The sequence below is a fragment of the Squalius cephalus genome (assembly GCF_949319135.1).
Source record: "Squalius cephalus genome assembly, chromosome: 14".
Lineage (NCBI taxonomy): Eukaryota > Metazoa > Chordata > Actinopteri > Cypriniformes > Leuciscidae > Squalius > Squalius cephalus.
The window spans coordinates 16,795,865-16,906,416 of record NC_137135.1 but is presented as its reverse complement, the minus strand read 5'-3'; the positions used below and the strand labels follow the sequence as shown (position 1 = coordinate 16,906,416).

The window sequence follows — 110,552 nt, the reverse complement described above, 5'->3', positions numbered from 1 at the left end:
GACAAAACGGCAATATACGACGAAAAGGGTACCCCTAAAACGTCCGTATGTGACTATTCGGTTTATGGGTAGGTTTAGGTTTTGGGGTGAGACCGGGCTGACAAAACAGTTATATGTGTGGTTTTACAGTTTTTACATCATAATATATAGGATTTAAATGAAAAGAGTAACATTCTCACAACAAGCATGTATTGATAGTTGATCACTTTATTTCAATTTTGCAACTCATACAAGAAAAAGAGTTAAACTTGAAGCCTAAATGTCCCATTATTTACAAGGGCAATGCACATTTTATGCCTTTTCAAAATATTAATGTTTAACCATTGGCATTAGATTTCTTGTAGTTATATCCCCACATGGCAGCACAACATTTCGTACATTTAGTGAGAGGAAGAGAGAGAGCCAACTGGATGTAAAAAAATGTGGAAGATATAACTAAGAAAAAAATACCTTAGAAACCATTAAAAATCAAAGCAAGTCGCAGCTTTTGTCAACTGCTACCTGGTGTGCATTTAAAAGAGATTCAATCAATCAATGGAAAAGACAGTCTTAGATATAAATACTTTAGAAGATTATAATCTCTGTGTAAATTCCATAATATCTGAAGTGTTATATTATTTGGGAGACAATGTTATGTTATCAAATGTATCTATTTTGAATCAATTTATTTACAGTTTGTACAGCCCTTAAACTTCATTGTGCTTACAAATTATTTCAGGTTTATCACTGTTGTAATTAGTTATTCATCTGTGATGAGTACATGATACATCACTAAATATATAAATGAAGTTGAAGTCATAAAATCCTTTCAAAAGTAAAATCATGCCTCTTGTGTGTAAATGTATCCAGACAATTTTAGAAAGGACAAGAGTCCCAAAACTTTCAAAGGTACAAAAATATAACAAGTTATCAGATGACAACTCAAAGCTAGATGCAGAACATTTTATATCAACTACACACATTGTTGGATTGGACATGAAATTCCTATCTACAAAACAAAAGAATTAAAATTACATAACAGATTTCTCTTATTTACAGTTAAATTGTGATTCAAAAAATATCAATGCCTGTAAAGAACATTTGTGGAAATTGAAGAAACAGTGCACTATTGTTTAAATGAAAGACAGATTTACATGTAGTCATCAAGACTGACAAAAAAAAATAAAAAAAAAAATAAAAAAAAATTGTGAATGTACTGTGTATATATATACTAGTGTAAAAACTATTTCTTTGGCGAAACGGCTATTTCGAGTTGTGGTAACCGAAAACTACCTTTTGAACCACTATCACTGCTAGATGACGACGACATTCTGGACTTCTTTAAAGGCTGAGCAACTCCACCAGCACCCTCAATCCTAACCTCACTTTCATCTGTCACTTCATATGAACCTTTACTTTTTGAGCTAAAACCTCCAATTGTTGCAAACTTCAACTTTCCTTTTTTGCCTTTTGTTTCTCCACCATCTATTGAAATGTTGCCACCCTCAGCCTGTAAGTGCCCTTCAGTAGAAACAGGGGAACCTGCTAAACCTCCCTCATCACTTACAGAGGATGAGTGATGTCGTGATTTTTTGAAGAAATCAAGGGAGGCAGATTTACTCTTTGGCGAAACCTTAAATCCAGAGCTTCCCTCTACTGCCAACTTGCCACTTATCAATTCCCCAGAACTAAGACTTAACTCCTTAGACACATTTGCACCACCTTTAGTGGTAAGATCAGCATCTTCTCCCTCAACATAAAGATCAGCTGCACTGCCACCTTTAGATTTAGATTTGAAAAATTTTGGCATTTTGACTTTCATTTTTCCACCGCTGCTTTTCATATCAGTGCTCTGCATTTCTAGACTTTGGGAACTAACTTTAACACCAGCAGCCAATTCACCTGAACCTACATCTACACCCATCTCTCTTCCTTCTACTTTAGGCAATGCAACACCAAACTTTGGTACTTTGATTTTAGGAAAGGTTACATTACCTTCTGGGTACTCAACCCCAGATAATGATGCATCTGGCTTCATGCCTAACCCACTTGCAGCCACTCCCTTTTGTCCCCTCACATTAAAGCCTGGTATTTCAATGCTCCCTTCTACTCCTTTTCGTTCAGTGAGATTTAAATCAGCATCTAAAGCCACACCATGGACATTTACAGACTGCACTGTCCCCTGTGTTTTTCCTTCCATATCAATTTTAACATTGCCTTTTCCATTAATGCCTGATCCTGCTACACTGACACCTGGGGAATGCAAGGTCTCCAATGTTCCACCTCTAACATCCAGTTCAGGGGTTTTTAATTTAGAGCCAGTGATGCTGATTTTTGGCATTTTTATTTCCCCCCCTTTTGTTTTGAAATCCGGACTGTCCAAACTAGCATCTGGTGTCTGAATATCAGTTTTAAGGCTTGCAGATGGCAAATCAACATCAGATGATTTTATAGTTCCAGATGAACTACCTTTAACTTTTGGAGATTTAATGTCAAATTCCACATCAGGAAAATGTAACTTTCCAAAAAAAGGTTTCTTTACTTTGGTTGACTTCAACTGTAAATCAGGTTCATTTGTCTCCAACTTGACAATTTCAGTCTTCATATCACCATCAACAGTTTTAGACTTCCCTTTCCCTTTGGTCAATTTGAATTTACCCTTTTTTCCTTTTACATCTATGTTCATGTCAGGTCCTTCTAAACTACCACCAGCATCAGGAATATCTGCATCTAATTTTGGGCTCTTAACTCCAAGTGAAAATTTAGATTTCTTGGTTTTTGGAACCTTGATGTTAGCATCTGGTCCACTAATGTTGACATCACCGCTCGCCTTAATGTCTTTTTCAGGTACTGAAAGACTGCCACCTGAAGACTTTATTCCAAAGTTGGGCCCTTTGAATTTTGGGAATTTAACATGTTTTAAACCCCCCTCAGGTCCCTCAATGTCAAGATCAGGAGCATTAACATCAATTCCAGGTCCTTTGATATCAAAATCAGCTTTTGGGAGATTGATGTCAACATCTGGACCCTCCATTTTAGGGCCTTTCATTCCAAATGAAGGCATTTTGATTTTTGGCATCTTTAGACCACCCTCTGGGCCCTCTATATCAATATCAGGACCTTCAATGTCCCATTTTGGAGCATTTGTGTCACCTGTTATCTTTGGTACAGAAACATCCATATCACCCTTGAATTTGGGGCCTTTTAAATTTAAGTTAACATCTGGCATAGAGATCTTTGGACCAGATGTGGAAGGCATTTTAAACTTGGGACCTTTGATTTTGCCCTCAGGTCCCTCAATGTCAAGATCAGAAGTTCTAATGTCCATTTTAGGTCCTTTAATATCAACATCTGCTTTTGATAGATTAATGTCAACATCTGGGCCCTCCACTTTAGGACCTTTAAGTCCAAATGATGGCATTTTGATGTTCGGCATCTTAAAACCACCCTCAGGACCCTCAAGGTCTGGGCCTTCAATTTCAACTTTTGGTCCTTTAATATCTCCTTCCATTTTAGGAACAGACACATCAACATCTCCTTTTATTTTTGGACCTTTCAGGTTGAAGTCAACATCTGGCATAGAAATCTTTGGGCCAGACATAGATGGCATTTTGAATTTGGGGCCCTTGATTTTTCCCTCAGGTCCCTCAATGTTAAGATCAGGAGTTTTGATGTCAATTTCAGGTCCTTTAACATTAACATCTGCTTTTGGGAGATTGATGTCAACATCCGGGCCCTCCATTTTAGGACCTTTAACTCCAAATGATGGCATTTTGAACTTTGGCATCTTAAAACCACCCTCGGGACCCTCAAGGTCTGGGCCTTCAATTTCAACTTTTGGTGCTTTAATATCTCCTTCCACTTTTGGAATGGACACATCAACATCACCTTTGAGTTTTGGGCCTTTCAGGTTGAAGTCAACATCTGGCATAGAAATCTTTGGGCCAGACATAGATGGCATTTTGAATTTGGGGCCCTTGATTTTTCCCTCAGGACCCTCAATGTCAAGCTCTGGGCCCTTGATATCTACTTCTGGTGCTTTGATGTCACCTTTAACTTTTGGAACTGATACATCAACATCACCTTTCAGTTTTGGACCTTTCAGGTTGAAATCAACATCTGGCATAGAGATCTTTGGACCAGATATGGAAGGCATTTTGAACTTGGGACCTTTGATTTTCCCTTCGGGCCCCTCAATGTCAAGATCAGGAGATTTGATGTCAATTTCAGGTCCTTTAACATCAACATTTGCTTTTGGGAGATTGAGGTCAACATCTGGGCCCTCCACTTTAGGTCCTTTGAATCCAAATGATGGCATTTTGAATTTAGGCATCTTCATGCCACCTTCTGGGCCCTCTATATCAAAATCAGGACCTTCAATGTCCACTTTTGGAGCCTTTATGTCACCTGCAATCTTGGGTCCAGAGATATCCATATCACCCTTGACTTTTGGACTTTTCAAGTTGAAGTCAACATCTGGCATAGAGATCTTTGGACCAGACATAGATGGCATTTTGAACTTGGGACCTTTTAATTTCCCTTCAGGTCCCTCAATGTCAAGATCAGGAGTTTTGATGTCAATTCCAGGTCCTTTAACATCAAAATTTGCTTTTGGGAGATTGATGTCAATATCTGGGCCCTCCACTTTAGGTCCTTTGAATCCAAATGATGGCATTTTGAATTTAGGCATCTTCAAGCCACCTTCTGGGCCCTCTATATCAAAATCAGGACCTTCAATGTCCACTTTTGGAGCCTTTATGTCACCTGCAATCTTGGGTCCAGAGATATCCATATCACCCTTGACTTTTGGACTTTTCAAGTTGAAGTCTACATCTGGCATAGAGATCTTTGGACCAGACATAGAAGGCATTTTGAACTTGGGACCTTTTATTTTCCCTTCAGGTCCCTCAATGTCAAAATCAGGTCCTTCAACATCAACATTTGCTTTTGGGAGATTGAGGTCAACATCTGGGCCCTCCACTTTAGGTCCTTTGAATCCAAATGATGGCATTTTGAATTTAGGCATCTTCAAGCCACCTTCTGGGCCCTCTATATCAAAATCAGGACCTTCAATGTCCACTTTTGGAGCCTTTATGTCACCTGCAATCTTGGGTCCAGAGATATCCATATCGCCCTTGACTTTTGGACTTTTCAAGTTGAAGTCTACATCTGGCATAGAGATCTTTGGACCAGACATAGAAGGCATTTTGAACTTGGGACCTTTTATTTTCCCTTCAGGTCCCTCAATGTCAAAATCAGGTCCTTCAACATCAACATTTGCTTTTGGGAGATTGAGGTCAACATCTGGGCCCTCCACTTTAGGTCCTTTGAATCCAAATGATGGCATTTTGAATTTAGGCATCTTCAAGCCACCTTCTGGGCCCTCTATATCAAAATCAGGACCTTCAATGTCCACTTTTGGAGCCTTTATGTCACCTGCAATCTTGGGTCCAGAGATATCCATATCGCCCTTGACTTTTGGACTTTTCAAGTTGAAGTCTACATCTGGCATAGAGATCTTTGGACCAGACATAGAAGGCATTTTGAACTTGGGACCTTTTATTTTCCCTTCAGGTCCCTCAATGTCAAAATCAGGTCCTTCAACATCAACATTTGCTTTTGGGAGATTGAGGTCAACATCTGGGCCCTCCACTTTAGGTCCTTTGAATCCAAATGATGGCATTTTGAATTTAGGCATCTTCAAGCCACCTTCTGGGCCCTCTATATGAAAATCAGGACCTTCAATGTCCACTTTTGGAGCCTTTATGTCACCTGCAATCTTGGGTCCAGAGATATCCATATCGCCCTTGACTTTTGGACTTTTCAAGTTGAAGTCTACATCTGGCATAGAGATCTTTGGACCAGACATAGTAGGCATTTTGAACTTGGGACCTTTTATCTTCCCTTCAGGTCCCTCAATGTCAAGATCAGGTCCTTCAACATCAACATTTGCTTTTGGTAGATTGAGGTCAACATCTGGGCCCTCCACTTTAGGTCCTTTGAATCCAAATGATGGCATTTTGAATTTAGGCATCTTCAAGCCACCTTCTGGGCCCTCTATATCAAAATCAGGACCTTCAATGTCCACTTTTGGAGCCTTTATGTCACCTGCAATCTTGGGTCCAGAGATATCCATATCACCCTTGACTTTTGGACTTTTCAAGTGGAAGTCTACATCTGGCATAGAGATCTTTGGACCAGATATAGAAGGCATTTTGAACTTGGGACCTTTTATTTTCCCTTCAGGTCCCTCAATGTCAAAATCAGGTCCTTCAACATCAACATTTGCTTTTGGGAGATTGAGGTCAACATCTGGGCCCTCCACTTTAGGTCCTTTGAATCCAAATGATGGCATTTTGAATTTAGGCATCTTCAAGCCACCTTCTGGGCCCTCTATATCAAAATCAGGACCTTCAATGTCCACTTTTGGAGCCTTTATGTCACCTGCAATCTTGGGTCCAGAGATATCCATATCACCCTTGACTTTTGGACTTTTCAAGTTAAAGTCTAAATCTGGCATAGATATATTTGGACCAGACATAGAAGGCATTTTGAACATGGGACCTTTTATTTTCCCTTCAGGTCCCTCAATGTCAAGATCAGGAGTCTTGAAGTCAACATCCGGGCCCTCCACTTTAGGACCTTTAAGTCCAAATGATGGCATTTTGATCTTTGGCATCTTAAAACCACCCTCAGGACCCTCAAGGTCTGGGCCTTCAATTTCAACTTTTGGTGCTTTAATATCTCCTTCCACTTTTGGAATGGACACGTCAACATCACCTTTCAGTTTTGGACTTTTCAAGTTGAAGTCTACATCTGGCATAGAGATCTTTGGACCAGACATAGAAGGCATTTTGAACTTGGGACCTTTTATCTTCCCTTCAGGTCCCTCAATGTCAAGATCAGGTCCTTCAACATCAACATTTGCTTTTGGTAGATTGAGGTCAACATCTGGGCCCTCCACTTTAGGTCCTTTGAATCCAAATGATGGCATTTTGAATTTAGGCATCTTCAAGCCACCTTCTGGGCCCTCTATATCAAAATCAGGACCTTCAATGTCCACTTTTGGAGCCTTTATGTCACCTGCAATCTTGGGTCCAGAGATATCCATATCACCCTTGACTTTTGGACTTTTCAAGTTAAAGTCTAAATCTGGCATAGAGATATTTGGACCAGACATAGAAGGCATTTTGAACTTGGGACCTTTTATTTTCCCTTCAGGTCCCTCAATGTCAAGATCAGGAGTCTTAAAGTCAACATCCGGGCCCTCCACTTTAGGACCTTTAACTCCAAATGATGGCATTTTGATCTTTGGCATCTTAAAACCACCCTCAGGACCCTCAAGGTCTGGGCCTTCAATTTCAACTTTTGGTGCTTTAATATCTCCTTCCACTTTTGGAATGGACACGTCAACATCACCTTTCAGTTTTGGACCTTTCAGGTTGAAGTCAACATCTGGCATAGAGATCTTTGGACCAGACATAGATGGCATTTTGAACTTGGGACCTTTGATTTTCCCTTCAGGTCCCTCGATGTCAAGATCAGGTCCTTCAACATCAACATTTGCTTTTGGGAGACTGAGGTCAACATCTGGGCCCTCTACTTTAGGTCCTTTGAATCCAAATGATGGCATTTTGAATTTAGGCATCTTCAAGCCACCCTCTGGGCCCTCTATATCAAAATCAGGACCTTCAATGTCCACTTTTGGAGCCTTTATGTCACCTGCAATCTTGGGTCCAGAGATATCCATATCACCCTTGACTTTTGGACTTTTCAAGTTGAAGTCTACATCTGGCATTGAGATCTTTGGACCAGACATAGAAGGCATTTTGAACTTGGGACCTTTGATTTTTCCTTCAGGTCCCTCAATGTCTAGATCAGGGGTTTTGATGTCAATGTCTGGTGATTTAATACTGACATCACTACTAGGCACATTAACATCAATATCTCCTTTGGGTGATTTAAAACCAAATTTTGGCATTTTAAATTTTGGCATCTTGAACTTTGGCTTTTTCACATTTGCTTCCGGAATATTGACCTCAACATTAGGACCTTCAGGACCAGATACTGATGGCATCTTCAGTTTTGGGCCCTTGATTTTTCCTTCGGGTCCTTCAATGTCAAGCTCTGGGCCCTTGATATCTACTTCTGGACCTTTAATGTCTCCTTTAACTTTTGGAACAGATACATTAACATCACCTTTGAGTTTTGGGCCTTTCAGGTGGAAGTCAACATCTGGCATAGAAATGTTTGGACCGGAGATTGATGGCATCTTGAATTTGGGGCCCTTGATTTTTCCCTCAGGTCCCTCAAGGTCAAGCTCTGCAGTTTTAATATCCATATCTGGTGCCTTAACCTCAATATCTGCTTTTGGGAGATTGATGTCAACATCTGGGCCCTCCACTTTAGGACCTTTAACTCCAAATGATGGCATTTTGATCTTTGGCATCTTAAAACCACCCTCAGGACCCTCAAGGTCTGGGCCTTCAATTTCAACTTTTGGTCCTTTAATTTCTCCTTCCAATTTTGGAACAGCTACATCAACATCACCTTTCAGTTTTGGCCCTTTCAGGTTGAAGTCAAAATCTGGCATAGAAATGTTTGGACCGGAGATTGATGGCATCTTGAATTTGGGACCCTTGATTTTTCCCTCAGGTCCTTCAAAGTCAAGCTCTGGACCCTTGATATCTACTTCTGGTGCTTTAATGTCTCCTTTAACTTTTGGAACTGATACATCAACATCACCTTTCAGTTTTGGCCCTTTCAGGTTGAAGTCAACATCTGGCATAGAGATCTTTGGACCGGAGATAGATGGCATCTTGAATTTGGGGCCCTTGATTTTTCCCTCGGGTCCCTCAATGTCAAGATCAGGAGTTTTGATGTCAATTTCAGGTCCTTTAACATCAACATTTGCTTTTGGGAGATTGATGTCAACATCTGGGCCATCCACTTTAGGACCTTTAACTCCAAATGATGGCATTTTGAACTTTGGCATCTTAAAACCACCCTCGGGACCCTCAAGGTCTGGGCCTTCAATTTCAACTTTTGGTCCTTTAATATCTCCTTCCACTTTTGGAATGGACACGTCAACATCACCTTTGAGTTTTGGGCCTTTCAGGTTGAAGTCAACATCTGGCATAGAAATCTTTGGGCCAGACATAGATGGCATTTTGAATTTGGGGCCCTTAATTTTTCCCTCAGGTCCCTCAATGTTAAGATCAGGAGTTTTGATGTCAATTTCAGGTCCTTTAACATTAACATCTGCTTTTGGGAGATTGATGTCAACATCTGGGCCCTCTACTTTAGGACCTTTAACTCCAAATGATGGCATTTTGAACTTTGGCATCTTAAAACCACCCTCGGGACCCTCCAGGTCTGGGCCTTCAATTTCAACTTTTGGTGCTTTAATATCTCCTTCCACCTTTGGAATGGACACATCAACATCACCTTTGAGTTTTGGACCTTTCAGGTTGAAGTCAACATCTGGCATAGAAATCTTTGGGCCAGACATAGATGGCATTTTGAATTTGGGGCCCTTGATTTTTCCCTCGGGTCCCTCAATGTCAAGATCAGGAGTTTTGATGTCAATTTCAGGTCCTTTAACATCAACATTTGCTTTTGGGAGATTGATGTCAATATCTGGGCCCTCCACTTTAGGACTTTTAACTCCAAATGATGGCATTTTGAACTTTGGCATCTTAAAACCACCCTCGGGACCCTCAAGGTCTGGGCCTTCAATTTCAACTTTTGGTCCTTTAATATCTCCTTCCACTTTTGGAATAGACACATCAACATCACCTTTGAGTTTTGGGCCTTTCAGGTTGAAGTCAACATCTGGCATAGAAATCTTTGGGCCAGACATAGATGGCATTTTGAATTTGGGGCCCTTGATTTTTCCCTCAGGTCCCTCAATGTTAAGATCAGGAGTTTTGATGTCAATTTCAGGTCCTTTAACATTAACATCTGCTTTTGGGAGATTGATGTCAACATCTGGGCCCTCCACTTTAGGACCTTTAACTCCAAATGATGGCATTTTGAACTTTGGCATCTTAAAACCACCCTCGGGACCCTCAAGGTCTGGGCCTTCAATTTCTACTTTTGGTGCTTTAATATCTCCTTCCACCTTTGGAATGGACACATCAACATCACCTTTGAGTTTTGGACCTTTCAGGTTGAAGTCAACATCTGGCATAGAAATCTTTGGGCCAGACATAGATGGCATTTTGAATTTGGGGCCCTTGATTTTTCCCTCAGGACCCTCAATGTCAAGCTCTGGGCCCTTGATATCTACTTCTGGTGCTTTGATGTCACCTTTAACTTTTGGAACTGATACATCAACATCACCTTTCAGTTTTGGACCTTTCAGGTTGAAATCAACATCTGGCATAGAGATCTTAGGACCAGATATGGAAGGCATTTTGAACTTGGGACCTTTGATTTTCCCCTCGGGTCCCTCAATGTCAAGATCAGGAGTTTTGATGTCAATTTCAGGTCCTTTAACATCAACATTTGCTTTTGAGAGATTGATGTCAATATCTGGGCCCTCCACTTTAGGACCTTTAACTCCAAATGATGGCATTTTGAACTTTGGCATCTTAAAACCACCCTCGGGACCCTCAAGGTCTGGGCCTTCAATTTCAACTTTTGGTCCTTTAATATCTCCTTCCACTTTTGGAATAGACACATCAACATCACCTTTGAGTTTTGGGCCTTTCAGGTTGAAGTCAACATCTGGCATAGAAATCTTTGGGCCAGACATAGATGGCATTTTGAATTTGGGGCCCTTGATTTTTCCCTCAGGTCCCTCAATGTTAAGATCAGGAGTTTTGATGTCAATTTCAGGTCCTTTAACATTAACATCTGCTTTTGGGAGATTGATGTCAACATCTGGGCCCTCCACTTTAGGACCTTTAACTCCAAATGATGGCATTTTGAACTTTGGCATCTTAAAACCACCCTCGGGACCCTCAAGGTCTGGGCCTTCAATTTCAACTTTTGGTGCTTTAATATCTCCTTCCACCTTTGGAATGGACACATCAACATCACCTTTGAGTTTTGGACCTTTCAGGTTGAAGTCAACATCTGGCATAGAAATCTTTGGGCCAGACATAGATGGCATTTTGAATTTGGGGCCCTTGATTTTTCCCTCAGGACCCTCAATGTCAAGCTCTGGGCCCTTGATATCTACTTCTGGTGCTTTGATGTCACCTTTAACTTTTGGAACTGATACATCAACATCACCTTTCAGTTTTGGACCTTTCAGGTTGAAATCAACATCTGGCATAGAGATCTTTGGACCAGATATGGAAGGCATTTTGAACTTGGGACCTTTGATTTTCCCCTCGGGTCCCTCAATGTCAAGATCAGGAGTTTTGATGTCAATTTCAGGTCCTTTAACATCAACATTTGCTTTTGGGAGATTGATGTCAACATCTGGGCCCTCCACTTTAGGACCTTTAACTCCAAATGATGGCATTTTGAACTTTGGCATCTTAAAACCACCCTCGGGACCCTCAAGGTCTGGGCCTTCAATTTCAACTTTTGGTCCTTTAATATCTCCTTCCACTTTTGGAATAGACACATCAACATCACCTTTGAGTTTTGGGCCTTTCAGGTTGAAGTCAACATCTGGCATAGAAATCTTTGGGCCAGACATAGATGGCATTTTGAATTTGGGGCCCTTGATTTTTCCCTCAGGTCCCTCAATGTTAAGATCAGGAGTTTTGATGTCAATTTCAGGTCCTTTAACATTAACATCTGCTTTTGGGAGATTGATGTCAACATCTGGGCCCTCCACTTTAGGACCTTTAACTCCAAATGATGGCATTTTGAACTTTGGCATCTTAAAACCACCCTCGGGACCCTCAAGGTCTGGGCCTTCAATTTCAACTTTTGGTCCTTTAATATCTCCTTCCACTTTTGGAATGGACACATCAACATCACCTTTGAGTTTTGGGCCTTTCAGGTTGAAGTCAACATCTGGCATAGAAATCTTTGGGCCAGACATAGATGGCATTTTGAATTTGGGGCCCTTGATTTTTCCCTCAGGACCCTCAATGTCAAGCTCTGGGCCCTTGATATCTACTTCTGGTGCTTTGATGTCACCTTTAACTTTTGGAACTGATACATCAACATCACCTTTCAGTTTTGGACCTTTCAGGTTGAAATCAACATCTGGCATAGAGATTTTTGGACCAGATATGGAAGGCATTTTGAACTTGGGACCTTTGATTTTCCCCTCGGGTCCTTCAATGTCAAGATCAGGTGTTTTGATGTCAATTTCAGGTCCTTTAACATCAACATTTGCTTTTGGGAGATTGATGTCAACATCTGGGCCCTCCACTTTAGGACCTTTAACTCCAAATGATGGCATTTTGAACTTTGGCATCTTAAAACCACCCTCGGGACCCTCAAGGTCTGGGCCTTCAATTTCAACTTTTGGTGCTTTAATATCTCCTTCCACTTTTGGAATGGACACATCAACATCACCTTTGAGTTTTGGGCCTTTCAGGTTGAAGTCAACATCTGGCATAGAAATCTTTGGGCCAGACATAGATGGCATTTTGAATTTGGGGCCCTTGATTTTTCCCTCAGGTCCCTCAATGTTAAGATCAGGAGTTTTGATGTCAATTTCAGGTCCTTTAACATTAACATCTGCTTTTGGGAGATTGATGTCAACATCTGGGCCCTCCATTTTAGGACCTTTAACTCCAAATGATGGCATTTTGAACTTTGGCATCTTAAAACCACCCTCGGGACCCTCAAGGTCTGGGCCTTCAATTTCAACTTTTGGTGCTTTGATATCTCCTTCCACTTTTGGAATGGACACATCAACATCACCTTTGAGTTTTGGGCCTTTCAGGTTGAAGTCAACATCTGGCATAGAAATCTTTGGGCCAGACATAGATGGCATTTTGAATTTGGGGCCCTTGATTTTTCCCTCAGGACCCTCAATGTCAAGCTCTGGGCCCTTAATATCTACTTCTGGTGCTTTGATGTCACCTTTAACTTTCGGAACTGATACATCAACATCACCTTTCAGTTTTGGACCTTTCAGGTTGAAATCAACATCTGGCATAGAGATCTTAGGACCAGATATGGAAGGCATTTTGAACTTGGGACCTTTGATTTTCCCCTCGGGTCCCTCAATGTCAAGATCAGGAGTTTTGATGTCAATTTCAGGTCCTTTAACATCAATATTTGCTTTTGGGAGATTGATGTCAACATCTGGTCCCTCCACTTTAGGACCTTTAACTCCAAATGATGGCATTTTGAACTTTGGCATCTTAAAACCACCCTCGGGACCCTCAAGGTCTGGGCCTTCAATTTCAACTTTTGGTCCTTTAATATCTCCTTCCACTTTTGGAATGGACACATCAACATCACCTTTGAGTTTTGGGCCTTTCAGGTTGAAGTCAACATCTGGCATAGAAATCTTTGGGCCAGACATAGATGGCATTTTAAATTTGGGGCCCTTGATTTTTCCCTCAGGTCCCTCAATGTTAAGATCAGGAGTTTTGATGTCAATTTCAGGTCCTTTAACATTAACATCTGCTTTTGGGAGATTGATGTCAACATCTGGGCCCTCCATTTTAGGACCTTTAACTCCAAATGATGGCATTTTGAACTTTGGCATCTTAAAACCACCCTCGGGACCCTCAAGGTCTGGGCCTTCAATTTCAACTTTTGGTGCTTTAATATCTCCTTCCACTTTTGGAATGGACACATCAACATCACCTTTGAGTTTTGGGCCTTTCAGGTTGAAGTCAACATCTGGCATAGAAATCTTTGGGCCAGACATAGATGGCATTTTGAATTTGGGGCCCTTGATTTTTCCCTCAGGACCCTCAATGTCAAGCTCTGGGCCCTTAATATCTACTTCTGGTGCTTTGATGTCACCTTTAACTTTCGGAACTGATACATCAACATCACCTTTCAGTTTTGGACCTTTCAGGTTGAAATCAACATCTGGCATAGAGATCTTAGGACCAGATATGGAAGGCATTTTGAACTTGGGACCTTTGATTTTCCCCTCGGGTCCCTCAATGTCAAGATCAGGAGTTTTGATGTCAATTTCAGGTCCTTTAACATCAACATTTGCTTTTGGGAGATTGATGTCAACATCTGGTCCCTCCACTTTAGGACCTTTAACTCCAAATGATGGCATTTTGAACTTTGGCATCTTAAAACCACCCTCGGGACCCTCAAGGTCTGGGCCTTCAATTTCAACTTTTGGTCCTTTAATATCTCCTTCAACTTTTGGAATGGACACATCACCATCACCTTTGAGTTTTGGGCCTTTCAGGTTGAAGTCAACATCTGGCATAGAAATCTTTGGGCCAGACATAGATGGCATTTTGAATTTGGGGCCCTTGATTTTTCCCTCAGGTCCCTCAATGTTAAGATCAGGAGTTTTGATGTCAATTTCAGGTCCTTTAACATTAACATCTGCTTTTGGGAGATTGATGTCAACATCTGGGCCCTCCACTTTAGGACCTTTAACTCCAAATGATGGCATTTTGAACTTTGGCATCTTAAAACCACCCTCGGGACCCTCAAGGTCTGGGCCTTCAATTTCTACTTTTGGTGCTTTAATATCTCCTTCCACTTTAGGAATGGACACATCAACATCACCTTTGAGTTTTGGGCCTTTCAGGTTGAAGTCAACATCTGGCATAGAAATCTTTGGTCCAGACATAGATGGCATTTTGAATTTGGGGCCCTTGATTTTTCCCTCAGGTCCCTCAATGTTAAGATCAGGAGTTTTGATGTCAATTTCAGGTCCTTTAACATCAACATCTGCTTTTGGGAGATTGATGTCAACATCTGGGCCCTCCACTTTAGGACCTTTAACTCCAAATGATGGCATTTTGAACTTTGGCATCTTAAAACCACCCTGATGTCCCTCAAGGTCTGGGCCTTCAATTTCAACTTTTGGTGCTTTAATATCTCCTTCCACTTTTGGAATGGACACATCAACATCACCTTTGAGTTTTGGGCCTTTCAGGTTGAAGTCAACATCTGGCATAGAAATCTTTGGGCCAGACATAGATGGCATTTTGAATTTGGGGCCCTTGATTTTTCCCTCAGGACCCTCAATGTCAAGCTCTGGGCCCTTAATATCTACTTCTGGTGCTTTGATGTCACCTTTAACTTTTGGAACTGATACATCCACATCACCTTTCAGTTTTGGACCTTTCAGGTTGAAGTCAACATCTGGCATAGAAATCTTTGGGCCAGACATAGATGGCATTTTGAATTTGGGGCCCTTGATTTTTCCCTCAGGTCCCTCAATGTCAAGATCAGGAGTTTTGATGTCAATTTCAGGTCCTTTAACATCAACATTTCCTTTTGGGAGATTGATGTCAACATCAGGGCCCTCCACTTTAGGACCTTTAAGCCCAAATGATGGCATTTTAATCTTTGGCATCTTAAAACCGCCCTCGGGACCTTCAAGGTCTGGACCTTCAATTTCAACTTTTGGTCCTTTAATATCTCCTTCCACTTTAGGAACGGACACATCAACATCACCTTTGAATTTTGGGCCTTTCAGGTTGAAGTCAACATCTGGCATAGAAATTTTTGGGCCAGACATAGATGGCATTTTGAATTTGGGGCCCTTGATTTTTCCCTCAGGTCCCTCAATGTTAAGATCAGGAGTTTTGATGTCAATTTCAGGTCCTTTAACATTAACATCTGCTTTTGGGAGATTGATGTCAACATCTGGGCCTTCCACTTTAGGACCTTTAACTCCAAATGATGGCATTTTGAACTTTGGCATCTTAAAACCACCTTCGGGACCCTCAAGGTCTGGGCCTTCAATTTCAACTTTTGGTGCTTTAATATCTCCTTCCACTTTTGGAATGGACACATCAACATCACCTTTGAGTTTTGGGCCTTTCAGGTTGAAGTCAACATCTGGCATAGAAATCTTTGGTCCAGACATAGATGGCATTTTGAATTTGGGGCCCTTGATTTTCCCTTCAGGACCCTCAATGTCAAGCTCTGGGCCCTTGATATCTACTTCTGGTGCTTTGATGTCACCTTTAACTTTTGGAACTGATACATCAACATCACCTTTCAGTTTTGGACCTTTCAGGTTGAAATCAACATCTGGCATAGAGATTTTTGGACCAGACATGGAAGGCATTTTGAACTTCGGACCTTTGATTTTCCCCTCGGGTCCCTCAATGTCAAGATCAGGAGTTTTGATGTCAATTTCAGGTCCTTTAACATCAACATTTGCTTTTGGGAGATTGATGTCAACATCAGGGCCCTCCACTTTAGGACCTTTAAGCCCAAATGATGGCATTTTGATCTTTGGCATCTTAAAACCACCCTCGGGACCCTCAAGGTCTGGGCCTTCAATTTCAACTTTTGGTCCTTTAATATCTCCTTCCACTTTAGGAACGGACACATCAACATCACCTTTGAGTTTTGGGCCTTTCAGGTTGAAGTCAACATCTGGCGTAGAAATCTTTGGTCCAGACATAGATGGCATTTTGAGCTTGGGACCTTTGATTTTCCCCTCGGGTCCCTCAATGTCAAGATCAGAAGTTTTGATGTCAATTTCAGGTCCTTTAACATTAACATCTGCTTTTGGGAGATTGATGTCAACATCTGGGCCCTCCACTTTAGGACCCTTAACTCCAAATGATGGCATTTTGAACTTTGGCATCTTAAAACCACCCTGATGACCCTCAAGGTCTGGGCCTTCAATTTCCACTTTTGGTGCTTTAATATCTCCTTCCACTTTTGGAATGGACACATCAACATCACCTTTGAGTTTTGGACCTTTCAGGTTGAAGTCAACATCTGGCATAGAGATCTTTGGACCAGACATAGAAGGCATTTTGATCTTGGGACCTTTTATTTTCCCTTCAGGTCCCTCAATGTCAAGATCAGGAGTTTTGATGTCAATTTCAGGTCCTTTAACGTCAACATTTGCTTTTGGGAGATTGATGTCAACATCAGGGCCCTCCACTTTAGGACCTTTAAGCCCAAATGATGGCATTTTGATCTTTGGCATCTTAAAACCGCCCTCAGGGCCCTCAAGGTCTGGGCCTTCAATTTCAACTTTTGGTCCTTTAATATCTCCTTCCACTTTAGGAATGGACACATCAACATCACCTTTGAGTTTTGGGCCTTTCAGGTTGAAGTCAACATCTGGCATAGAAATCTTTGGGCCAGACATAGCTGGCATTTTGAATTTGGGGCCCTTGATTTTTCCCTCAGGTCCCTCAATGTCAAGATCAGGAGTTTTGATGTCAATTTCAGGTCCTTTAACATCAACATTTGCTTTTGGGAGATTGATGTCAACATCTGGGCCCTCCACTTTAGGACCTTTAACTCCAAATGATGGCATTTTGATCTTTGGCATCTTAAAACCGCCCTCAGAACCCTCAAAGTCTGGGCCTTCAATTTCAACTTTTGGTCCTTTAATATCTCCTTCCACTTTAGGAATGGACACATCAACATCACCTTTGAGTTTTGGCCCTTTCAGGTTGAAGTCAACATCTGGCATAGAGATCTTTGGACCAGATATGGAAGGCATTTTGAACTTTGGACCTTTGATTTTCCCCTCAGGTCCCTCAATGTCAAGATCAGGAGCTTTGATGTCAATTTCAGGTCCTTTAACATTAACATCTGCTTTTGGGAGATTGATGTCAACATCAGGGCCTTCCACTTTAGGACCTTTAACTCCAAATGATGGCATTTTGAACTTTGGCATCTTAAAACCACCCTCAGGACCCTCGAGGTCTGGGCCTTCAATTTCAACTTTTGGTCCTTTAATATCTCCTTCCACTTTAGCAACGGACACATCAACATCACCTTGTTTTGGACCTTTCAGGTTGAAATCAAGATCTGGCATTGAAATCTTTGGGCCAGACATAGATGGCATTTTGAATTTGGGGCCCTTTATTTTTCCCTCAGGTCCCTCAATGTCAATGTCGGCGCCTTCAATATTGACTTTAGGAGCTTTAATATCTCCTTCCAATTTTGGAACAGACACGTCAACATCACCCTTAAGTTTTGGGCCTTTCAGGTTGAAGTCAACATCTGGCATGGAAATCTTCGGACCGGAGATCGATGGCATCTTGAATTTGGAGCCCTTGATTTTTCCATCAGGTCCCTCAATGTCAAGCTCTGGAGCTTTAATATCCACATCTGGTGCCTTAAGCTCAATATTGCCTTTAGGGATTTTCACATCAACGTCTGTCCCCTCCACTTTTGGACCCTTGATCCCGAATGATGGCATTTTAATCTTTGGCATCTTAAAACCACCCTCTGGACCCTCAAGGTCTTGGCCTTCACTTTCAACATTTGGTGCTTTAATAGCTCCTTCCACTTTTGGAACAGACACGTCAACTTCTTTTAGTTTTGGACCTTTTAGGTTTAAGTCTATATCTGGCATAGAAATCTTTGGACCAGAGATTGATGGCATCTTGAATTTGGAGCCCTTGATTTTTCCATCAGGTCCCTCAATGTCAAGCTCTGGACCCTTGATATCCACATCTGGAGCTTTAATTTCCATGTCTGCTTTGGGAAAATGTATGTCAACATCAGGTGCCTCCACTTTTGGACCTTTGATTCCAAAGGAGGGAATCTTGATTTTTGGTAGCTTAAAACCACCCTCAAAATCCTCACTGTCAGGGCCAATTTCAACATTCGGTGCTTTAATATCTCCTTTCACTTTTAGAGTAGAGACATTCTGTGTTGGCCCTTTCACGTTTAAGTTCACATCAGGTATAGAAACCTTTGGACCGGAAATTGATGTTATCTTGACATTGCTGTCTTTAACTTTTCTATCAGATCCCTCAATGTTAAGCTGAGTATTGATATCTACATCTTTTCCTTTAATCTCCATTTCTGCTTTTGCAAGATTTAGCTCAACATTTGGACCCTTCACTTCTGAACTTTTCATTCCAAATGAGGGCATTTTTACCTTTGAAACCGTAAGGTCACCCTTAGCACTCTCACGATCTGATTCTTTAATATCAAATTTTGGTGTCATAATGTTCCCTTCAACCTTTGGAACGGACACATTAACATCTCCTTTCACTTTTTGTCCTTTCAGGTTTAAGTCCACATGTGGCATATAAGTTCCCTGACCAGAGATCGATGGCACATTAAATTTGGCTTCTTTGACTTTACCCTCATGTCCTTCAGTGTGTTTTTCTGGACCCCTGATGTCCATATCTGGTTGTGTAATTTTAACATTAGCTTCAGGGAGACTTACTACTGTATCAGGTACCTGAAACTTTGGATCTTTAAGTCCAAATGAGGACAGTTTTACATCAGTGCCCAAATTGGAGCCCTCCAAATTAGTGCCTTTCACTCTAAATGATGAAGCTGACAGATCCTGATTGCCAGTTATGCTAAAACCTCTTTGACTAACATCTTTAAGATTTTGATTGTTATAAATCACTTTAGGACTTTCTACAGTAAACGGTTTAGTTCCAAATTGTGGTTCTTTCACATGGGATATCCTGAGTTCACCACCAATTTCCTCTGCGTGAACAACCGATCCACTAGTTTCAACTTTTGGTAACTTGACTTTACCGTCTACATCTGGGATGGCAAAATCCGAACCCTGGCTGATTTCAGCTTCAGGATGTTTAATATTTACCTTGGGCCCTTGAACATCTATGCTAAATTTAGACAATTTGGTTTTATCAGCAGACCCATCCTTAAGCACTTCAGACAAAGATTCCCTGCCAAAACTGCCCCCTGAATCTCCACTAATGGAAAAACCTGAAACACGAGTGTTCAGAGCAGGGTCCTTAACTGTAGCAAACCCAGTTTCTTTTATCACACTTGATGCTTTAAAACCAGCTTCCATTGGAGAAGAAACATTTCCCACTTCTTTGTCTAACCCCATGGTTACTTTGCCAGAGAGATAACTACTGCCTGTAGAAGTTTCAGTCCTTCCAAAACGTTCTATCATCCTCTGTCCTTTTCCCCCTGACAATCCAGTGTCTGACACATTAAATCCAATCTCTCTCCCACTACCATCTAATTCACCTGTTGGTGTGATAGATCCTGTGCTACAGTGCTTCACAGAGGAGCCAGTGATATGGGGCCCGCCAAGAGATATGTCCCCCATTTTTATACCTCCGTGTGCACAGCTAACAAGACTACTATGTGGTAATCTGATTTGAGAAGAGTCCCCCTCCGACTGCTCATGCTGCAAAACCTGAATTTTGTACTCAGGGCTTGAGGAATCAATCTGCTCACTAGTCCCCCCTGGCATGTCCACAGTGTAGGTAGTTATTCTCCGAGTGATTGTAGTAACGGTGCAACCATCACTGCTTGTGCTGCTGTGACGCTCTGTACGCACATCAACACCCTCAGCAAGATCCTCAGACTTCAGTCTAGGTTTAATCTTCTTAGTGAAGATTCTTTTGTAGTCTTCGTCATCTCCACTCTAAAGTAAAGGAATGACAATATTACTATGATATTCCATGTCTGTGTGAAATTTAAATGTAAGAAACAAATATACCAAAAAAAGTTAAATTGGTTAAATCTGGAAATACTGATGAAACTAAAATCAGTTGACACTGACTGTAACAATGTTTTTTCTAATACAATGTGTACCAATGCTGAATAACAACATTTTAAATGAATAAAATGTATGGTTCACATGGTCATGGTGCTGGTACCATATAGCACATGGACCAACAACTGAGGGCACATTACCAGGAGAATGTCTGAACTAGAGCCTCCTAACCCTCCACGTCCTTCCCACGACAATGTTCCCATTGGAGAGCGGCAAGGTGACTTGTCTCCAGTCTTGTTTTGTAATTTTAGTCCAACCTTATGTCGGTTTAGAGTCTTCAGTAGCTCAGCTGTTTCTTCTGAGCTCATGTTGTCAAAGTAAATGGTGGCCCCCACAATTTGGTCACCTGTTACAAAGGGCAGTACATGGAAAGTTCAAACTAAACAATATGTAAATTGTATTAGGAAGAACTACAAGAGCATTAGCTGACAGACAATAGCTCAACACCAAAAAAGGGAATGCTGCTCAAATGTTGCTCTAAGTATCAAACATTCTAGAAATATTAGAAAATAAGATTTTCTAAATGTTTGCACAATACATCAGAGCATGCAGGGTATTTTAACTACATACCTTCATATACATTTCCAGTATGAGCAGAAGGGGACTCTTCTTTCACCTCTGTGACAAAAATCTCTCCTTGACCTTTTTGTTCTATGGTGAGCCCATGCTTATCAGGGCCCATCCACTGTGGGTAAAGCACTTCCCTTGTTTCCTGCTCGTCAGCCATCTTTAAAAAAATACAAATAATCAATAAATAAATAAAATGAGAAAAAACACAATAAAACAGAGTAGAACTGTTATAATACAATACAAAATATACTAGGTATATGTTGCCTAATGTGCAGTTTTGATTGAGTTAATAGGCAAAAGTTTTGAATGAGAGATAAATGATCACAAGCAATCATCTAAAAATGTTATACAAAACTTTTTCACCAATTGCTATGCTGTAAATTACATGTAGCTATTAACATCACATAGCAATAACATGCATCTATTCATTCAGTATACCTCTAAATGTGTTGCTTCTTCGCCTGCCCCCTAGTGTGGACCGTGTCAGCACTTGTTCTTTCCTTAATACAGACACACAAAAAAACAAATGTAAATGAGGAACAATCTGTGACCACTAGATGGCAATACAATCTCCAACAAAAAGTTGATTAAACAAGCATGATTTCTCTATGGGAACTTAACACATATTTCTAGTTTGAACTGAAAAACTAGATCTGTATCCCTTGTATTTCTTCAGCATTGACACAAAGCACTGAACAGCATAAAACACTTCACAACAAGAGCAATAACTTCTTATGTATTGCAAATAAGCCAAACGCTACAGTCACTAAATGTATTAGGCTCAGTTTAGTATACAGCTTAAACATATTTAAAACCATCTGATATCCTTAAAATGAATATCAAACTGTAGCTTGCAGAGCAGGGTGGCTTTTACTTGATGAGCATTGCTTAACATGGAGTTATTTAGCTGAAATGTGGGCCTGGCATTCCAGCTTTCAAAACAATAAGTTATTTGTTTTAGAGATATTCACCCCCCTCACAATCTCATCCACACTACAATTACACAGGACCTTTTGGATATGAAAACACCTACTTGCATATTTCACTAAACATTTTCAAATAAAGTTATTTTAATTATAAATTATATACTTGATACAGCGGCACTGAATTTATTTTCTTGTATGATCTCAGAATAACTGTATGTAATAGCAGTAACATAATATAAATATAAAATAACATAACAGCTACAAAATATCTAATTAGATCCAGCATTTTTAAATCTCTAGAATCTGAGGAAATAATGAGAAATTGGGCACATGCTGAAAGAGAAAAAAAAGTGCATAGCCATTAGCAGCATGCTGCTTAAATCAAAAGGAAAAAAAACGAATTGTTGTAGCAAAAGCAAAGTCAAATCTGTAGACTAAAACGGAAAGAAGCTTTGTCTCATGTGATCATGAATTTGGTGGGATCATATATGAGAGTTATTCAAGTATACCTGAATGCTCCCTTGAAAATAGTAAGTATACCTGCTTCTGAAAAAAGCCTGACCATAGTGGATTACTGAAGGAATATACACTCAAAATAAAAGGTGTGAATACAGTGCTGAAAAATATTGAAGGCTAGAGTGAAACTCTCAACTATTCATGAAACTGAGCAATGATAGATAAAGTTAATTATATAAATTTAAATATATTTACTCTTTCAGCAATGGTCAAGGAACTGCAAAGGTTTATGGTTATTCAAGAATTAAATAAATCAGTTAAAGTTGTTGCTTATTCTGCGTTTTAGTCTGTGTCTATATTAGTTTTAAGTTCATCTATAAGTAAGAAAAGTATATACTCTTAGATCATGTTTAATGTTATATATTCTTAAATAAGAAAGTAATTCTAAAAGTTGATAATTCACCTTTATAAGATATATGCTTTAAAAATGTACAGTCTCTCTTCTGGGAATAGGGACTCTAAAAAGATTCATCATAATGGACCGGAGAAATTCTGTTTACTTTCTAGAATGAGAACATTCCCTCCCCCTTAAATTATAAATAACACTTGCCTCCCACTAAATATGGGGAGAAAGAGGCCTGGTTTTGAGTCCATGTTGACCATTGTTCTCCAGGCAAGACAGGGCAGGACAGTACAGAAAAGATAATTTGAGAGAGTCAATCTGGCTTCCCTCGATACCACGGCACAGACCACAAAACATTTGCGACCCATTTGAATTGTACACAAAATATTCTACGTATGCTAAAGGACTATCAGAGAGGCGGATAAATATTAAGGGGATAGACAGCCTCAACATTATAAACAACACTGAAGAGAAAAAAAACACTGTGCCATGCAATGAAAGATTACAAGGCTTGTATATTAGATTTTATTATGTGACTGTCACAGGTTGTGACAAAAAATAATAATAATTCTGCCTTAAATTTAGTATACAATCAACTTGGATGTTTAAGTCATTTCAACTTAAATTACATCAAACTGACTTGAGTCTGACTTAAAAAAAAATTAGTTGAATCTTGTATAACTTATCAAAATAAGTTAAGCAATTTCAACTTTTTTAATGAGTAAAAGCAATGTAAAAACACATGTTGTCATACCTTATTGATCATATAATTTTTTACAGTGTGCATGCAATTTCAGTAAAACAAAGTCCACAGTGGGAGACATGTAAAGCATGAGACATGGAAGCTGTGAAACCAAAGCCAGGAAAAAATCCTTATTATTCTTGGCTAAAGCCAGTATTTATGAAAGGAGAAGGGGAAAACCTACAGTGCTGTGTACCCAAGAACTCCCTAGCAAGCACTGCAAAAGCTTATTATTTCACTCCCAGCTAGTTATACGTTCTGCCTCTTAAAGGGATAGTTCACCCAAAAAGGAAAATGTTGTCATCACCTTCAAGTTGTTGAAACCTGCATGAGTTTCTTTCTTCTGCTGAACACAAAAGAAGATGTTTTAAAGAATGTTGGTAACCAGATAGTTTGACGGTAGTCATTCACTTCCATAGTTTATTTTTTGTCCTACTATGGAAGCCAATGGCTACCATCAACTGTTTGGTTACCTATCCCTTTAACATGATGCCACACCCTGCACTCAATCTTGTACCACCGATTTATACATGTTCCACTTCCTTCACCCTTTTTTAAAACTATATGATCTAAAGTGCTATTTGTGCAGCAATTGTTCTCACAGCTCCGACAGATTCCTCATAATGCATCTCAGGAGGAGCAAACTCTGTGAAAGGTAAAAAAGGCACATCTGCACATCCATGTCTGAAATGTGGAACAATCAGAGGCAACAGCAGCACATAACATGCCACTAAACCAGTGTATAATACATTATTTGTGCCCCAGCAGGCACATCTCAAACGACCATATGTGATTGTGAGGCAACCTTTAGATTTCACAAGAGTATAAACGATGACACTACTAGAGCATTATTTGGAGAGTATCTGCTTAAAGTTTGGCTCTCACCCAAAATCATATGACCTGATATGATTCATGTAAGCAGATAGGCTACTTCATAATACCGCAAGTGTTTGTGCAACCATAAGACTTCAGCAATGAAATAGAAAACATCTTTGTTAACTGTTGAGTTGTAATGAGGACCTAAAGGACCCAAGCTTTGAGGTCTAGAAACAAAGAGCAACTTACTATAGTGTGTAAGACATTGAAACAAAACAAGCAAAAAGGAAACTCCTGGATTTAACAGTTTTAAAAATTGACTTAGTAGATTTGAAAAGAAACAGCTTGGCCCATGAATCCTAATTAGGTGACATAACATACACCAAGTAGTTATTGCTGAAAGGCAAGTAGGCGTTACCGCTGATGCTTTCATTCAGTCCGCTGTCAAAGCAAATGATTAGCAGAAGCTTCTAGTTGGTCTTATACAGTAGCTGATGTTTTAAACACGTTATAAGCCAACCTCACTTTACACTCAGAGTACCTCCTGAGATGGTCTGACTGCACTAGGAGCATTCACACCAAAGACATCTGAACAAATGAACATGGATATTGAAGTTTTTTTCTTCTATTCATTAAGACATAAATCAAATATGTTTTTTCAAGCAAGCATATTTTGCAGCATTGAGGAAAACCACTGTCTTGACAAACTAGACTGTGGCAATAGGAAAGAGCACCTCTTAACGACTGGTCTGCCTACATTGAGAGAAAACAGACGTGCATAAGGAGTGTCATACTTCTCACAGTAGGTAGGGTTGTGCAACCCTCAAGGTGGAATTTATGATTAACAATACAATGAGTGCAAATCTTAATTCTAAAATAATTTTAAGATCTAAAAAGTTTAATGGATTTAATTATTAACATCATTTAGAATGCACCTACTATAAAATCATATCAGGTTTGACAGGTTTAAGTGCACTGTAATAATTCTATTTAGCATTAACATTCCAAGCAAATTGATCAAATAAAATGTTGCAAAAATGTAATTTAATTCCGGGAGGATAAGGGAACCTACTGAATTGCCGAGGCTAAAGCTCAAACTCTCTCTCATCTTCCGTTATATTCTGAAAGAAAGCAATGTATTTTCCAAATATTTCCATGCATCAAACTGTCCGACCATTCTAAAACGGTCAATTACAAAATGTACATTCAGTGGAAAAGGAATAAAACAACCACCACCCTGTTATCTTTTAAAGTGAAAAGCTCTTAATATATATATATATATATATATATATATATATATATATATATATATAGTTTAGTTTGCATGGTTTCGAGACCTTAAGCTAGTGAATCAGATAGATTTCATTTCCCTTTTCCTTAAAAAATGCAGCCCCACCCTAGTTGGTTTTATACTTTGCTTTGCCCTAAGAGGGCGACAGTGACTGAAACAGTTACAATATGAGCACACAACACAGCAAGTTTTCCTTTGCAAGACAGGAGCTTAAGTGTCTGCACAAGCTTAAATATTTCCTCTGGATGTTTCTGTTTAATAATTGTCTGAATAGTTTTTGCCTAGGCAGAAACACACAATTAGCTTTGTGTTTAAATTCCAAGTTTGATTGCTATTGTTAAATACAATTACCAACATCACTCCCTCAAAATAAACTCATTCTCACATGACTGCAAATCCACCCTGTGCTCTAAACACTGGGAATCTGTTTGAACATTGACAGAAAGAGCGAAATTGCACATCATTCTCAGATTTGAATGCGTTTAATTAAATGACAATTTCAGTTGTCTAAAATTAAATACGTATATATCAGTAAGTTAAATTCTCACACTGTCACCTAGGCCTTTGTTTGCATCGTTGATGTCATGAAGTAATTCAAGATGACTGTAAACTAAAACCAAGTGAGATGTAGCAAGCCATTCATAGTAACCATGCCAATGCCATGAAACTGTCACTTGCCACAAGCAAAATTAAAGTTCATGTAAATTTCTCACAGGAAAGCAAACATCATGTGCAAATCCTCATTTGATCGCCTAAAAGCTCCACTAGTCACATGGTATGGCCGAAGACACTGGAGACTAAACTACGCAGTCATTTCGTTCATTTAATTTCACAGAAAACCAAATTATCAAACATCATTATCCACTCTTATCTTACATGAAAAAAAAAAGGAGGATCAGTAGTTTTTCATTTCATTTAATGAAAAGTTTTAGAAGGCCAATTCATGTGGGAAACAACTCCTCTGTCAAGTAGTTCAATATTTGCTCCACTCAGTATTTGTTTAAATAATGCAACTCTCTAATTAACTAAAACTGATAAGGGTCAATTGTTCGATCTCATGCAAGGCTTTAATCAAGGCTGAATCAAATGACTTCTTACAAAACAACAAATAAAATACTCCCTCAACTCAGAGAGGCATTATCAAGGACACAAACTACTGAGTTTGTGTATGCAAGAGCCATAAGCTGTTATATACAATATTTGTAAGTGTCTTTAAAGTGTTGAATTGTCCTTCATGCTGCATGGCCTATGAAGCTGTCCCGTGGTTTCCAGTCCAATTTAGCATTCCCTTTTGATAATTTCTGCATGGAGGAGGATGAGGACAAAGAGATATCTGTTTTAAGCTTTTTAGTCTAGGCTATAGAGAAATGTTGGGAATTTGTTTCGTTACATAAACATGTCTTTCAGACCTTTAAAGAAAGACAAGATGCATGTCCGTTTCTGTGAACACTAAGAGAGATCAATTAAATGTGGTTTCAGTGATGCTAATATCTTTTTTTTAAGCCTTATGACTGAAATCGGATCACAGATGTGGTTGCTTTTGTCTACAGCAGAAAAGCATGAAAAGACTTCATGTAACACTAGCACTGCAAACAAATATGCTGGAATCAGCACAGACAGGTACATGCTTGCGTGGACCTGCCCTGATATCAATTCTCAATTCTCCTCTGAACAATTCCACTGTTATTGACTCAGCTAGAAAACAACTGTTAGCAGCAAGTGTTAATTTAAAGCTGCCCCAAGAAAATAGTATATTTACCCTAACTTATAATCAAAGTACTTCTCTGTCCCACTGAAAAAAGAATGGACAAAACTTTGCTCTAAACATTTACAAAAGCAATCACTTGATGAGGAGTTTGCACAATACGTCCTGAAAATGAGCTGCTATTCTGAAGGGGTCGAATCAGTAGGAACGAAAACGCATTGTGTTTTCTCTTTGCCAGCTCTAACTTCTTTGTCTATTATTTGGAAACCATTGCTAGAACCTATCACTACCCTGTCGTTTCATTAACGGACGGTTATTTCTGAGCTGTGACTGAAATAGTCATAGGCTCGCTGTGATAAAGGCCAGTCTGGACGGGGCTGTCACACTGTTTGCAAAGAACAACATTTGGCAGAGCAGCTGTGTACACTCAAACGGGTGACATCTACTAACCCTGCACTTAGTTGTATCAAGTTTGCTGTCACCTCGGTAAAGGTGGAGCTAGCCGAACAAAACCACAGGTTTCAAACAAGCTCACTAATAATTTTTACTAACAAAGTTTTGCACGTACTGAATTGAAAAGAATGCCATCTAGTTTTAAAAAGTTTTGCAACCACTCAATTTCACGGAATAAATTTCCTTACATAAAGTTTCTATTGTCGTGCATGAGAAAGACTGGTACTAGTACAAAACGCGACCATAATCACAGGTCTAAGATGTGTCAGACGACACCGCAATGCTTCCATCTGGCAGAGGTCGTTTGGCAACAACTGTGCAAATCTAAAAAGAGCACACTTTATAGCACAACACAGGCGGCAAACGTTGCAAATCCAAAGCTGGGGACACGCCCTTCGCACAATAAGAGAGAAACTACATGCACACCATGTCTCAAGCCCGCACATAGCGCACAGAGAGCTGAGAGCCCCACCCAGGCCTCCAGTCACACGCATTCCTTGATAGAGCCGTCAGGCCAACTGGAAGAGAGCCCAGCCTCTCCTGCAGTGACTAACTCCAAAGCAATGTCCTACTCTCTACCCAACCACTTAACTCACCCAGTGGGTCTGAGCTGGGTACAAAAACAGGGTACTCTTTCAAAGTTTCCACTTACTAACACCCAATAAAGCATGGAAACCTGATCTTTTTCTTATTTCATTAAAGGAAAGAAGCCAGCCGATTTCCAAATGTATAAAGACTAAAAGAAGCCCCTCATGACACGGATTAATGCACAGCAAAATAAGTCATAAAATGATTGTCTGCATGGTTTAAGAGGTCTTAGTGGTCCAATGTAAATGTGGATTTATAGTTGTGCAATAGCTCACATTTGTAAAGGTTCAGCAATGCAGAGGGGTAGATAAGTGACAGAATTGTTGGGAAACAACCAAACCACTAATTATAGAAAAGCCACTGCTAGGGTTTAATGCCACACTTTTTCCATTAAAGTGTTGCAATGTATAATAACCGACGCACACACGTACAGTCAGCCATTACACAATGTAATAACATAAATTGTGGCCTTTGGCTTTGCTTATAGGAGATGCTTGGTTACTTGGCTCTTTAGCAGACACGTTTTTCCAAAGCAAATTACAGGATACTTTTTATTGTAACAAGTATAAGTCATATTTCTCCATTAAATGCTCATCTCATTTTCCTTGCAAGAGGCAGGCAATTTTGACAAAGGAAGAGCTCATACATAAAAAGGGATAACTACACTTTGGTTAAAAATTCAACTTTTACTTCCACATGGACTCAATTCAAACCCACAAAGTGACCAAACTCTCGTGCAAAGACATACGCTTTCAATATTATTGTGGAAATATCAACTATTTAGAGGAACAAACAGGAATCAAAAAGATGAAACCATTAAAAAAAGTGCATTACACTAAACAAATCTTGATTAATTAAATGTTAGAGAAACATTTACATAATTCAGATACATGTATATTAGCTAAAGGCTGTCAGTATTCACATTGAGTCACGTTTTTTGTCTATCCTGACATGTTTGTTTATCCTGTTAACAAGGCTTTTCAAACGGAGTCAAAGGATATGAGTCAGCAATCAAATACATAGTGATGACTGATGGGAAGGTGGTTCGCTTACCAGCTACCATCAGATGGTTTTATAGTTAGGTCTGAAACAGCACTGCCAAGTGTTTTGTAGAAGTGAAAAGGCATGTGGTTTGAAACATCTAAATTAGTCAGATCTTAACTCTTATCTACAATTCAACTAGAAACAAACTCATGTAAACTGCACCTAGAATGATCTAACCTCTGCTGCGTCTCCTTGTGCTGTTGTAAACAAGTAGATGTGCATACCTACATTACTGAAATGGTGTGATGTAGTTTGATCTGTTGTCAAACGTTAAGTCTACGTCAATAAATGCAGATCATCAAATCACATTTAAGAATACTTTTGAATGCATTAGAACTATTAAAATATGGCCTCAATGTTATTTGCCATATAAAATACTTTTTCCAAATAAGCGTGCAACTTTGAAACAATATCGTCACAAGCAGCCGTGTATGTAGTGTCACTGCAGTGTATATCTTTGCTGTTATTCATTGATATGGAATATTATTTGGTCATTTTACATTTACTTAAAACATACTTGAAGCATATTGTAATCAAATCATGATAAAATATCACCTAAATAAAATAAACAGTGGCCTTTAACTATATAGGTACTAGTAGTTACCAGTAAACACTATCACTAATTGCACTAATTTGTACTTGTTCAATTAAAATGCACAAACTAAAATCAATATTTAACCCATTATGTCAATCAGCAATGACAGGTGTGGCTACCAGGAAATAATTGCTACATGTCATGCATGTAAGTGCATTTACTTGTTACCACAGTAAATTACGGTTTAAGGGTATGAAGCACACCATCTGTTTCTGAAAACAAGAGGACTCACACATAATTGAAGCATTAATGTCAGACCAAAATGGCCAGCCTTGGAAATTGAAGCTTATAAACTATAAACAGACTAACCATCCTACTGTCATGTGATCCTAAACCTTAATCAAATGCAGACCGTATCTTCTATTTCAAGCGCAACAGCAAATGTAATCTAGTAATCCAACTGGATTGCAGAAGTACAATGGAAGTACAGTCTATCATGTGTTGTAGACGCGCATACAAAAAGAAAATTCATGATGACCAAAATGACAATAATAATAAAAAAGTATAATAAATATAATATTAATTTTAACATTGTGATAAGCAAAGAAAAATGTTTAATTGTATTAAACAGAAGATAATACTATTAAAATAAGTATAAAAAAAATCATAAGGCAGTAAATGGGATCAATTGGAAACGCCAAAATTTATTATAATAATAAAAGTATACTAGAGCTGTCAAACGATTAATCGCATCCAAAATAAAAGTTTGTGTTTACATAATTTATGTCTGTGTACAGAGTATAATTATTTTCTATATATAAATACACACACATGCATATATATATTTAAGAAAATGTGTTATTTATATATAAAATATTTATATATAATATAGATTATATATAATATAAATATATATACACAGTACATGCAAATATTTCCTAAATATATACATGCATGTGTGCGTATTTATATATAGAAAATAATTATACACCGTACACACACATGTATTATGTAAAAACAAACTTTTATTTTGGATGCGATTAATCGCGATTAATCGTTTAACAGCCCTAAAGTATACTGTACATGTGTGAAGACAAATCTCTTGATACTAAAAAACTAGGCCTACATATGGGCTAAAAAAACAACTTCATATAAATCTTGAGAATCTGCCATTAATGCATATGTGCAGAAGACTAGGCCTATGTGTCACTCTGTTCTCTGTACTAAATTGTGAAATATGAATGCCTGACTCTGACTCAGATCCATATTGGCAAAGCCATGATGTATTGTCCAACTTTGTTTTAGCTTCAAGCCAGTATTTCTCAACCATGGAATGATGATAACTCCAGGGTCTGTCTGAACAGGAAGACGTGTACCAAGATAATGCAACAAAGTCTTCAGCTCAGACTTCATACTTCAAAACTCTTCAAATGATCCCTACATCCTGTAAGGTATTATCTACAAAATCAAGTGTGCTGACAACTTATCTGTGATGGATAATCACATATTCACGGAGTTGACTTCTTTCATTCTGTATGAAAACATGAAGATTCAAGATGTGAGAAAACAAATAAATAAGAGAATGAAACATTCCGTTACGAAGCCTGCCACTCCTCCCTTGGCGTTCCCATCGCAAGTCCTCGACAAGCCTTTAAGGAAACGACAAAGGAAGTGTGCACAAGTCCAGACTCTTTCCGTTTTCACACTGGAATAGAAGGTCCTATGAAGCACACCCTAATCTGACCTATCAACACAGAGGAGGAGAAAGTTGTCCCTCCACTGTAAACCTCCAGGACAATCACGCATCAGATAAAGACACAGGCCACCAAACATTGCTTCTACTCAACATTCAAATCCTATATCATTCAAGATAAGCAAGAAGCTCACTGTTCTGTTTTAAACCAAACACTTTGCAACCTTCAAATACAACCAAGGTTGAAAGAGATTGCTGAAATTGAGGCAGCGACACACATAGAAAACTTAACATCGGACTCCAAAGACATACCCATGCACAGCCAAATTTTTCTAGTTTATGAAAAAATTTACTAAAATTATAACAATTTCAATAAAGTTGCTTTATTACAGCTTTAATATAGTACAGTACTACAGGTTGACTGATTTAGTCTGCTATGGAGTCATCTGTTCTGACAAAACAGAAGAAAGTTTGGGTGTGGCAGGAGAAGGGGGATGGGCTCCAAATGTGAAAAATCTGCTAGTGGACATTTTTAAATATCTTAAATCATAAACTAAAAGACAGCTTTTTGGATGTCAACACTTCATGGATATCTACAAACTCTCAGCACTGGTTTGCAACACTTCCCTTTATATCAGTCTCACTCTCTTTTATCTATTCCTCTATTATTTTATTTTGTTATAAGAAACCTTCAGTGATCCTACTGAAAAACAGCTCCATAACTTAAAGTCATGGCGCAGTCGGGCATGAATAAAACACCTTATTCTTTCTCCTGCATAGCAAGCCTTACTTTCCCCCTCTGTGCTTCAAACCTGGTTTCAATTAGTAAGTCTTTCCAAACCACTACATTCCATTACCCCCCTCCTCCTCCCCCTCTTACTCACTGCCCACACCCTGGCCAGGGCTCCAGGTTAAGAAAATCAAGGCAAAACAGGACAGAATTCCCAAACTAAATTTAAAACATTCACACTTTATTTTTTAAGGATATTAAGAATCTTTAAAACAAATTAAACTCCATCTAAAAAAAAAAAAAGTAAGCAGAAAAATATGAGAAAACGATTCATCCACAGTAGAGAATATGTGCTGACGTTGACCAAAAATCTTGAGCTATGACCAGATTTGGTATGGCAGGATAATACTCGTTTCAAGAGGAAAGACAAAAATTATATGGAAGTGTGAAACGACTTTGTGTTACTGCATAAAAATGCATTTCTGAGGGAGGGGGGAAATGATAACAGCATATAGCTTTCTTTTAAACTTTTTTTATTTTGTTTTACAGCGTGGGCAAAGTCAGAGACAACGACCTTCTTATCCACGTTGCACTCTTTGGGTGTATCTTTTGCATGACATGCAAAAACCTAGAATATTTGCCTTAATTATAAATCCTTTTTTTCTTCTGAATGATTTAGTAGGTCGAGTTTAACTAAATAAACGCTGAATTCTGAACAAACTTTAGTAATGTTAGGAGGAAAAAATAACGTGCGCAACAGATGACAATTGAGCAGATACACACCCACCCTCTTCATCTTCAACAATACAGATGATATTATGACACATAAGATTTTATGACACATAATAGACTTTCTAAGAACCAAATAAGCAAATATATAGCGTTTTCCGGCATAATTAAGAATATTACAAGTTCACAGACAGTCTCTGGAAAACTACTTTAAATGCAACGTGAGCGTCGCACACCTTAACTGCATAACTCGTTAACCTCAGAAGATACACAAACATACCTGGAACCTTCAACACCTTTGCTCTGGCATCCTCCGCGGTCCACAGCTTTCTGCCACAGCCCAGAAAAGTTTTCCACCACGCTTTCCAAACTAAACTTTGACGTATTCGTGTACTCTCTTTCTTTCTCAAGGCTTGAAGCCTCGCTTTATTATTTTCTTATTTTTGTTAGTTACTTCTCTCTCTTCCTCTCACTTTAGTGCTATTTCTTTTCCTCAGTCTGCTTGTAACTCCGGGCTATGGAGAATGGCAGAGTTTGGGCTAGGTCTGTGGAGTTCTTCACTGGAGAAGAGGGCGGGGGTAGTGGTGTAGTAGGGGAGTGGACCCTCATGATTTTAGTCCAGCCCACCTACTGTTTGAGTGACATGCAGGTTTAACGCAGCGATAAAGCTCGTGAATGTGGATTGGAATCAGATTTAAACTGTATTCTTAGAACAAGAGTCAGACTCATTTTAATTATCAGGTTGGTGCAAGCTGGCACATCTTTATTGAGGCAATTTGTTAAGTGTTTTAAACATTGTAGGCCTAATTAACATATAGGCCTACGATGTTCAATAAAAATCCGGTGGAATTTATTTTTAGTCAAGATTTTAAGGCATGTGCCTGTACATAAATTGACTTTCAAAAATTAGCCAGGAGTAAACTGGAATAGAAACTGTGACAACTAGCCCCGTTGCCGTTGCCCTATACTGTTGCGTCATATAAAATGTCACATGAGATGGTGGCACATGATCCCAATCTTTTAGGAAGGGCACAAACTAAGCAAACACTAGTGTACATTTGTAAAATGATTTTTTTTTTTTTTTGTCTCTTCCTAAAAAAGGTATAAAACATTACAACCAATTAAATATCTGTTCATTTCTTTAATTAGTTTTCATTATTTGACTGTTGATGCTATATAGTCTGATTTTATTGTGCTCATCCAGATACAGCGAAAATGATATTGGAATTTTACTTTGCATAGTAGAATAGAGTTTTTAACTAGATGTTCAAAGAAAAATACAAGCAAAGCCCACATTTGTGAGATCTGATTAAATCAAATGCTACTGAGTATACTCTTGTGACGTGACAACTTAGTCTTCTATGTAGGTGTTCTGTTCATAGTGAGTGAGTGCAATGTGTCCCACAATGTCCTGTGTATGCATAATGCATACTTTTTTCTGATAAATAATTTGGAATTAGTTTACGTAGGGTTTTTTTTTTCTACTTTTGTTAGTTTTCATTAGTTTTTAATGACAAAGATCGAATGTGTTGCCATCTGAAGGAGGCCTTTGATAATGTGTTCACTGTGTCTGTACACTCAAGTCCAACATAATTTCCATAGCATTTTCATAATAAGTTTCATTCTCATTTTGTGACAACTGGATTGATGAAACATCACTGCAGTTAAACAATTGAATCTTTGAATAAGAATAACAAGTAAAAATAACATAAATCTTGTTTTTTAAGGGTATTAGGGTATGCTCCATGTTTGAGTATTTTACATTTTTATATGGTTAAAAGCTACATTTTATGAATTAAAATCGATTACCTTTCAGGTATATGTTGGCAAAATGATTTGTGCATGTCTAAAATGAGGTATAACAAAGTAGATATTTGTTTATTAATTTTAAACAAGCTACAAAGACAACATTCAGTTCAACAACTGATCAGACAGCCAACAAATGGCTTAAATGGCAAAATAACAGTCACAGAAAAATACAATCTGTATGTTTTTTAGAACGTTATATAAACATGAGTCAGAACGTTCAAGAAAGCAAGAATAATATCTCAGGAATTTGTGCAAAGCTTGTTCTATTTAATGCAGCAAGAGTTTGAATGGATTGTTATGCTATGCTTGTTATCAGCTTTTCCAATTTTTCATTAATGCATGAATGAATGAATGCATGAATCAATCAATCAATCAATCAATGAACAAAGTAAGAATAGAGACAAATTACAGATGCTCGCAATGACAAACGCAATGAACGAAATATTGAAGAAAAAAAAACCCAATGAATCTAATTAACTCAAATTCTAAAGGCTGTGAACATTTTAAATCCAGTATTCAATTAAATGTAATTAGACTAATTTGTGATAGTTCACTGAGGCAAGTATGCAACTCAGAGCACAAACCTTTGAAGATGGATTCTCTGCATCTATAGCTAACTCAAGATGTTTGCATTACGCAATACAGCAAACTGAAGATATGCAATGGCCTTTGCATGTCCGCCTCAAAAATGTCTTAATCAATAATGTATATATATATATATATATATATATTAAATCCAACACAACTACCCTTCTGTGATGAATCAACTTAATATTTAACACACACACACAACTATATGTATAGTTTTTAGATAAAAAGTAACCCCGAGATTAAAGTAAAGTGAAATGGTATACCTAACCTGAAGCAATAATTGAACTTCAAGGGGTTCGTTTGCTGCACGATTTACCCTGCAGCGACCAAATCAATCATTCATCCTTGTCAAAAAGCAGCCTTTCCTAAACCCCTAAATTCTCCCTCACTAGTTTTGCTTCGTTTTAGCCTGCCCTAATCTCACAAAATAGGTTTCACAAGGTCTAATTCACATTTGATTGAGTAAGATGTCTGTGGTTGCTTCATTTAAAGGGCTGTTTCAGCTGCCTTAGATCACATCAGCAATGCAGGTAAACAATGTAGGTGTGCATGTGTGGTTCTGGGGTGGGAGGAAGGGTGGTTGGTTGGTTTTGAGGCAAACGGACGGAAAGACAGACGAGAGAAACCCTGAGGCGCATAGTGAACAAATCCACGTGTCACACCCATATTCAGGGCTGTGTAATGGTAAGCAAAGGATGAATTCTCCAAACGAGAAAGAGTTTATACTGTCTGCCTTGTAAAGAAGCAAAGGGAGTGGCAAGTTGCTTTGAGTAAAAACACATGAAATATACAAGAAATATATTGCAGAAGCCAGTACTTGAAAACCTTACGACATTATCAGACATCTTAGAGATACTGTAACCAGAAGAACAGACAAAACGTTTGAAACAAATGGAACAGTGTGCATGTGTTCCAGTGTTCTCTTGTTGCTTTCGTGGTGTAGGAGTTTTGTCTCCCCAATGCAATAAAAACTTTTGGATAACAAACAGGCGAAGAATGTCAAGGAACAAAACAGTCATGCTTTTCTGCAGAGTTCCAAAACCATGTGAGGGGGAAAAAAAGACATGAAATGGCCACAGCAAATGCAACAAAGCTCTGTAGTTTGAGGCAAATGCATATTTGTGAGATTAGTCACAGTAATCTAAACAAGAGGATCTCATGCTTTTCATTTGGATAAAGTGAGTTATCCAACGATGCTGGAGTAGTCATACAAAATATAGTAATAGTTCAATACTAGGATATGTGGGAACGGGTGTTTCCTGGTGAGTGGCTCATAGGTGTGTCTGCTTGTATGAACTAGTGTGAATAACAGCGGCCAGGGTTGGTGTGTCAGGGTGAGTCATCCCGTATGACTACAATGCACGCAGTGCTATACCAAGAAGCGAAGGAAGGGAAAAGAACAAGGAGGGGCAGAGAGGATGAATTTTTTCGGGTGTGTCCTGGGATCAACTTTAGGGGATCAGAGGAGCCACTTTATTTGAAGTTTAAAGATAACAGCGCAGAACAAAGTGATCTCAAATGTGCACTCTCGGTTGTGTTTTTACTTGTAAATCAGAGAACAGCTAGTTCTACTGCAGGGAGTGCGCATAGTCTCTAATATAAAGCTTGAAAGCTTTCATTGATGCTCACCACAGCCACACAATGGGCAAAAACCGTAGTCCCATCCAGCCAAACAATACAAGTTGTATTGTTAAAGGATATGACATTTTTTCACAACTGATCAGGTGACGGGTAGTTTTTGTTCCCCAAACACAAATTAGTCAAAATTTTTTTTTTTGGCAGTTATAATGAACATTAATAGGTAAAACAAAAGAAAACAAATTTATGTTATGTTTATATGTTATATCATGTAGATTTTGTATTTAATTATATCAATATTATATTTTTTTAAATAAAATTTCTTTAATATCTGCAATATTTTTTATTAATTGCAGATATTTAAAAATATATATATATTTTACTAGCAGATATTTAAAAATACTTTTTCAAATATTTAAAAATTAAAATAAAAATTTTTTTTTTAAATTATTTGTATATAGGCTAGCCTGCTATGTTAACCTTTACTAGTAAAATTCTATTTTTATAATAAATATATTTTTAGCTTCTGTTAATGTCCTTTTCATACATGCATGGGCAAGGTATGAAATACGCATTATTAGAATTATTTTAAAAATAATTTAAAAATAAAATAAAAAAATAAAAACACTTTTTTTTAGTTCTATGTTAACCTACTTAAGCTACATTGTTTATGTTGTTAAAATTATATTTTTATATTAAAAGCATATTTTTATCTTCTGTTAATTTCCTTTTCATACATACATGGGCAAGGTATGAAATACACATTTTCAGAAGATAAAAATGTCATAAAATATAATTGTACTCCTAAAATAATCTGCATGCGCTACTTCAAAAAATGTAACCCTCCTAACAGACAGCTATTTAGATAACGTAAATTGAATCCACACACATTAGTGCCAGGTGTTTTTTAACACTGCTGAGGCATAACAGACATATATGTTACTGTATCTAGAGTACAGTGCAACACAAAGCAAGGTTTTCGTTTTTTCAATAGGTTCATCCTGTTCTTTGTGGGAGGGTTTGTTCCACAGCAAGGGCGTTGGCTACCTGTGTATGTAGGTTACTTCTGAGGACAGCAAATATTATTAATATTTCAGTTGGTTTTCCCCATGCGCATGGAGGATGGAAGAGTTTTTGAATAAGTGCATACAATTTTGCCACAATAGTTAATATGATCAAAGCCAAATGGGAGATAATTTCCCCTGTTTACTGTTTATTTCTTTGTTTACGTGTTTTATTTACTGATTTGCATATGCTTTCACGCAATACTAGAAACTCTCTTATGTAGAAAATCTTGCCCCATCCCCCCTTTAAATGGTTTTGATCACTGTGGTCTCCATAGCCACATTTTTTGTGTGTGTTTTAATGGAGTTCCCCTCTTTGAGATCCAGTTCTTATGTTTTAGTAAAAATGTAGGGGAGGAACATCATGAGATACAGGCTGAATTGTGGTTTCCCCTGCAGGTTGTGAGTCATAAACACGAGGGAGGGACAAACTGAAAAGGAGTATTCTGGGATGGCTGCCATGGTAACATAATAAGCAGGAGGAAGGTTATTGCAGACATGTTTCCATGGTGACCTCCTCTGTGTATATAAATATGGAATGTCAAAATGTTTGAAAAGTAGTAACATGTTGCGTTGCTGTGCAGTCAGCGATGGCATAATGAGATGTGAGCACAGACAAATTAGTTTTAAACTATTTTTATTTCTGCCAAATGTGCCTCAATGACTTTGTAATGCTTTAACTGGTTTCGATTTACGTGTAGTTTGTTTCGCTTTGCTAAAAACATTCACACCTCTAATCATGCCACACACTGCCCAAAATACTACATGTTAAAGTAATGCATAAGTGCTTCAGAGCTGCTCCAATTAGAATTTTATCACATATTCAATTTCTTTCTAATATTTGAACTAAACAACAATATTATGATATGCAATATAAATCTATAATAAGGCTGTATTAGTACATCGTCATTTTAACAACATGCATTTTTTTTTCACAGTGATACATTCAATCCTGCAGCAGCATACAGTCAGATATGCTTTTATTTGTTTAGAATAATCAGTGCTATTATTGACATGCTATAGGCAACCTATGATCATTACATTCCTCTCATAGTTGTGAAGTGTTACGACAACACAGTCTTCATATGGGCAAGTTTCAAACCTTGTTAATACAGGAATGTCAAACAACCTTTTACCCACAGAACAATGTGTACATTAAAATAATGTTTTGTAACAAAAGCCTTGATGGTTGGATTAAGAAATAAACCGAACAGTTTAGATAATTTAGTTTTATATGGTAAAAATGGTTTACTATTACACACATATTTAATATTTACCCACACTACAGTAAATGCCTTCAGTCACCCAGTGGATGCAGCAAAACAAAAATAAAAGGTTGTATAGCAAGCAGTATCTTTAATCAAAACAAACTAAAACACTTCTCAGGGTATCTCAGGAGACAAACATACTGTAAACAGAACAACCACTATAAAATGACAAGATCTGACACAAAAAAAAGAAAGAAAGAAAGAACAAACACAGGGCTATAAATACACAGAGAAACACTAGGGACTAAACAAGATCATTATCTAGACATAGGTGAATCACATGAGGGCAAATCAAAAACCATGGCAACAGATGAACTGGGACTTAGGAGGAAGACGCGGAGCTGGCAGAAGTGACCACTACGGACGGGGAGGAGCCAAGGAGGAGACGACGGCGAGAGGAGCCAGGGAGTGACTTCAAACAATACAAACATGCTGAAGGCCCACAGTGGAGCTGATGGAGGGAGGAGCCATGGTAGAGCCTTGGTGGAGAGGCCGGGTGGAGCCAGAGAGATGACTGACATCGGAGGCGGAGCTGGTGGAGGTGAAGACCCGGGTGGATCCGAAGAGACCGGGCGACACCGGAGGATCAGGAAGCCAAGGTGGAGCCGCGGTGAAGAGCAGAGGTGAAGCCAGGGATCTGGAGGACTGAGGTGGAGCCATAGACTGTAAAAAAAAAAGATGGACAACGCCCCTTCACTCTCTTCCATTGGTGAAAAGTGAAGCCGCCAAAGTCCTAATATGGTGCTGACATCTTGCGTAGATTTGGGACCTGCTTCTGCGCAGTAGTAACGCGGGACCTGATTCTGAGCAGTAGCGAGCAGGAAGTAAAGCCGCGATATCAAGGTTCCGCCCTCACTCCCGCAGAAACGGTTAATACAAAATTGACTTTGTAAAATAAACAGTTATGGACATGTATAAATTAAAGTTGAAGCTCCAATCTCCTCCCGAAAATCCAAAAAAAAGTCTCTTGGTGCCTTGGTGACTTGGACTACTTCGTTTAGAGAAGCTGTCAATCACAGCTGTCATGACGTCACATTCCCGTTTTTATAGCATCAAATAACTAAGTAAGACCAAACTTATATATATATATAAAAAAAAACGAACACTTAAACTGAAAAACCTTGTGAGTATTCACTCTAATTGCTAATTCAGGTTGGCTGAAGGCTACAGTTTGTCCGAACAATGATGTCTCACTCGGGTTATATTCCAAATCGTTGTTTTATTAAAGGTGCATAGATGTGTGATGCACGCACAAGCACGATCGATAAAAACTCCTCTGATTTGGGCTAAAACACTATATTTCACTTTACAAACTATATACAATATTCAGCCAAACTCCTTTTCCCTTTATCATCCGTCTACTCTCTTCTCCGTCACTTCGCGAACTCCGGTGGAAAGTTTTAATAGTTTCTCGCTGAATGACAGGGGTGACTGGGAGAGTCCATGTGCCAAAGGGAAACACTTTCTACATAAACCTAAATCAGCGTGATATAAACTAACTAAAATGACAGAAAACATATTTGAAAAAAATGTATTTGAAGTGTAATTTGATTGTTTAGTTTCCATAGCGTCCAGTAGACTTCATGGGGAGGCGGGGTTTATAACCTATACTTAGACCAGCCACCGGGGAGCGATCGAGACGCTTTGGGCTTCACTTTTCAGCACTTGTGCGGCATGCTTGGGTGGAGTCGTTGTGAGAGAGGACTGAGGCGAAGCCAGAGGGAAGGAAGAGCCAGACGGAGCTGAAGGGAAGGAGGAGCCAGACAGAGCTGAAGGGTTGGAGGGATGAGGACTGACCAATGGTGGAGCCAGAGGGATGATGGAGACAGATAAAGTCATAAGGACGGTTGTCCTAGGTGGAGCCGAGGGAGGGAGGAGCCAAGGTGGAGCCTACTGGTCGATGGGCCGAGGTTGAGTGACGGACTCGTGGTTCGAGGCGGAGGCAGGCAACACACCAGGGCGGAGCTGCAAACTGGAAGCCCAAGGAGGATTCAAGCTGCTAGGTGGAGCGGCGAAAGAGGAGCAGAAGGGCTGTGGGGAGCCAGCGGAGACAGGGCCAAAGAACTGGGTAGCATAGGCAGAGGGTTACAAAATGGCATCCTTGGCCATGACAAGACAGGGAGAAAGTTCAGAAACAGCCTCCTTGAGCAATACTGGATGAGCAGAGAGTTTAGAAACTGCCTCCTTGACAGTAACCGGGCAGGTAGAGAGTTCAGAGACGGCCTGAGTCTGCGGTGGGCTCAGTCTTGTGGTCCGTTGGGGGCGTGGTTGATGGTAAGGCTTGCACTGAGGGCGCTAATGTAGCAGGTCTTGATCCTCCTTAGTCTCTTCAATGGTGTAGGGGGATCCGCACTGGTGTAACACGCACTCAACAAATTCTAGGAACATACCTCGAGGGCCTTCACCGGGAAGGTGCACCTTGGTCCTTTGATTCAGACCTGCCTTGAAAAACATGCAGAGGCTGATGTTGTCATAATGCACGAAAGAGACCTAAAAACCTCTGCATGTACACCTCGAGGGAGAGATCCCCCTGGGGAGGTAGATCCGAACTGCTGCTAGATACATTTTGACAGTCATATCTTGTGTCACACAGCGCTAGCGGATGCAACAAAACAAAAATAAAAGGCTGGATCTATACTCTGCACTCATTATTGTGGTGTATTGTTGGATTGAATAAGTGCACTGGATAATGTCCACTATGGTTTCGGTCACCACTACAAATGGCTGTCCCCTCAAATAGTACCCTATTAACAGTACAAAACTAAACACAAGCCTGGATTCAGAAACAGGGTTTAGATTAAGCCTGGATTAGGCCTTAGTTCAATTAGGACATTTAAGTAGCTTTTATAAATGTGTCTTAAACATTACTGGTGTGCATCTTGAGACAAAACAATAGCACTGACATATTTTAAGATAAGTTTGGAAGTTGCTTTCAGTTAAAACAGCTCTAACATGCATTTTAGGCTGGTACTATCTTAAGCCTTTCTGTGAAACCGGGGGGAAGTCCTACTCAAGCGAAACAAACACAGATCAAACGTGACACCTTCCATTTTTATTCAGTTAATTATAGGTTGTAAAACTTAATTTCGAAAAAGGCAAATACATTCAACATGAATTAATTGATAATAAACCATCACTAAATTTGATCAATGATTATCTAAGATTTATTTGACTGCATAGTAAAAAATTGCAGCATCTTATTCTGAAGATTTTTTTTTTTTAATAAACTACAAACATTCTGCATTATCAATTGATGTATTTTCCTAACATAAGGGTTTAACCTTAGGTTACCTTACCTTACAACACACCATGTTTCTTTTTGATGGCACACAATAATTTCTGTGGTTTTATGGTCATTGCTGCTTTAAACCAGTGAAACGCAAACATGTTTAACCAAGTCAATCACAAAATGTACACAACATGTTGCACACAAATGATACACACATTAGAGGTGTCAGTTTCAGAACCACAGAATCCTCTGAGGTCACTGTTATTTCACCTATGAAATGCCCGATATGCTGACTGACTGCAAACTGTGTTGCAGACATCAGCACCGGCAGTAATGAGAGTTTAGACTCTACTGCAACAATACAATCATTTAACATCAGTTTAGGCAGCAATATAATAAATGAACACCTTTAGGCAGGAATATGATTTTAATAATTTATGATTTTATGGATATTCTGGACTTATTCTGGATAAACCATTTTACTCATGCTTACTGTAGCTCTAGACTAAATGTGAGCATGCATTTACACATCTCACTTGATTCAGATTCAGTATTCCTCAAATAAAAAAAAATAAAAAAAATAGTTAAATGCAAACTTTACGTAAATTTACGTAAACCTGCAGTTATTTAATGTTAAATTACACAAATGTGCTTTGTGTATTTAATATCAATGCCTATGCTGCTGACCTTTGATGATCCAATTCAACCAGTTTTAGGGTTTTTAATAAATAAATGAATGTCATGATGTTAATTAAAAAATAAAAATAAAAAGATTCTGCACTATTTCTATGTCACTAATCGAAAAATCTAATTTGTGACGTTGATTGTGAGTTCATTTGTACAGACTGTCAGATGTTCTTACTTCCATTGCATAACAACACAGTAAAAAGTTGCTACCTTAAATTTTTAAGTACAATCAACTTGGATGTTTAAGTCATTTCAATTTAAATTACATTTAACTGTCTTAAAAAAAAAATTTGTTTTTTAATTGCTTAACTTATTTTGAAGAGTTAAAGCAATGTAAAACATATGTTGTCATAACTTATTGATCATATAATGTTTTACAATGAAAATGCTTTTTTGTAATAGAAAAAAATCCATTAGTGGGCCCATACTTTTGGAATAATCTATATTTGAAGACTTCAGATGCAAAAGCCTCTAAGTGCCATCTGAAATTTTCTTCTAATATTAGCATTTTTATCAAGCTCATATATTTAGGTTCAGTAATTTAACTTTAATGACAATTAATAGGTAATTTTCATTGCCATTAAAGTGAAATAACTGAACATAAACATACAAGCTTGATAAAAATTATCATTCTAGAAGAAAATTTCAGATGGCACTTAGAGGCTTTTGCATCTGAAGTCTTCATTTAATTTTTTAAATGTGAAGAAAATAATGAAATATTTTGTTTTTTTCTTATTTTATTTTGTTACTTCACTGAACTGCAATGGATTATGACATGACCTACAAAGTATCTTAAATATGTTTATATTTATAGTATAATCCTTATATTGTACTATATGAAATAAATGTGTTAAATTGTCTGTACAGTAACTGAGCACTTGAATGTAATGCATACACATTTGTCCACTACGAAAATAACAGTTGCCGCTCCAGCTTTCCACATCATACATAAACGATAAAAGAATAGTTCTTCTGCGTGACATTTCTGAGCATTGTAGTAGAGCTCTGGATGAAACCAATGTCTATGCTCCACCTCCCCCAATGGTAATCTGAGCCAGCAGAGTTATGTATGGGGTCTCATGTCCAAAACAGCAGGGGCTGCCTGTTTTTGCTCTCCCTTCTGATTTCTGCAATGCTTTGCACGAAAACGAAAATCATCCAGTTACTTTCTCGTCCAAACACATTGAGAGCCGTTGGTTGATCTCTAAAACTTCTGAAAGTAAAGAAATGGATGTTATAAGTTCAAACCATCAGAACCATTGTGGTGGTTCCCAGTGATTGACAGCACCATCCACATTCTTCCCTTTGGCACTCTGACCTTCAACCCCTTCACTGGAATGCCAAAAATTCTCTCTTGCACTCTGGAAAGGGGAAAAAATACGCAGGCCACCATTAAAACTCAGATACATACCTGTCCACACAGTTTCCCTGAGAAACGACACAATGTATCAGGGTTAAAATGCATAACTTCAACACCACATACACATTTTATTTGATTCTGATGTAGTTTAGCATCAAATTAAAGTGCAAGAGTACAGTTGGTGAACACTTTTGTGAGTTCTGGTGAGCAAACTTGCATGGTTATTTTTTCCTGGCACGGGAGCATGGCGACTGACTCCAGGGGAAAATTCACATATCAGCACAATGTAGCACAAACCACGTTCAAAGATATGCTTTCACAGCCTGGTTTCTGTTCTTATGTTCCTCATCTTAAATTGAGGTTTCATTACTGACTCATTGTTGCCATGGCACTACTTGCATACAAGGTAACACTTACGCTGCTTTGTGGCAGTGTTTTTAGAGTTACCATTGCGATCTAGAGAACATATCTATCTAAACTTCTCTAGATACTGGCTGAATGTTTTTCGAAGCGGACTGCTTTCCTAAACACTCACTCTTTCCAGATGTGTGGAACAGATTCCTAACAAAGGCATACCAGGCTTTTTTCTTCTCAACTCAATGTACAATACAGACCTCACTATAACATTCTGTCACAAGTACTTGTTGTAGCCTCATAAAATCAATGCGGAAGGAGTCGAGTGATGGGAGCTAAGGGAAGAGCCGGGGTGGGAATAACAGCAAGAGATCGAGGAAGCTCTGGGGAACTTCAGGGGGAGCTGGCAGCATTAGTATAGTGTTGCTGTTGGCATTACAGTACGTATTGTTCTTGAATCTGGTTTAGTTTGACCCTTTCAACTCCCAATCCTCTGAACCAATACAAAGGTTTTCTGGCAAACATTCCAGTTCCACACTGTGTTTGCTAACACGGATCGTATTTTCACTCGCTTGACTCTTAAGCATTGAAACGCCAGATTTTTATATTTATATTTATAGGATCATGTGACAAATGCTGAAAACTCAGCTTTGCCAGCACAGGAATAAATTACATTTTAAATATATTAAAACAGGGTAACACTTAACAATAAAGTCCTACTAGTTAACGTAAGTCAATGCATTAACTAAAATTAGCATTTGTATAGTATTCATTAATCTTTGTTAATGTTAACGAAAATACAATTGTTCATTGTTAGTTCATGCTAGGTCAGGTCCATTAAATAATCACAGATACAATTTTTTCAAATTAATACAAAAAAACACTTTTTACTTTAGAAAGGTTGATAAACATGAGTTTTTAGTGTATTAGTAAATGTTGAAATGAACATTACATTTATTAAACACTTTTTCCTTGTTAGTTCAACTTAACTAATGTTAACATGTATTGTAAAGTATTGGTGTAACTATTTTTTCATAACATTACTGTTTTTACTCTATTTTTGCTCAACGTATCATTATGTGCAGGGCCTTGTAATCAGGCAGCCTTCATGCAAAACAAGACCCACAAGACAGCTTTTATCTGAGAACATCAATGAGTACAATCAATGTCTGTATACTCTTCAAAGGCACTCAAGTGAATCAGCTATCACTGTGACAATGTCCTGCTGACACTCATACAGTTATAAGGTTAAGTGAGGACAGCACATTCAGCTGTAGAGAAGCATTGACACGCTTGAGCCGAGGCCACACCCTGTGCTCACCATTGAGCAACACTACTGATCATGAGGACATTTTATCAGTGTAACTTTTTAGCACTAAATCCATCACATCTTTTGTAAGTACACTTGCTGAATTATTTACTTAACAGCAATCAATTATTCACAGTTTTAAATAAGTCGCTCCCCCATGTGTGTGTTTAATATACTCACAGCAAAATTCAGGCAATGTTATTTACCTCTCCCACACGGATCAAGATTGTATACATTTCTTTTTCCAAATAAAAAATACAGAGGATTAGCAACCAGATTCAAGCACATTAAATTATTGAAGCGTTGAAAACAAAATAAAAGGATAAGTTACCAGTTAAGCCCATGGTTAAGGTGTGGCTTTTATTTTATTTTTTCCTGAAGTTTACAGAGTCTTACCTCAGGTGTGTCAACAAATATGACAACCTAGCATACTCCTATGCCAACAGAAGTGTGTGCTTGGAAATCAGCAAATGGGTTATTTCTCATCCGGGAACAAGAAAGACAATCTCACTGCGTTAGAACAGACCGGTTTGAACAGCCTAAGCTTGCAATAATTTGCCTTCATTAGGGCAATTCCATAACTTGAAGCCTGGCCTATGGCAAATGCTCGTAAATAAATACCTGTGGTAAAGATCCAGACTTTATCCCCTGGCATCACAGACAGTCCCAGAATAAATGTATGTTTAGGAGGTTTTAACTTGCACTGACATTTTTTTAATATATGTCAGTACCATTGTTTTGTCTCGAGATACACACCAGTAATGTTTTTTTTTTTTTTTTTCTAAGGGACATTTATAGTAGTTATTTAAATGTCCCAATTAAACTAAAGTCTAATCCTTGCTTAATTTAAGACCCGTCTGACACCAGGCCAATATGACCCTGAAGCAGGGATGGGCAACTTCGGTCCTGGAGGGCCAATGTCCTAGAGTTTAGCTCCAACCCTAATCAAACACACCTGAACAAGCTAATCAAGGTCCTCAGGATTACTAGAAAGTTACAGGCAGGTGATTTTTTTCAGGGTTGGAGCTAAACTCTGTAGGATAGTGGCCCTCCAGGGCCGAAGTTGCCCATCCCTGCCCTGAAGTATATTGGATTAGAATACTTTTGAACTTAAGCAGATACTTTTATCTGAAGCAATTTGCAGGGCATTTATTTATACACATACCTTTATGTAGGTTTCCTGGGAATCAGAACCTTAACAATATTGCAAAAGATCAGGATCCATTTTATGGAACTATAATTAAAAAAAAAAAAAAACATACTTTTTTACCAATCTCCTATGAATGCCCAAAACAAAACAAAAATCCTCAGGCTGACTAAAACTTAAGTTTAAATAAATTGCTCATAACTGAAATGAAATTAAAAAAGGGTGCAGGATGTGGGATGAGTTAAAACTTTGCCACATGAAAACCTAAAGAAAAGAAAAATGAACAGGGAAAAAAGTGAAATACCAAGGTTGAAAAAATTATCCTCAAACTTCCTCAGGATTTGCAGTTGGGTCCATTTAGGGGCGTTAATGGGATCCGTGACATGAGGCTCCCTCTGGTGGAGTTTAGCCTGATCAATTTTTCCAAATGCCAAAGTTAAAACAGGCAAACATTCTCTTAATTAAATGGCTGAGACGCCATTTTGTTTCCAGAGTTTCAATGATTTCCAGATTCGAAGAGAGCATCATCATTTGTATGCTTTCTCAATTTCAGATCCCAAGAGAGCATCAGGCACTGTGAAAAAATACTTTCCGGGAACATTAAAACCAGCACTATCTAATTAAAAGCAAGTTTTATACTTTCAAGCTTGTTTAAAGCTTGACCCCCCACCCCCCAAATATTACCATCAGCTATTTATAAAACATTCATCTGCTATAGAACTACGATATGCTTAAGGTTTTTTTTATTTTTTATTTTATTTTTTGAGACAAACACTCAGGAGTAACAGTCAAAACAGAAAAGACAAAAGAAAATAAAGTGGGATTGTGAAAAAAAGTTTTATTTCTCAACTCAAGTCTTCCTTCCACCACAGCTCAAAGCCTTGTACATGGGGTTCTCAAACAAATGTCATGTCCATTGATACTGATGTTGATAAATACAGGGCACAAGATGTTCTCACTTGAAAATCTTGCCCTGGTTGAAAGCTTTGCCTACATGTTTGAATTCACCCTCCCATGCAAAGTATTCCTTCACCATGGTCTTGCACTCTTCGCTGTCCACATCCAACTTGCGCCAAGTGTATGACTCGTAGTCAATCTGCCAATCATCACTCAGCTGAGGGGAGATGAGAAAAAACACAAATTTTTAAAGTAAAAACATAAAAAAAATAAAAGCTCAACATTCACATTTTAATAATAATGAATGTCATTGAAGTGATTTAACTCCGCACTGATTATACGGAGTCAACTGAAATGGTCACAAATCTTAGGGCAGATTGTGAACTTCTCTCCATTTATTTTTGCCATTTGCTGAGAACTACAAACAAAACAGATTTGTACAGTCAACTTGTATCAATACTTGTCAACCAACCGTAACAATATATACAGCTCACTGGTTTTGAAAACATTTGTGCTTTTTATAATACTACCATTTGTATCTACTTAACTGCACAAACACAGAATAAAACACATCTAATAATGACAAAAACATCGAGTCAATTAAGCCTGGTTTATTCTGTCTCACATGTAAACCCTTGATGTTAATTTGCTGAGCCATTTTTAGTCTTAGTCCTCTGTCAAATGTTCTTTCTAGTTATATGTTGTCAACCTTGTCCTGTTTCTGTTTAGGGGCCGTTTACACAACACCGTTTTCCACTTAAAACAAAAAATGTTTATGCCTTTTGGCCTGTATGTGGAAAACTCAAAGGAAAAACTTCAAACCAACAATAAGGCAACAACATGCAAGTGCTGACTAGTCGCAGTTAGTCTAGCGCAGTACTTTTTTTTTTATATATAAATATAGATATAGAATACTAAGTGTTAGTATTAATGGGTCATGTGTGCCGAAAGAGATTTTTATTTCTTAAAAATGGCCAAAGACTAAGCAGCACTGGTCGAGTTAGGCAGGTCACTCAACCAGCAGGGAACAATCCAGGTGAAGGTCCATGAAAGTGATTTTGTGCCTCTTTGAGATGGCACCATAAGGCGCCGTTCACTTGCAGAATGCAAGCTTCTGGATGGCACAGGTCTGGAGTAATGCATTTAAGGTATAGGGGTGCAGAGCCAGTGGTTTTAGCATTATAGTTTTAGTCAATGAAAACATTTGTCATGTTGCATAATGGTTAAAATGATGATTTTACTCAATTACAAATCGCATAATTATCATTTAAGAAATTTCTCACAATGATTGTCATTTAAGAAATGTATTTTTACATTTCAGAATTATTGCACTTTCACCAATAAGCACAAATTAAAATCAGCCATGCGTAAGATTCAACATTCTATTGCCTCATCGAGGCCTGACAGGGCTTAGATTAAGCCAGAATTCGGCCTTAGTTAAATTAGGGAATTTAAGTAAATTTTATAAACATTACTGGTGTGCATCTTGAGACAAAATGACACCGGCATATTTTAAGATATGTCAGTGCAAGTTGCTTTCAGTAAAAACAGCTCAAACATGTAGCTTCTACCATGTTACAGATGAATTTATGCCAACCATACAAATTGATTGGAATCAGCACCAACAAAACATACAGGAAGTGTTTTCCACATCAGAGAAGACATGCTTCTTTGATGTGCTGGTTTTCATTTACCAACATTATCAACTTTCAATACATGTGAAATGTTCAAGACTTCTGACATTCAGGTTGTTTACTCCAGCAACGCTGCTGCTTCAAGATTGATCACTACAGCTGTGCTGGGATGGAAAGATTGTTTGGTTATTGGTCACAATTGGCCAAAACTCAAAGAAGCTAATGTTCCTTTTATTCAATGCTTTCTGCAAACATGACGCAAGGCGCCGAGTTAAACTTTCACAATGTGCCTTCAATTGTGCCTAATCTGGCTGGCAGTTTTTAAAAACCTGATCTAATCAATGTGGATTGCAATGTTCATAAAACTAACACATTAAATGTACTGCACATGACATGGGGAAAGACTAGTTTGGTGTTGCTTAACCTAGAAAACAAAGAGACGGATTAAAATTATGATTCACAAATTTCTCTGAACTTAAAGGTGATTTGCTCCAGAAATATTTTTTTTGCTGGTTGAAAGTCACCAAGTTAAGTGGGCTAAATGTATATATCATGGAAGGTGTAGGACCATAAAATGTTTACCCAATCATTGTATTGTCCAACCTGCCTTAATGTACGCATTTCCATACCTCCGCGCACCCTGCTCACATCACACGTCATCAGTGCGTTTCATGCTACGAGTTAGACAGACTCAGCCACGCATTTTACAGCTCCTCCTGAACCAAAACAATGAGCTTGTTGCGTTCACGCCATAACTACTGTAATTTGGAAGAGATGGAAATCTGTATACTCGGAGCAGTGTGTGACTTGAATTTATGCCTTTCAATGGCAACACCAATGCCAAAATGAATCTGAAGCAGTCAGGTGGTACAGGTCAGAGCTCTTCCAAGTTGTTTATCGCCTATTCATTATTATTGTAATGTTATGTGCTTTGAGACATGAGGTAATTTAACAGTCTCTCGAGACCCTTTTGTTTGCTCCCTGCTGTAAGCATGTGGAGTTTATATTTTAACATATGATACAGTTAAGCAACCTCAGACAACGAGTGCCGTTTCCCTTCATACAACAGTTCAATAAACATGTCAAATTAAGTCACTTGCATATGACGCAATATTGACTGATTTTGTTCCGTTTCAGCAGCGAAAATAGTTCCAAACAAAGATCACAGCAGAACCATAGTGTTTCATTATTGAATGATTCAGCATTTTGAACTAATCTGTTGAGTCAAAGATTCAATGACCCATTCATAAACAACTGCCTCATTCTTGAATCAGTCGTTTGAACGAATCATTTGACTGACTGTCTCAATGACTCGCTCATCAAGACGGTGGCCTGCCGCCACCTACTGGCGGTTTAGTGTTATGTTTAAAAGCATCATTCTTTCCAAAGTTTCTTATTTGTATATTTAAAAATATTTAAAACAATCTCATAACATTAATGCAGTTGTCATTTTTTAGTGTAAATGATTTCAATTCATCAGCCCTACCTAGTCTTATTATTTTAATTGAATTTATTGATCAAATTTAGGAATTTAAAATGAAAAATTAAGCATACAGTTAATAATATTGGGGGGGGGGGGGGGGTGCCCTTTAAAAGGTACAGATGAGACAATATGCAGATTTAAATACATCAAAGCTGATTGAACACTGATGAGTATTGCTTCAGAATAAATTTAACACCACAAATTGTTTTTTTTTCTCGGACAAGCAAGTTTTTTACTTGGACAAGTGAATGACAGATTTCCTTGTCCGAAGGACAAGCACATGAAAAGGCTTAATGTAGAGCCCTGCTTTCCATTTCCTGCCTGACATAATGTTATTACCACAAGGACCCACCGTTAAAGATCCGTCCCTTATGGACTGCGTTACTTTGCCACTTCCTGTGGACTTTTTTTTACTCGACTAACCGGCTAAAATTTTGGTTGACTAAGCCTCTTCTTGTTGACTAACGTTTAGTTGACTATTAGGAGGCAGCCCTACATTTTTGATACGGTGTTTATCCTGGAATCAAACTATAAACATACATATAAACACTAAACAGGGTTCTGAGTACATGAAAATCACTTACAGTAAATGCAAGGTCCTGGCCTCTGAAGACCCAGATACCAGAGATGCAACTGTCGTTGTTTGCACCGAAGAGGATGACACTGGCAAATGCATTCTTACGTAGTTTGTCAAGTCGTTGGAACATTCCTGAGGAGACGAGCAAGAGAGCACATGTACATTTTTTTTTTTAAACTATGCAATGCTAAACTCTTGCGCAAGTAGTACATGCTGAATTGAAGGAACAAACCAAAAACAAAGTTACAGCATTCCAGGCACTCTTTAACGAGACAAGGCAAAGTGACCTGACTGTACCTGTGATAAGATTACAGCTCATGAAGGCCATGGTCAGCTCTTCAGGGAAGCGGTACTCAGCGTACCAGATTGAGAAGCCCTCGCGATCAAAGTGATCCCAGAAGTAAGGCAATGCCACAGTCAGGGTGTCCTCGTTGGAGTACTTCCTCTTGAACTCATCCATGACAAAAGAGCTAGTGCAAGAGGACAAAGGCAGACTGATGAGAGAGCGAACAGACTTTCAAGCAGTATCTATCTCTAAAGTGAAGGTGTATCAAGTACGTTTTTGGAAGGTGAGCAAATGGGTCCTTTGTTTTCGGCTCAGAAGCCAGTGCAGCCTCACATTCGTCCATCTCCTCCTCAGCAGGGGCTGCTTTCTTTTCCTCCTTTTTCTTCTCTTTTTTCTCCTGCTGCGGTTGCTGCTGCGGCTGCTTGCCTCCTTCCTTGCCACCTTTCTCCTTCTTGATAGGAGTCTCCTTTTTCGGCTGCATCTCCGCAAACTTTTTAGCTAGAAAAATTACAATAAATAAAAGCACATATATTAGCACTCAATATCGGGGAAAAAAATAAATAAATTGTAAAGCCAAAAACTGCTGCACTTCAAGTTTTTACAAAGGAGAGGACTCTGAAGATTAATTAAATTAAAATAAAACGATAAACACCCACAAACACAGTTGTGTGTGATGTGTCAGTTCAGAATGCATTACAAATTGTAGTGCTTCATTTTAATTTTGCCTAGGGTTGTACTGGCTTCAAAAATCACAGCCTCATTGCCAAAATGTGAGAAAAACCCTACAAAAAATGGTGGATTTCCATGGTCATTTCCTTCTTTTATCCAGTCTAAAGAACTCCATTTCCGCATGTTCAACAAAAGCACTGCCCAGTTACAGAATTATGAAAAATACTTCAAAGAACTATTTATTTATACATAAATGTGCGTGTGTACATAATGGTTCACAAACCAAGTAACATTTTGAAGCTGTCACACTCATGACAATTACTTTCCTGCACCATATTTCCATTGACCAGCAGGTGTCCCTGCGTGCATTCAAAGCCTTGAGAAATGAAACACTAACACATCTGGCAGGAAAGCTTCAAAGCTTTATGAATTTTCTTTATATATTTTCATATATATATATATATATATATATATACACACACACAATATGGTTTGTCACTATTTTGCTCAAGCCTGCTCTACAAAGACTTAGAGCAGTGGTTCTCAACTCCAGTCCTCGGGACCCATTGCTCTGCACATTTTGTATGTCTCTCTTATCTGACACACTCAGTTCAGTTCATGGAGTCTCTCTTAACGAGCTGATGATCTGATTCAGGTGTGTTAAATAAGGGAGACATACAAAATGTGCAGAGCAGCGGGTCCTGAGGACTGGAGTTGAGAACCACTGACTTAAGAGCATCTGCTTCAATAATGGTAGTATGGCCTATACACCATGGATTTAAGAAACATCTCTGATTGTGCTTGAGGACAATATGCTGATAACCATGAAATCCGATGTTCTGCACTTAAATTCAAGCTCAAGCAGAAGAGCAAAAACTACACAGCAAGGTGGTTTGAGAAACTTACCATCAAATTGAGCCATTTTCTCACAGAGTTTAACCTCCCCCAAAACAGTCTTAAACTGTGGTTGGTTGACACAGGTCACAAACCAGCGAGTGACATTGGGGTAGGGCTGACGGAAAGCAGGCTCAAGAACCTAGAAAGGTGAAAGAAATTGCACAAAACATTCAAATGCCAATTTAAAACTGAAATATTAAAAATCACTGTAAAGCTGCTTTGAAAAAAACTGTATTGTATAAAACACTATATAAAGGTGACTTGACTTATGCAACTGATTACCCAATCACTAATACAAGATATTTATCTAATGTAAGCATGTTCTGATTAACAGATTGTAGCTTTATCAAGTACATTTACTGTACATTATCATTAGGATGGTTCAGTCATCAGATGGGTGAGGAACAAATGAATATGGGGCGCAACAATAGATAGTTATATCAGGATAATAATAATAATAATAATAAGATATATCAGTAATGTAAACGATATGCGCTGTGATAGTTTTTTTTATACAAGATTCAGTTTACTGTATTTATAAGGTAAAGTTCACTTCAAAATTAAAACTAATGTACTCACTCTCATTCTATGTCATTCTAACCTATAAGATCTGTTTATCTTCCAAACACAATATTTTTTATTTTATTTTTAGGAAACCTGAGAGATTTCTGCCCCTCCATTTAAAGTCTATTCCTTTAAAATTGAAAAGATCCAAAGGTCATAAAGGCATCAATTTTTTTTTTTTAAAAAGAGTGGTTCAATCCAAGTCTTTTGAAGAGATATGATCACTTTATCTGAAGAACAGATTTACAACGAACATACTGTAGTAAATGTATGTACGTGATGTGCGAACGATATGAGTTAACGAAAACAATTGTAATATTTGGATGAAATAACCCTTTAAAGTTTGGGAATAGTCATTTTGACACCGTTTGGGATTAGAACAGTATTTACTGCATTGATCTGAAGCTCATACGCACTGTAGCGGCACTCAAATTGAAAGCACAAACATTTAAATCATATCTCATTTCTAGTTTTAGTAGTATGAAGATTCAAATCGTTTTAGATAGTTTATTCTTATGTAAGTGAATTAATAGAGGGAGAGACAGGACATAGTGAGCACCGGGAGAGTCTGTCCACACACGGCTTGTCTGTGTAACAGATCCAACGAACGCCTGCATTGCAACGAAAGCACGATTGTACTATGCGAGAAAAAAAAAGAAAGTTCAGAGTTTGTGACAGTACTTGAGTTTCAGTGTCAGAACTAACTACTACATATGTTTAATATAATGTATAATAATGCAATGGGGAATATGCAGGTCCTGATAATGTCAAATGTTGGATTTTAAAAAAAGGAGTCAATGAATGCATTTACATGCACCCTCAATGCGTTTATAATGGTATTTTGGCAATATTGCGATTAAACTTTACCTCACGTAACCAATACTTCAATCAAACTAATATGATTAAGTAATCGAAGTAACCATATTCGAATTAAACTATGTGGCATTCGTCGATTTTAATCGCAATAAAGGCATGTTAGCACATTAATCTCATTACCGCTCTGACAATAGCGTGCATGTGCTCGGTTCGCCCACGGATGCAGTGTTGTTTTATTCACACAACTTCATGAATAAACTGTGACATTCTTAAGTTTTCTCTTCTCCACATCGCTAAACTGTCAACAACTCTCCACTCCGTATCTTCATCCAGACGGCACGAAGAACACGACAGAAGAGTAGGCAAACCCGGCATTGCGATTTTCATCACGGCGCCTCCAGAAAAATGTTCGAAATGTCCATAAAAATTTATTTTGAATTTGAGGAGTAGATTAAAACAATGACCAGTAACATGCATAATGCATACACATCTGTGTGTGGTATAACAATACTTATAAGTGTATAATCAGAATAACGTAAATTGCATTGAAACTGGATTGGTAAACATCTTTTTACATGCTGCAATTAAGACTTAGGAGTGTAACGATACATCACAATATAAAAATGCGACGATATGTATTGTTTATGTAAACGATACAATTCGCAATATTTAGCTTTATCCAAGGCTCAGCTTACTGTATTTGAGGAAAAATTCACCCAAAAATTTTTATTCTGTCATATACTCACCCTCACGTCCTTTCAAACATATAAGATTATCGTTCAATTTCCAAACACAAATGAAGATAATGAAACCTGAGATTTCTGTCCCACCATTTAAAGTCCATTCCTCTAAAACTAAGATCCAAAAAAATTAATCAAGGCATAAAAATCATTTGAGTGGTCTAATCCATATCTAAGTCTTCTGAAGAGACACGATGGCTTTATGACAAACACATTTACAACGACCCACATACAGTAGTAAACACAGATGTTCAAGCACTTGCGTGACGTGCGAAATAACATCTCAATCTGGTATGCAGAATTCATTTTTGGATGAAGTAACCATTTACAGTTTAGGAAGTCATTTCGACATGCTTTCTTGCGATTAGAACTGTGATTGATTGCATTAATCATTTTCAGCGCACTTCCGGAACGGCACTAAAAGTGAAAGTGCAAACATAATTTAAATTACCATATCACATTTAGTTTTAGTAGCAAGATTATTCAAAGCGTTTTAGATGGTTTCTTCTTTATGTATAGTGCATTAATAGTGGGAGAGGCGGACGAGACAGTGAGCACTGGGAGGGCCTGAGCGGCTTATCTGTGTAAGAGATCCAAAGAATGCCTGCATTGAAAGCACGAGTACTGAGTGAAGAAAAAAAGTTAATGTTTACGGAGATTCAGTGACATTAATACATTAAACTATTAAGATGTTGAATATAACGTATAATAATGTAATGGGGGAATATTTTGTGGGTATAAAAAAATTTGGCTTAAAATATCACGATATATATATAGTATTGTGAATTCAGTATCCCGATTTGTATCGAATCGTGACACAAGTGTATTGTTACACCCCTTTTTTACATTTATTAAAAATCACATTATTGGTGCACATGTAAACGTAGTCAGTGACAGCGTGCAAGCAGGTATCTAACTTAATTCTGCATTTTCAGCTTCAGAATCATGAATTTTCACAGCAAAATTGCCCTGTGCATTGGGGACAAGGACTAAGTCCAAGCCTATTCAAGCACACCCTGTAATAAATTTGTTAACTTTTTACCATGTTTGGAAGTAATAATAATAATAATAATAATAATAAACCTCTATTTTTGCTAAAAGTATTGCAATAGTATTGTATGTTTAGTATCGAGATGCTATCATATCGTGACGTGTATAGACCACTAAAATAGACCAATAACCAATTGTCCATTTAAAATAAAACACTAAACAATACAATAATAGAAATAATAATGAATAGATTATCTTTAAGAATTAAACCTTAAATCATCAACAATCAATCCTAAAGAGGCAGAAATTCTTAATTAAATTTCCAATATTGACACTTAGTCACTGATAACAGATGAACCAATATGGACCCAATTTATTGTGCATCCCTAATAAAAAAGACCTGATTACAGCTGAGATTTTCATGACACCCTGTAGACTCACCTGTTTGTAGAGCCAGAGCAGAGAGCAGACAACAGTGATGTCAGCCAGACTGACTCTCTCCCCGACCAGGAAAGTGCGAGTGTTTAAGTGCTGATTCAGGACGGCAAGGACTCGTTTCACCTCTTCCTTAGCCTGTTCTGTGGCCTATATACAAGACGAAGGACAGTCTTACAAAACATTCAATGCACTTTCTGAACGATAAATGCATTACATTAACGGATATACAAAGCTCACCTGTTTGTTGAACTGCATGATACCCAAGGTGGGGAACACCCAGGCACTAGCTGGAGGGATGATCTCAGAATCAGCAAAACTGACCCACTGCAGCACCTGGGCACTGGTCTGGGGAGTGCTGCCACGCAGGGCATCACTGCTCACTGTCGGGACACACACCAAGCATTGATGACGTGCAATAAAACTCCATAATGGGCTCACTTACAATTGGCCACTTCATGCATGAAGACCTGGGGTCTCATTTATAAAGACGTGCATGTGATAATCCTAAGACCACTTTTGAAAAGTCTGTATGCACACACACACAAAAAAAGATTGAGTTCAGGCACTCAGCAAGGAAATCCAAGCACACTCTCCAAAACATTGATGTGGAATAGGCATGGGCTGGTTTCTGTACAAGGCATATAATTTTCAGGATATCATTAATTTCAGTGATATAGCAGTTAAAATGACGCTAATTTGCAGATACAATTATATTAAAGCATTGATTGTCTATTTATCTTTACATTTAAAAAAATTACTAATTAATCGAATTACCACGGCGAAAAGTTTGCATGCTCGTCAGTTGGCGTGCGCGTAAGAACATTTTCACATCAGTTTCTGCCTTTATAAATCCTAATTTGTTCTTCACATTTGAAGTAAGAAAAAAATCCACAGAACTTATGTTAAAAAAAAAATGAGGCCTCAGGTTTAAAAGCCCCCTGAAATGCTTTTAAATTGGATTACAATCCGATCGCTCAATCCCCTTTAGGATGTGGTTTGAGATGCATTCCAGATGCACCGGGACAAGTGTAAGTGCATTTGGTTGATGAAGTCACATATGTAAAATACACTTCTCCCAAAATGGTAAAAAAAATAAAGGTGTGAGAGCATGTTATGTCAGCTCCTGGCTGCCAGATACCACAGCACTACTGCAGCACGCATCTCCACAGATATGGCCTGCCACAAATCAGCATCTCTCTTCAGCAAGCCGCAAAATGGCCACGAATGAAACTCAATATTCAGCATCCTGACGCTTAACTCGGTCATCTACAATAAATGTGGTGAACACAAAATTCTCTCACTTGCCGCTCTCCCCCATTGAAGCCATGCTCTTGAAATCAGATGATAAATAAAATGCATTTGGGCAAATGTAAACGGATATTTTGTGAAACGGAAAATGAAATGGCCAAGCGTAAATAGGCACTATAAAGTTTACTTACAGTAGTGAGCAATGGCATTGCTCTCAAACAGACAGAAGCCATCATCACCCTGGTAAGCAGGAACCTAAAATGGATCGGAACCACATCAATGAATTAATTCAACATCAAGAACATAAGCAAAAAAAAAAAGGAAGAACAACACTGACCTTGCCCAAGGGAAAATTGCTAAGGAAAGCAGGGGATCGGTTCGTCTGCCCAAAGGTGAAGGCAGGGGGGGCGTTTGAAATCTTCAGACGAGCCCCACTGTACTGGGCAGCGATCTGAGCCTTAAAGGCCCTCCAGTTCTCTGGGTATGTGTAGAGAGTCTGCAGAAACAAGGTTTGAGATCAGATTGCTGAAACTAATGTAGCTTGTTTGGCCTCAGTCATCTAATAACAGAAAATGCCAACACACGCTGCCCCCCTCATTACACAGCACTTTCCACAAGCTGACGCAGCTGACAGTGAATTCCCTGCAATAAAATTACTTAACAGATTGTATACAATGTTTGCATAGTCAAATAGGGGGTTACTAGTGGCAGAACTAACTAACTGGATGGTGTTGCAGTGCCATTTATTTGTAAAACATATTGTTAATCATTAAAACCTCTTTGATTGAGATTTTATAGAGTCTGAAAGTGTTTGACACTACCACTAAATTTCAGAATCGGACGTGTAACGTTAAATAGTTAAACCGGAAAACGTTTTACTTTGTCTTAACTACACAATGAATGCATAACTGACTACGCTTTCTATCAGCTCACTCTGGTAATTTATGTTTTTAACCTTTACGAAATGTAAGAAACTACAAACATGACATTCTGCTTTCTACAAACAGATTAAAGCGGAGAATGAGGGGCAATGGAAGGGAAGGCAAGGGAAACGTGGCACAAAGAACGCAGCGCTGTACTTCTGCCCGTCATCACACTAACCACCTTATAAAGGGGTGTGGGGAGTATTTACAACTTAAATAATCATCGTAACAGCTTCATAAGAGACTACAAGATAACACGGTATGAAAACAACGTACAAAGATATAAGGATTAGAGTGATTGGGGTATGATTGTGGAGAGAGATGTGCTGTAATAAGGCATGTAAGGGTTTCCTCCCATCTTACTCACCCCTGCCGCCATCTTCAGGATGAGAGAAAGGAGGAACGGAGCTGCGCGGTGCTGACGTATAGGCTCGTGCTGGCGCGGCAATAATACGTCATAAAGGCGTGAAAGTGAGAGTTGGACGACGTGTTCTACCTTTATAAAATGTGATTAACTTTTCGCTGAACGATTTATTTATTTATTTTTGACAGCAGCCATGTTTTTAACTTTTTTTCTTTGTTTTTCATTGCAAATTCTTCATTCACAAGAACAAGAATTTGTTCTCAACACTTTGCCTAGATTTGATGTTTCTCACACTGTAAAATCTCTTAAACTCATAAATAATAGTAAGAATAGCTAATTTCTTAAGAACTATGATCTTATCTTTCTTAGTTTGAGGTTTTACCTCTTTCCTGTATTCCCTTTCCATTTTTTGTTCTTTGTATTTTAAATGCAGTGGCTTCTTCTTTGCAATAAAAAGGGGAGATTATATGTAAATGTTTTATTTTTTAAACCCAATCTACAGATTTCCTTTCAAATCAAAATGTAAATTAAAAAAAAAAAAGTCTGTCTGGCTTGAATGCTCAACAACTTATTGATCTCTGTAAAATATTTAAAGGACTTAAATCCACTTGCTCTGATATTTATGTTGAAGATGAACCAGTTTCTGTGAATGAAATGGACCCTGTTGTGAGATTTAATTTTAATGTTGTGCAACATTAAATATAATCAAGGTTATCATTTTGGGGGGAATGTTGCAATTTTGCTTATCACTAAACATGTTGAGAATTTATGGAAAAAATATATTAAAAGGTAAAACACTTAAAAGTTATTAAAGGAGAACTCCGGTCAATTTTAACATTGAGCTCATTTTTTTGTACATTTGGAGTGCTGTCAATACAGAGAACAACTACAAAAAACGGTGTTGCCTACACCGAGTTATTCTATTTTTAAAATGTGCACCCTGTTGACTTCAATAGGGCAAGTAGTAAGCCTGCTTTTTAGCCTCTTAACATCCTTTAAGTGTCATTACAAGTGCACAGAAAATGTGAGTGATTCCTTCCGAGTGAACACGGGTGGATCTGACTGCAGTAGATGTTAGAGATATTAATAAAAACGAAGTTAATTCAGCCAGCGCTCATACCTTTGTTTACATCCTGTTTTCGGTGGAACGCAATAGTAATCGATTGTCGAGTTCACGCGCGTGATCATTGGTAACTAAACCTATGCGCGTGAACTCGACAATCGATTACTATGGCCTTCCACCGAAAACAGGATGTAAACAAAGGTATGAGCGCTGGCTGAATTAACTTCGTTTTTATTAATATCTCTAACATCTACTGCAGTCAGATCCACCCGTGTTCACTCGGAAGGAATCACTCACATTTTCTGTGCACTTGTAATGACACTTAAAGGATGTTAAGAGGCTAAAAAGCAGGCTTACTACTTGCCCTATTGAAGTCAACAGGGTGCACATTTTAAAAATAGAATAACTCGGTGTAGGCAACACCGTTTTTTGTAGTTGTTCTCTGTATTGACAGCACTCCAAATGTACAAAAAAATGAGCTCAATGTTAAAATTGACCGGAGTTCTCCTTTAATAGTTTCAGAAAGCTGTGAGGTTTTGTGTGATTGGCATGATAGGAGGTTTCAATTGTAAATATTTTCCTGTCAAAATTGTTGCGATGATATATTGTTATAAGAGTGGGGTGGAATCCAAACATTAACAAAACTCAGCGACGCACTGTGTTATATTTATTAAGTAAAGTACATATCTTAGCTTAATATAAAAGAATATCAGAATAGACAACAACAAAAAAGACAAGATGGAGACATGTTAAAAAAAATTATGAGTGCTGTATTACAAAAGAGAAATATATTCAACAAAAGGCTGACTGGCATTTACAAAAATAACTCTAAAAATGACCTTATAATGAGACTGAATAACTTCTAAAAGCAATGTGATGATGAATTGATTCCTTCCAAAACGTGCTTGTGAACTGCTTACAGGATCTTTCAACAGCCGAAGATAAAAATAATAATAATAATAATTTTATATATATGAAGAGTTCAGATGCAAAAGCCTCTAAGTGCCATCTGAAATTCTCTTCTAGAATGGTCATTTTTATCAAGCTCGTATATATAAGTTCAATAATTTCACTTAAATGGCAATGCAAATGACCTATTAATTGTCATTTAAGTGAAATTACTTAACTTAAATATACAAGCTTTATAAAAATGATCATTCTAGAAGAAAATTTCAGATGGCACTGTGAACTCTTCATATATATATATATATATATATATATAATTTCTCTGCTGCCTCGCTATAAATGAAACAGTTGAAAGTCTGTCCATCATGTAGAGCCACTGCAACATTTTGTTCCCATTCGACTTTATGTTTCACAAAACAAACTGTTGCCATAGGAAAATTATAGATATACCAACGGTATATCAAAGGAAGCCTTAAAAAAAAAAAAAAACAGAAGATGAATGGGGAAATAATTACAGTATATACAAACTACATAGCATCCTCACACCATCAAGTTTCACATTTCCCATATTCTTGACAGAAGAATCAGCTCACAAGTCCTAGAAGTATAAGATTGAAGCTTTTAGACAATGGTTGAATAGCACAACATCATAACTTAGAAATAAAGAAGAATTAAATAATGATAAATTGAGAGAATCAGTTTTGATATCACATTTTAATAATTACAAGAATAGTATAAAATCAACATAAGAGTTATAGCACAGCTAACTGCAAGCCTCTGACAGTAAACAAAGAGCTGTGACAGAATACGTTTATCATAGGAAATACATACCCAGGTAGTCATCCATAAGAGATCCAATGGCAAACTAATAAAAAAGGAACAAAAATAATTGAATGATTAAAAGCAGAAGAAAATATTTGTATCCAAATAGAATATTATTCAGCATATTTAAGAGGAAGTGCCAGGGATTTACAATATCATTCTTATCCACCCGAGTTCCCACAATCTTCAGTCGAATTTCATCATCTTGTTGGATCACAATGTCCTGTTAAAGAAAACAAACTGAAATGTTCTATATTTGTACATGAGGACAAAAAAAAATAATCTTCAACAAACATTTCTTAATACTGATTTGACGACTCTTACCTCGTCGACTGTCTTATAGCATGGAGGATTTGAGTTTGGGTCAAACTCCATCTCAGAGGGAATAGACTGGACACAGAAATGTCACAGATATAAGACAACTACGAAAGACACTGAATATCAACACATTATATATATATATATATATATATGAAAAACATTTTACTCTCCATGGAAAACCTACATGACGAGAAATGAAGCAAGACATGGGGCCAATTTCTGTAAAGAGTCCGACCTGGAGAAAGAAAGAAAAAAATACTGTATTGAAGACTATAAAAACATCGAAAGCAGGGACAATTGAGTTTTATTAACACAGTATGATTACTGTGCATGCAAGTTATTTATTCAAGAGCTCTTAAATGAGTTCTGTCTCCACATTGAGTCACACTAGAGTAGGATACATGAACTAGTGAACATCCAGCATGAGTGTCCAGCACTAGAAGACGATAAAAATGGTCTCGTACTTTGTTAACTTGAGTGACAACAGCATCCACAACTTCTCCCTTGAAGGGACGGAATACGATGGCTTTGTATTTGACGGGATACAGCACAAAACCTCTGCCAGGCTGTATTACGCCTGCTCCAATATTATCGATTGTGGTTACTGCAATAACAAAGCCATACCTGTGAAACAAAAGAGAGACATTAGAGACTCATATTTCAAAATATTCATTATTTGAAGAAAGTCAGATCTCAAACCCTTCTGTTGGACTTACTTTCCTGTACATGTTCCCTCCACCTCAGTGAACAGTTTCTGCTTGACTGTGTTCAAAAGGTTAGGTCCAAAGTATCTTGGATGGAGGAGAATCTCATGCTCCAAAGAGATCTGTTGTGATGGTTATTAAGAAAACAACAACAACAAGCTACATTAAGATAATTAATATACATCTAGAATCGGTTTATATAACACACTGGATTAACAAAAACATAATTGACTGAGTTCGACTTTTAATCGAATATGGCAAGTAAATATATCAACACAATATTCATTTAACACCAACACTTTCAAAACCCAGCGAGTGTGCAAGTAAGTTAGCCGAGACAAAACACGAGCCGACATTATTAAATTCTTAATGCTGCGGTTCGTTATACACTCAAAAATAAAACAATTACGGACTTACGTGATAAAACATATCTTAACTGGTTTTTATCTCACAAATGTCTTAGTTTTAAATTTAAAAAGCCGCGAGTATTGATCTCTGCATGTCACGGCGCCGACCCTCAAAAAAGAACCGAGCCACAAAAGCGTTTCCGGGTGACCATGACTTCAAATTAAGAGTCAAATGAAGGCTTTTATATAAAATAAATAAATTAATTAATTAATACTAAAAAAAAGAAAAGAAAAAAAAGGTTTTGCTTCATAAATTGTTTAACCTCTGGTTAAACAAATATTTTGTGAGCTATTTATTTTATCAAACAACTATTTATTTACTATTTAGTCAAAAAGTTCAATGCATTTTAAAAATGCATTATAAAAACTCTGATGTAGCCTATGTGGTTTTATACTTTACAAGCAATAAACATCATTAAAATAGCCTAGGTTTATTTAAATGCATTTCTGTCATGCTGTATAAAGGGTCCAAATTATGTTACCTCCTGGTTGTGCTTTAATGAATATTTCATTCCACAATTCCATATATTTTAATTAACATTACATTCCACGAATGAAACGTTTTTATGTAATTAAAACTGGCTAATAGATAAAATAATGTGTACATATATTTTAAAATCAATTCAACAAATTATGTGAACTTTTTTTATAGTAGGCTTGAACAAAATTATATTCATTCTAATAGTATTTTAACATAATGGTAGCCTATCTAAATTTCATCAGCAATCAATCAGCCATTTTGTTGTTTCCACAAAATCAAGATTTTGTACTCAATCAATTTTAAAAGGGCTACTTTGTCTCGAGACTCTCGTTCTCTGACACACAGAATGCAAGACAAAACATGAACACAAGAGGTCACTATAATTCCAAACTTATGCAACGTGTGGCCATTGATAGGACAGTGTTTCTCAATCGTTTTGTCGAATGATAATTTTCGAATGACGGCTCAATTGTCGAATGATAATTTTTTTTCTCAAAACAATAAGTTTGAACGGTTAAATTCTTGATCACATCAGATTTGAATTTCTTATTGATTCAAGCAAATTGCATTTGTTTTGGCACATGTGTGCAAAAGAGTAGCAATCTAATTTGCACAATAACTGAATGCACATGGCTTGTTGATCAAAACCGATGAGTTGATTCTCAGTGAAATTGTCAAACTCTTCACAAATTCTAAACATTCTTTCATCGTGTGAGTCTTCACATGAAAAAGTATACATTCAATTATCAAAATCTGTCAGACATGCATGTTTATTCCATAAATACCTATGACATGGAATGTTTATAATATCTGCTAAATTGGCAACTGGCCTGCCATTGTAATGAATTAGGATCACAACCTTACCAATCAACCAATCAGGTTTGGAAGCATACAGGAGGTTATGTCCAGCAGGATCACTGCAGGAACATGGAGGAACTTCACACCCCTAAACAGCAACATCAGTTTATTTTTGTACAAATATAAGCTGAAAATTCACAGTTGCTTGTCATGGAAGAATATGTAGATGTGTAAGAATATGTGGTGTTAGGGGAAGACATAAGAGTGTGTAAAAATGAACAAGCAACTGTGAATTTTCAGTTTACATAACACATTTCTACAAAAATAAATGTGCTGTGTAAATAAAAATGCCAGTCCCTCTTTATATTGGTTGTTTTTAACTATTTGCACTTACACTTTAGAGAAATGTTAAGACTGTTTCGAAAGATGTGCCAAAGCGATTGAGAAAAACTGTAAAGCGCTTTCTATCAGAGCAAGCAGACCGAGTGCAGTTTCAGTGCTGTTGATCCAAAGTTTTTTAAATGAAGCTCATTAAATAAAAAATGCCAACGTGTGGCTTTGCTGGTGTATAGGTTTGCCAAGGAACAAAAGTAAAATAGATGGATAGATAGATAGATATGTGGAAATCCTGAAAGTATACTTCCAGTTTGTTGCTTTTCTGTAGCCTTAAGTTTTAAAAGCTTCTCTTTCACAAGCAAATAAAAGCAAATGCAGTGGAGTGCTATAGATCAGACTGTCTCACTATTGTTGCTGAGGCAGGTCAGATACCCGCGGACTAAAGCCATGCATGCTGATGAGCATGGGCAGATGTCCACAAATATCTGAGCATGGTGGATGGGGTTTGCATCATGCATAGTCCAAATCGAAGACGGTCCTTGGGGACTTCTTCATTTTGTCCGCACCACATTCTTGCAGAGAGCTGATCGCATTAACCTTGATATTATAAAAGAGAGAGAGAGAGAGAGAGAGAGAGAGAGAGAGAGAGAGAGAGAGAGAGAGAGAGAGAGAGAGAGAGAGAGAGAGAGAATGCTTGCAGATGTCCTCACAGTCACAAGTTCATGGCCTTCATGTTGTGGATGCAGTGCCTTCATTTTAATCAAACCCTTTCTATTTCGGTGGAATTTTGCTTTTTATCAAGTTATACAGCAATTTCTTGTTTCAAATTTGACTTAATGAGAACACTGAGTGCAAATCCAATTCAAAATGCCTTAAAAGGATCAACCTCGAGCTGTTCTCAACCTGCATGAAGTTCTTTCTTCTGCTCAACATAAAAGAAGATATTCTGAAGACTGTTGGTAACCAAACGGTTTTTGGTCCCCATTGACTTCCATAGTTTTTTGCTGGGGTTTTCTATACAGAAGTTAATGGGGACCAGGAACTGATTACCAACATTCTTTTATATGTTCAGCAGAAGAAAGAACTTCATGTAGGTTTAGAACAAGGGTGAGTAAGTAATGACAGAATTTTTGGGTGAACTATCCCTTTAAGGTATTTGACAGATATATAAGACATATTAATTATATTATATTTGGCCGAGCTCTGTGGAACTAATCGTAGACAGGTCTACATATATTTTTGCCTTTATTTCAATGTATTGCTGAAAAATAACATACTCACAATCACTTTCTGCAACACAGTAAACTCTGTTTGAAAGTAAAACAAATACATAATGCATAACTTCAGAAATACATTTGTTTAATTTATTTCTTAATTCTCATTTCTGTGATTGATTTATCCATAGGAAGTGTTATAGATTTTTGAAACAATTTGAACACATGTAAGCAAACCTGCACTTGGCGTTTATTCCCCTTTCATTGAGCAACATGTGTTTCGACCAACACGCTGTGTTCAAATATATTTCTCTTGTGTCGCTTTTGTTTTTTTGAAAGCAAAGCCCTTCTCCAGTGTTGATCCGAGTGCTCTCAGAGCTGATGGAAAGAAAACCCCTGTTCCTGAGCTTCAGCTCACTCCTTTCCTTCCCCCCTCTCCCCCTGCTCTCGCCAAAGGTAGCTTTCAGATGCAAAATAAGCAGACATATGGAGAGGAGGTCTTTCTCCGGCCCTCCTAAAGATTCAGATTGTATGACAAATCACGTCCACCACCACCCTCCCAACCCCACACAGAATCTCCAGACAACAGCTTCATTAGAGTGAAAGAAGGAGTTTTTGCAGCTTTGTCGAGTCAAGCTCAGACTTCTTTCCCTTCTCAATTACTCCTTTGTTGGCTGGAGATTCAAGTTATTGCACTCAAAACCATATGGCTGATTTGAACACCTACAAGTGATGCCATCACCGGGGTGGGGGGGGGGGGATCGACATCTAGAAATAGAAATGGACAGCCATGGCACGTTTTTCTTTAACAAATGGATGTGTTGACTTGCAGTCCAGCAGGACTACTAAGTGAAAAGTCGAATGCATGGAACAGTCTGGTGGCGAGGTCAGGTGTATGAACTTATCATTAGTCAGGGAATCGCTGTGGACTTCCTCCCTTTTACGGTGATGTGGCTTGTGCAAAGCTTCTTCTCATTTTACCAAAGAGTTGCCCTGGTTACTTTCAAATATAAAGTCTTTAGAGACACAGCTCTCATTGTTAGCACTGATGCTGGGTAAACTAGAGGTAAATTATGCACTTGCACAAACACACGAAGACAAGTGAATGCCCCACCGTAGGGTTTGTATTTAGAATTGGACGTCTGATTGATAGTACTAGGTTCACGAACTGGTACATTATGTGTCTGACTCACAAAGAGAGCCGAAAATTTACATTCACATAGCTTGTAATGAGATTCCATTGCATTTTGATAATAGCACCTGTTTTGAAATCTTGTAAATATGCACAAAAAATATATATTCCAGGTATATCTGGCAAAAAAGTTTGGAACCATTTAAATGTATGAATGTAATGTTTATGAAATGCATGCTTTCATGCTTTTCAGACACATGCAATATCTGTAAAATGTCTAAATAATAATAAGAAAAATTATTATTATGTTATTATTGTTATGGTTTTATAAAAGATAAATGTTTTATGCATTTTTAAAAATGATTTTAAAAAAATACATTTTTGCAAATATAACAAAACACCACGCATTTAATGTTCTGGGGAAATAAATATGGTAAATATTTCCAATAACTGGGCTGTTAGCACAAAATTCAGTAAAGAAAGAAAGAAAGAAAGAAAGAAAGAAAGAAAGAAAGAAAGAAAGAAAGAAAGAAAGAAAGCAATTAGATGTGCAATCTTTTCCAACATTAGCTAAATAAATTGTATTTTACTAAATATTATATGTTTTTTTTTTTTTTTAGAAGTAGTGCAGTTAATTAAAATATTGAGTTGGATTAGATTTTTTTGGCTTTATTAAAACTTCAAGAATATTACAGGGAGTGACAAAGCATGCTGCATGTCTTTAACCATTGTGCAACCCTAGAATCTATTTCCAGTCTGCACGAGGCATGAGGGGCTGATTTTCTTATTTGGGGTGTGGTATCCCCGTACAATTGAAGCACTGGAGTAAGGAATTAATTATCATTCAAAAGTAATGGCCCTATTCTGCCCTGCTTGAATCCTAAGGAAGGAAGAAAAGGTCCTCTGGCCCCGATCCTGCCGCAGCGCCAGGGGAAAGGATTATTCCGGGGATTACCATGTGAAAACTTCTATCAGACTTTCTGACTCAAAGATCTTTTGCGAGCAGTAATCGCGTTAATACCCGGGGATTAATGCTGGGCCAAATGCAAAATTGAATTTTAATTCGAATTGCATAAATAGATATAAAATAAATTAAAAGACTATTCTAGCGGGGACTAAAGCGAGTTCTGTGCCTCACGCGTCACATGCCAATCCAAGACAGGTCGAACAAGACCAATGCACCTTTCACTTCTTCATGTGCTTCACACACCTGTCATGCAAATCTTTCGCGTTTTAATACTGCTCTCTTTCTTTTACCCTTTTTAATGTTGCATTAAGCCATTGTGCATTGGAATATCAGTTCCATTCAGGCCGCATATTTAAGTTTACTCGCAGCAGACCCTCAACCACGCGCGCTGCATCGCTTTCTTTTTAAAATGTGCAGTGTGCATGATTGTTTTGGGGTTCGGATCAGACCCTCTTTAAGTAATTCAGTTGTTTCATTTTCTCACGTGTTTCTGCTATTGAAATGCAATCAGGTCTCGTGCACTTGTGCCTAATCCTGTCAAAATCTCCTTGGCAACATCTCTCAGCTGTGGGCAAAACCCTTCTTCCTCCACACCGCCCCATTCTAGGGGGGCCTGACACATCCATCACTTTGGTGGAAATAAGTAATGTTAAGTAACATTGTAAAACAATAACTTTTTTATGACTTTATAAGAGCAATAAGTGCAAGGTCCAGACCAGATCACTAATGCTCTGACTGGAAGCAAAATAGTCATTCAAGCTGTTTTCTCTCTTTGAAGTTATTACTGACAGGTTGGTGTTGTAATAGTAAAATCGATCTCCCCCATCACCCCAGTCTGGACCTCCACAGAGTGACCAGAGGGGCTTTAAAACGCGTGCATTCGGAGTAAAAGCTTAAAAAGAAAAGAAAGAACATGTCTGCTTATGCTATAAGTTTATGTTTATATAGGCTATATATATGTTTATATATATATGCTGTCAAAATCGATTAATCACGATTAATCGCATCAAACATAAAAGTTTGTGTTTATATAATTTAGGCTCAGTGTGTGTATGCACGTACAAATAAACGCACATTGTAATTTACCTACCTACCTTTTTAAATAACATTATAAAAAGCTAATTTTATTTATTTAAGTTATGCATTAAAGCAGTACTTTAAACATTATTGTAAAATGTTAAGATTATTTTGTTTTTAGTAAAACGAACGAATATAGCTATCATTCATTTATTTCCAGAATTCCTTCCTCTTACCAAAACATTTGAATTGTATAGGCTATACATTGCATAGGCCCTATTTTATGTTTCTTTTTATTATGTATGTATATTTAGGCCTATATACAGACACACACGCACATGTAAACACAAACATTTAGCCTATGTTAGATGCGATTAATCGATTAGACAGAACAATATAGCATATATCTATATGTACAGCCTACTACTATTTGCATGTTCCAGTGGGAAAAAAAAACAGTCTCGGGTCACTCAGAAGTTCACTACATCTTCATGAGTCCATATTAGTTTATGTATCTAAAATGATGCATCTCCACTTGTGCTTCACTTCATGCCAGCGAAAGCACAAACGTGCCTCAGAAGCGGGGTGTTTTTGTTCACGCTGGGACTATTTGAATAAGAATAATGCTATTGGAGTGTCGCAGGCCGAGAAAAATGAGTGACAAAAGCTCAGAGGCGCAGAATTTGGACGGGGGACAAGCCGTATAGAGCTGAAAAGAAGAGAGAGGAGAGGCGCACAATGGAACAATTCACCTTATAATCGCTTTGATATATCATACATGCCTGAAGACTCTAAACATTGTGTAATTATTTATAAATGACTGTGCCCCTATCGCCATAATACCGCACGGAGAAAGGCGCCGCAGGTCTCTCCCCAAACTATTTCTAAATAGTGCCCGTTCATTTTTTTTTTTTTTTTTCAAAGAGGGGCGAGTTGCTTGCAATTGAATAAATTGAATAATTAATGAACAATTGTACGGCTGTCTCATAAAGATGTCTTTAAATAAAACTTAAGGCTCTGGGCACAGCGGAGGAGTTTGATTGAACTGCATCTTTCACCTCGAGAGTTATAACTCAAGATTCGTGCAGCAGGCAGGGTGGAATAAAGTCAAATAGGCTATAAAACCGTATAAACTAAAACATAATTTTAATGTAAAATACAGTAAAAAAAAAAATATTTACCTACATCACATATGCCTATATGGTAAAAAAAAAAAAAAAAAAAAAAAAACTAAACAAAAATGATATAATAAAAAAAAATATTTTATTTATTTAAAATGATGTATTAAAGCAATACAAGACATTATGGTAAAATGTTATAATATATTTATTTTTAGTAACGAACGAATATGTATGGTATCAATCATTTCCAGAATTCTTTCCGCTTACCAATTTTACTTGAATTTTACTTTTTTTTTCACACTGTAAAAAAAGTTGTTGCCTAAAATTTTTAAGTTGCCTACAATCAACTTGGATGTTTAATTTCAACTGAAATTACATTAAACTGACTTTTAAAATTGGTTGAATCTTGTAGCTCTAACTTATAAAAGGTAAAAATTTCTTATTTTAAAGCAATGTAAAATATGTTGTCATAACCATTTGATCATATATTTTTTTACAGTGCAGTTGCAGTAGGCCCTATTTTATGTTGTATGTTATTGTTTAGTTAACATTTTTGTATTGCCACGTGTGTTACACAGCGTTACTACGCTTTGTTTGTCTATCACAGCTGGCGAGAGGCAAATTCTGATGAACTTTAGTCATCACGTCGTAACATTCAGTAAAATATAAGCTACATTAAAAAAGTTATATATTTTTTGCAATATACAAAATGGTTTGTATATAGAAGTATTAAAATATAGGTAACTACTAATACTAGCTCGTTTCACCTTGTATTAGGTAGCCTAATGTGTAGAATGAAAATGAGCTGAAACGTAAAAAAAAAAATCATTTTTATAATTTGGCATCAAATCAAAACAATTGTGTCAAATAAAATTTTAAAGAGCTACAAAATACAAAACTTGTCTTCTAGCCTAGGGCCACTTCGTGTTGTCTCATCTTTTCAATTTCCTCCAGAGATTTAAGTTAAAGTGGGCTTGGTTCATGCTGGACAGATAGCAACAGCTCTGCTCGCGTGGCTTGGCAGCTCTCCGGCTCTCTGATTGGCCAGCGGTGATTACAGGCACGCTTCAGAGGGCGAACAAACAACGGGCATAAATTATGCTAATGAGATGGTCGTGCGGCACGGGGCAGACCTGATGCAAACCATTCATTCATCCTTCACAAAAATGGCAAAGCGAGGGGGGTACGTCCATTGTCTCACCAGGGTATATAAGGTAGGTGAGGCCAGTCGTGTGCCAAGCTCACAAGCTCACACGAGCTGATTGAGGGGTAAGAGCAAGACAGACGCGTGCCTTTAACTTCAACACAAACTATCTGCAGGACTCTGCAAGACCTCAAACACCCAGTTTCATCTCTCAGCCCACATAAGGTGCGTATTTGCAGCATAAAACACCCTAGATGCTGCACGCAGAGAATTTGGAATGACTTTCCACGACTGACTAAATGTTTTTGGTGCATTCCTAACTCTTTTTTTTCTTTTTTTTTCTATATCTCCAGGTTATCAACAATGGAAACTGTCTACTCCGACATGGACACCTCAAGCTGTGACTACTCCTTTACGCACACCGATGATGAAGACTCGGGCAGCAGCCTCCACCCCGCGTCCCCCGCGTCCTCCTGCGGCAAGCCACCTGCGTCTCCAACCGAGCTGCAGCAGAAAAAGCGGCGCAGGGGGCGCGCGAGGAACGACGGCACCGTGCACGTGGTGAAGAAGAACCGTCGGATGAAGGCCAACGACCGCGAGAGGAACAGAATGCACAACCTCAACGACGCCTTGGATTCGCTGAGAAGCGTGCTGCCTGCCTTTCCCGACGACACGAAGCTGACCAAAATCGAGACTCTGCGCTTCGCTCACAACTACATCTGGGCACTTTCGGAGACCATCCGAATCGCTGACCAGCGGCAGAGCAAGTCAAGAGACCCTCCGTTGCTGCTCCCCGGACTAAGCTGCATGGGAGATGCGCCCAGCCCCGGCCGGGACTCTTGCTCCTGGCCATCCAGCGCATCCTCTTCGTCTTCATCCCCATCTTACTGCAATTCAGACCCGAGCAGCCCCGCAGCCATGGACGATTATGGATATTTGCAAACCGATGTAGTTTACAGCTACACCAAATTCGTACCAAGCATCTATTAATGTGACCTAAGCATTCTCATGTCTGTATAGAGTCTGCAGAAGTATGTAGTGTAATATCAAAGGATGTTGCTGTTACTTTTCTATTAGAACCAAGAGCACAGAGACAACATTAGGTATTCACTGTTTGCCTTAATGACAGTTCACAAATGAGAATGTTTTTTATTTTTGTATTTTTTTTTTTTTGTACGTTTTGTTACTGATATTGATGCTTTTCCCGATATCTTTGCACTTTTTTTGCATTCCTTGGAGCATGACCTTAACCCCTGTTAGAGAAAATTATTATTTAAACCAAGACAGATTGGCCTTTGCAGTCCAAGGTGAAAAGTCAATATTACAATTTGTAGAGCGATAAAGCAGAAAAACGAGCGTGAAAATTCAGTTTCAACGCTGTGACAATAGGCTGAAAGGACAAGACAAAGATCTGGCCTTATGCATTATGTATTTTGACCTGAAGAAACCTCCTCTGTCTGACTGATCCGTACAGTTAACTATAGCTCTCTTGACTGCTTTCCCATCACTTTCTTTTTGTTTTATTTATTCAACCTGTTGCTTTCGTATGCTATTGTATTTTTATTGTATATAAAGAGATTTATTCTATTATGTATTTACCTCAAAATTTAAATCTGGTGCAAACATGTTTTTGTACGAATAAATATAACGTTTTCTACAAAATATCTGTGCTTGTTTGTTTGCTTCATAATGTGACGCTAATATAGACCATAAACAACTCATAGCAATGTCTGGCAACATAATGGGCATCATTGTAATGAGTGCAGCCATTGAAGCGTCACACTGGGTCACAGCGCATAAAATAACGGTTATGCAGCAGGTGCATGGATATAGATCGAGATCGTCTGCGCGTCATCTAATCTGTCAACCAATGCACATGTTATACACGATTGCACGCGATTGTATTCGAGTTTTAGTCATTATAGGATCTCAAAGATGAAAGCTTGAATTAAAAAAAATGCTAATCTTTATTGTTAAAAATGCACGAGGTGGCATTTTGGGCACTGTGTGGGCCTATTTTACAACATTTGTAGCCTATATTACATGAAATCATATCCTAATGTAAATATACCAACTTATCTGAGTTATGCTTGTTACTATAAATTAAATTAAGACAGGTGGATGCAATTCACCAAACTTGTAGCCAAAATAATAGCCTATAATAATGCAATAATAACTCTATAAACACTAACCAAAAAGAATCTGACTTTTATAATAAAATCGAAATAAATGCCCTATTGCAAGGTAATAAAAAACATGTCTCAACTTTTTACCGTAAAACTATTAAATGTAGCCTATACATTTTCTCCCTAAATTACTATTCTTCTAATCATTTTGCATAGTAGCCTATAGTCGCTACAGTATCGTTTTTACAGTACTATATAAGATACAAAATAAAAACAAATTAACAGGCTTGTATCTAGCATTTTTACATTATTTTTCAAACCTCTTTACAATGCATAAATTAATAAAACGCAAATTCATTTACAGGCTAATATGCGCGTTCAGATAGCCCACTCAAAATATGTATGAACATTCTAGAATCCATTACACAATTTGCCACAAATGAAAAAAAAAAAAAAAAATTTAATTATACAAATACATTAAATATAACCAATCGAATATTGTTTGGTTTTAAATGGACCTTATGTAGTCTACACTAACTTTTTTGGCGAATGCATATGGCTTCATGAACGTTTTTATTCTGTGCACGTTGTGCATGTGGATCAGTTGATTTCTGAAGAGGTTCAGGTTAAATCCTCTATTTGGGAGTTCCGCATGAGGTCCAGTCAAGGCTCTTGTATCTGCACGTGTCGGGGATAGAAAAGTATAATAGCGCGTGCTGAAAGCCTTAGGGAAGGGCGCATGCCAGCTGAAACGAGAAAAGGGGGCACAGGCATGATGTTTATCACCCTCTCAAGAAGTTCATTTTACAGACCTTCACTGCACATCAAACACTCATGATGAGTCGTTCACAAAGTAAAACACAAAGTACATTCACAAAGTAAAAATCTGCAATGGACTTCAAAGTACAGCACCCCCCCCCCCCCCCCCCCCCACACACACACACAAAAATGTCTTCATTGACATTATGACTATCTCTTTGTTCTCAATCACAGAAGCATAAGCAATACGCTTCAAACTGCCCTGAAATGCACCTGCAATCTGCTCTTTATTATATTGTTTAGCATGCACTGTAAAAAATTATATGATCAATAAGTTGCTTTCAATCAGAATAAGTTCAGCAACTTTTTTTATGTTATACAAGATTCAACTCAATTGTTTTAAGTCAGTAGCCTAATTTAAGTTGAAATGACTTAAACATCCAAGTTGAATATGCTTCAAAATTTAAGGCAGCAACTTTTTTTTAACAGTGGCCATTCAACATATTGAATTTAGTCCACTACACATGAGCATATTTAGCAAGTTCAGGAATTCAGAATTTCAACATGCAATGCAGAAACCATAAACAAAAGATATAGTCTAAAATGGGTTTTTAAATTTCCTTGTTGGTTAAACTGATTGATGGTTTATATTTATTCTTTGTACGAATATTTCCCATTATCTAAAGAATATATCAAGGATAAAAGAAAAGCCTGCAACTGAGCCTTACAGATGAGAGCTATTCCCCTCTCTCCCCCTTCCCTTAGGGCTGAAAGCCTGTATCAGTGCAGAAGGGCTCACTCGGGTCACAGGTCACACAAGGGCAGGAGACCCCTCACCTCCCAAGGAGATGGCCTCCCATGTCAACGAGCACAAAAACATCAAAACAGCCTTCATGTTTGTACAGCCATTTGCACACAGCTACATATCGCACCCCTTCAGAGGTAGACATTATGCCTTGGGAGGTACATATACTTGACCTCACTTCTGTCAAAAATATCACTTGCATCACTTCAGTGAAAAGTGATTGAAAGAATGTAGGTATTGGGAACGTAATGAAAAAAATCAAAACTGTCCCAGACACACAGTCTCAACAGATTCCATCACATATGGAGTGTAAAAGTAAAAAAAAAAAAAATCTGTCATTCTATTGCATTTAAACATATTTTTGAGTAGTAATAACAAGAAGCATTGAATAATAACAGAAGCTGAGAAATTCTATTGATAATGCATTCCCAGCTAACAAATATATGTTTTTTGAGCAAATTCTAACATTTTGAAAATGTTGCCATTAAGTTATAAAAACGTTATTTCTGAACATTCTCTGAATGTTCAAAACGCCCAGTGTTTGTTTGTTGATTGATTGATTGATTTTATTTTATTTTATTTTATTTTATTTTATTTTATTTTATTTTATTTTACTATGTGAAAGTTAATGGAACATTCCATTTAATCATTTGCAAACATTATGGGAACGTTACTTTTAACCTGAAACATTAAAAAAAAATATTAGACAACCATTCAAATAAAACGTTTCAGAAAAAAAGAAAATGTGTGACGAATGATGTAAAAATATATGGAGCCCTGCAAATGACATTGAAAAAAAAAAAAAAAATATATATATAAGGCATATATATATATATATATATATATATATATATATATATATATATATTGTGGCCACAAATTAATTCCCAGAACTTACCAATATGTATGCAAAATTTACTAATTCGTTCTCTCATTTAAAATAAATCGTGTGCACGATATAATAATTTATGCACTTGGTTGACTAAATCGTGGTCATGTTGTAATAAATTGTTTGTTTAGTTAAATCTAAGTGAAGGAAGGAATTAGTTCAACGTGGCCAAAATTTATTAACATGAGGGAATGAATTAATAAATAGTGGGAACGAATTCTTAATTCATGGTCAAAATTTTGCTAAAACGAGTGAAAGAAGTAAATCATTGCCAGTATATATATAAAATAATTTTCATTGTCATTTAAGTGAAATTACTGAACTTAAATATACAAGCCTGATAAAAATGATCATTCTAGAAGAAAATTTCAGATGGCACTTAGAGGCTTTTGCATCTAAGAGTTGTGCATTGAAGAGTTCACTTCATATATATATATATATATATATATTTTTTTTTTTTTTTTTTTTTTTTTTGTCCGCATGTCATGTGCGGCGTTCCGTATTATGATGTTTTTGTGCTAACATTTTAAGAACTTGCCAGTACTTTAGCAAAAGTTCTGAGAAAGTTCCCTGTTAGCCGGGTTGCAATGATTTGTTTTTATGATTCTCTTTCATCTTTCAGACTTTGTTCGTTATTGAGAAGTTTTCATGTTTCTGGTATTTTCAATTTACAAGAGAAGAAAGGAGAAATTAATTGCACAGATTTATTGGTTGGTATAGGTTTTTTGCATTCATTGAATGTTAATCATTAATATGTTTGTTGCTTTGACAATAAACACCCCCTCATTTTAGTTTCAGATTTAATCTGATAGAGTTATCTATAAACATGCTGTGATGTTTTGGAGAGCAGCGTGCAGCATCTCTCTTGCCTGTAAAGATGAAGAAGCATCACTGAGAGGAGAAAAGAGCCCCAATTCAGCAGAAGGAGAAAGAATGGGCAGAAGATGGACGAGGCTCTTCAGTGAAAACTTAACCAGAGACCCCAGAGAGTCATATGTAAGGACCAATTAAACTATAACTGCCAGTTAATGACAAACAGAAGGTGGAAAACAGGGGAAGAAGATTATAGAGACAGTCTAGGGAACCAAGGCTGAAATGATCATGAACATTTCATAAAGCATGATGGAAAAATTAGATCATTTGAAATTTGATATTTAATAAAAAATGATTGTCAATTAAATGTCAAGATGGGAGGAGATATTTAAATCAGGAAAAGTATGACCAATGCAAATGTGGAGATGCTTAATTTATACAGTACATAAACTAATATGGACTCATGAAGATGTAGTGAACTTCAGAGTGAACCAAGACGACTAAAAATCTAATCTCAGTACTTTTGATGAATGGCTACACTATTTTTAGTTTTGTCGTTTCATCCGAATATCAAGATTTGTGAGAATTAGTCAGCTGACACAGTTTTGAGGTTAATTAGATCTAATTTTGTGTCTCTGGAAAAAAAAATATCTATGACATTGTATTATGTTGAATATCAAAGTTTTTTGTGTCTATTTGTTAATGAGGGATTTGTGGACACATCATTTTTTAGATTTGTGGAGTATATAAGTTATAGCTTTTATTTTGAAGTAAAAAAAAAAAAAAAAAAAATATATATATATATATATATATATATATATATATATATATATATATATATATGTAATAATTGTTGTAATTAATGGGGTTATTATTCAGTATTTCCATGAATTATATGTACATTTCAAACATTTTTGCTTTCATTAAAAACTATACATTAGTGTAAGGGTATAGAAAATGGCGGCCTGAGTGGCTTCAACCCAGGAAGCAATTTTGCGTTTTAACGACGTCTAATTGCCATCACTGACATCTAGGCTAAAACCCAGCAAAATTTGGGTTGTCAGTGGAAATTTAATAGACGTCTAAACATAGCCCAAGAATAGACTAGTCATCAATTAGATAACATGTCAAAGAAATAAAACCAAACACATTGTAATCACTGTTGAATTTGCTTACATACACCTTGCAAGTTATTTAGGCAAAAACGACATGTAACCAAATTCAAGGTTATTTTAGCCAGAAGTGGGTTACTCATAGTCAGACTATATATCGGGTCTATATTAACCTATAGACGGAGAAATTATGGCTATTGCTTGCTGGAAGCCTGCTGTCTGTCAGAGACAATAACGTGCATAATACATAACGCATATAAGTGAGTATAAATTAGCTTGAATCGGTATGTGCACACGGTAACATGTGCTGACTTTTTTATGCATAAACTATGCATTCTGATATTACCGATTTGAATATTTCCAATAATATTCTATTCTTGACTGATCTTTTTCATGATTTTGGAAATAGATGAACTGTGATATTGATATGAGTCCCTGCAGTCCAGTTTGACTCTCATACGCTTCTGTAATATCTACACTTAACAGGTGAATTTTATAAAATGTAGTTTGAATACTATCTTCTCAGTTGTTAAAAATATTAAGACAATTATCAAAGTTTGATAAAATGTTTTTTTTTTATTTGTGATATTTAATTACTTTGAATGATTTTGATTCACACTAGTCTTATGAGTCTTGTCCGATAAGCCTGAGCTTTAGGGGTAGCAGAATCCTCAGCCAGCCCTCATTGCTTGTTTTGGGTTGTAGGTTGCTCTCCTGATCCCTGGAGATCTGTGACTAATTCTGTTTGGGGCCTTATCCTAAACAGAGATTAACAGATGAGTGCTGAAAATTGGATGGTCCTGCCCTCTGCAAAACTCACCTTTAGATCAGTGCAATCCTTCCCTTTAGCACCTAAACAGAAACCTTCACACCTTGAGCTCTGATGGACCTAAAAAAGTCACTGAGAACAGAAGCACAGGATCATTAGGGAAGCTAATGGTTTGTTGGGAAAATAGAGGATTATTTTAAGTCTGATTGGGGAGACAGGTGTCACAAACCGTCCTTTGCTAGCCATATATTCCTAAACGCATTTAAGAATCTGGAATTCTCCTTGAAATTGACCTGATTTTATAGTGCGTAATGTTTTAGAGTTGTAAGTGATTTTGAGTCAATCTCTTATCAACAGGTAGATTTAATGTGTCCAAATTCCAGTTAAAGCACTTTGGCTACACACTTTCGGTCGCTTCTTTCAGTGGCCACAATGGGCTAGTATTGATCACACTGTAAATTCCTGAACATTGTTCTCAATTTGTAAACCCACTTTATATTCTTTGTCTGTTGGAACTAAAGCCCCACTTCTCAAGACCCTCCCTCTGAATCCTCCTACAGTCAGTTTTACGACAGTTCAACCTTTGTTTTGTATTCACTTGTCCGTGGAGAGGAACCAGCGAGTGCCAGGAATGTCAAAAGTCAAAGGACCTCTTGGCCCTTCTTCAGTGTGCTGACAGAGGATTCAATCCAACTAACTGTATTCTGCCACAGGCTGCTTGACTCATCCTGTTTTCCTCCCATACACCTTGAGAGTCCTCTCTTTGTGCTTTCCCCTGGACTTTATGAAGGTGGAAATGAGTCCATTAGTGTTTTATTTCTTGCTAGGAGCAAGAGGTGCTTTCACATGGATGTATCATAATGGTGAATTTAGCCTAAAGCATACAAACCTTTCCTCAAATCAACACTATAGCTTTTATTTCGGATGCTAATGCCAGCAGCTTTGATTTGCAAATGCAGAAGAAACACACATTGACAAACACTGAGAAGAAGTGCAAATTCATGTTGGAAGAAAATTTGAGGCATTACTATGTCCCCTCTATAAACTACTGTCAGTTTTTAAGGCAAAAATCTATATATCTATCTATATCTATCTATCTATCTATCTATCTATCTATCTATCTATCTATCTATCTATCTATATCTATATCTATCTAGAATCTGGATTTATATCTAACACGAATGGATCTCTACCTGTCGCGATAATACAAAACTCTCCTGATATTAGAGGAACAGTTACAGAAGAATAAAAGAAAGCAGAATTTGTTTTCTTTTGGAGCTTGTAAGGGTTCAGTTTGAGCGGATGTTTTATACCATCATCACTGTCCTCATCAAAACTCATTTCCCAGTACATTCAGCATCTGGCTCATATTCGCCATCTCAAACATATTATCAATACTATAATTTTCAACATCTTCAAAATCAATGTTTTAATTGCTGACAGCTTCTTCTACAGATCCACCATCAAGTGACAGTGACACTAATATTTGATTGCATTCAGTACTTCAGTACAGTACCATTTCAAGTTTTGCTGATGATACTTCCTATTCTTTTGTTTTATTGCCTGTGGTAACTATGAGTAAAACGACACTTCATCATTGTGTATCAGACATTACCACCTTGTGGAATAAAGGTGAATTGCACTTATTCAGTCATCAAAGATTACATTTTTAAATATAAAAAGGGAAAGCAGGCATTCTTTTATAATTTTATTATTTTTCCTTGTTATATTGTTTATAATGAATTGACTGATGAATAATAGGAAGGTTGATGTCTAACTTTAAAAGTGAATGACATCCCGGGTGTCACGGGTGGTTGCAGGAAGGCAGACGGAGACGAATATAATTTCCACAAACGAAGGTTTAATGTAATAAATCACAAGACAGCAGAACAGGTTGCAACACTCACTAAAATGTAACGGAGATCGGATGAAGACTGACAGAACAGACGGAACTTAAATACAAACACAGATTACAGTGATAAACAGAACACAGGTGATACAGATGATGATGATGACTAAACAGGTGATACAACCGAACTAAATGACAGTAACCATGGAAACGAAGGAGTGGCTGGAAAAGAACAAAGGAAAACAGGAACAAATCAAAACACAAACCGAAAGTCCAAACATACACTGACACGTGGCAGTACTCCCCCCTCCCAGTAGGCGCATCCTCGCGCTGTAGATAGACCAACTGCAGAGGGAGGGAGGGGGCTCAGGAGGAGGACAAAGAGCAGGTGAAGGGCAGACAGAAGGAAGGAGGGACCAGGGCAGAGCAGACGGTGCGGGAGGCCAGGGTGGAGCAGGCGAGGGCGGAGCAGGCGGCCAGGGCGGAGAAGGCTGTGCAGGCAGCCAGGGCGGAGCTGACGGCCAGGGCGGAGCAGACGGAGGGAGGAGCCATGGTGGAGGCAGGGCAGGCAACTCCAGGGGGCCGACTGACGGAGGCGGAGCAGGTGGCAGAGGATACCTGGATGAAGCCAGAGAGCCGACGAGCCCCGAGGGACATGGCGATGCCGACGGCTCTGGTGGAGCTGGTGAACTGATGGACCATGTTGGAGATGAGGGAGGTGGGAGCCAAGGTAGAGCTAATGGACCGACAGGCCGAGGTGGAGTCCTGGTCACGGAGGCAGGAGGCGGAGACCGGGGATCCACTGACCATGATGGAGCTGGAGACTGGAAGACCCACAGTGACCCCACATCACAGAAGGTGGAATAAGGGTAAGCTGAGGGGCTGACAGGAAGCAGTGGAAGCGTGGATGAGGAGATTATGGTGGGAGGTGGTGGGAGAGGGAGGCTGGGTGGGAGTTCAGAAACAGGCTCAGGCTCAGGTTCTTGAACAGACTCAGGCTCGGGAACAGACTCAGGCTCGGGAACAGATTCAGGCTCGGGAACAGACTCAGGCTCGGGAACAGACTCAGGCTCGGGAACAGATTCAGGCTCGGGAACAGACTCAGGCTCGGGAACAGACTCAGGCTCGGGAACAGATTCAGGCTCGGGAACAGATTCAGGCTCGGGAACAGATTCAGGCTCGGGAACAGATTCAGGCTCAGGAACAGATACAGGTTTAGGAAAAGATACAGGACCGACTCAGATCTGGGAACAGGAACAGTTCTTGGAGCAGGAACAGGTAGGAACATGAAAAGTTCTTGGGGCAGGAACAGGTCTAGGGACAGGAACAGGCTCTGACGTGGCGGCGTTCATCCTGGCTGAGGACTCAGGCGGTGAGGCGGCAGCCATCTTTGTCGAAGGCTCAGGCAGTGAGGCGGTGGCCATCCTTGTCGAGGGCTCAGGCAGTGAGGCGGTGGCCATCCTTGTCGAGGGCTCAGGCAGTGAGGCGGTGGCCATCCTTGTCGAGGGCTCAGGCAGTGAGGCGGTGGCCATCCTTGTCGAGGGCTCAGGCAGTGAGGCGGTGGCCATCCTTGTCGAGGGCTCAGGCAGTAAGGCGGTGGCCATCTTTGCTGAGGGCTCGACAGGCATGACGTGAAGAAACTCTTTAAGGGTGGTCTCGACGGGACGAGACTCTGGAATGGTGATCTCGGCAGCTGCTGGTGATGGTGGTTGTTCTCTGGATCGGGACGCAACGTTCACCAAACACCTGCTGATAGATTCCCTCCAGTTCAGTCCATCGGTGTTTGGGAGGTCGATGGCCTGGTGGAAATTGGCCCAGATCCAGAAAAGCAGCTTGAGGGTTTCATCGTAGAGAGGGCTAATGACGGCTCAACGAACAAAGTTCACCATGAAGGCGAAAAAATCTGTGCTCTCTTGAGCAATGGCGACAAAAATAGCCCTGTCGTCCATATGGGCTGGTCCAATCTTCTGTCACGGGTGGTTTAGTGACACATGACACCGGGTCACTAAAGTTTAAGGGTTAAACATAATAGTATTTCAAACATGTTTTCAAATAAGTGTTGTTCTTTTGAACTTTCTATTCATTTAAAGAATCCAGATTTTTTTTTTTTTTGCGTGGTTTACACAAAAATATTAAGCAGCACAACTGGTTTCAAAATTGATAATATTAATAACAAATGTTTCTTTGAGCATCAAATAAGCATATTAATAATTTCTGAAGGATGAGCAATGATGCTGAAAACTCAGCTTTGACATCCCAGGAATAAATTTCATTTTACTATCACAAACAAACACTAATCCAAACTACTTCATTGTTCAGTTTTAATAAAAAAAAATACACCTGAACCTTAAAAAACAGCAGGGCTCTTGTGTCTTAAGTGGCCACTCACTAATGCAAAGTGATTCTATTTTGTGTATCCAGTGCTTTAGCGACACCATAATGCATTGCCACAGAGTTGTCGCCTCATTGGTTCAGTCATTTGAGAAGCACCTACACCTGTACTGAGGCAGCGAGTGCAGATGTTCCTCTATGGTAGATTAGGCATATGTCACCCATAACCTGAGGAAGAGGCCATCCCTCTGGTTTAAGGCTTGAGGAGTCCACTTTAGAACGAGAGGCAGACAAAGACACAGAGGGCCCTTGCCCGAGGGCTGCCGGTTCCAAATGGCTGGCTACAGTATGTAAAGATATCTTGTCTTCATTTGTAATGGAAAGCCACCAACACACACCTACACTCAGCCTCCGCCTCTAAACACACATGCATGCATACATCCTCGTTTGTAGCTTTGTGAAGGCTTTTTCGTGTGTGACCATACAACAATTCTCAATTTCATGTGATAATATGTGTTCGGGTCCAAAAGTTGAGGCGATCCGAAGAGCGCTTGAGCTTCAGTGGAAGCAAGAAAATCTGATCATCTGTACAACAGAGTTCACATGGTTACAAATGTTTGTTTGATAGGTGAAATAGTGTAGAATCTAAAATATTTCTTCATTTAACAATATAACATTTCTTTAAAAAAAATTATCGAAATACTAAAACATTCTGATCATTTCCACATTGTAAAAAATTATTTGTTATTGGAAATAGTTTTGACAACATATGTTTTTATATTGTTTTAATTCATATCAAAATAAGTTAAGAAATTTTTAACTTTTTTTTTTAAATTCAGTGTAATGTCATTTAAGTTGGAATGACTTAAACATCCGAGTTGAATGTACTTAAATTTAAGCCAGCAACTTTTTTACAGTGTAGGATTAAAGGAAAAAAAAAAAAAAACAAAGAAAAAAAAAAAAAACTTTTGCACCCAACTTTAACCTTTATAAATGTTTAACATATTTTATGTTCACCAAGGCTGCAATTATTTGATTAAAATACAGTAAAAACAGAAATATATTTTTAAATAATATTACAATTTAAATAACAGTTAAAAAATTACATTTATTCCTGATAGTAAAGCTGAATTTTCAGCATCATTACTCCAGTCTTCAGTGTCACATGATCCTTCAGAAATCATTCTAATACACTGATTTGCCTTTAAAGAAACAGTTTTTATTTTTATCAATGTTAAAAAAACAGTTGTGCTGCTTAATATTTTTGTGGAAACCAGTGAATATAATGTTCAAAAGAACAGCATTTTGTAACATTATAAATGTCTTTACTGTCACTTTTGATCAATTTAATGTATCCTTGCTTAATAAAAGTATACAATTCTTTTAAAAAAAGTATTTCTTTTGGTAAGATCTGGAAAGGCAGTGTTTAATCCCATTAATTTGCTCAATTATGCATTTCCATTAAGTTGAAACGATTAACTTCACAACAATAGTGGTCTCATTTAGCTATCAGTCACATGATCTTATCATAATATGTCCTCTTGCCAATACACTAGCACTGTGCTTGAAACGGATGCACCTCAAAGTGGCTTTAAAGTGGAGGGCAGCAGGTTACGAGTGCTGTAGACTGAGTTAAGTGCTGTCTGATTAGACTGGAGTGCCTATGAGAGCAGAACCACCGGTAGAGGAGGAGCAGCTCTCGCCAGTATCGCCACGCACTGTCACCTGCGCCTCACCTGCCCCCTCTATCTTCCTCAAGGGCAAGGAGGAACGACCCATGCCCCCCAGCCCACGGCGACAGGAAAGTGTCAATCAAAAGGGAAGCCATGCAGCTGCTCGAACGCAAACTATGATTTTCTGCTAAATAGATGGCTTTTTCACCCCACTCCCACTGGTGAGGCAGCTCCTCTGAGACTCCAGATAAAAATCAGGGAAATTCAATCCAAGCCAAAGCTTTGGATAAACAGATGTGATTTTTCCCCTCTCAGTGCTACACAAGATAACCTCTTCCCCCGTCTTCCATCTCTCCGTGACCCTGCACCTGCACCAACGCTATGCCACGGTAAGACTGATGTCTCACTCTGCTCTCTGGTGACCTGGAATTACAGATAACTATCCAATTAATCAATTTGGTGGCAACTGGCTATTTTGATCATATCACTTGTCGGTTGTGACTAATGCCATTTATCAAGCACGTATTTAACACTGGTAATTAAAATACCAGTTGGAAACTATTCAAATTCAAGGGTATAGCCTTTTATAAGAACTTGACTTGTGCTTATGCTATTATTTCTCCCTTATCCTTACTTTATCCTTACTAAATATTCATTTACTAGCATACTACAAACATGAAATCATGTAACATAATGCAATATATACAGTATATATGTGTGTGTGTGTGTGTGTGTGTGTGTGTGTGTGTGTGTGTGTGTGTGTGTGTGTGTGTGTGTGTGTGCGTGTGTGTGTGTGGTATTATTATATTTACATATATATATATATATATATATATATATATATATACACACACATATAGTTAACACAAACCTTTATGTTAGAAGATAGATAGACAGATAGATAGATAGATAGATAGATAGATAGATAGATAGATAGATAGATAGATAGATAGATAGATAGATAGATAGATAGATAGATAGATAGAAGTGTGTGCAATTCAAGCATACTACAAACATTAAATCATACAACATGCAACATGCATATATACTGTTATAGAATAATTTTATATATAAGCACGATACAAATAATATGACTTGAGTGAGAAAAAAAACGGAAACAAAAGATGTAAGAAGTTTCATGAAATATTAATTTCTTGCCTATAGCTAAACCCTAACCCAATACTCATGAAGTTGAGCATTTTAATCGTGGTTTTGAAATTAACTGGCAAAATACATGTAAACCACTTGTCTGAAATGTTCAAATTAGTGTGGTGAGATCATAATAGAGATAACACAAGCGGTCCCAGGAGATGTTGAATATTGATGACTGTATGATACGATCCAAGAAGGGTCTTTTCAAAGCAGCAAATTAATAAAACCCTGACCCAAACCCAGACTTAATAAGCTAATCAAATAAAAGTGGTGTCTAATGATTGTGTGCAAATCTACAATCATCACATTATTTTGGTAAGTAAAACTATTTATTGCCTACGGCAAAAGTGCTTTTAAGGTTTACAAAGTACTTTACAGGAGACAAATATAGATGTGCATAAACATTCACAAATATACAAAAAAATCTTTAAATAAAGGCAGGAGTTGATATAAAACTGTAAAAGGGTTTTTGGTTCACTCTAATGTGCTCAACTTCACGACTCCTCTCAGAAGACCAATGGTTTTTTTTTACTGTCTGAGGGCATCAATGGGGCCAGGCTATGGGCTTTTTATGAGAACTCAATCAGGCCAGTGGAGGTCAAGCCCTCCTCCTTGTCTTCAACAATTACCATGAAATTCTTAATGTCCACACAGCCGAGGGATCCCCAAAATTCAGAGTGTCATCCAGAGGGCGAGGACTCTGGCTGTGCGTCTCCGGCTCCCTCGCATCTCCTCCCATCATCCCCTGCCTTGGTGCGCAGAAGTTGAAGGTGCAGCCAGGCTTCAGCTGAACCCATGACCCCTGCAGACTGTGGAGAGGAGCAATTTCCAGGGCAATAAAAACAACCATGGCAACAGAGATGCTGTCTGTGACTCATGGCCTTTAGAAAAGCGCTTGATATCGCCAGAGAGGCTTTTTGGTAACCAAATGAGCATTTTTAGGCTATATAAAAATATTAAGCGGCAGTTATGCAAGACTTGTTTTTGATCGGAAAGGCCTGCAGATATCACAGCTCTTGTAGCTCATGAAGTAAAATGTCACGAAAACAATTCGTGATGTCTAGAAAACTGGAGTCTCTTGTATTATTTTTTTCCCAGCAATGGCCCAGCAGTCGGTTAAATAATGAAGCCCATTTTCTACCTTATAAAATAAAGCTGAATCAAGCCTATTCATTTGAGCTGTGCGTCTGGCTTCTGCAAATTTTTTTTGTTTAAATACACCGTGAAGAAAAGTATAAATCACACATTTAAGTTGGCCTGCTACATGGCAAAACAATGCCTCGTGGAGAGGAGATGAAGAGGGTAACGCCATAATGTAAAATAGTTAAAAGCTTATTAGAGCCATTGAAAGGCAGCGTGATTTCCACTTTGTTTCGGAACACCCTGAGCTCTGCCTTTCAAGTGATTGTGAAGGGGGCAATTCAAATCTCTTTGGGTCCATATGAATGAAGGCCTCTTAAAGCTCTTTTATAAGCCAGCAAATTCCCCACAGGCTATGCCCTTTAGCTCTATTACTGATTTACCAAAAGCATTCATCCCGAGCCTTCTGCTTCTCTTCTCCCATTGTTCTCTCCGGTCACCCCAGCACCTGACAACTCTAGCACCAGGCTTTCTTAGTTGCTTAAAACGTGCAGGCCAAAAACAACTGCGAATATTGCTATATATCTTTTGACGCCTTTGCACCACTGCACATTTTACAACAGTTAAAAAGGAATGAGGACAGAGTTGGAGTGATTGATTCTGCTCACCCACGGGGTATAACATTCAGTAATGTTAACATAAATGGCTGAATGAGGCGGACTCCTCTCTGGACAGAAAGGGGAGGCCTGATCCCATTCTTTCTTTCTGCACAGAGAAAGAAGGAAAAAAATTCCAAGAGGGCCCATTGCCTCTATACTTAGATTAATTAGGCCCCCTTTAAGAGCCATTCAAGCCAGTTCTAAAATAGGGGTCCGAGTTACATTATGTAAAGTTTTCAGACTGATTTGCATTTGTTTGTGTGGCTGAGAGTTGTGTGGAGGAGCACTTGGAGAGAGACAGAGGGAAATAAAAACAAAGAGAGGGGAAAATATTCTTTTAATGGCTTTACAATCTTCTATACTGTTTTTCTTGCTCACTGAAGTTAATGGTGCTTTGAAATTAAGTCAGACCCTAAAAATCATATCTATTGTGTTGCACGGTAAAATGCATTCAGCTATAGTCTTTCACGATAAAGGAAGAAAACAATGTTTTACTGATATCTGAATGTGTTATGTGCCCAACCAATTTATCACTATATTTTTTAATCCAGATATTTTGAAGCAAGTGTCATCTACAAGTTCCTTACAGAATGCACAGATATCAAAAATGGTTTTTTTTGTTTTGTTTTTTGTCTATGAAGGTTTTATAGTCATCCAAATAAAGTCGAGCGAAGCAAGCAGTTTTTTTTTAATTGCTAAAAGAATGATTTTGTTATAAACCAAATATCAGTTGTTCTGTTGGACTGAATTATGTATACTTTCAAATACTTACTATCTCAGTAAATCTAAAGTGACAGTAAAGGCACTAATGTTACAAAAAAATGCTATTTCAAATAAATGTCGTTCTTTTGAACTTTCTATTCATCAAATTCTGAAACCAAAACGTATCAAGGTTTCCACAAAAATATTACATAAATAAGATATATTAGATGTGATCATGTGACACTGAAAACTGGAGTAATGGCTTCTGAAAAAATTCAGCATTGCCATCACAGGAACAAATTACTTTTTAATATATATATATATATATATATATATATATATATATATATATATATATATATATATATATATAATTCTGACAACAAGTGCACAAAATGAACAATATGTCTGCAGCAGTTACAACATTCAGTGTGCACAATTTAAATTCTGAAAAAAACATTATATTTACAATATTTACAACAATTCTTTAATTGTCACATAAAGTTTAATTTAAGGATTGCAGATGCAAAGAACAGAACAGATGTGAACAGATATGTGACCCTGGATCACAAAACCAGTTATAAGTCGCACGGGTATATTTGTGGCAATAGCCAACAGTACATTGTATGGGTCAAAATGATCGATTTTTCTTTTATGCCAAAAATCATTAGGATATTAAGAAAAGATCATGTTCCATGAAGATATTTAGTAAATTTCCTACCGTAAATATCTAAAACATTTTATTTTTGTGAGTGAATGCACCATAATTGTGAACATAAATGGACAACTTTAAAGGCAATTTTCTCAATGTTTAGATTTTGTTGCAATTTTCACAATGTTGTATCTCGGCCAAATATTGTCCTATTCTACCAAACCATACATCAATTGAAAGCTTATTTATTCAGCTTTCATGTGATGTATAAATCTCAATTGCAGAAAATTGACCCATGTGACTGGTTTTGTGGTCCAGGGTCACATATAAACAGGTATGGCAGTAAGACTTTATTTTAAGGTGACATACATGTACGTACTATAGTAATAAATTATGCATAATTACAAGTAACTAACCCTAAAGTAAACCCTATGTAATTAAGTAATATCTACGTCACCTTAAAATAAAGTCTAACCTTTATGGCACTCAGGTGCAACATTTTGCATATCTGTGAGTGCATGAGACCACAGTGATGGAGAAGATTTCACCATTTGTCTGTTAAGGCCCCTTTCTCCGTGTCTGCGGGTACACAACTGGCACGTGAAGCAACATGGGATAAGCCGGGCGACGTGAAGGAGGGCCTCTCAGGCAGGAGAGGGGCAGCACGCAGCTCAGAGGATGGGGGGTGATGTGCCTGGACCTAACAAAGCGCCAAGGCTGTGTGTTAGTAAGGGGATTGGGCTGCCAAGGCTTCTTAATACTGAGGAACGATTAAGAACACAAAAGAGCAGGATGAAGCGGTGTGAATGGGAACCGTGTGTCCCAGATCACATAAGGGTCTTAAAGCTGGGGGATGGATTAAGCTCTGAGTGAAAGTGTCTGGAGCAGAGAATGAGAAGGCAGCTTCTTTTAATTGCATTTTGTGTGTAGCTATTGGCGTGCCAGGGATGAACCCAGACTGGGCAGTATCTCAAAGCAAGGGTTAAATCAAAGGAGACGGAGCACAACTTTTACTCTTCACCTTTCTTTTCAATGAACCACAAAGTTGGATTTGGTTTGGCTTTTTAAGATTTGGAAATAGCCAACTGTTGCACATTTGTTACCGCGTGGTGCGGCTGATGTCGGGAATCGGTGGCTGCAGATTTGGCACATAATAGAGAAGTGTGTAACACCTGCTTATACCATGATCTTTCCTCCAACCGCAAAGAACAGAGAGAATTCACAACAGAGCCACTCAGCATTTTATTGGAAGTACTTTCTGGGGTAAAATTGAGACTAATATAGTTTTTTGTCTTTCCATCAGATTTTCAGTATTGAAATCATTATCACATGAGCATCTGCCTACAAAGAATTTTAGATTGAACATATCTAACTAATGGTTTCGAATGGGATTTACACATCAATTGAAACAAATAAGATACTCCTTCCCAGTTTCAGGAAACCAGAACCTGTTCCTTGAACTTAAATAGAGATAGAGAACCTGAGCTAAAGTTTAGATTTTTAGATCAAAAACAAGAGCTGAATCTTAAAGGCATTACAGACATAAGCTGCTTTGAACTGCTGAGTATTGTGAAAAAGCTATACAACACATTTCACTTGAATCTCTATTTTCCTTGACCTACAAGCTTGAAAATACAGATTCAGTTGAATGAAACTCTTTCCGTTGCTTTTAGAGAGAAGGATACAGAGGGACGGCATGGTTGTACAAGGAAAAGTAAAACAAAGAGAGAATAGGCGCTGTGTATTACAGCCTCGCAAAACAAGGAGGTCGCCTTGTGGACATTAAATCTTTCTGCTGCTCTGCTTCTCTCATGTGTCCGATGACAACTCCCCTGGTTCACCTTTGTGCCGGGTCTTCACCCCGACCGCTCCTTGGGGAATGGCGGTCATGCGAGTCTGAACCCTGCTTCCCTCGGACGACAATACAGAACGCCCTAGATCCCTCTCCATTTCCTTGAAGGGCTAAGCATGTCCACAGTGAGGTCAGAGGGGGCATCCCAAAGTGGATAACAAAGCTTTGAAAAGCTTTGCCACTTGAAGATTGCCTGACAGAGCTACTGGCTCCCTTCCCCCTCGACTCAAAGTGTGGGCTGTCAGATTTGCCCACCCTCAGATCAAGCCCTGGAGCTCTCTCTGTGGCCGTCAGTGACACAAAGGAAGCCCTCGCTGCAAAGAATGAACCCACTTGTCTATATACAGTACATGCTGTAACAACAGACGTGGCAAGACTGATGAATGAACAAGTGTTCGCGCTCTTGTTATGGTAACATTTAGAGCAATGACGAACATTGGCGTGAGGTAATAGCTCTGTGCAAATGTACCAAGAAACAAAAATTCATTCAAAGTGTGTTTTCATTACATTATAATTTCTTCAATTTGTCACTTTTACTTTTACTACTTAATTGTGAATTCATATAAATGAACCATGATAAATGTTCACTGAACAAAAAAAAAATGCTATTTTTAGTGTAAACGCTATCTGGTGACAAATCATCAAATCAATTCTGTTTTAGGGTTTTGTTTGGAGAATGAGGACCACAATGGAGCCAGAACACTTTGCATTAAATTAAACTAACAAAAAAAGTACCAAAAAGGACTGTTGTACTACAATGGTTTATGGGACATGCTAATAGCCGATATGCATTGAAGTACTATGTAAATACCATGGTATATTCAGTACCATGATAACATAAAAAGTATTTGAACACTTACGCTACAACTTAAAAATATATATGCATATTTGGTCACATTTTAGTTTAGGGTCCAATTCTCACTATTAACTATGACTTCTGCCTCAGTAAACTCCTAATTATTGCTAATTAATAGTTAGTAAGGTAGTTGTTAAGTTTGGGTATTAGGTAGGATTAAGGGATATAGAATATGGTCATGCAGAATAAGGCATTGATATGTGCTTTATAAGTATTAATAAACAGCCAATATCCTATAATGTGCATGCTAATAAGCTAGTTAATAGTGAAAATTGTACCCAAAACTAAACCGAATATTTTTGCATAATAACAATGTTAATGTTAAACTAAGTGACGTTTAATTTAAGAAATTCAGCACAAACACTTTTCTGACAGTAAAAAAAAGTTCACAAATAAATTGCTTTTAGGTATAACATATGATAGATAAGGTAAAACATTAGATATCCTGTTAAAAATGAACCTTTTTGGCTATCAAACGCTAATGGATTATATTTAATGTGATGAAGTACACCTGTGGTTAGTTACTCTTAAGAGAACAGATGCCATATATCAACTAAAAAATCACTTGAGACCAGTAAATTAAAAGCACGTGTACGTTTTTTAAGATTATGATTTTTGAGAAAAGCTCTTCAGCATTTGTCTTTTGTGGCTTTTTTTGTGGATTTTCAGCCACTTAATCTTTTATATCTAATACAATGACATTCATGCAACTTAAGTGTCAAAAAGTGTCCATTTCGGGCAACAGTATCAAAGTATCGTGGCATTATTATCTGATACCACCTCTGTTATAAATTAACAGCAGTTTTTTGTTGCAAGAGCATTAGGCACCACATGTGCTTAAACATAAGAGATCTTATACTGGAAAGCTACAAAATATTCATAAAATATGATATAATGCTTCCTTCTAGGTACAGTCTAATCTGTCTAACCAGCAGTGAGTTGTGCCATATGCACAGGTTCAGCGCTCTTAGACTAATGACGGATCCTCTGTCCATTAGTATCACCTGTAGCTGTGACCTCAGAGCGCGGCTGATCTGCTTTTGCACGGGGGGGCTCTCGGTGTGCACCAGAGAGAGCTGGGGGGCTGAAGTGTGCCGTCCGGCTGCCAAAAGACTCTGTGAATGGGCATGCAGGAGATCAATGCAAGCCCCTGAAAATCCCATTAGGTCCCAAAGGCACTTGTTGCCTTGGCTTAGACCTTTGCTAGCCGTCCTGCCCAGGGCTACATCTTTCTCTTTGTCTACCTTGTCTTTTTCTTAGATTTTATCACATTAGTTCCAGGGGAAGTTAGAAATCGGCAATAATTGCAAGTTCTGTGATGCTGGCAGGACTAAGGAGGGGAGGGAGAGATCAGGGCAAAAGGCCACATGAAACAGGGGGCAAACGATACATGGTAAAATTGGAAAGGCATCTCTGTTTTCCACCGTTAAAAAATGTGGAAAATGAATTGAGACCACATATCATGGCCAAGCCGAGTTTTCTTTGTTGCAGTTCAGGGGATTCGTCACACCGGACCTTTGAGTTGAAGGTTCTAGATCCCTCTGTTCTTTAAACATATCAGGGTTTTTAAAATGTGCTCTGTGTTGTGTTGGTTTTTCCTTGTGTAGATCAAGGAAATATTTTTATTCAAAATGGATCACATTTAAAGAGCATCCAACTACTTTTAAGCTAGCCACCCGGATGCCATATACAAGGTGTGAACAAAATAATGGAACTGTCACATGAAAGATAAGTTTAATGTATGCAAATCACATTTAGAAATGCGTATTCAGGATTATTCAGATTAGTTAGCGGATAGGTGTCAGAGATTTCTGTGATTCCAAATAAAAAGGCCTACAAAATTTGTAGGCTGAATAGTCAGGGCCCATACTGACATTAAAAATGTTACAAAAACACAAGCCATGAGCCTCACGTGATGAACATGCATGAGCATAAAGGCACATCTACACTCTAAAAATAGAGGTCACAATTTGTTGTATGCATCTAAAAAGGTAGCAAACAAAACGTCTAGGTTACGAGTGTAACCTCTGTTCCCTGAGAACAGGGAACTCGCACTGCATCGATGACGCTATAGGGGAACGCCCTCCACGTGAACCGGTGTCTGAAAAGCTATCCAATCACGGCAATCGATATTGACCGGCGACAGCCTATGACATCACTACTAGTGTGACCAGGAAGTATAAAAGGGGCACCAAGAGAACATGTCATCCACTTTCGTCTAAAGGGACTGTTCAGCAGGCATCCCCGAGGCATGGCTAACGACGCAGTGGGAACAGAGGATACAGTCATAACCTAGACGTTCCCTTTCGAAAGGGAACCATGCTGAGGGGAGTGTATGCCAATTATGGCTCGTGACAAAAATGTCAGAACTGCCAGTTTCAAACTGAAATGCCAAGAACACACTCCCCCTTCGGGTTACATACAGGCTGCCAACAACCTGTCTGTTTCCTAAACAGAGTCTCTCACAAAATCCAATAGGGAAAAAACAAATAATGGCAGTAGCTCAATCACAAACCGGATCATAGAGACGGGCATCCTGGAGAGCTGAACTCAGCATAGCGCTTTATAACCCTTGCAAACGAGGGGAGTAACTCTACTCTATCCTGGATCTACACAGTGCTTCAAATCCCTGTGGAGGCTGGGCACTCTAAAGGGACCCTAATAAGGGGAGCGCCTCCAGCTCTACGGCTGATCTAACAGGGAGGCCTCCTGAGAGTCTTTCGTCCTTCCGACCAGACTTAGGGAGTTAAGTATTCAAACAGAGCGATCCTCAGATAGATTCTGGAACACTATGCTCAACCTGATAAGTACTGACCAGGCTCTGGGCTAAAATCAGGGAGGCTCCATGGGGCCTGCAACATGATATTTAATGCCTTTGCAATGCTAAGCATCCAACTCGTAGAGGAGCCGCCTTCAATGAGGCCTGTTAAGGCCTAACTACTTGATAGCGAGGATGTATGCAGAGCCATCAGAAGCCTATGTGCTCTCACAGACATTTCTGTGGGCCTGGTTATACTTATTTAACATTGCCAACGGGCAGTGTACTCAGCAGAAGTGCTATCAATCCTTTAAAGCAAGGAGAGTACAATCTTACGCTACCAGAGTATCGAGGGGGCCTACTGTAAGGCCTACAGCTTCGAAAGTCATGGCCGTCAGCCCGGGCAGTGGTTTGGCTTTAAGGGAGCATACTCAACCATCCCAAGTGGGAGGGAGTAACTAATCTGTCTCTACCTGAGCCTGGGTGGTGAAGGGTGATACCATACGAGCTATGGGTAGCAAAGTACTCTGATTAATGACCCTAACAAGCGGAGCACTATCAGCATGACCCTGAAAGATGTATCAGGGTCGAGGCAAAAGGCAAGCCTTGGCCAGACAACTCTTGAGTAAAAGGAGGCTAGTACTAGGAAAACTAGATTTACAGGAAAAATCTCCTGATGGTCTAAGGAACCTACACTCAGATACTGAGAGGCTCGAGTTGAGAATGCTTAACAAACCGCCACCAAAAATCCTAGATACTAAGCCTAAGCCAGATATAGAGGCGGCCCTTGAATATTATGTCTGAAGTTCAGAGCTATAATCTCAAAATGACTCTCAAAAGTGAGAGGAGAACTACTGCTCTAGTATAAGGTGGCTAACAAGGTGGCCTGACGAGGGCCAACGCTTGATTTTGTAGTTTTATCTGGAGCTTGACAGAGTCTCAGTAGATAAACTTCCGACAGGGAGGAAGCCATCTCACGCAGAAATGTCCGTTTGATGCTCGGATGAACGGTGGCCTGACTAGAAATTTTCAGTATAATACGGCCAACCTGTTCACTACCACAGATTGGCTCTACCTACAACAGAAGCCTGACGACTCTAAATCAGAGGAGGCCTATGGGAAGGGTATGCATAGCCTACCTATATATGGGAACTTCAGGGCCCTATTTCTACTCCTATAAAAACCCTACCTAACAAACCCCGTAATACTTTCTAACAGGGAACCAAGGTCTACTGTTCAACCTTACTAAAAAACTCTCGGAAAGGGAGGAGGCCTACAGAGCTCAACCTGCTGCCCGTAGAGCTATGGCCTAAACAACATAAAATGGAGACCTATCACCATATAGAGCTCGAAACAGCGCACTTACTACCAAACCCTACGCCAGACCTACAGAAGGGTTCCAAATTGAAGGAATCACTCATCACAGGTCCAGCCTCAGGGCTGATGCAAGAAGTGCCTGGGGTGTAGGAAGTGTGCAGATTCGGACCGCAGTGTTATGCAAGATTTAATGCAGCCAAGCCTCCTTCGCCTCTCTGAACTTTCCCATCTCGACGGAGGTGCCGAAAAGTTCAGAAGGCGACACTGATGCATCGAGAAGAAAAGCTTTCTTTCTCCCCAATGTCATCCAAGTTCAACCACAGATGCCTATCCCTGGCCACCACGCCATCATCGAGTTTGTCCGATCGTGGCGGCTGTTTGTTTGTTTGAACACACATACCCGTATTTGCACATCCCATCAACATCAGCGTAGTTTGCTTGCTGATGGTGATGGATGCACGCTGAACATGGGTTCTTCCATGCCTTTTCGATCTCATTGTATAGATCTGGCAGGAATGGAAGGCTCACAGGAGTTGAGCATTATGACTGGAAAGAAACCGTTCGTAAAGTCTGCCACGAGAGGTCTCTTCCCTCACACACTCCTACGGCAGCAAAGCCTCGCTGAGCACATTCCATAACACTCACAACTCATCATACACAGGGCAGGGTGGCTGTGAGAGTTTGGGTTGTAAATCCTCTTCACCCTCATCAGCCATCTCCTGCTTTCTTGGGCTGCCAGCAGAGCACTCACTGACAGATCAGAGGATGTTAGTGACAACACATCCTCATCCAGCAGCTCAAACTCGCGAGCGCCCGAGGGGCTTGAGAGATAAACAACTCTCTCAAACTCCTCGGCGAGCTCCCTCTGAATCCCCACGATTCTAGTCTCTGCTCTGCCTCAGCGCGAGCGGGACCTGAATCGCCTGGCACAGATGTCTGTCCCTCTTCCCTCGAAAAGAGGGCCAGACTAGAGCAGAAGGAACTCGAGGAAAAAAATTCACAGTTGGCACAAGCAGTTCCCTCAAGAACTGATAGTGCTTGCTCTGAGCCCAAACAGTAAACGCAGAAGTTGTGTGTGTCTTCAAGTGTCAATATCTTAGACACGGATCCACACTCTTCCTGAAGCATTTTTCACAAGCCATGATTACCTTTTGAAGTTTTCAGATTAAAGCTTACAAACAAAAAGAAGTCCTTCAAGACGAAAAGAAGATGACATTTTCTCCCCTTTTATACTTCCGGGTCGCACTAGTAGTGATGTCATAGGCTGTCGCCGGTCAATATCGATTGCCGTGATTGGATAGCTTTCCTTTTGCGCGCACTCTCGCGCATGAAAACTGGCTGCAATCAAGCGTGCCGCACAAGCCCTGAAAAGTGAAGCCAAAACGCCTCGATCGCTCCCCGGTGACTGGTCCTAGTATAGGTCATAAGCCCCGCCTCCCCGTGTTATTCAACGGGACGTGAGACCAACTAAACAATTAAATTACACTTCAAATATCTTTTTTCCAAAGGTGGTTTCTGTCATTTACTGTAGTTTTTATCACGCTGAAGTTCAAGTGTCTGTTTTTAAAATAAGTTTGTTTTTAGTTAGTTACGCGATGCTATAAAAACGGTGGTGTAACGTCATGATTGACAGCTGTGATTGACAGGTTCTCTGAGTGAAGTAGTCACTGAAGCACCAACAGACTTTTTTCGGGATCTTCAGAGGACTGAGGAGATTGTATTTACTTTATTTTAACAAGCCTCTTGTTGTACTGCAATCAACAGACATAAAAATTGGAGCAGAACGGAGGAACGGAGCAGACATAGGCCACTTAAAAAAGTGCAAGGAGAGTGCATTCTGTGAGAGTGAGGGCGGGGCGTTGATTTCGCGGCTTTACTTCCTGCTCACTACTGCACAGGTCTGGTCCCGAGATCGCTACTGCGCAGACTCAAGTCCCAAGATGTCAGCGGCATATCGGGACACTGGCGGCTTCAGTTCTCACCAATGGAAGAGAGCGAAGGGGCGTCGTCCATTTTTTTTTACAGTCTATAGCTGCAACGAGCACAAAACTAACAAATACCTCGTTTTCACATACCTCATGACAGCCATGATGATGCTTCAACAAACATTTTATGATTTGTGCCTTTGTGAAACCTGAATGATTTGTCATAATATCTGATTGTAATCTTCCACTCGCCTTAGCAAAAGTTTGATGATGTTTATTCCATTGGAATGGGCAGAGTTACCTGTAACATACTTCCGTATTCTGTAAAAAAGGTTGCATTGCTTCCGGTTCAGGTCTTTTGCATATGCGTCATTAAATATATGCTATATTCGGACACCGGAAGGGCTGCCAATTTTCCTTAGTTTGTGCTTGCTGTTTAATAATAATTATTTGAAACAGCAAACTGGCAGATCCAGTAGTAATGAAAAGATTTATCTTGAACTCCGCCATGGAAACTAGCATATAAACCTTAATTAAACAATTTAATAAAAAATTAAAAAGGAATTTATACCTGTATGATGGATGATTTGATTCAGCTGTCAGTTGTACAGCTGCCATCTCCTGGCGAGACGCGGGAATTCATTCAGCGCGCGACTCACAGTGCATTATGGGCATTCTTGAGCCATTGAGCGTGTGTACACTCGTTATTGCGGTGCATTGTGGGATTGAATGAGTGCACTCAATAACGTCCACTATGGTTCTGGACACCACTAGAAACGGCTGTCCCCTAAAATAGTGACCTATTTAAGGGTATAGGTGATTTCGGACACAGCCATAGAGCTGTTTTACTCAATATGCCTTCTAAGGAAGAAGCAAATATAGCATAAACCATGTCCGTCGCATATGCTGATTGATATTTTAAAGCTACACTGTGTGATTTTTACCCCCATCTAGCGGTGAAATTGTATATGACTACCCAGTGAATATAACTTTCTGTTCCTCTCAATTCCGAGGGCGTTTTAATTCCTACGGTGGCCGTATTATTCCAAGATTAACATGGCTTCCAGTTATCGACTTCGTCCATGACAATAATAAACAATACGTCTAAAATGAATAAAACTACAGGACAGATGTCAGGAGGTAAACGTCACCCTTGGAATCGGCTATCCCAGCATAATCAGATTAGGCTAACGTTACAATGTGTACAAAGTAAAAGCAATTAAAAATAACTAAAATTTACAGTGTCCTTTTTTTTATAGCTTAAAAAATTGCACCTTTAAAACTATTCATTACCTGTGATCCGTCGCAGCACAGATTTATGTTACAAGGTAAACAATACTTTTTCACCATTGACGCGAGGATGAAGTTATACTAGAGGTCGTTCTGGCATTATGCACAACCATGCTATGGTTAGACAAGCAACTAAAACTTCGAATTTAACGTTACACAAATGAATTACAACAGGCTGAATTACCTGTCGAGAAGAAAGCAGGCAACCTCGGCGTCCGTTTTAAAATCTTTTCTCCTCATGAGCTCTTTCCATCTGGGAAAAGTTACTCCAATATTGACTATGGTCTCGCTGATTTGTCTGTCGCGTTGACGTTTTAATTCTCTCTTTCAAATGTGAGTACGCACGCACGCACGCATGCACACACACACACGCACGCACGCACACACACACACACGCACGCACGCACACACACACCACACTATCTTTCAAATCTGCCGGCACTCGCGAGTAATCTCCCCCTCGCATTCGTCACGGTGTCACTGAGTGAAAAACGCAAAAGGCGAAGCTTGAATTTACAGGCATGTCCCTCTTTGGCTAATGTAGTTTCAAGATGGAGGGGCAACATGGCGACCGGCATTCGAACCCCTCACCCGTATGTACTTTCAATGGCAGATTATAAACTTAAGACAATACTTTATTACTTGAAAGAAGTAAATATACATTAATGAGCACATATATTTTTGAAAGAACTAAGGGTTTTTTGCTAAGAATCAACTAAAAAAGTTACACAGTGTAGCTTTAAAAAACAATTATTATTCTTCTCGCTAACATTTGGAGGCATAATAAAATAGAATAAAATGCCAACAGTAAATGTTACGCTGACAATTCTGCTGTTAACATTTTGTGTTAGTGGATGCAATAAGACCTGTTTTCCTGTTTGTTGATTTGATCAGTTCAGAGTAGGTTTAGGGGTTAGTATTTGTTGTAGCACTATGTAGTAGGCAATCAGCACTGTGAATGACATGACAGTGAAATGTAAATTGACTTAATGGAGGAAGATAATCTGAATGCGATCTTGCAGTCGACTACAGGAAAAGAAAAACTGACTGGAGTTTCAGTGGACTAAATGACTGGAGAAGTCGAGCATATGTCACCAGAGAGAAATCTGTAACATTAAAGGCCCACTGAGCCCTGAAACGCACAGCATTATTCAATGGGTTGACGAAACAGGGAGACAGGGCGAGACAAATCGAACAGCTCCTCCCCATTTTTAAAATAACCAATATCGTCTCATTTATATCACAGCTCGGTCAGAGCTGTTGAGCTTGGTAAAGCCGCAGTTTCCTCCTTATCTATAACCGTTTCTCCTTCTAATTTCCTACATATCGCTTTAAAATACAGCATTCAGTGCAGAATTCAAAAGTGTCCATGCGTTCTCTGGTCTGCGCCGACTAGCGCATATGATCCGCTCTGTGCTATCATGACCAGAGCAGACTGTGTGTGCACTGAGGCGGTTCGTGTTACACTGACGTGAAACCAGACTTCATTCTGAATCATTCCCTATCTCCAATATAGTGCACTATGTGCCATTCACTATGCAGATAATAGTAAATGTGTGAACAAGTGACAGATTTATAATGTAGGGGGCTTGACTCTTCAGATTCTAGAGAGCATTTAATAGGACAGAAAATCTGATGAGAAGCTGAAGTGCAGAGTGATGTCATCAAAATCATTGATCCATATTGGCGTATAGTGAGAGACTGTGAGTTTTGAACACTTATATCTTCTAAATATGAATTTTTGTCATTGTTTTGGAGCACACTAGCTTATAACAGTAAGGTTAACATATTCAGACTAAAAGTTTTGGTTTCATGGCGACTTTAAAATTGGCATTACATTTGTTTCATTTTGCATCTTCAACCTACTGACTTGTATTTGAATTTGCTAGTCTAACTACAAATAATACTTTTATACTTACAAACTTACAAAATAATTTGCATTTTAAAATGGTTGTCAAAGAAAGAAGACTTAATTTAACAAAGAGCCAGAGTTTTACATTGTTAGCAAAAAAAGGTATGGTATGTATAAATATAAATTTCCTAATTTGCCTATCAACCTATTTAATAATAACGTAATACAAGAGGAAAGAATGTATAGACACACAATGCACAGGTCCACAATGGCAGTTAAATCATGCTGCAGTTTGCCATGTCCATTAGGACAAACTGGATATTGATCTCAGACAAATACACAGACCATTTGTCACTGTCAATGAGAAGTATTGGCATGTGTTTGAGTCTTTAACCTGATAGAATAGAGAAAGCTGTACCTTATAGCAAATGTAGTGGAGAATATATAAATGTATCTCTAAATATTTTTTCTCTCACTATATTCCATGATGATTATATCAGATGCCTTTTTTTTTTTTTTGCAGACATAAATAAGAGGAATTATATTAACATTAAGACACAAAATACCTTCTATAGGCTCCCCAGTTACATTAATATTTAGTAAGATGTTACTTTGTCCAGCCCTGTATTTGTTTTTTAATGTTTGTCCAGTCATATAGCAGCATTTCCAGTGCATGCTAAAGAGCGCTCTTAATCCTCCTGTCAGAGGAATAATGCAAAGTGGGCACAGTACCTGGGGTGTGACGTTCGTGCGACGCCTCAGCTGCCCCACTTACACCTCCAGATTGGGAGAACAGTGGGAGCAATGATCAATAAAGCTGCTGATCAATCGTGACCTCTCTTTTTCTTATTCAAGGCTGAGGAACCCACTCCACTCTTGACGTAGCACTTCTTTTTCAAACTGGGCTTCCTGTCCTCATTATTGTAAAGCCAGAGGAGGCTGCTGATCACTCCTCTGGAAGCTCAGAGAGGGGCGAGCATCCATCATTCGTCCTAAGGTCCTGACACTGAGGCTTTTGATGGGTTCTTGCCAGTACTCTGTCACGAGAATGATTAACATACTGCCGAATACCCTTTCCAACCTAACTAGACCTGCCACCTCTCATTCACAGGGTAATGGTCTGGAGTCATCAGTTCTATGACTGACAAGATGAAGGTTTGTAGTAAAGCACAATCATCTTCATGTGTGACTCCACTTTTGACAACACATTACTGTAAGTTGACAGCGGTCTGTGCAATGATCAGTACATTTTCTGTTGAAAGTGCATCTCAATTCAAAGACTGAGATACACCCTAAAGCAGCTTGTAGTTCAGACACTGTAAAAAGAGGACACATGCTGCTATTACCTATTTCATGATCTGAACAAAGGTTAATTTAGACATAAATAATATATCAGACCAAAATGTAGATATTTCAACCCTGCATTTTAAGAGAATACCCCCAACACAATCAATACACACTCTTTCCTAACAACTGGAAATTCCATCTTTAACACATCAGCTATTGAATCAATTAGCCAATAATCTAAACTAACATTGAACCCACAACATTGATGTTGATGAAGAAGAAGATGATGATGATCATGATGATGATGATGATGATGATGATGTGCACATTATGCTGACAACAATAAAACACTGCATTATAATTTAATAGGCAACAGAAATCTGACCAGTCTATTTGCTCATTAAATTATTTTCTCATTTCCCTAAGGGCTAAATTTCATATAGAATTTCACTATAATATATTCCACACAGAATATTATAAATGAAATTTAATTTTTAATTTAATTTGGATTCTTTTTAATTATGAAGCCAGTGTTTGTTTATTGTTTATATATTTTTAGTAATTTATCATTTTAGTCATTATTTAATTATTTTTATTTACCTCAGTATCATTGATTTTTTCAGCTAGTACTTTTAAATTTTGAATACCCTTTATTATACAGGCCAATAGACAATATGCGGACATGAAAGAAATATAGTATGGAGAAAAGGATAGTGTCACATTTATGATTCCCCTTTACTCCCAGTAACAATTGTGGACTCCCTTTGCAAGTCGGATTTATCGCGTGAACTTCTGAACCTTTTATTTTGACCACTGTGTAAACACAAAATGCAAACAATTCTGATACCATGGAAACACCTAATATTGGTTATGTAAAAAAGCATCATTGTTTCCTTTGCTTTTGGATTAAGTTTTAAAGAATCAATGCTGCTAGCATTGATATGGAACACTGCAACTCCAAACAAAACAATGTAATATACATATTATACTATAATAATATAAAAATTTTAAGACAAATCAAAACAAAGAACTAATTTGACAGTGAGGCAAAATGCAATCAGTCTTAGTCCAAGCCATTTATGCAACCAGCCACTAACTCTCTGTGTTTTGCTAATCATTGGTCAAAAAAGCCATGGGAACTCAACTAAGTCTCAGACTGTCCATAGGAAAGGTTTTGTCAATGTTTGCAGAGTTCGCCCATATATTTGGCCAAAAATGAAGCCCATATTTTCCTTTACTATACATACATTTCAGTGGATTTTAACGGATCATTCTTCTGCTTCGTTGTAGTGACTGGCTGCACAGTATGCTCTCAAACTTCACAAACTTATTACTTCAGATAACTAGCACTTGTTTTGTGCAATGATGACTTAAAATAAAAACTGAATGTTTCTTAGTAGTGCAGACAATCCTGGTTTCCCCTGTGAAACCTGACCTGTGTGCACTGGTCCATAATGCTTGGTTTTATTATGGAAGGCTTCAGCGGTGCCACCTTCTTACCACTCCTATTGTGTGTTTAGAGAGGGAAAGGATTATGTGGTCATGTTTAAAAAGCTGGGGAAACAACTCCCCTTTGCAAAATGCTTAAATGGTGGCCAAAGAATGGGATCCTGCTTTTTTCTGCATTAGGGAACATTGGGCTTCACCCTTCAGGTTGCTCTAGTCACCTGGTGTCTTTGCCACCCAGCAGGACACGCTTTCATCTTTTGTTGTTGAGCAGGGAATGGGCGGCGTTTTGCCATGCAGCTGGTTGGGACCACCGGTTCCCAAACCTCCCTTCTACCCCATGCAGCCAAACCAACCTCCAATATTCAGAAACTAAACATCACAGCGAAAAAAAAAAAAAAAAAAAAACTTATGCTGCATTAATAAAATTTGTGAAGATCAATGGTAATTGTAAAATACAAAGGCTAAGTTCAGCCTCATTCAGTATCCAGTTTATAATTTTAATATATTTACATGTATGTATATATATATATGGAAAGATATTAAAATTATAAACTGGATACTGAATGAGTATCCATTGAATGCTATATATTGCATGCATGTGCATTCAAGACCATGCTTAATATTCCTCAAACTGAAGACTGGAGTAACGGCTGCTGAAAATTCAGCTTTGCGTCACAGGAATAAATTGCATTTTAAAATATATTATGATAGAAAACAGCCATTTTAAATTTTTTAAATACAAATATTTCACATTTGACAAATATTTCACAATATTTGCTAAATGTAGCTTTAAGACCCCAAAGATGAAGATAATAATTGTGTCTTAAGTGTTTAAAGTCTCACGTGGCGTTCGTACCACCATATCTAACGGCAACAAGCTACGGATGCAGAATGTGGGACTCTTTATTGGATAAGTGGAGTTCCTTTGTGCTTTTGAATTGAAGATAGCCCGTTGGGATCTTAATCACTGGCTTTCGGAGGTAACAAGTGTTCAGAGGCAAAGGATAAAGAAGCCGCAGCCATTCAAGGAGCTGTTGATCTAGACCTCATTGTTCTCACCACTATGGCTTGGGTAAGCAAGGTAAATAAATGGCAAACAAAAGGCGGTGCTTCACAGCAAAGCGGGCTCTGTGGGGGGTTCATGTCCTGAGACTGGGCCGAGGCCTACAGCCTTCATTATGAGTGTCAGCGCCACTCGCACCTATGTCCCCACTGTCCCTCGCCAGACATAGGTCTGTCACAGTGGATCCGACAAGGAAAATGGCACAATTAACACTGTATTCCCCTGATAACAACACCTGTAGGAATAAAATCTGCTTATCATGATCTTTAGACCATGATGTTGGCGATTGGCGATGTTACTTTGTAAAGTAACACCACGGGCCTTTAGACTGAACATGTAACACGCATCGCATGACGTCACCGTTTTCACAAATTTGTGTTTTTGTAGTTTACATCGAGACGATAATGGTATCGCTCTCAAAATTTTGCACTTTAAAACGTTTTTAAAAGTTTGTGTTTTCAGGCCCTCAAAACACCATTGTCATGTAAAAGAACAGCCAATACATTTTTAAAAGTTTTTAGTTGAAAACGGTGTCATGTAAATGGCCTCTGAGTGGCATCTGCAAAACAATGACTCAATCAATCACCTTTAATAAACTGGTCTTTGGCTATTTTTATTGAATGTACGAAGCAGTGTTATGTTAGTGTTATTTATATACTATTAGAGTTTTTATTCAAAAATTATTGAAATAGCTTTTTTAGATTTTAAGTGTTTATTTTTAATTTTAGGTTAATCTTCAGTAATTTTGTTGTGATTTTGTCATTTTTATTTGTTTTTTTAATATTACTATTTAGGTTTAATTTATTTGGATTTTAGTTTTAGATTTGTTCAGTTTTAGTATTTATTTATTTCCACCTTAGTAAAAAAAAATCTATACCAAAATGTATTTAAAATACATTTATTTTATACTAAGCATAGTGCAAATCCATTATCATATTTATTGACATATCACTTGAGACTTACTGATATAAATTTAATTAAATATAATTAACTTTATTTATTGCACAATGCACATTCCTCAATATTAAGCATACATGTGTTTCCATATCACTATATAAGGATAGTATGATCACTGTATAATATACTGTATAACATTATCATATTTTAGAATGATTTCTAAAGGATCCTGTGACACTGAAGACTGGAGAAATGATGCTGAAAATTCAGCTTTGTCATCACAGGAATAAATAACAAAATTTAAAATATAATGAAGTAAAAACAGTTATTACTGTTTTACTGTGTATTTGCTCAAATACATTCAGCCTTGGTGAGCATACAAGATTTCTTTAAAAACATATTTAAAAATCTTACCGACCCCTAACTTTTGAAAGGTAGTGTATAACAAAATTGAAAAAAAAAAAAAAAAAAAAAACATAAAAGTGCATTAAGTGTCTTAAGTCTCTAAATAATTTTGGTGGTCACTGTTAATTAATGTGACCATGCAATACTTACATAGAAGCTTATAGAGAAGCTATTTTATTAGCCAGGCTCGGATTTATATGAATTGCATTCGTTTCAGGGTTTATATTTCATCAAAACTGCATTCAGCTCTTAGCAAGTTGAGGAAGAAGCACAAATGTCATTATCTAGCCTTAGGCAGCTTCTATCATTTCACTTCTTCTATCATATCACCATTTAAAGGGATTATGATGTTACCTGTGGGGGTTGAGCATAGGGCTAGTATATAGTGGTGAAGCCTTTATTTGTCAATTACATTATCTAACTAATGTCAGGGGATTAAGCTGTGCCATCTGGTGTAAGTGCCAGAGTGGTGAAAATCACAAACATGAGTAGAAAAGAGTCATGTGACCAGATATATGCACTGGCATGCAGCTAAAAATAGCTAATGAGATATTAGGACATTAAATCTAGACATATTTAGCCTGATTTAGAATGTAAACATTTTAAATCATTCCAAAGACAATTTGAAGGGTCATGAAAACCCTCAATGGTGGTAGAGATTAAGTTTACAAAAAGGCATTATAAAAAGCTATCTAATTGAGGACAAATTTTCACTGATTTAGAATGAACCATAATGAAGGGCCAAACTCCTGTTCCTGTGTGTGACTGGAAACCTGGGGCACAAGGAAGTACAGCAGACTTGGACTAGGAACCAACCAACAACCCAGAATGCTCTAGCAAACTCATAGCAAACACTTTATACCCCTCACAACATTTTAGCAACCACATAGCAATGCTCTGGCACCCATCGACACTACTTGTTTTACATGAAGTTTGCAAAATTTGGAGTGTTATATATTTTATTAGTATGACCAGCCTGATCTCACGGCAATTCGTACAAATTCTACGAGGTGGCTAATTCGTACGAATTCATACGACCTAACTCGTATGAATTAGTACGATTTTTGCTAAATCGTACATATTGTACGAATTGCCCAATTCGTATGAATTCATACGAATGACCTACCCCTGACCCCGCCCCTAAACCTACCCATCACGTGGGTTTAGACAAATCGTACAAATTCGTACGAGTGAGGTCGTACGAGTGAGGTCGTACGAATTCGTACGAATTAGCCAACTTTTTATCACTCGTTCGAATTCGTACAAATTGGTCGTGAGATAGCGTTGGTATGACATTACAATTGTACATATGATTTCATGAATTGCTTTGTGTGTAAAATGTAGTCCGACAAGTTTGTTTTACATCGTTTTACTCTGTCCAGCTGCACAAAAATCCACATCCACAAGCAGAGCCACCTGAGATCTCAGACATGATTGAAAGCGGTCATTTGCCCAAATTTGTGCAAACGTCCTCAATATATTTAGAATTAGAGTTGAAATAAAAGGAAGAAAAGAGAATCATTCGCACACATGAACTGACACAAATGCTCACTGAACCCTCCATAATAAGGGTCTGCACGGGTGACAGTGGCTTCACTCATCTCACACCCTCATTTTAGTCGAAAGACAAAGGGTAAAAAAAACTAGAAAGAGCTTTGTTTGATAGAACAAAAGTCGTCTCTCAAAATTATGAAAATTCACAAAAACAGGGAGTTCCCTTGTCTTCCAATGCACCATCAATCATTCCCAACTCTCAGTGTCCATTCCAATGCAATCTATGGGCATTTGACTGGAGATGTCAGTCAAAATGCTTGTTCTGTTCATCTGTCACTCGAAGAGTAATTGCTCTGTCTGTCTATTATTGCACGAATTATATTCTCTCGTAAAACTTTTAAATATTATCTCTGAAAGGATTGAAAAAAAAAAAAAAACCCACCCTGAAAAGCCCACCTTGTTACACACCATCTGCATTTGCTCCTCAACAACGTGGAAAGAGCCAGACACGGCGCAAGTCCGGGGGGAGTCCGTCCGCCCGCCTGCCTTTGGCCGAGTGTCACACAGCCCATTGAGAGGATTTATGCTTGTGTACTTTATTTTGTTTTGTATAAACAACGGCGCTACGCAGTACCTTTATCGGCCGCGGCGCGTTCTGATTATTCCTCCCTAAAGTCCTCCCATCTGTCCCCGATTCTGTAGCCCGAGCCTCTTTCAGAAGCCTGACAGGGAGTAGCGCTGGAAAAAAGTAAACTGGTAGGGGGCCCTCATTTCACACCAACCCCTCGATTGTGCCCTTCCGAAGCAAAGCACTCTTCTATAGCTTTTTGATAGGCTTTCAATCCCAGCCCCACTGACAAGGTTTTCTTTAGGAGGAGTAGGAGTTGTGGCTTTTTTGGCTCTGGGGTAGGGGGGCTTACCGCGGAGACTTAAGCGAGAGCAGAGGTGATTTCTTCGGGGAGGGGGGCCGCCGGTGGAAAGGAAAAACTGCAGCAGATGGGGCTGATTGTGCTCCCTACGCAAATTAAGGAGAGAGACATCTGCAGCCGCAACATACTGGTGGTCCGAGGCAATTAAGGCAGGGGTACGAGGCGAGGGGGGGGGGGGGGGCAGTGCAGGACAGAGGAAAAGACAGTCCTGCCTGCCGGTGCATAGAGATGAAGTCAGGCTCACATTACAATGAGCCGGGCTACAATAGAGGGAGCCGTCCAAGTGGAGATGGGGGGGGGGGCAAGCGGGGGGTTGAAGATTAATGTACGGAGAAGCCGGCAACAACACTTTGTGCAGCCAAAATAAGAGGTGGGGCCTTCGGGGCTGAATTGAGCCCGAGTTATAAAGTGTGTCCTTTTCTGCTGTCTTCCCCATTCGAGGCCTGAGGTCATTTACAGAGGTGACAGCTTAGACGTGCACTGTTGTGGATTTAATGTGGAGCGTTTTCCCCCATTTTTCTCCCCACCCGTCCCCCTTCAGCTCTGGAGAGGTGACGTGACAAAGCGGGGTCATCCCCGGGATTAGACCCCTTTAACGTTGCCTTTATTTATCGACTGGGCGCCGAGGGGGAAATTCGGGGCTGAGGGAAGAATGCCGCCATGGTGTTTACAGGCTCATCCCTCCAGGGATATATGTGTGCAACAATGCTGTCCCCATGCAGATTTGCATAATTCAGGCACATCTAAACAGGCTCAAGTTGTTTTAAATAACTGGGGCAACTAACAGGATGCAATTGTTTTGTGGGGGACGTTCTGGCTAACTAAAGACAAATCGTACTCTCATTAGTGCGAACACACGCCGTGATCGGGAAAAATGTGCAGGTGCACTGATGCTTTTCAAGGTCACATAGAGATAGTGAACAAATGTACTTGTTTGATTGTTAAGGGGCAGTCAAACTACACTTTAAGCGCACGAAATTGCTTCAGTTGCTTCACACTTTTTAAAATCCATAAATTCAACATAAATAATTAATAAAATCCACAAAAAAAAAAAAAGAAAGTCTTTCCTGCAAGACTGCAAACCTGCAGCTTTAAAGTTTGTGTTCTTTTAATTCAGCTTAAAGGTCGCGTTGTGATGTATCCATCTTCTGATACAAATTCGCAGGTCAGATTTCACCAAACTTGAACTTTGGAACAGCTTGTGTTTCCGGGCTCCAACATTCGAATGTAAA

At 38.4% G+C, this 110,552-nt stretch overlaps 4 protein-coding genes across 5 annotated transcripts; 1 reads left to right on the top strand and 3 right to left on the bottom strand.

Moving 5' to 3' along the window:
* Positions 1-750: 750 nt before the first annotated feature.
* Positions 751-33,786, bottom strand: ahnak (AHNAK nucleoprotein). 2 transcript variants are annotated; one of them, XM_079892271.1, is made up of 6 exons: positions 33,501-33,786; positions 21,548-21,609; positions 21,110-21,266; positions 20,680-20,885; positions 17,674-20,407; positions 751-17,322 (listed from the first exon to the last, which is right to left on the bottom strand). In XM_079892271.1, exons 3-6 carry the CDS (start codon positions 21,264-21,266, stop codon positions 1,223-1,225), a joined length of 19,197 nt encoding a protein of 6,398 aa, XP_079748397.1. In that variant the 5' UTR covers positions 21,548-21,609; positions 33,501-33,786; the 3' UTR covers positions 751-1,222. The 2 variants fall into 2 exon arrangements, with proteins under 2 accessions (XP_079748397.1, XP_079748396.1); XM_079892270.1 differs by having other exon boundaries at positions 751-20,407.
* A 14,648-nt stretch (positions 33,787-48,434) lies between these two features.
* Positions 48,435-60,230, bottom strand: eef1g (eukaryotic translation elongation factor 1 gamma). Its single transcript, XM_079891684.1, has 10 exons — positions 60,146-60,230; positions 59,193-59,351; positions 59,047-59,110; positions 57,845-57,987; positions 57,611-57,754; positions 54,069-54,198; positions 52,766-52,991; positions 52,505-52,677; positions 52,215-52,339; positions 48,435-48,730 (listed from the first exon to the last, which is right to left on the bottom strand). Exons 1-10 carry the CDS (start codon positions 60,155-60,157, stop codon positions 48,572-48,574), a joined length of 1,335 nt encoding a protein of 444 aa, XP_079747810.1. The 5' UTR covers positions 60,158-60,230; the 3' UTR covers positions 48,435-48,571.
* A 2,272-nt stretch (positions 60,231-62,502) lies between these two features.
* Positions 62,503-64,495, bottom strand: polr2g (RNA polymerase II subunit G). The gene is made up of 8 exons (XM_079892988.1): positions 64,376-64,495; positions 63,971-64,080; positions 63,719-63,878; positions 63,439-63,489; positions 63,258-63,323; positions 63,085-63,156; positions 62,943-62,976; positions 62,503-62,709 (listed from the first exon to the last, which is right to left on the bottom strand). The coding sequence occupies exons 1-8, from the start codon at positions 64,385-64,387 to the stop codon at positions 62,696-62,698; spliced, it is 519 nt and encodes a 172-aa protein (XP_079749114.1). The 5' UTR covers positions 64,388-64,495; the 3' UTR covers positions 62,503-62,695.
* An 8,071-nt stretch (positions 64,496-72,566) lies between these two features.
* neurog1 (neurogenin 1) lies at positions 72,567-74,024 on the top strand. Its single transcript, XM_079892782.1, has 2 exons — positions 72,567-72,800; positions 72,929-74,024. Exon 2 carries the CDS (start codon positions 72,939-72,941, stop codon positions 73,563-73,565), a length of 627 nt encoding a protein of 208 aa, XP_079748908.1. The 5' UTR covers positions 72,567-72,800; positions 72,929-72,938; the 3' UTR covers positions 73,566-74,024.
* Positions 74,025-110,552: the final 36,528 nt, after the last annotated feature.

Bases quoted from the DNA above. Each gene is read 5' to 3' on its own strand.
- ahnak (XM_079892270.1), bottom strand. From the start codon at position 21,266: ATGGCTGACGAGCAGGAAACAAGGGAAGTGCTTTACCCACAGTGGATG. The intron at 20,886-21,109 runs GTATGTAGTTAA...CCTTTGTAACAG, and splicing joins TACTGGAAATGTATATGAAG to GTGACCAAATTGTGGGGGCC. The intron at 20,408-20,679 runs GTAATGTGCCCT...CCTTTACTTTAG, and splicing joins CTAGTTCAGACATTCTCCTG to AGTGGAGATGACGAAGACTA.
- eef1g (XM_079891684.1), bottom strand. The intron at 52,992-54,068 runs GTAAGTTTCTCA...TAATTTTTCTAG, and splicing joins GAAAATGGCTCAATTTGATG to CTAAAAAGTTTGCGGAGATG. The intron at 52,678-52,765 runs GTACTTGATACA...CTCTTGCACTAG, and splicing joins TTTGCTCACCTTCCAAAAAC to CTCTTTTGTCATGGATGAGT.
- polr2g (XM_079892988.1), bottom strand. The intron at 63,490-63,718 runs GTACGAGACCAT...TTCTTTCTCCAG, and splicing joins TTGTCACTCAAGTTAACAAA to GTCGGACTCTTTACAGAAAT. The intron at 62,977-63,084 runs GTAAATCCCTGG...CTTTTTTATTAG, and splicing joins GGGTGGATAAGAATGATATT to TTTGCCATTGGATCTCTTAT.
- neurog1 (XM_079892782.1), top strand. From the start codon at position 72,939: ATGGAAACTGTCTACTCCGACATGGACACCTCAAGCTGTGACTACTCC.